This window comes from Elgaria multicarinata, chromosome 1 (genome assembly GCF_023053635.1).
Source record: "Elgaria multicarinata webbii isolate HBS135686 ecotype San Diego chromosome 1, rElgMul1.1.pri, whole genome shotgun sequence".
Lineage (NCBI taxonomy): Eukaryota > Metazoa > Chordata > Lepidosauria > Squamata > Anguidae > Elgaria > Elgaria multicarinata.
Window position 1 is genome coordinate 189262098 of NC_086171.1, and position 121896 is coordinate 189383993.

Genomic DNA, 121896 nt, shown 5'->3' on the forward strand with positions numbered 1-121896 from the left:
TGGGAGGAGGCACCACAAATGGAGGCAGCCCATTTATGTGCGTTGTTTCCTTTTATGTGGAATTGGCTTGACTACTTGAAGACCAACCTTAAGAATCTGGGTTGTGAAAGGCATGCAGCAGCTACCCGTCCATGCACTCACAATGGCCACCAAAGGCCAGTAAGTCTGGCCTCCCACCCAAGGCAAGCTGGGAGTTGTAGGCATAAGCCTAGATTTTTTTAAAATAAAATTGGTGCATTGTATAGACAGACCTATCAGTGTGCCAAATTTCAAGTTTCTAACTCATCTGGAAGTGAATAAACATTTCCAGACATACATCCCACACACATACTTTCAGCTTCATAGGTATAGATCTTGTGGATCTCCCTGTGAAGGGTATTCCACAAATGTGGAGCCACTACAGAGAAGGCTTTTTCCTGGTAGCCACCCATTGCAACACTCTTGGCTGCAGCATATGAATATATAAAAACATGAATATGTACTTAGTCAGATCATTGGTCTAGCTCAGTATTACCTCTGACTGGCAGTGCCTCATCAAAGTCTTAGACAGTGGTCTCACCTGGGCCAGTAGAACCACCCCAATATCCTTGTTTTATCAGGAAATACCAGGAATTAAACCTGAGGCCTTCTGCAGGCAATGTATATATGCTGAACCACTGAACAAAGGCCTCTCACATATAGGTGTGAGGCATATTACACAGTATTACCACATAATTTTAAAAAGGGGGATCAGTCTGGAGTGAGGAAGCATGTTACTATGGTAACACATGGTTATTTATCACGTTTGTAACCCAGTTTCCTCCAATTAGAGTTCCCAATTCAGATTCTGAGACAGGTGGGGCCTGGGAGAGAGAAAAAGTAGTGCCCTGCAGGACCAAGTGGGACAGGGCCATGATCTAGTAGGGCAGCCACTTACACATCACTGAAATAGAGGGAATGCATCTCTAAAGAAGAGGCTCATATCTAGATGCAGTCCTCCAGGTGAAGTCTAACCAAAGCAGAAGAGGATGGTGCCGTTACTTCTCGTAATCTGGATGCTATACTTCTGCTGATGCTGCCTGAATAGCATTAACTTTGCTGTTTTAAATTTGTATTTTAAATCCATATTAATGTCTACATTGCTGCTCAGTCTTATCCTGGTTGTGTTTTTATATTTCATTTTATACTATGTTTTTATACGATTTGTTTTATAGTTTTAATGGTTTTCATTAGGGATGTGCTCCGCTTCTAATCGGACCGACGAATTAGAAGCGGAGCGGGGTGCTTCGCCTCCCCTTAAGGCGGAGGCGAAGAGGATTGGGGGGCCGGCGGAGCGTGGTGAAGAGGATCGAGGTGAAGGCGGATCCTTCGCCTCGATCCGGAGCTCCGCCGGAAAGGTAAGTGAGGTTTACCGGGCCCTGCCGCTGTCGTTGTCGCCCATGCAGCGACAGCGGCAGGGCCCGGTAAACCCCCCCTCCTCTCCCTTACCTGCCTCCGTCCATGGTCCCTCGGCTTCTTCAATTGAGCCCACGGTTCAACCAGGAAGTCTAGTCCGCACTTGCGGCCCAGACTTCCTGGCTGAACCGCGGGCTCAATTGAAGAAGCCGACGGACCGCGGATGGAGGCAGGTAAGGCCCCCCTCCCCCTTGGTCCCTTACCGGGCTCTGCCGCCGTCACCGCACAGGCGGCGATGGCAGCAGGGCCCGGTAACCCCCCCCCCGCCGCCCTCCTCTCTCTTACCTGCCTCCGTCCGCGGTCCGTCGGTTTCTTCAATTGAGCCCGCGGTTCAACCAGGAAGTCTGGGCCGCACTTGTGGCCCAGACTTCCTGGCTGAACCGTGGGCTCAATTGAAGAAGCCGACGGACCGCGGACGGAGGCAGGTAAGGCCCCCCCTCCCCCTTGGTCTCTGCCGCCATTGCCGCATGGGCAGCGACGGCGGCAGGGCCCGGTACCCCCCCCCCCGCCCTCCTCTCCCGGCCTTACCTGGCACTACTCCCCTCCACTGCGGAGCTCCGATTCGGAGCTGGAGCTCCGCGGCGAAGAGGAGCGGAGTATGGGCAGAGCAGCGCGGGGCGGAGCGGGCTGATCCGAAATTTTCAGATTGGCCCGTGGGGCAGAGCGGGGGGTCCATGCACACCCCTACTATCCTGGCCCCCATGACTCTCTTTAAAGAAGAAGAAGACACCAACATATGTGCCTATTAGTTTTTCTTTTCTTTTTCCTGATGGAATAACTTGTCACATTGTATATTCAAAATCTGACAGCAGGTAAGGCCCCCCTCCCCCTTGGTCCCTTACCGGGCTCTGCCGCCGTCACCGCACGGGCGACAACGGCGGCATGGCCCGGTAACACCCCCCCCCCCCGCCCTCCTCTCCCAGCCTTACCTGGCACCACTCCCCTCCACTGCGGAGCTCCGCGGCGAAGAGGAGCGGAGTATGGGCGGAGTGGGCCGATCCGAAATTTTCGGATCGGCCCACGGGGCGGAGCGGGGGGTCCGTGCACACCCCTAGTTTTCATGGTTTTAATTTTTGTGAACCTCCCAGAGAGCTTCGGCTATTGGGCAGTATAAAAATGCAATAAATAAATAAATAAATAAATAAGCAAGCTTTCTTAGCTGCTGCATCACACAATGTGGAGTGCTTCTGTTTCCAGACACTTCATTCCTCCACCACAACCACACCAGTTTCCCTCCCCAAAGTCAGTTAACAGTCCATGACCTCTGAACACTATGGGCAGGATTGCACATCACAGTAAACCACCCTGCAAATAAGAGTTGGTTTTTCACTGAACAATCCATGGTACGCCCCTTCAGTCCTCCAGCCAGCTCCGGCATGAATCTCAGGAGCCTTTGTGGGAGAATCTGTCTTGCCTCCTCATCCCACCACTCTCCTCACACTAATTGCTACCCCATTTCGTTCATCAGCTTTTGTCATATTTTTCACTGCCACACTGAGAAGTGTCAGTTAAAAGCATTGCCAGTGGGAAGATACTGTGCATCCAGTCCGCTGTCCCCCGTCCTCCCAATTTTGGTGCACTTACTTTCCCCCCCATTTTCAGTGCTTCTGGATTGTGCGACTGAGTCCTTTCCTTTCTCTTACTATTATTTTCCCCATGACCTTTCACAGGAGAACTTGGTTTTCTACTGTCAGTTGGGCCTCCGTGGGGCCCGGGCCACTGAAAAAGCGATCTCCCTCGGCTATGCCAAGGCTTGCAATACTCTGGAGGCTACAAGGAGTGGTTGGGAAAAGGAGGGAAGTGAAGCATGGTGGGGGACCCAGATTATGAGCCCGGAGTGTCTGGGAAGGCTTGTCCCATCCTGAAGATAATGAGTCTGTCACTTTGCTTTTTTTCAGTTTTCTTCCCACTCCCAAAAGTGGGATGCTGATACTTCTGTTGGCCCTCGTGGCTGAGCTGCAAAGCCTCCTTAGAGCTGGGGGTCGTCTGCACTGGTTCTGCTCCCACTCGCTCCTTTCCCCAAAACCCAAAATGGATGTTTTCAGGACGAGGCATCCTTGCTGCCACGCACCCTCCGTGGACTGAAATCGCCGGGACACCGCATCGACTGCGCCTTTTAGTTTTCTTAGTTATTCACAGTTTGCGAACCACCCAGAGAGCTTTGGCTATTGGGTGGTATAGAAATGCAATAAATAAATAAGTGTACACAGATACAGCCTCATCTTGCCAATTTCCTTGCATGCTACTTACTCTGCTTCCCCTGCTCCCTTTGACAGCTGAAACATACAAGGAAATTTACCAGGTGAGCCTATACATATCAGACAGCCATAACTGCGCACTTGTGCAAGACGACAAATAATAATAATAATAATAATAATAATAATAATAATAATAATAATTTAAAAAATAAAATCCCATCTGCACAATTTTAAAGCAGTGGATTTTTTTTAAAGGTGGTGAATGGGTGATGGTCCTTCCAAAGTGCCATTTCAGCATTGGTGGAATGGTAGTCCCAGGTGAGGGAGGATCAAGGCAGCACTGACAAAATCATGAAGAGCAGTGCAGAATTTTGTTTTATTTTTCTGTTCTCACCGAGTGGCTCCTTAACTGATCCTAGCAACCCACAATGATATCGCACTCCTGGGTTTGGACAACATGACAACCTACCATGTGCATGAACCAGCCTACAACTAGCCATCAGTTCTCACCATGGCTTGTTGGCTAAAAATCTCCACCCTGCAGAGAATGCACCAGGTTTGGACAACATGTCAATGAACCATGGCTGGCTGCTCATGATGGGTTGTCATATTATGCAAATCCAGTCAACCAGATCACACTGAATTGTTTATGGGTTCTATCCTTCTCTTGAGTTGTTTCCACCATAAATCTTTTTTTCTATTTTTGCAAACCTCAGGGTTCCCCAAGCCTGCTGATATCTCTATCTTGTATGTGGATGGGGCCACTTTGACCACGTAAGGATCCACACCCACTTCTATACTTTGGAAATAGAGGGAATGGCGATCAACATACCTCCCATTTTCAACCAGAATAATTCTTACCAGAGAACAGATGAAACCTGAAACTAATTTGTTGCCAACGTATCAGCAAGGGCCCTTATTTGGACCCATTAAATGAAGCATATAACTCCAGTATTTTACGATCTCCATTGATTTCCAATTTGTTTCTGGGGCCAAAAGGGCCAGTTCTGTCTTTTAAAGCCTGAAATAGCCTAATACCACCTTCTCCAGTATGATCCTTCCCAAGCTCTTGGATCATTATCAGAGGCCCTTCGAGGAGGGGTGGGTGGCCACGGCTCAGGTTTGGGAATTCTCTCCCTTAGGAATCTGATTTGTATTCCTGTATGTTGATTTTCTGGCACAGACCAAAGATTATTTTATTCCAAAAGGCATTTGGAAAATGGTATGTTAGCTGCCTGTTATTTGCTGTGGGTAATGTGTGAGTGAGTGTGTGCAGTCAATCTGCTGCTAGTCATTGTTGTAAATCATTTTACTGTTGTTTTTTGTGTGCATTTCATGCATATGGCTTATTGCTAATGGTACAATAAATTCAATGATTTGATATGTTTTATTGCTATTGGTTTTTTTGTATTTTTAGCCGTGTTGGGTGTCTTATTGACAGAAAGTTGGGATAGAAATACTATAATAATAACGATGGTAATGATCACGGTGATGGTGATGATAATGATGGGAGCAATGATAGCAACAACAATACTGCATCCATTTTTTGCAGCACAAGAAAATCTCCAGCAAATTGTTATCCAGTAGTTTTCCTACTGGCCTAACTCAGAAGGCTAAGTGACATGCTACATTACATGTGTGGCAGGCAACTGATCATTTCCTTCCATGTAAGTAAATCTGCATTGGGACTACCACATGTGGGTCGTGGGGTGTGTGTTAAACCTCCCCACCCAGTCACTTCCCCCCTTCCCCCCTTTCCCTACTTGGGGGCTAAAAGAGAGAGAGAGAGAGAGAGAGAGAAACCTCCACTGGTGACATTGTAGGGTGGGAGTGGGCTCCTTAATCCTGCCTCGGTGGGCCCCCTACTCTTTACCTGGAACCGCCATGAGCATCCACAGCCATCATGTGGTGGGGCAGAGCATAAGCAGGAGCAGATGCTCAATGGGGCCAAGCCACACAAGCCACCTCACCTGGACCTGCCATAAGCACCCGTAGTCATACGGGCCTCTTCAAGGAAGTCACCATTTTTAAAATGGCGACTCCCATGAAGAGGCCCGTACAGCTGTGGGCACTCATGATGGGTCCAGGTAAGGGGCAGGATGCTCATGCAGCAGGGGGTCCAGATCCGTCCAAAGTGCTTCAGACCTGACCCAGCACACAAATTGGCCTGGAGCTGACCAGCATCTGTTCTAGACTGATACAGTTCAAATTGGCCTGCTTTGGCTCAGAATTTCGATCTGGAGCCAAAGTGGTGCATAGCTCTAGCTTAAACCTCCTGTTCCCACACACAGTGAGCCTGATCAAGTTTGGGAGTCCACATACTTACATGGAAATAAATCGAAGAGGAAGGATCATGTAGTTTAGCCCTCTGAGACATCCCAGATAATGTCAACCCAACTTCAGGGCCATCATAATCCCTTGCCTGCATCTTCCACATTTCCTGCTTTTGTTTGCCTCCCTTTCAACATGTCACACTCTGGCTCAGGAGCTCCCAGTGTTTTCATATTCAAAACTGAACCAATTTTTTAAGGGACTTTAACAAACTACCTGTAGCCTGCATGTAGATGCCTTTCTTATCAGTGGAGACTTACAATAGTCACAAACTCATTGAGGCCTCTTTCCAACTCCTGGCTACCTCTGCTTTACAAGTAAATCACCAGAAGAGAGAATGGAGAACTCAGTTCAGAAAACTATGTGTATAAGATTACTCAATAAAACAGAAAGAAAAGGAGAAAGTCCTCTTCCTGATATAAGTCATAGAATCATTGAAAGTAGACTTGGAAGGGGCCTATAAGGCCATCGAGTCCAACCCCTTGCTCAATGCTAATACGTATACAGTTTATATTAGTACTTGTAGTGTAAATATTAAAGTTCAAAGCAGCAGAGACAAATTCATCAATCCACTGTGGGCCTTAAAAAACAGAAGATTCCAATATAGCTGCACAAGTCTGCTGAAACTAGATTGAGATGTTAAGCTTCATCCCACATACCTGCTTCCCTCGGATTATCCCCATAGTGCTAAGCTTTTGCGGTTGTTGTTTTTGTTACTGGGCGACAGCAATCCTTTGCATACCAGGAAGTGAGTTTAAGGGGGGAGATATAAAAAATCATTAAAAAAACAACAGATGACCCAATTCAATTCAAATTTGGTATGCTTAAAGCTCTCCCTAATATCTATTACTGTGCCAATTTGGGTGTCTTTATCTTTAAAACTTACCCAGATATAAGCATTTCTTTAAAATCCTGCTCCTGGACCCCAGCGGCGTCTCAGAAGATACGCTCAAAATGTAGGGGCTAAATACGGCAAATCTTTTTGCTTTAATGCACAATTAAGGCAGGATGCATGGGAGTACTTCACAATCAAAGCAGATTATAAGGTGGAAAACTTCTGAGTCCTTTGCATGCAATTCGCAGTGATTGCACAGTATAACGCTGGTGTGATAAAGCTCTTATGTTATGTCTTCCCAAAACCCACAATGGAAATAGAACTACCCTGAGACCGTATGTTTTTCAGAATGAATTAATTACTAAATTTGCCGAGACTATTTTGAACTGTATATTTGCATGCATAGTTGATCCACAAATATAAGAATTCTATATTTATACTCCCAAGTGTGTTTGCTTTGAATGTTTGTGGTTACATGCCTTCAGTTACATTCTTTATTATATTTCTCTGTGTCTAAAATTATTGGTATAAACCCATTAAAGTACAATTTCTATATAATTACGACGAGATAACTCTGGCAGCCACAGCATGTTTTTGATTTACAAGTAGTCAGTGGCAATTTGGGGGCTTATATTCAAGTGCTATCCGATTACAAGCTCCATCACTTAAGTACTTGTTTCAAGGATATATGATAGGACTTCTTATGATGCTTAACATGCTCCTGTCACAAATGGGTAGACTTGATCTTTGCTGTCTGGTTTTATTAATTGGTTTTGTTCTTATTTTAATCTGTTGCTTTTTTGTTATGACAAACGGTTGAAAGAAATGCAATGGAACCAACGTGAAGGGTTATAATTGTGCTCCTTTGGTTCTGAACGTTTATATAGTCATTTGACTGCCTTTCTGCATGAGTTCATAGCCTGGTTAAAACCTCACATTCTCAAGAACTTGAATTTCAGCAAGCATCAGTGAACCTTCTATGCTTCATAGCAAGAGGTCTGCTGCATGCCATGATTTTGATCCATTGCCGTTTGAAGTCAGTGGGGGCCTTAACATTGTGTTCGCTGGATGTTGTTGCATGTCGCTGATAACTTGTTCAAAAGAGCCGTTTGCATCTATATTGGCATAGATCGCCTCATCAAAAATCAAGGCACATGGCCATGATGTCTGTGCTCCCTGACAAATGACTCAAAACTGCGCAGGTTGGCGATTTTCATGGCAGTAAAACACTACAGGTGAACAGTTTTGTCCTTAAATCTCAGGCACAGGGAATGGAGGACCCAGCTGAGGATTCAAGTGCCCCCCCCTTGCCACCTTTTGTTGGGGGCTGAGGAAAGGGATGCTTTTCAGTTTGGCCGGGGAATGCAAATCATTTTAGACTAAACAGAACAAATAAGAGTTTGAATCGGGATTGACTGGATAATTATATCAAGCCACAGGCTCTATTGAGAACTCTGTATCATCCAAACCTTCTCTGTGGTTTGAAACTCCTCCTAAATAAAGACCCTAAGGAAACCAACACGCTGTGAATCTGGTTTTCCTTTTATTGGTTCCTAAAACTGCTAATCAAAACTACCCAAGCTGCACTGATCAGAAGGAAATGGGACACATCCTAGCCCGATCAAAACATGAAACACATTTATCTTACTCTGCCCATGATTTCAATGCCTTACTCCCAAAATAAATGTTTGTTTTCATTTACATGGAGCTAACTCTTATTGAACACCCCATGTCTTACTTCTAAGTAAACATACCTAGGATTGTAATTCAAAACTGTTGGTATTGTGTGTCCAATGGTCTGCTTTTTGAGACTGGAAGATCTATTACACTACAACAATAAAACAATTCTAGTTCTCTTCTGTCATCTTCCGAGATCTTCCCGCAGGACAGCTTATCTGTCTCTTTGGGTGCAATCCTACTAATTCTGCCCTCGATGATGGTAAGCCTATGATCTTCACCTCCCTGTCCTCCTGTTCTGCATTTCTGAGCCAGGGTGGGGGAGGGAGGAGGCTGGGGAGGCCTCGGGATAGCTCCTATCCATGCCTCTCCAGTCTCCTCCTCTCCGTGCCCACCGGAATGCCCCCTTTATCACCTCTCTGACATTGTGTTCTCAACTTTAGAGATGCAGCCGGCGTGGTTCTTTCTGCACTGGCTGTGAGGGGGAGGGGGTTGGAGTAGATTCCCCCTCCAAGTTCAGAGCACTATCTCTGACCTTAGATCTGGGAATTCAAAATATCCTATGGCCACCAGACATTGTCTAGAGACCATAGGATTGCTCCCTTAGTCTCTAACAAATGGATTCAAGTAAATAATGTTTCTGGACAGGCTGTCAGAAGCCTAGTAGATGGGAGGGTCTGTCTTACCTGAAATGATCAAATTTCACTTGTGAGGTGCGCAAATCCATTTCCGCACCACTACATCTCCTGGATATTTCTATATCTTACTACTTCTGGGAAGCAGAGGCAGTGCCCAAAAGGAAAGTAAGAAAAGACCCCACGTTAATTTTCAAGTCATTATTTTGGGAAATATAACAAAGGGATTGGAAGCTGGACTGATTGGAATCAGAGGACTCTGCTTGGAACATGTGACATAACAGTAAAGAGGTGAAAATCCTTAAACATGTGAAAAGTGTTTTCTTTTCCTTGCCGCTAAATCACTCCAACCAGCCCATGCATATCTGCTATCAAAGTTTCTAGAATCGGTGGTTTCCAGGCAGGCGTGAGCCCCACCACCTCATTTTCAAAACTGAGCACTACCCACTTCCTGACATTGAAGCAAATAGGTTGTCCTACTCTGTGCTACTCTGTCACTTAAAGTGAGACTGACCAGAAAAGAGAAGTGAAAATGACAGCCGTTGTTTCACAGGTTCTCAAAAATTCAGGTGGTGTTCCAGGAGCATGGCACGGAAGCAATGATTCTCACAATAATTAAGGCTAGCCTTCCTAAAGAGATATAGACAGTTGCTATGGGAGGGCAGCCTCCTCCTTGGCTGTAAACGCATTCTCTTTTTGTTCATTGATAGTGGTATTGGAGGTACCTATTTTTTTATAGCATTTCTCTTCTTTAAAAAAGAATAATAATCAAACGACTCTCTATCAAGGACTTTCAAACCTATGGGCTCAAGTACTCCTCCTTTTCCCTCATAGAGCTTCTATGACTGGGTTCACACAACATGGTAACCCTCACTCAGTGGTTCAGTGTGGGTTGTTGTTGTTGGACAAACTGTGGGTGAACATGTTGTCCAAACCCAGGACAATATCTGTAATGTGGCTTATTACCCACCCTGAACAACCCAACAACAAACCATGGGTTCTCAAGGTGTCTTGTTAAAGAAAAAGAAGCATGGTTAACAAGTCACCCTGTGTTAAATACGTTGGTTCAGACAACATGCTAATCCATGGTTCAACAACAATCCACACTCAACCACTAAGTGTGAGTTAGCGTATTAAGTGAACTCAGCGTATATGTACATGTCACAATCTGTGGGTGACTGGCACTCTGAATTAGAGCGCTGATCCCCTTCAATCCTCATTGTAGACACCCCAATGTGCTTAACCTTGCTAGTCTAGATGGTAAGGTAGGCTCAGCACAAGGAAAAGAGCTGCCTTTGAGCCAAGGCAGCAACAATAGTTCTAACCCTAACCTTTCCCTAACCTGATGCCCTCTAGATGTGTTAGACAATAACTCCTAGCATCCCCCAGACACTTTGGGGAAGCCTGCTCTAAACCTTGCAACAGGAAGCACTTCTTTAATTAGGTACTTCCTATTTTGTGTCTTGTCTCGGTGCAACTGGAAGAGGCCTGCCCAACAACTGATACAAAGGGAAATGTAAAATGTATTGTTTTAATGAAGTTAGCCAAGTCCCAATGCATTTTGGTGTTTTACAGCCATTTCTCAGGGGAAGATCCCTCCTCCGAAGCGCCTCACTGGGGCCAATGGGAAATTTTCTCCCAAAGAAATGGAGGATTTTCTCCCCTTAGGAGTCCATCATGTGACGAAAAGGATTGAATTCCTTCTTCATGTCTGCGCTAATCCTGTTCATCATGTAGTCGTTAGGAGATTTGGAGCAAGGTGTCATTAGTATGCTGATGACATCCAGCTCTATTTCTCTGTGACATATGAATCGGGAGAGGCCGTTCACGTTCTGAACTTGTGCCTGAATGCAGTTATGGCTTAGATGAGGGCCAATAAAATGAAGCTGAATCCTGATAAGTCAGAGACCCTATGGGTGGGCAGTTCCCAGGTCAAGGAACTGGGCAGCTTGCCTGTTTCTGGAAGGGTTTGCACTATCACTGAAGAAGCAAGTTTGTAGTTTGGAGATGCTCCTGGATCCATGTTAGTCACTGGAAGCCCAGGTGGCCTTAGTGGCCTGGAGCAGCCATTACCAACTTAGTGCACCAACTATGTCTGTTTGTGGACAGGGACAGCCTACCCACAGTGATCCATGCATTGGTAAGTTCACAATTGGACTATTGTAATGTGCTTTGTGTGGGGCTGCCCTTGTGCCTGGACTGGAAATTGCAGCTAGTGCATAATTCAGAACTGTGATAATATCCAACATGATAATATAAGTCTTTTAGCTGTCATAAGGGCTCTGAAAATCCATTTGTGCTATGTTTTAACTTTCAAAAAGCCGATAGGTAATTTAGGAGGAGATGCGCATAATTCCTTGTTATGGATTGTTTCAGTACAAAGTTTATCCTTATTATAACCTCCTCCCAAAAGGGGGCAACTACTGGGCATTGCCAAAACATATGAATTAAAGAAGCATTAGGTGTATTTTAAATGTGATTTTATTGTTACTGCAGTTGAAATTGTTTTAATAGTGCTATTAAATGTGGTTTTAGTATTTATTTATTTTAGTTATTTATATTACATTTTTATGCCACCCAATAGCCAAAGCCCTCTGGGAGGTTTATGTGAAGTGCTTGGGGATTTTATTATATTAAGTGGTATATAAGTATTACTAATAAATAGGTAAGTATCATGTTCTGACTCTGAGAAAAGTCTTCCTAGGTGTCAACACTTAAAAGACACTTGTGAGCATTTTTTATTTATTTCATTTATATCCCACCTTTGCTCCAAGGAATTCAAGGCAGGCGCATGTTTTTCCCTGACCCTTTTTGTTCTAACAACGATCCTATGCATGTTTAGACAGAAACAAGTCCTAAAATAGTGCTCTAAGAAAGAAAGCTCTGAACTCCTTGGGATTGAGAGTGCAGCCCTGAATGTGATTAGGAAACTGCTTTTGATACACTCTGACGTACTTCCAAATAAACATGTGTACGATTGCACTGTGAATTAAGCTCCTTTTTTTGAATGAGCTCTCTAGCATAGGGAAAGGTCCTGATAAATTAAGAAATGCATTCATCATTCACAGTTTTTTTAATCAAAAGGCTTTGGCAAATAGGTTTACAAATGTTTTACTAGCTTGCTTGTTTATGTTAACCATTTGTGGCATATCAATGATCTTTGAAAGAGAGAGAGGGGTGGGGAGGAGGGAATCCCAGCCTGGTCACCAGAGGAAACATTTACTTGCTATAGGTGAATTGCCTTTGGCTATTAAATATCTGTTTCCTGTACAGTGATTGGCATATTAAGTTAGGAGAATGAACTATCCCCACTGTAGAATACTTGACTTAAGGCACAATCCTATGCATGTTTAGAAAGAAAAAAGTCCTAAAATTCCCAGCATTCCACAGCCTGCTATGGTGCATGCTGGGAACTGTAGGACATTTTTGTGTCTAAGGATTGTGCCCTAAGAAAGGCTAAGCTGACAGAGAATCACTAGCCTAAGATCACCCAGTGAATTTCACGGCTGAGCGGAGTTTGAATTTAGGTTTCCCCAGTCCTAGTCTGACACTCCACTTACACCACACTATTTACATCTACTGTTTACATCTACTACGTCCAAATCACATACATGGTAGCCAATTCATTATAATATCAGATAACTGGGTGAGATTTGCCCATATGGACAGTGTACTTCTATATGTCATAATAAAATATTACTTAAGTCAGTGAATACAAGTCAAAGTCACTTGTTTTCACCCCTCCCATGTTTTATGCCATTTCTTCTTTCTGACTCACCCCACAGAAGGGATTTTAGCTTGCTGTCACAACCTGTTTTACATAATCCAGCCAATATTATCTATTTATCTCAAATTTGTAATTACATAGGATTAATACTGCCACTCAGTAATTAAAGATGGTCTTTGACGCTTGCTATGTATGAAGTATGCGACCATCAAAGGGGTTGACCACACAGCAACCTTACTTACTACTAGTAGGAGTGTAGCATACTATAACATGTGCTTAGAATAGTTGGTGCCCAATTGGAATGAATGTAAAATGTAATCCTGAAATTATTCCAGCGTGACTGCCTGGTCTCTCCTCCCAATAAGTGCTTAATGTCTAAACACCCTATAAGACCAAATATCATTGTAACGAGACTCTTGTGATTTCAATATAGGAAACATGTCTAAGATGTTCCGTGGAAAGTGCACTGTAACACATGTTCCCTAAGGCAATCAAGTCCCCAGCTGAACTCTCACATCAGCTGGAAACTCGTTTGGTAGCTTTCGGATTCGCTTAGCCTCAGTTCTCTCTCCCTCTCCACTCATCTCCAATATGCAGATAAAATTGGCCTACTTTGCAGGGGTGTTAGAAAGATTGCTGAGAATGTTATTTTCCACCTTAAACTATTTTCATCCTGCTGTTTGATCCAGTGGGTTTACAAGGTGGCTTCGAGATCTAACTTCAAAAATACAAATTACACCAATTAGAAACAATATTACACATCTGATGAGCAATAAAAGAAATTCAAACAAGCATTTCCTCAGACAAACTTTCAGAGAATCCCTGGGAAAGAACTGCCAGAGCCAAACATCTAAGGAACATCTGGGGAAACATCTGGAGAAGATCTGGGGGGAAATTGAAACAACTCCACTGGCTTCCAGTGAAATTGTTTCAAACTTGCCATCATACATTCTCTGTGGCCACCTGTGGTTAACACCCTAACATTTTCTGAGAACTCTTCAAAGGCAACCCCACATACATCTTATTACAAATAATAACCCATTCTATAACAGAGCAGTAACCAATGTTCCCAGAACACATATCACCATGGCTAGTCTGTTCCTTTCCAGGAAAGAGCACAATAGGCCTACCAGCCAAAGCTGGTCAAAAGCACTCTTGGCCACCACCACCTTGGTATCTAGGAACAACACCAGATCCAACAGCATATCCAAAATGCAAATCTGAATCAACCCCCTTCCAAAATAGGCTGTATTACCAATTCCAGGATAAGCCAAACAATGGTGTTTCCATCTTGTCTCGATTTGTACATGAAGCACTTTGAATGTTTCAGATATACTATGGAATGCTAAGTATTATTTTGATAATTTCTAAAAAGATCAAAGATATCAGCCAAGAAGCCTTCAAAAATGCCATCTTTATCATTAACATTTATATATTTATTTATTTGAAATATGAGATGGGAATCCTAAATCTTAAGTGTAAACAAGATAACTTCTCCAGATCTAGCCTAATATTGCAATGGGTTTCTCATTTTATAAATTCACAATTTGAAATATATGAATATCAATGTTCCATGGAACTTTACAAAGAGCAGGTTGGACAAGTCCCTACGCCAAGGGGTTTAATCCAATGTTAGTCTAATATGTCTCATTCATTTCAATGGGTCTACTCTAAGTAGGCCATTGGGTACAACCCACAATCTAAAAATATATCCAAGAAAACAACAGAGAAAGAGGGGAATGGAGGCAGAGGAAACAGAGGAAGAATACGTCATCATTTCAATTACCTGCACTTTTGCTGAATTACAGTAGGGTATTGGTTGTTCCAAAGGCTTCTGGAAAATTTAAATTTTGAAGAGAAATTATAAGAAGAGCCATGCTAGATCTGACCAAGGATCCAACTAGTCCAGCATTCTGTTAACACAGCAGCCAAACAGGTGTTGACCAGGATTAGAACCCATAAGCAGAACACAAGTGCACCCTCCTGCCCATGTTCCCCAGCAACTGATGCATATAGGGTTACTGCCTCAGATACTGGAGGTAGCACATAGCCATCTGTAGCTGTCGATAGCCTTCTCCTCCAGGAATGCATCCAATCCCTTTTTAAAGCCATCCAAGTTGGTGGCCATCACTACATCTTGTGGTAGCGAATTCCATAGTTTAACTATGCACTGTGGAAAGAAGTACTTCCTTTAATCTATCCTGAATTGCCCACCAATAAGACACATATTTGTAACTTATTTCCTCACTTCTTTTCCCCAAATCCGTAACCTTGAATTGATTATACTCTGATGCCATGCTGTTTTCTTAATGAGTGAGTCAAAATAGAAAAAAAAACTACTGAAACAAGGCACATGAACTTCCTTCTTTTATCTTAACGAGGTATTGGTATTTGCAATCTCAGCACGTAAGTGGTCATAATCATGCTTTAGCATTGTCTTCTTCTCTTCTCTTCTGATCTTTGTAACTGAATAGTCAGTTTATCTGGAACATGAATATCTGAGGATGTTCATCGCAACCAAACCACACTTTTTCATACTGAAGGGAATTAAGTATAACTCTAGATTGTGATGCAACTTAACATGCTTTAATATTCTTCAGAATCATAGTTCAATGTCATCTTATTTTGCCAATGCCACACAAGCTGGGTTTATGGGATTTTATTTTTTATTCATTTCAAAACAAAACTTGTTCCAACGGAATCTGAAAATGCATTAAATACACTGATAAATATCTTTGTCCTTATACAGAATTCACAGCCAGTAGATGTGGAAATGGGCCACTAGAAGTTTTTGAAAGGAGAGGGGGCTAGAGCAGGGGCCTGATCAGATAACACACTAAGCCATGGTTAGGATGCTAACCCTTTTGCAGCAAGTGGTTTGTGAGCATGGCTAAATCATGGCTATGTAGCCACCATGGTTAGGAAAAATGCTGTTCACATATCACACAAAGCCATCATGGTTTAGCATGTTGTCTAAACAGGGCCAAAGTTACGAAGGCTAGGTCTATGAACAACAATCAGTCATCATGGCTAAACAGGACCTCCATGCTCAGAAATAGTATACCTTTGCATATATGCTGCTTGGGAACAAAAACAAGGGAGGGCTATTGGTGGCCTGCTTGTGCATTTCTCATAGGCATCTGGTTGGTCATTCATGGTAGGAAACAGGATACTGGACTAGATATGTTTGCATCAGGTCTTTTTGGGGAAGACTAGTGCCGGTTCAACACAGAACTGAAACTGGAAGGTCACAATGTCATTTAAGGAACCCGTAAACAATCGTGAGTAAGGAATGACGGGCACACGATAAATGCCTTGTGTAGAAAAGACCTCTGTGGATAAGGTCAGATGAATGTATGGAGGTTGAGGAAGCAGGGACATGATCACACTGCCTTTCTCCAGATATTCATGGCACACGTTATATGGAACTGGAATAATGGGAGAGATATATGCAATCATGGGCTGATATTTTCCTGACATCACTGCAGATAAGAAATTATTGCATACATAAGAAATCAGTGGAGTGTATGACCTTTGGCTGTCACTAAAGGTTTGTTAACATTAGAGATAGCTAGCATTAATGTGAGGCATTTCACTGCAACAAACAAACAAAAACTCACATGCTTTCTTCAGCGACAAGTTTATGGTAATTTTTCCTATAGTTCATGTTTGATCAGTGGCTCTCAGTAAGTGAGTAGCACCCACTGAACTTTGTACATGTTGATACTACCTACAGTCAGAGATGGAAAGTAGCAGAGTTTTACCATTACACATAAGCATAATTATTAAGCAAAAACATCTTCGGTTTCCTATGCATCTTGGCATGATGTAGTAACGTCATTGTGAAGGTTTGAGGCCTACTGAGGCAAGGTAATAAAGCTAGGCCTTCGATGCCTGGAGTTTTTCTGTTAGGAGAGGGTATCACTGAGAGGAGTAGTTTCTTTTCTCCAGTCAAGATTATTTATTTATTTATTATTTATTTATTTATTACATTTTTATACCGCCCAATAGCCGAAGCTCTCTGGGCGGTTCACAAAAATTAAAACCATAATAAAACAACCAGGATAAAACCACGCAGCAAAATTGATATAAGATTAAAATACAGAGTTAGAACTGTAAAATTTAAATGTAAGTTAAAATTAAGTGTTAAAATACTTTACTTTATTAAGTAAAATACTTAATAAAGATTAATTCCCTGGTTAAGTTTCATTTCTTCAGTTAAGATTTATTTCCAAGTTAAGTTTCATTTCTTCAAGATTGAAACAGTACTTTCAGTTTTGGCGGAAGAAGGTATAAAAAGGGACACCCAGCCAGAGAGAGAGAGAAAGACCAGACCATAAGGAAGGAGCAGAAAGATGCAGTTTGAAGAAGTCTAGGCGTAGCTTAGGATAAAAGTACTTGTATTTTTGCAACTTTTATTTTCTGTTAATGCCTTTGTATCACTCAGGTTTATTGACTAAATACTTTTAGTTGTAATTTCCTTGTTTTACTTTACTAATGAACTGTTGTGTTTAACCTAAAGTGTCTGGAGTATCACTCACCCCATGTCTAAAGCCTGATCCCTTTACTGGGAAGGGCAAGATAAAAAGAAGAAAGGTATTACCCTTGAGGAGGCAGAGATCCTTAAGGAGTTGCTCAGGGGGACCCAGTCATAGGAATGGCCCTGAGAACCATTATCAACAATCCAGAAGTGCAGAGTCAAAGGTGTGCTCCATGCACCAGCAAGAGATGAAAATTCTAAGGAGGTAGAATACAGGCATTCCCCTGACTAAGTGCACTATCTTTGGCTGCATACTAAACTATCCATTTAGCAAACCAGAGAAAAATCACTTTGGGTTGAAGATGTGAATTGTTGTAGAATTGAAACAGATGGTTTCAGTTTTTAGAACGAACAAACAAACACGTAGTACTTGCAACAAGCATCAGATTAAGCCAGTGCTCTTTGCTAGGGCAGAGTTCCACATAGTAGTTTTTAACAGATGCCTAAGGAAGCCGGTTGGGATCAAACAGAGCTCGCCCAAGACCTTTTGCCTTGGAAGATAGTCAGATGAATCTTATTTCAATACAATGGAGCTTGGTGGCTTTGATGTCAGTAATGCGGTGAATCCGCTCTAGGTTGCAGTCAGAACTGTGAAGGAGCTATCCAAAATGTGAAGCACTGAAATGTGGAACAGAATTACTGCCCTACTCACATCAGAGTCACTAGCCTCCACTGCTTCAATACTGCTGATGGGACAACATCCTCCAGAACCCATTGAGGGCAGCAGGCTAGCTTAGGGCACTCAGGGAAGGCTATGTGGCACACACATTGCTGACCTCCAACATCTCCCCACCTCTCCCTACCTCCTAACATCTAGGATGGCCAAAATGGAGGATATGCATCCTTAAAAAAGGTGGATGCCGATTTGCATACAAGTTGCATATGCACATTTATAAGTATAGATGCAAATTTAGAAAGAATTACAAGGAACTACAACTGAAAAGGACTAGTCACACCTGCCATTTGTGCTCAAGGATTTCCTCCCAAATGCAAAAATCACAGTTGTTGTTTATTCGTTCAGTCGCTTCCGACTCTTCCTGACTTCATGGACCAGCCCACGCCAGAGCTTTCTGTTGGCCATTGCCACCCCTAGCTCCACCAAGGTCAAGTCTGTCACCTCCAGAATATCATCCATCCATCTTGCCTTTGGTCGGCCCCTCTTCCTTTTCCCTTCCACTTTCCCTAGCATCAGCCTCTTCTCCAGGGTATCCTGTCTTCTCATTATGTGGCCAAAGTACTTCAGTTTTGCCTTTAGTATCATTCCCTTAAGTGAGCAGTCTGGCTTTATTTCTGGAGTATGGACTGGTTTGAGCTTCTTGCAGTCCACGGCACTCTCAGAATTTTCCTCCAACACCACAGTTCAAAAGCATCTATCTTCCTTCACTCAGCTTTCCTTATAGTCCAGCTCTCGCAGCCATAGGTTGCTACGGGGAATACCATTGCTTTAACTATGCGGACCTTTGTTGTCAGTGTGGTGTCTCTGCTCTTAACTATTTTATCAAGATTTGTCATTGCTCTCCTCCCAAGAAGTAAACGTCTTCTGATTTCCTGGCTGCAGTCAGCGTCTGCAGTAATCTTTGCGCCCAGAAATACAAAGTCTGTCACTGTTACTCCACGTTTTCTCCCTCTATTTGCCAGTTATCAATCAAGCTGGTTGCCATAATCTTGGTTTTTTTGAGGTTTAACTGCAACCCAGCTTTTGCACTTTCTTCTTTCACCTTTGTCATAAGGCTCCTCAGCTCCTCCTCGCTTTCAGCCATCAAAGTGGTATCATCTGCATATCTGAGATTGTTAATGTTTCATCCTGCGATTTTAACTCCAGCATTGGATTTGTCAAGCCCAGCACATAGCATGATGTGTTCTGCATACAAGCTGAATAGGTAAGGTGAGAGTATACAACCCTGCTGTACTCCTTTCCCAATCTTAAACCAGTCTGTTGCTCCATGGTCTGTTCTTACCGTTGCTACTCGTTCGTTATACAGATTCCTCAAGAGGCAGACAAGATGACTTGGTATCCCCATACCACCAAGAACTTGCCACAATTTGTTGTGATCCACACAGTCAAAAGCTTTAGAATAGTCAATAAAAAAGAAATAGATGTTTTTCTGGAACTCCCTGGCTTTCTCCATTATCCAGCGGATATTGGCAATTTGGTCTCTAGTTCCTCTGCCTTTTCTAAACCCAGCTTGTACATCTGGCAATTCTCACTCCATGAATTACTGGAGTCTACCTTGCAGGATCTTGAGCATTACCTTACTGGCATGTGAAGTAAGTGCCACTGTCCGATAGTTTGAACATTCTTTAGTGTTTCCCTTATATCCCCTGGGGATATAAGTTGATTTTTTTCCAGTCTGATGGCCATTCTTGTGTTTTCCAAATTTGCTGGCATATGGCATGCATCACCTTGACAGCATCATCTTGCAAAATTTTAAACAGTTCAGGTGGGATACCATCGTCTCCTGCTGCCTTGTTATTAGCAATGCTTCTTAAGGCCCCTTCAAACTCACTCTTCAGGATGTCTGGCTCTAACTCACTGACCACACCATCTGAACTATCCCCAATATTATTATCCTTCCTATACAGATCTTCGGTATATTCTTGCCACCTTTTCTTGATCTCTTCTGTTTCTGTTAGGTCCTTGCCATGTTTGTTTTTGATCATACCCATTTTTGCCTGGAATTTACCTCTGATGTTTCTAATTTTCTGGAAGAGGTCTCTTGTCCTTCCTATTCTATTGTCTTCTTCCACTTCCGCGCATTGCTTGTTTAAAAATAATTCCTTACCTCTTCTGGCTAACCTCTGGAATTTTGCATTTAATTGGGCATATCTCCCCCTATCACTGTTGCCTTTTGCTTTCCTTCTTTCTTGGGCTACTTCCAGTGTCTCAGCAGACAGCCATCTTGCCTTCTTGGTTTTCTTTTTCTTTGGGACGTTTTTTGTTGCTACCTCTTGGACAATGTTGCGAACTTCTGTCCATAGTTCTTCCAGGACCCTATCTACTAAATCTAGTCCCTCAAATCTATTCTTCACCTCCACTGCATATTCATTAGGAATATTAGTGAGCTCATATCTAACTAATCTGTGGGTCTTCCCTATTCTCTTTAGTTTGATTCTAAATTGTGCAATAAGAAGTTCATGATCTGAACTACAGTCAGCTCCAGGTCTTGTTTTTACCGTCTGTATAGATGTCCGCCACCTTTGGCTGCAAAGGATGTAGTCAATCTGATTTCGGTGTCGACCATCTGGTGAAGTCCATGTATAAAGCCGTCTTTTAGGTTGTTGGAAGAGCCCCCTTCTATTGTGACCCCACCTGTCATCAGCTTTGCCTATTGTAACCCTTAGCTCTGCCTGCAGTTAGCTGCCCTGCTCTCTGCCCCACCAGCCCCCTTGGGCATCAGCTGCCACTGCTAGCATTTGCACTGGGAGGAAATAATCTGCACCAGTGGCAGGTTGTGACTGGTGTGGAGAGAGGGCCCTTTTCTGTTGTGGCACGCTTTCTGCGGAACACCTTCCTTGTCCAGCACTAAGCCCGATATCTGTTTGTTTTGTTTTCCTGGCTAGACATTCTAGCTCAGCTTTTGTCAACTTAGTGCCCTCCTTCATTGAAAGCCAGCCATGCGCCAGGCAGGGGAAGGATGTTCTAGCATGTTACCTAGCTGGTTTAATCTCTCTTCTCTTTCAATCTGTTGTGGGGTTTTTTGTTTTGTTTTGCTTGCTGCTATCTTGTTTTATTTTATTATGGTTTGGTTGTGGTTATTTAGAGGCTCCCGCCCCCCATCTATACTGTTTTACAACCATTGCGAGCTACTTTGGGAGTTTTTAAACTGAAGGGCAGCACTGAAATGCTTTAAATAAATAAAGGAAAATAAAATAAATGTTCACAGTTATGAAGAATAGTTGAAACACTGACAGATGGCCCTACATGAGGAGCAAATGGTTCTGCATACCATATTGCAATGAGGAAATTACAGAGAGAAGGATGCCTCTATGTTTGACTGTGCCCATTGTGAATTTTACATCTACCTGAGCAGTGCCTTCACCTTATCATATAAACCAGGGGTGAGGAACCTGTGGTCCTCCAGATGCACTTGGACTGCAAATCCCATCAGCCCCAGCCAGCACCCTTGATATATACTAATAGTGAACACATTCTCTGAGTGCTGATTCTTATGTATCCAAATGCACAAGAGGAGATATCAGCAGGCATTGTGGGATCCCAAAGTGAAGAATTCTGTGATGCAATGTTTTGTTGCAGTTCTCATTTGTAGTTTTGTGAGCCCCAGCCATTGTAGCAATGCAGTCAGAATAGACACCCAAACCATTGCTTCTGCACTGTCTTCTCAGTCTCCCTCCCTGTTTCCTCCTGAAGGCCTACCAGCTCTCTTAAATCACAATTAGATCTACTGATCAGGCAGGCACCAAAACACTCTGTTTTTTTGCTAATAATCCTATACTAATAGTTCTCTGGGTTCCACTCCTTATGAAGCCAAAACAGCACCATCTAGGCACAAGAGGGAGTTATGGGCAGGCCCAGTTTGAAAAAGTGGAAAATAACGTAAGAAAACAACAGCAACCATCCTAAATGGCCCAATGAGGAGCCAGCATGCTCAGCAGGCATAGAATGCTGGCAGACTGTTTAGAGTGCAATCCTATCCAGACAGTCGGCAGCCTCCGAACTGGAAGTCTACCAAGTATCCAATGGAAGGTGGGAAGAGAGTGAAGGCAATCGTCACCTCCATGCTCCAGCTGCCCTGCATTTTTGCTAGACAGGCAATTTTTCCCATCTAGTGGCAGCTCCATGGAGGAGGAGTGAAGAAGGCAGGGGCAGCCATACGACACGTTGTACAGTCACCACCCCTGTCTCCTCCCCTCCCTGTCCCCCAGAATGCCCCCTTCTCCCCATTTCTGTGCTCCGGTTCCCAAGCACAGAGAAGTAGCTGATGTGGTTCTCTTTGCACTAGCTACAAGGAGTTGGGAAGGGAGTGGGGGAGTGAGGTTTCCTGGCTCCGAAGTCAGAGCTCTGTCTCCAACCTTGGAGCCAAGAAATCAAACTATTTGATGTCTTCTCAGACACTGTCTGGGGGGTCATAGGAACACTCTCCATAGGGCCAAGAAAAGAACTCTATTGGAGAGATGCAATCAAATGGAACATCCTAGAAATAGGTATGGTGATTGGCTAGAACATTTAATCGGAGCACTCCACACTGTTACACATATTTATTTATTATGTTATAAATAATTTAACCTGACAGGCTTTTGGGGGGATAGGAGGGAAGAGGAGCAAGTCATATGGATTGGAGCAATGCAGAACATCAGAATGTGGGTCACCATAGGGCTCCCATATTCATTCATTCCATGCTGGTCCTAGTGCATAAAGAATAGGCCCCAGAGGGTGATTTTGGCCATTTTGAAGCACGTTCAACCCTCCTATGAACAAATGCTTTCTTACAATGAACCTCCGATGTAAACAGTGTAGAATTTTCAAAACCATATTAACAGAAATCAGAGTAGCGCTCTCTCTCTCCTGTGTTACAATGCTTTTGCACTAAACACCGCTCAGTTGGTTTCAGTGGAGCTGTTCTGGCATAAAATCAGGGAAATGGAGAGGGGGGGGGAATCCCCAGCTTGGATTATGTGTCATAATTTGGAGAAAAGGTCTGAAAATAACACAATGGGAAGCAAGCAGTTTACAGTAGATCTGGCTATTATTTATACAATGCTATAACTGTGCCGTGAGCTTTATACAAATAGAAAGTCTATAACCCAAAGTGTTTCAAAGCTGAAACATTCAAAGAGCAAGTGAATGAATTCCGATACTGTTGCTAACTAGGTTTTTCATGAACCAGTGATCTTAGGCATGGAAGTAAGTTCATTTGAAATTAGCAAGACTTTCTTCTGTACATCACATTCTGCAATAAGGTGTAATCCTATACCTACTTAGCTGGGAGCAAGCACAACTGAACTCAGTAAGACTGACCTCTCAGTAAACACATATACGATTGCACTGCATGTTGTTGTTGTTGTTTAGAAAATCCTTATGGGATCTTTTCTCAGAATCTTAAGTATCTAATGGACAATTATCTTATTGGCGCTGATAGGCTTGCCAAGTTACATCTCAGAGAGGCATCCTTTAAAAAAAAAATCCCATCAGCACAAAGAAGGGACACAACCACAGCTTCCTCTAGCCTGCTACTTCCCCAGTCACCAGGCTTACCCTGCCTGTACTATGGCAAATTAGGGTCCTACACGCTTCATAACCTGGCAGTGGAGGGTGGGTGTGGGACCAGAGGCAGAGCAGGGCTTGCAAATCCACAGTTTCATCTCTCTTTGCGGTTCCAGGCCTGTTCAAGAGGAGGCTTCCCCAATTGCCATTTTGCATTGCTAGGCCACAGAGAAAGAAACCCATCTCTGCCTCAAGAACACAAATCCAACTCTGGATTGCCCACCCCCACCCCCACCCCCAGCAGGCAACCCAGATTGCTCCAGCTATCTTGCACTGCTAGATAAATATAGTTTTTAAATGAGTGTTCTCTCACTTCATGGGAACTTATGATTCTCTAGGCTTTCAGATGGGTGGGCAACTTGTGGCCTTCCAGATGTTTTGGCCTCCAACATCCTATCATCCATCACCATTGACTATGCTGGTTAAAGAACTTCAGTTTTCAGACAGTTTAAAAGTACACTAAGAGAGCAATCCTGTGACCCTCAGATAGAGTCGGGGGGGGGGGACATTGGAGAGTTTGGTTTCCTGGCTCAGAGGTTGGACAAAGGGCTCTGACCTCAAAGTCAGGAAACCATGCTCCTCTCCCCACCCATCCACATAGCTGGCATGGAGAGAACTGGGCCAGCTACCTCTCTGTGCGTTCCCAGGGGCAAGGAGGGGAGAAGAACAGGGTGGTGGCTATACAGCATATCTGATGGCTGCCCCAGCCTCCTTCTCTCCCCCTCCAAGGCGCTGTTGCTGTACAGGTGAAATTACCCATCTAACAGAAATGCAGGGCACTGTCCTCCCTCCCTATGTTAGATACTCGGCAGCCTCCCAGTTCAGAGGCTGCTAGCAATCCACACAGGATTATGCCCTAAATAAATAAATAAATAAAATAATAGGGCTGATGGGAGTTGTAGGCCAAAACAGAAGTTGTCTGTCCCTGTGTTAGGATGTTTAAAAAAATTGATCATGCCATTGGTATGACAGTTTATCTTTATCATATATCACATTGACTCAAATGTGATTTGAATTGATTTGAATCGTGGTTACCATCACAGCTGGCATAGAATAGTGGTTACAGGTGCAATCCGACACATGCATAGACAGAAGTCACATAACTCAAATGGTGGTTGTAGAGCTTATTTATTTATTACATTTATATCCCACATTTTCCCTCCAAGGAACCCAAGGCAGCATACATAATCCTCCTTCTCTCCATTTTTATCCTCGCAATAACAATCCTGTGAGGTAGGTTGGGCTGAGAGTCTGTGACTGGCCCAAAGTCTCCCAGTGAACTTCCATGGCTGAGTGGGGATTAGAACCCAGATCTCCTGACTCCCAGTCCAACACTCTAGCCACTACACTGCACTGGCTCTTTTTCATCTAATCAAGTGTAGGATTGCATCCTTAACCACTGTTTTTAAGTGCCTGAGCTGGGAATCACAGGCTCACTTCCTAGATCAGCCAAGAATGCACTGGGCGGCCTAAGAAAGCTCGTATAACTCAACCCTTATCAATGATATGAGAATAATACTGCGTGATATAAATACAATATACCATAATCACTGGCATTAAATGAATATTTACTAGTATTTTTTAGTAGAAGCATAGAATTTTAGAGTTCGAATAGATGATTACAGTATCCCTGAGAGATGGCCCTATAGCCTCTGCTTGATACCTTCAATAAAAGAGAAGTCACCACCACTCGTGGGGGTCTGTTCCACTGTCAAAAAGCTCTTACCATTAGGAAGCTGACATGCTTCACCTTAAACCTTCTTTTCTCCATGCTGAACATGTCCATCTCTTTCAACTGTTTCTCATAGGACTTGGTTTCCAGAGTCTGGTTTCCTGATTTCTTCGCACGTCTGCTCACCTTGGCTTGTGAGCTGAGCATCCCTTGCCTGAGCAAATATGTTCCATACTTGAAGGCTTTATTGAAGAGTTTTTTTTCCCCAGACAAGTTTTAATCTTTTACATTCTGTGACATTGGAAGGTCAATTCTTAGGAATCCCTTAAGATTATGCTCCTACAACTCTGGTGAGCATGAAATTATTTCTCATGTGTTGTTTTACTGCAGTTTCTATAAAAGAGCTAAGCAACAATTGCAGTATCCCCTTTTAACATTATTTCCTGGACACTCTGATGGATTTCTGCTTGCTTTCAATTTGGATGTCTCTAATGCCAAGATTGACATGTTTTGACCAAGTTTTAATGGTTGCCAAGTTTTTGACCACCGCTCTTAACATCAAATCTCTAATGGTAGCGAACTAAGCACTATTCACACTCTGAATATGTCTCTTTCTGTTCTTTCTTTCTTTTTTTTTGTACTACGATCAATTGACTAATAGATTTTGATTATGACTTGGTTTCCAGACCATCCTGGTCACCCTGTTCTGCATACATTCCAGTTTGTCAATGTCCTTCTTAAAGTGTGGTGCCCAAAACTGGCCATTAGGATACTAAATACTAAAAGTACTAAAATGAAAAGATAAAATATATCTAGAGAGTTGAACCCAGGATCTGCCTTGTGTGGATGGAAGGGCTCAGCTCACAGAAAATGCCTCTACCCAGTTCTGGGGATCTCTCTCCATCACAACACACCCCATTCAGCAGGGTCCCCCCAAATGCTCTGTGTAGCATTTTCAGGGGGCTGGAGGGGCTGCTGTGAGGAGGAAGGGACAGGGAAGACCGTTTCTGTCAGCCTAGTTGCAAGGGCCTAAATCTGGATCCAAGCCTGAGCCTGCAATCCTATCCACACTTACCTAGGGATGAACCGTATTGCGCATAACGGGACTTAAGTGTCAAATAAATGCACAGAGGATCCCACTGCATAGTAATGTTTTATTATGGTTTTAAATTTTGTGAACCGCCCGCCCAGAGACCTTTGGCTATTGGGCAGTATAAGAATGTTATAATAAATAAATAAATAAATAAAGTGTTCTTAACTAATCTGAGTACTCAGGCTTGGCATTTACAAGGTAATGCACATTTCTCAACGTTACTTTCCTGGATACGTTATGTGCCCAAATTGCTGAGAAATTCAAAACAAAAGCCTTGCACCACACAGCCATCATTTTTAATTGCCACTTTTGTTTGAACGAGAGTATAATAATAATGAAGTCTGAACTGTTAATAATAAATCAGTATAAATTTATGATACATTTTTTTCTTGAACTACTCATTAGGAATTGGCAGGGGGGACTGGGAAGCAGCACACTTCCAGCTCTGAACCCTCTTACTCAGAAATTAATCTTTGTATAGTGTGATCCAATGCCTGTTTCTGTGGAAGCGTGCATAAAAATTATAGCTTTGGTCTGCAAATTTCAGAAGTAGTTCCTACGCATATTTCCCTGTGAGTAAGGCCTATGGAATAGATTACTTCCAGGGAAATATGCATAGAATGTGACATTTTTGCTGCTTCATTCTAACATCTACACATTATATATAACAAGTACCAGCCACAGTTTTGTGGGTAAAGGCCCTGGTTAAATTGATGGGCCACAACTCAGAGGAAGAGACCATGCTTGGCATGCAGAAGGCCCAGATGTTGGACTTCCAGTTAAAAGGATCAGAGAGCAGTGAATAGGAAAGGCCTGTGTCCAAGATCCTACAGAGCTGCTGCTGGTCCAAGTTGATGACAGTGGATCATCTGAATCAGCCAGCTTCATATGTTGAAGCAGTCTTGCAACTTATGGAGCTTCATAACTGCTCCAAGCATATTACAAGGGCATGAGCAACTTTATACTTTCTGAGATTGTTACATTTTAGCTCACCTGCTAAGCTCCCATTTTATCCAAACACCAACCCTATGAGGTAGGTTAGTCTGGGAGCTAGTAACTAGTCAGAGGTTACTCATGGCTGAGCAGGAATCCAAATCCAGCTTTCTGTCTAATAGATCAGCCGTCCCCAGCCTGATACCTACCAGGAGTTTTGGACTACAACTCCCAGCATTCCTGACCATTTGTTATGCTGCCTGGGGCTGATGGAAGTTGGTAGAAAACATCTGGAAGGTATCAGGTTGGGGAAGGCTGCACTAGACATTAATTGAGGAGGATACTCATGTAATTACATCATTCTTTGCCACAGATAGCTAGAACCCACTCACAATTTTGAGCTCTTCCCACTTTGTTTTTTTCGCATTATTTAAGAAATAAAAAAGGAACTGACGGTGGCTAAAAGGAAACCAAATTCGTGTTCACAGCCGCAAAAGAGACAGTCCTGTATACGAAACACTGCAAATGCAGTCAGCATTGAAGCGTCTGAGAAGCGGACCGGCTCCAGCACCAACAGCCTACCTGTTGACAGGTATCCAGAATATTGCAGGTAGCGAGCGTGTGAATTTCTACACAGAGCTCCAAAGTGTGCGTTGTGGGGGTGGGGAGGGTAAGTGTGCGCACGCGTCTTGCGCCCATGCTGGGTCTTGCAGAACGTGCTGCGGAAAGTATCTTCTGGGGACAGTAGAGAGAACAAGTCCCTGTATGTAAATTTAGCTAGCCCGCCTCTCGCTGCTCATTGGCGGTGAAGTAAGAGGCGTGACCGGATATGTAAATAGAAGCCGGCGTTTTGAAGCCGGGGGTTGGGTGGGGGTGAGCAACCGGCATTTTTCGTAAATGGCGGAGAAGGAAGAGGCGTGGCTCAGCAGACACAAGTATAGCCGGGCAGGAGAGGCGGGTCCAACCAAGAGCTGGTGGGCGTGGCGCGAATGCAAATCTTAGCCTTTTCTGGCTATTGATTGAAGGAGAGACAGGGGGTGGGTTGGGCGATGCAAATACCGGCGTTCGCTCATCCGAATCTTTCGCCCCGACCCTGCCTCTTCGCTCAGCCCCGCCCCGCGGTTTAAAAGTCGCGGCGCCTGCGCAGTGAAGGGAAATGAGGACTTAGTCTGTTACACAACTGACTGTTGTGCTGTTTGAGGGGGCTGCGTTCTCCCTTCGGCCTCAAGACTTTCCTACTCCCCGGGCTTCTCGCTAGGCTTCCCCCTCCTTACACACTGCTTTATAGGCATGAGTGGGGATCAGCTGCACAACTCTTCCCAGGTAAGGGGGGCTCCCACACTCAAGGTAGTTATGGGGTGGGAAAAGAAGGTCTGGATATCAGGGCCTACAGTTCCCTCTGAGAAGCAAAATTGGGGTGTTGCGGGGAGGGACCCCTTGCCCCCGTCAGTTAGTGCCTCTCCCGGAATAGCGAAGAGCTTGTCCTTCCTCAGTTTCCTAAAAACAAGGTGCCGTCCAGTCGGATAATAAGGGGGTGGAGGGGGTGGTGGTTCTGTTCCCACTTCTTGTTCAGAGTTTTGGGGTGAGGGGCTCCTCGGGCTCTGAACGAGAGCGAGAGAGAGAAAGACCCGTCCTTGCCAGGATGATATTATCATGGGCCTTTGGTAATATTTAGGCCCCTCGAGCTATTCTTTACCTCCCCACCCTCTCGCCCGCCCGCCCCAGGACCACCTCTCATCCTGCAGACCCTCACACCTTCTATGTCTTCTAGGGCTCCCTTCAAGTTGCCTATAGACGCTGTCTATACTAACCTCCCCCCCCCCCCTTTCCCTCAGTCTTTCTAACATACTTAACATCTTCCCTTCTCCTTCCAGCATAAAGGGCCCTTGAGGTGGGGGGTGGGCAAGCTTCCCCCTCTCTTCTCGGTTTCCTCCCACCTCTTAGAGGGCATGTAGGGTACATAAAAGGGGGCTGGGAAGGGGGTGAGGGAATTTCCTGGGAACACTGCAACCACGCACGAGGAAGAAGGCAATTAAAACAGGAGGGCAAAAACTTAGGTGGGGGTGGGGAAAGAATATATATGTATTACCTCAATTTGCCCCCTCTCCTTTGATTTAGGATTATCCTTTAGTCGTTTTTAGGACCATCGGGTTTCTTTCTCCCCTCACCTTTGCTAGTGCTTTTATTTTTTTAAAAAAGAAACCCGACAACCCTATTTTCGTGAGAAAACATTCCTAGATCATGGCTTTATTTTTATTTTTTAAAATGTATTTACCCCCGTTTCCTTTCCCCCATAGATCGATCCAGATTTCCGAGCGAACGGTGAGTGTCTTATCCCCCTAACCCTCTAAAGTGGGGAGGATTTGTCCTGCATTTTCTCCTTTTCCCCCTTCTCTTGTATTGCTGAAGATGGTAAAGGACAGACATGGCGTCCCAGAGACTAAGTCCCGTCTCCTCGCTCACCGGCCCCATTGTTCCCATCGAGCTTCCTAATACTCCGAAATCTTGGGGGGCCTGGCCCATCCGACCCCATATCTCGGTAGTGAGGACAGTGGAGACCTCAGATCTGGCCTCCCTTGCTTTTTTGAGCCTTTCTTGGGCTCCGATTCCCCCCTGGAAAGTCGCCTTGTCGACGGTCGGGACTTAGTCTCTGCGCCATTTTCTTTTTCTCTCTTCCCTGTGTGTGTCTCTTTCTCCTTCTCCTCCTCCCTCGAGCTGCCCACAAGGAGCCTCCTGCAGTGAAAACATGCGAAATAACCACCATCCATGTTCCAAATATCGTTTCCGAAAAGGGAAAATCATCATTTGTTTGTGTTTTGCTTTTTTAAAAGCTTGACTTCGTCGCCTACCTGCCTTTTTAATCTTACCTCGTCCCCCTTTTCTCCTCCCCCAGTTCTGCTTCTTTCAGTCGAGCCCTTCCCCCTACAACGAAAGGTGGTTGCAACATGTTGCTCTTGAACAGATTCTCCATCCCTTTAATACACAGTGTACTTAAGATCTAGATGCAGAAACTTTAGATGGGGTGGGGTTTTATTCCTGTATTTATTTATTTATTAAAAGAAAAGCAAATAAAACGGTGTGGGCACTTCCAGAATAGAATCCAGTATCACTTTGCTAAAGTTTGATAGTTGATCTGTGTATATGTGGTTTATAAAGGCAATGGGGGATGAATTTTTTTTTGTGTTGTGGGGGGGTTATGATTCTGTTATGCATGCCTTTGTGTTGCATAGGAAGCTTTCGCTGTCCTTTTAATGCTTTCATAAACGTTTCAGTATTCTGTGTAACATGTTTGCATGTGACTTAACAGTGGATTCTATATTGCTTGAATTTCTGCTCTTGTATCAGAAACTTGAAGTTATCTAAGATAAAGAAGAATGTGTTGATTTGATACAGGTATCCTTTCTTCCTGTAGGCTGAAATATTTCTGCTTACAGATTTAGATTTATATCCTTTTGTAGTCATTATGTATTAGAACCTCTGCAACCCCAAAATGAATTCATAGAATTCTTTAAATGTAAACATGATGATTCCCCCCTACTCTCTTAAGGAAAAAGTCATCTGTTGACTAATATATGTATGAAATAGGAATATATAATCTATTTTGACCTCCAGGTTCAGTGCTAAGGCCATGCTTAAGATTGGTTTTGGACTTGGATCACAATATACTTTCAGCTATATGGACTCTTTCAGCTTCTTGTCACCTTTTTAAAATGTGTTCTGAGTCTTGTTACCCAGGCACTTAAAACTTAGTGCTGGAACTTCCACCTCAGCACAGGACTGGTACCTAAAAATCTGAATCTTTGGAATTGGAAATCTTTTCTAGCACTCTTATTGGGTATTCCATGCACAGTGAGTAAATAAACTTATGACAACGGGCATAGAGGGCTTTCCCCCCTCCAGTTATTGAGCCACAGGCTGTTTAATACTGTTCAAGGAATAGCAGTGCCAATAGTCACGTCCTTTTTGACCTTGCCACTAAGACTGAACTTGCTTTTATGTCTTTCTTCCACCATAATATATTATACAGCAGTGTTCCTGGCTTCTGAGTTGAAGTCATTGCATGCTGAAATTAGTGTCTTAAATATTTGCATTCTAGGTAAAGCAGCAGCCGACCTAGAATTATTTTTATATTTTTATTTGATTGTTTGATCTTATTTATTTATGTACTGCTGTTACTTTAATTTAATATTTTGTGTAATCTTGTAATGTTTTACTGACTGTTGTAAACTGCCTTCGGAGGATAACTTATTTTATAATCCATTATTATTATTATTTCTACAGTATACATTATCCTTAGTATAAAATATCTGAATATACAGTATTAATGGAGTTTGCCACTTCCTTCTCCCCATTTCCTCCCTCACATGTCTTGATGCCTTGTGGAAGGAAGACTTTAGGTTTAAAAAGGTGGAAAGTATTTAAACAGAAAAATAGCATGCTGGGTTTTTTTCTATTCAGTCACATTTATTCAAAGGTACTGATGAAAAACAGCAGCTACCTTTTAGTTATTGAGTATGTAATGCAGGTATAGGCAACCTGATACCCTTCAGATGTTTTGGACTATAATTCCCAGCATCCCTGAAAATTGGCCTTGCTGGGTGGGACTGATGGGAGTTACAGTCTAAAACATCTGGAGGTTGCCTACCTCTGAAGTATAACTAGGAATTCTCAAGTTGATTGAAGATGCCCAGTGAACACTTCTGATAGTTTTGTTGCCTGTGAATAGAATTAAATTTTTACATTTGTATGGGTTGAGCAACAAAGTGATGTTAGAGATGTTGTCAGGAGCAAGTTCAGCCTGCCATGGGCCATTAAGTATCAATATCTATCTTAACTGGATTGCCCAGACCAGCATCTGTATGGTAGTTTGGTAGAATGCTCTACTTCCATTCTGATACTTTATTTTTTTAAAAAAAACTTAAGATGCTTTTATTCTCCATGTTTTACAACACTGTCTAATATTTATGCTTAGAAGGGTCCTTCTCAGTGGTTTGTAAAATAATTCCTCTCCACTAGATAAATCATTTGAATAGGCTAATTCTAAGAGCCAATTCAAACATTTGGGTGAAGTACATAGGAAAGCCCTCCTATAACTGTACTGTTTCAAGACACAGATGAGGGCTTGCATATTTGTATGATCTCTCCACATCAAAGCAGCCTCCACTCATTCTGCACATAGAAAGCTAGCACTCTAAGGGTAAGGGTAGTCTACCTCAGCCTTATCCAACCTGGTGCCCTCCAGATGTTTTGGACTATAACCTCTGCCATCCCTAGCCACTACTGTTAATTGACATGGCTGGGGATGATAGAGCTTGTAGTCTAACACATGAAGAAAGCTGGTTTACATGCTTCTTCTCCTTAAAACTCTACTTTTCTACATGCAGGATGCATGTTTGACTATCCTGACATGATACAATTTAGAGAGGGCTGTTACCACATACATTTTTCTTCAAAATTTGAGTGCACTGTAAGATGTTGGAAAATAATTTTCCTGGGCACTTAAACTGTAAACATAACCAGCAGTCCTATACTGTTTTATCTCTGCTTTTATGAGGTTATGTTTAGTTTCAGCTCACATACTGTTGTTCAGATATTGAAAGGTTCATATGACATATATCTGAAAATAATTGAACCCTGTATTAATGAGAAGTATGTGTGATACGTTCTAACAGTTTGATGGATATGATTCAGTATGAATGTTTATGTCAATCAGATGAAAATGCTTAAAATCTATTTCGGTGGGGTAGTCCCCCCCCCAACTAACAACAGTGTAAGTGTTAGAATCTAAGTTGTCTTTCAATTCCTGCATTGTTTACAAAACATGGTTGTTTTCTCATTCTCCAAGTAAATATAGTTTTCAGCTATGATGTGGAGCTGCTAAGAGGCAGTAACCCTGATGCTTTACAATAACTTCTTTGTGTTGTGCAAGCCATATTTCAGTTTTTTCTTGGTATTAAGAACATAGGGGGGGAAACCATGGCAGGCTTGCTTAAAATTCCCAATGAATTGTTGCCTTGAGAGAGTTTTCCCTTTGGTTTGTTTGACTAACTATATTGATAATGAGGAAGATTAGAGGGCAGCATCTGAAACAAGAGTCAAATATATTCTGTTAGCTTGAACAGATTTGAACACCCTGGCTTTTTGGAAGCTCATATTTGAGAACTTCTCTCTGAAGCATGTCTACAGCATCATCCAAAGCATGTTTATTTACTTGTTCTATCAGTAGCTCTTAGATATGATGGCTAAATGTTGCCACAAATATTAGAGGCAGCGTGCCTCTGAGTACCAGCTGCTGGGGAACACAAGTGGGAGGATATTATTGTGCCCATGTCCTGCTGTGGGCTTCTCATAGGCATCTGGTTGGCCAGTGAGGCAAATCTGATGCTGGACTAGATAGGCCTTTGGTCTGGTCCATTATGGCTCTTATGTTCTTAGCACACAGTAGCATCTTTAAAAAAAGTTAAGTTATATAAAGACCTATCAAAAGCAGGCAGTTCTGTAGTAACCCTACAAGAACATTTATATGATGCTTGTAGTACAACTCTGTATTGCTCAGAATGTAAAAGGGGCTGACCAGAGAAGAAGAATTACTTTTTAAATATAGCTGGTATTAGACATGAATAAATGGTAAAGTCTACTTAGGTGCATGAAATGCACCTTTAGCTTTCAGTTGATTGAGCTAGGCATTATTAAACAATAACTAAATAGAAATGAGGGGACTTTAAATGTTGAAAGACCATGTGGGTAATTGCAGTTTATTAGCCTCCAAGGTCCATGGTTCTAGTAGCAAGTGTCTATCTCTTGATATTCCTGGAAATTAAGTAATTTTGGGAAATCTCATTTATTTATTGCATTTCTATACCGCCCGATAGCTGAAGCTCTCTGGGCGGTTCACAAAAGTTTGTTCTCTTTTTCTTCTATTAGCCGGTTATTTGGAAAACCACTTCTTTTTAACAAGACCTATGAATTCCACAGATGTCAAACCAAATACTGTCCGTAATAATAGGGGTTGCAGTTCTGGTCTACCCTCTTCAGGCGTGGCCTTCTTAGTTCTCTTTTATCTGGCTTTGCAGCTGAATTAGTGTGTGACCTTTGGCAAGCTGCTTAAGTTCTTTGCCTCAGTTCTTCACATTTAAATTGTGGATAAGCTTAATCTGCTGTCTAAGTGGGAGAAAATTTTGAAGATCCTTCGTTATTGTTGAGCTTCATGGGCTGAATGTTTGGCAATAATCTGAATTAGGCTGCTTGATTATTAACTCTGGCTAGTGGGGTGACTTCTGCTTAAAAAAGATCAGGATGATTTACAGAGGCGAGATGGAAGTTTACAATGTTTCCTGTTGTTTAGTAGCTTTGATATAGCTCTCTTGGTCTGATTTCAAATTGTATATACTTGTCTCCTTAGCCTTTCACAAATCAGTGATGCATTATCCACAGACTTTCTTTCATTTTCTGGAGCAAACGTCTCTGTATTATGTCCAAAAAAAACCCTAACCTTGCAGCTTCAGCAGCCTCTTGCATAGTTACATCAGTTTTAAAATGCACCATTTTGAGAATATTGGCACTTAACAAGACCACACACAACTCGCATGTCAGACAGGCGCTTCTGCAGCTGCATGTGTTGGTTTTGAAACTATATCAGATATGCCCCCCCTCCCATGTTTCTTAAACTAACCCTTTAAAAAAGACCACTGTTGATCATATGTGATTGCTTGTAGTAGCCTTACTGCAGTGGTTGTCATTACTACTGTGTGACAGTGATGTAGTTTTCTGGAAGATGTTCCTATGAAAATTGGAAAATTTCCAGTTTGGATCAGAAAACGTTCGGTTGCCCTAGAGCAGAGGTAGGCAACTTGTGGCCCACCAGATGTTTTGGCCTCCAACTCCCATTATCCTTCACCATTGACTATGCTTGCTAGAGGTGATGGGAGCCAAAGGCCAAAATGTCTCGAGTGCCGACATTAAGCAACCCTGCCCTAGAGAGATATAATATTTTACTTACATTTAATTAGCAAAGCTTTTTTTTTTAAAAAAGTGCCCCCTGTTAGTTTTGTGCTCCCCCCGGCAAAAGGAGAAATTAAAGGACACGCCAAGTGATTTAAATGTTATATTATTTAGATATTTTTACTTGAATACGTCTAAAACATTAATGTCATTGGGCAGTATCCTTCCTTGCTGCTCTGCTTATGCTATTGATGTAGCGCTAGCTTAAGCGACTTCTAGTGCAATGGCAATAGTGTATGCTACTTATGGATACTGCGAGCACTTAACTGGGTCCAGTGGTCCGGAAGACCCACCCCACATTCAGCCCCCTAGGCCCATTTAGGTGCTCCCAACATGAGTGCAGACTCCTGCCTACGTGGTGAAATGTGCACTTCCCCTTCCTGCATCAAAAGCAGCCAGGGGGAATTGCGCTATTTTGGGAGCCTTGGTAAATTCTGAACCCCCCTTCCATGCATTCAAGCCTTTACCCTTGCATCAATGGGGCCTTTAAGGCTGTTATTGCCGCAAAAGGAGGGGGAGTGTGCTATTTTGGCGGGTGGGCAGCTGCTGAGTGCTCGCTGGGCTAAGCTGGGCCTCAGAAGAGGCTCACGTGGCCCAACGAGGGGGGCCTGAGCACCTGCTGAGGTGAACACAGGTGAGTTCGCCCACCCCTAACTACTCTGTTAGTGTTGCACTAGCACTATATCAGTGGCATAAGCAGAGTGGTGCACAACAACATGTGCTTCCCTTACATTTAAGAAGAAAAAACAAAGTTACTGAAAACTGTTCACATACTTTAGTAACCCAAAGAACTGTGCATAGTACTCATCTGTTCATCTATTTCACCAGAGTTCAGCTCTCTTCCACTAAGGTTGTTGGGGCACCTTTGGTTTTGCTGTCACTATTTATTAGTTCTATTTCACTCTGAGTCATCTATGTATTTTAATGGCATACATGTATTCTCTCACGTAACTCCTAGGGATAATCACCTGAAAACCTTTAATTACCACTTTGAAACCGCCAGTGTTGCTTGATATTGTATTTGCATTTGGCATAAATTATTTTTTACTAATGAACTTATGAAATGGGAAATTTTCTGCAGAAAAATAAAGTACTAGGAAATACTCTGTTTTAGGGGGAAATCCTCCCCACATCACTGCTGTGCAATGGTGAACAACAGTTTTGCATCCTATGTTGGAAACAATGACATTTCTTTAGTGAACTGGTTACACTCAAATGTGGCTCAGAAATGTGTTCCTCATGCTCAATAAATCATTCTGCTGGGCAATAGGAGTACAGTTTGCTTCCAAGGGCTTCATATGAGCTGTGTAACTGTTGTTGATTTGTCATTATTAACTTTGGCCAAGCAAATATCGAATCGATTTTTAAGGTAAATTTTGATGCGTCTCCTGAAGAGAATATTTCTATTCCTGGTTAATACTATGTCTCAATTATCAAAGTCTCTCCTATCCCACATTTGCAGGAACAAAGAAACACTGTAGCCATACATGGCCAAACTTCATATAACCATTGTGCATGGGATAGCAGGTTCATACACACCCACCCTCAAGGCCATCTGTCTTTGATGTACTGTGTGTTAATGCAGGGGTACACAAATTTTCTTATCGGTGTCACCATGGTGAGTTTCCTTCCCCTTTCCTGAGTGTTACAGGAACAAATTCCTGCCATTCTCACCAGCTGGCAAGACCTCTTTCCTGCAGGACTTCTGGGCTTTGTTGGTACTCCAAACTCAGCATGGATTTCAGACTACTTCTCCACCTTTGAAGGAGAGGCAGGGGCTGAGGTGAACGCATTTGACTGGCTGCCAATATAAGCCCAAAATTTCTGGACACCCGATATACCAAAGAGGTATGCACATAATTTCACTGGAGTAGGTCCAATTACTTGCTCTCCTTACTTATATCAACAACTGCTTAAAATGGGTGAGCAGCATGTGGACAATGTGCAGCCCCCCACCCCATGGCCATTTTTGCACTCCCCCTGCCACTGCAAAATCTGTGGTGATGGCAAAAATAGTGGTGATTTAATTTTTGTGAACTGCCCAGAGATCTTTGGCTATTGGGCTGTATAGAAATTAAATAAATAAATAAAGGAAACAAGGTGAGCTGAGAGGGTGATTCTACTTGCAAACCTGGGTCTCTTTCATATGCCTTATTTCCTTGCAAATTCACTATGTTTTTTGCTGCACAGTGGCAAATTCAGTGAGGGTGAGGGTTGCTCAGTGGGTTCCAGCAGGGGCAATGCAGTTCCCCTAACCCAAAGATGTTGTGCCCATCTTTGGCTTAAGTCATACTCCAGTGTTTCATCTGTTGTTACCAATGCTTCTTTAAAAATGCTAATATGCCTGCCTAACATACCTTTCAAAATACCTCTGTAACACTTAGTAAGGAATAAGTGTTATTAAATGTTTGGGTGTGCAGGTTCGTATCTACATGTCCACAATTACATTTCCCATTTCTTCAAAAGGAAAAAGTGTTTTTTGAGTCACATGAACAGTTCTCTGCATCTCCACCCCCCCCCCCCCCAGTTTCTCTTTATAGAGAGGAAGTAGTATTTTCTTCTGTGGTGGACTGAGATTATCCAAGGAGGGGGAGGGAGCAAGTCCTTTTAGGACATTCTCATTCTGATGATTTTTTGTTTTGGTTTTGTTTTTTGCACCTTTTTGTAGAAGTGTGTGAAACTTCACTCAAGTGGTGTCGATGAAGGAAATGTATCCCAAGCAGGCTGCCGTTCTCATGCCCCAATGCAGTCATGCATAGTTGACTAGTTGGTCTACTACATAGATAGGGATGCTCATAGCTCCATCTACCAATGTGTAACTATATAAGGCCATGCTAGATCTTACTGTGCTGTGCTAGCAGGCAATGAAACTACCAGCACAGCATGGCAATAAAGAAAGTATCAGCCTGGTTACCTGGCAATCTGAATGTGTTCTCTCTTTCTCTCCCAAACCCTATTCAGAGTAAATGCAATGGGCTGCTTGGCTTTTCTCCCAGTGAAGTTGCCTTGAAGCCAAATGGTTCCAGCACCAAGTGGTCAATGTCATGTTCACTATATGATCCCTGCTTGACATGTATCACAGAGTGAAGAAGCCCTTTCATTTCCCTCCCTAAATGCTATAGGAGGAGATCAGGGAAATAGTGGGCAGTATCCAGTTCAATGCTATTTACCTTTAATGTAAATTGTATTATGCTAGCATAAGTGACCTCTAGTGCAATAGGGATAGCATTTGCTGGCTTGATGGGTTTTCCAGGGAAACACATTTTGCCAGCAAACACTACTGGTGTTGCACTAGATGTTACTTATGCTAGCGCAAGATAATTTGAATTAGTGGTAAGTGTCAGATTGGGTACTGTCCATAAGCTGAAAAAGTTATGTCCACCACAGCCCTTAAAGAAGTTTTGGCACTAGTGATAATGTCCACATTACAAGCTTTCTTTCCACTATTGACTAGTGCTTTTAGAAGATGTAAAGACTGTCTCACAGCGATTCAAGATTTGATGGAAACCTCAAATGACCAGCTAGTGGTGGGAATAATATGTCCCCTTGAATTCACATTCTGTGAGATAAGAGCAACTAAGGTTTTGTTGAACTTAATTGTTAACCCAATAAACTATTTGAAATATAATAATGTTGTGGGTTAGTAGGGAACTAACTGCACATAAATAGCTCAGTGGCTTCAATCCCACTTATTTCACAAGTGAGATTGCTCTTTGAGTATTCAATTAGAATTTACATTGTGACTCTCAATTTACAAGGGCTACTTTCAACTCAAACAAAGCCACATATAAGTGCAAGTATTTGTATAAGAGCAAAGAGTACACTTGTATCTTAAAGCATTTGTTAGATAACCCACTAGATTTTATTCATTTTCGAGTTGTACTGTCAGCAAAAAAACTGGAAATTACAATAAGTTCATGGTAATTTTTCTATTTAATTTTGGAATAATTGTGCAAGTATGACTTGGAGAATTACGGTGTTCCTGGCATCTTGACCGCTCTCCTGCTTGTTATTTTAATGAGAGCATAAGCTTAGCCTAAGAGAAGGCTTATTTGTATTTCTAAAAGGGAAGTCTTACCAAAATCAGCAGAGGCCTTTCACATTATTTTTACAACTTTGGCCTGAAACTGATTTCTAGAAAAGGCTTAACGGACTCTAAAACTGCTGTCTTAGTAGGGTATCGCACAGCCTATGTCATGAGAAATGAATCACTTAGGTTTATAGCTTTATATACCTTCTCTACTCCCCTATATGTTACACGCATATAAAAAGAGCTTTAGTTCCATATTCAATAGATGCTTTAAGTCTATTTGAATTGACAGGAAAAGCAGCATAACATTTTTGTGTATAATGATCAGGTATCTAAGTGTTGAAATGCCCCCATTAAGACACATACTGCCCAGTTCTTTTATTTGGAAGCAAGTCCCGCTGAACTCTTGAGTAAATGTGTATAGAGTTGTTGCCTTGGGGTGGGGGGCAGCTTTGTTTCTCAATGCATTTACAGAGGACATCAAGGGACTCAGACTGTCTTTGAAAATAGGTTCTATCAAAATCAGTGGTGATCAGGATTTCTGGATATCCTTAATGTTTTGTTTTAGGATTGTCTGGGTGGTTGGGTAGGTATAATTATATAAAAATTATAACCACAATTTTTTTAGATACATGGAAGGATCTGGTAGGTTCTGTCAGTGACCAAGCTGCTCGAAAGCATGTGTAACTGATGTTACACATGTGTTGCATTATAATGGTGCTGGTGCACTATTGTGACCCATGCCTGCAAAGCAAGCAGTACTCTAGAAATGACCTCTCTTACAGTTGTTATTATAATGTATGTGGTCTGATAGAGGGGATTAAAAACATCCTGATTTCTTTTTTTGCTTGTACCCCAACATTGAAATTGCCTCCTCCTGCTTATTAGCAGCTTCTAAGTATGGCAAGATCAAAAGACTGACAAGTTTGCACTTAGAACATAATAGCCTGGTTGGCTAGACCATTGTAGCCTGGTTTGCAAATAATGTTAAGCCATAGTGCAGTTTGTTGCAATCCGATTTGTTGTTGTGTCAGAACCCATCCTCGCAAATAAATCAGAGTTTGTTAACAGCTGCAAACCACAGATAGAAGCCAATAATGTATTGTTGGCTTACAAAGTCTGACTTGTTTAAACCATGGCTTATCATGTTGTCTGAACCCAGATATGTGGCTTATCCCTGTCTTGTTTGTATTGCTGTTTGCCCGGAAACAGAATTGCCCAACAAGAGCAGCCTGAGAATAAAACTGCTCTAAAGACTGGCAAAAAGTTTCTTCATTTGTTTGCAAGATGATTCATGGCTAAGGCAACAAACCATGGCTAATATAAACCATGGCTTAGTGTTAAAGGCAAACAGTCGTCGTGGTGGCAAATCATGAGTTCATTTAACCCATGACTTGCATTGCCATGTGATGCATGTAAGCTTCTAATTTCTGTAAACAACCTCCAGTTGGCCTGTTCGGAGGATGTGAGTGTGATGTGTGAACCTGGACTGCTGGGTTGTTCAGAGGCTAAGCAATCCAACGGTTAACTCATGGTTTGTTATTGGAAGCATCTTGCGATCAGCATGCTTATTTTCCCTTCCCGAGCATGCCACATAATTCTCATAATTAACCTCGCCAGGCACAGTTGTTGTGGTGTCCGAACCAGTGAGGGTGAGTGGCTAGAGTGGTTTACAAGCCACCCTGAAACCCTAGAACAAGTCATGAATTTCAGGGTGGTTTGTAAATCATCCCAGCCAGCCATTTTTGCCAGGTTCAGACATCGCAACTCATAATCGGGGACAGTACATATGCTAATTAGCTACTGCTGACCACCACGCGCAGGAAGGGGAAAATAAGCCACTGTGGCTTATTTACCCTCTATGATTATGTGAACCCAGTCTGTGTCTGATCCATTTGGAGTGCAATGTTGAGATTATGTGTTCATATTAAAATTACATCTTCTAGGTGATAATAGAACTTTGTTGTTGTAGCGGTATCCTTTGGGTAGGTCCATTTTGTACATTTATGATGGGGGTAATATTTCGTAGGGATTTAGTTATTAGTAATTCATTTGTTACATCAGTGTTAATTCAGTACTTACATCAGTGGAATTACTCAGATCTTGAAAGATCTTGCCAAGCTAAGATAGACTGTTGAAAGGCTGCTGATGGCTTTCTAAAGGTTGCTCTACATATCTTGTTTTTTATGCATATGTGTTACGGAACTTGTTTTTTCATCCACTGAAATAATGTTTCATGTGTGTACATATCAAAACAAGCTGGGGGCAATCTTGCAGCTCCCTGCAGCATGTTCTGTGTTTTCTTATTTGTCACCTTATGGTGACAATATTATGGTTTTAGTGGGCACACAAAGCGAGCCAGTATGCCACAACTGAGGAATATGCCAAATATATTTGACCAAGAAACATTAAAAAGAATATTCACTTCCAGATTTTTTAAATAAAGAAGTATCTTCCTTCCTTCTTAGTTCTATGGATCTATGAGAGTGGGAATCTTTTTCTGACTTAGATACAGCAGAGAGAAAAGCAAGCAAAAGTTTGTGTTTTTGGTAAATTTTCAGTATCAGGTTTCTGACAATGGGAATGAGAGAGCAAAGATAAGGTATGGGAAGTGCACAAGAGAGGGACAGCAAAGAGGCAATAAGCAGGCTATCTGAAACTTCTAAGAGCTTTATCACAAACACACAGTGAAAATACTTTCTGTCCTCATAATGTACCTCAGATAAAGACCACGCTATTCTCTGCTGAAGAATGTATACTCCAGCAGCCACCTACTTCTGTAAGTTCTTAGGCTGTAGTCTCAGTGTAGATTCACATCCCACTTCCTCACCCTTGGGCATTAAGCTTGGTGTATTTGAAACTGTATGTTTCAAAACATGTGCATGATACTGTAAATGTCTTTTTTTTGCCACAGATATTTGGATTGTGAGGCCTTCCTGTATATCTGCAGCTAGAAAGAAACTTGAACTACATGTACAAAATCTGTGTAGTAGCCAAAAGAATGTGGCAAGAACCCCTTATTTAGCACTACTTTATGTTCTTGCATGGCTTGATGAGAGGTGAATTATTTATTTATTTATTTATTTATTACATTTTTATACCGCCCAATAGCCGAAGCTCTCTGGGCGGTTCACAAAAATTAAAACCATAATAAAACAACCAACAGGTTAAAACACAAATACAAAATACAGTATAAAAAGCACAACCAGGATAAAACCACGCAGCAAAATTGATATAAGATTAAAATACAGAGTTAGAACAATTAAATTTAAATTTGTGTTAAAATTAAGTGTTAAAATACTGAGAGAATAAAAAGGTCTTCAGCTGGCAATGAAAAGAGTACAGTGTAGGCGCCAGGCGGACCTCTCTGGGGAGCTCATTCCACAGCGGAGAAAATTAACCTGTCAATTGCTGGCCAGCAACTTTCACCTTTTGAAAGATTTGACTAGTGCTGCTTGCTTATTTTTATTTGTGAATATGTGTGTGTGTGCATTATTTTGTGTGTTGGTTGATAGCAATGGTGTACAATCACTTAACTTGAGACATGTGAATTGCCTCTTTCAGCAATAAACCCAAAGAGCGATCTTTCTGTCCTTAAAACATTGGCTTGTATTGATACTCTAAGCAGTTATTTAAATGTTTAGAAATACTTTGCTGGGAAAAAAAGCCCTGTAATTGATTGTCAGCCTTTTTGCAGAGAAAACAAATCTGTCTAAAATTTCATGTTCTGCTGAGTTCTGGAGATTGGGAGAGAAAGCACCAGCACAGATACAGGCAACGAGCTCCCTATTACCTATCTGCATAACACTTGTTAAAGGAAAACCTGTTCACCTAGCTAAAATTATATAACCCCCCCCCTTTGAGTTTTGAAGAAGTCACTGTTGCAATCTTCTTTTTAAAAGTTGTGAACCTGTTGGTCTCTGCAGTATTAAGGAACAGCAAATTTTCAAGTCTTGATCAGTTGCTGTTGTTAGGGTCCTGTCTCACTTTCCTAGGTGTAAATCCACTGCTCTCATTTTTAGCATGTTGTTTCCAAGAGGGGATAAGTCAATTCATTTCTGTAATCTGTGCCCTTGAAAACATAATCAACCTTTCACCTCATTAGATAGCAATCTCCTAAAAAAAAAGTTGTTCATGGTGCCTTATTGAAGTGGGAGCATGTTTCTGTCATCATGACATTGAATGCTTGTTAAGGGTACAGAGCTGTTAAAAAATATTTCTCAGGTTTGCTCTGTTGCGCAGATTCAAGCTACTAGATGACTAAATATAGATCAGTTCCTGCCTCAAGGAAAAGAGACTGTACTTGCAGCCTCACTCAAAGCTTCTCACTTAGGTATATCACATGTCTTTCTAGATCACACCTGATCTCCCCTTCAGAGAAGTGCTTCTGTACTTTGATTGCTTTAGCTTAAAAAAATGTTTTTTCTTGTGTATTGTAGAGTTAGAGTGCTAGTCTTCAGCCTTCTCAGAAGTAGGATCCAACTTTAAGCATGCATTCTTAATATTTTACTATACATTTGTATGGTGGTAGTACTACTGTTATGACTTCTGATCAGGCTAATGCCTAGTAGTGGGTATCAATGAACCAGCTGAATACCAGCCTTTTAACTATTTGAGAATAAGCAAGCTCTTATATGAAGAGAATAGCTTTATACCAGATATGGTTATTCCCAGCTGAATATACATTACCTGTATTTCTCTCACTTCATTTATTTTAATGCTTAAATCCAAAAACATCCTCAATTGTGTTGACATTCAGTGCATTTAAAATCAAAGGGCTTTTGCTGTTGACCTTGGTGGGTGATAAGTTTGCATCCTTCCCCTCTTCCTCCTGTGTCATATTCCTCTTCTAAAGTTCTGAATCTTGATGTACAGTATCTTAACTGATTTCCACAGTTGCCTACCAGTGAATGTGGAAGCAGTGCATGCTGACATTGCCCCCAATTCGTCTGTACTCAACAGCTCTACCACTGACTTCTGTGTGTTTGACAAGGTGTATGTGCGTAGGATCCACCTTCAGAACTGCTGCTGGATATGTGGAACTCAGTGAGGCAAAGCTGGGATTTGTTGGTGGAGCCAACAGCATGCCCCTTCACCCCCTCTCCTTGATTGCTCACTGATTGCATGAGGGAAGAGGGCAATGAACAGCAAATCAATGAATGTCTGGGGAACATGGCAAGAGGGTGCTGTTGTACCTGTGTTCTACTTGTGGGTTTCTGGTTGACAGCTGGTTGGCCACTGTGTGAGCAGAGTCCTGGACTAGATGGACCCTTCGTCTGATCCAGCATGGCTCATATCTTCTGAAATTCAATTAGACAACTTATTTATATGTCATAGATGCAACCAGATGTATAAACCCTCTGATGTCAGGACTTGAGGGATAAAAATCACTTGTTGGAAGACACTTGCTTTAAAACATAATGTGAGAAGATTGAAAGAACTGGGCATGCTTAGCCTTGAGAAGAGAAGGCTGAGGGGAGACATGATAGCACTCTTCAAATACTTGAAAGGCTGTCACACAGAGGAGGGCCAGGATCTCTTCTCGATCATCCCAGAGCGCAGGACACAGAATAATGACCTCAAGTTACAGGAAGCCAGATTCTGGCTGGACATCATGAAAAACTTCCTGACTTTTAGAGCAGTATGACAATGGAACCAATTACCTAGGGAAATAGTGGGCTCTCCCACACCAGAGGCCTTGAAGAGGCATCTGGACAACCATTTGTCAGGTATGCTTTAAGGTGGATTCCTGCTTTGAGCAGGGGGCTGGACTCAATGGCCTTATAGGTCCCTTCCAAATCTACTATTCTATGATTCTATAGAGATGTCTTTTACTGCTACCTAACATCACTTTGCTACCTAACATTATTTCTTTTATGTAGATCAGTATGCCCCTTTAAGCTCACTTCTCTCTCTGACCCCTGCAAGTAATTGGCATGGCTTAAATTGGTCTCTTCATTAATGGATCTACATTCCTGGTCAGGGCTTATGTTTCAGTATTTGAACAAGGGCCAAAGCTTGTTGAAACAGCTGTTTGATTTCCTCTGAGGTTGCAGTTCCTTGTTCTAGAAAGATGCTATTCAGAAGTGTGCAAACCTGCATTGACGTTGGGGTTCATTTGTCTAGTAAATGTGGCTTGCATAATTTCAGTGATATTTTTTCCTTGTATAGTTCCAGAGATTTATTCATTTTTATGTGACAGCTAAAGAAATAAGTGAGTATTGCTTGTATCTTTGGAGTAAGTGTTTTATTCCTTGCATGTCTAGTAATAGTTTTACAAGTAGAATGTGACAGTGCAAAAGTACAGAATATCTTATTGCAACTCACTGTAAATATTGATGTGGAGCAAAACATTTTCACTGTTAAGATTCCCCTGCCTTAAAAAATACATTCTTTTGTACAATTAATCGATATTAAAAAGGGCAGTTTTGAAGTTATAATTAACTCCCCCCCAGGAGAGTAGCCATAGGAAGCTCATATATTAATCATTTATTATACATATGTGTTCTATTTAGTGCTAATGGGGATCAATTAAAATCAAAAGTACGTATAATGCAAACATGATAAATCAGATCTCAAATGTTTTAGACAATGGGAAAATTTTCTATGGCTTATAAGGTTGGGAATTTGCACTAGATCTACATAAAAATAGATGCAGCATTGATTGGTAGTAAAATAGTATACTTTCTTTCTCTGTCCCCTTTGTATGTGATATTAATACAAATAACAGGGCTTCTGAGAACTTGCAAAACCTGCCACCTTGACAGAGCTGCAGTCCTGCAGTTAGATGGTTTAAATCCCTAAAGGTCTATGTGTTTTAAGCAGACAGGCTAGGATCAGGACTGCAGCCTGGGACAGTAATTGAGAGCCAGTGTAGTGACAGGAGATCCAGGATCAAATCCCCATTCAGTCATGAAGCTCTCTGGTAGATCTCAAGCCCATCACTATTTTTTAGCTTCATATAGAAGATGATGGGTAGTTAGGAGAACTATTTTGCTCCCTGTATGAAAGGCAGGATGTAAATGTAATACATTAAAAACAATTGCAATAAATAAATATCATTATAATGTTTGTTGGTCAGATATGGCCTTGTAGCGCATTGCTAGGGCATGGTGGATCTGTAGCTCAGGAGTGCCAGTTAGGGAAGGCAGGAGAGTATATCAGCTTGCTTGCGATTCTTTTGGAACATACTAATCCAGGGATCGCTGACCTTTTGGTGCTGATGGACACCAAATTGTGAGTGTCATGGCTGAAGTCATAAAATAGCTGCCATGGGGCCCATGCCCATTCACAAAATCACTACTATGGGGCCCATGCCCATTCACAAAACAGCTGCTATAGGAAGCATGACCAGTTAACAAAATGCACATTTTACAGAAGGCCAGCTGGTGGTGCTTAAAGACAAGTAACTTGCCAGGAACGTGAGTACAAGCCAGAGGTGGATTCAGAGTACCAATACACAACTACTCCTTTGAACCCACAGTTTTTGGCTGAATGGATACCCAGGTCACAAAAAGCAAGCTTCCCTCAAACTTTGTTTATTTCTGCCAGCCAACTCCCACCCACCCCATGTCTCATGTCTCTCCCTTTTGGTTCCCTGTAATGTTCCACTGTTTTATGCCATTTATCTGTTTTAGACTTCATGTGATAAGGCTGGTAAGTAGTTGATTCTGTTGGGAGGGGGAGTGAGTGAATAGAATGTTGGAGTGCATGCTGATTGGCTGTTGGATTTGAGTGTGTGAAGGGGAATGACAGTTGAAGTTAGTAGTTGGGAAGAGTTGGGGTTAGTCTGCTGTAAAGGATAGATTAGTTTAGGGCCTGAGGTTTATTGTTTTGGGAATAAGAGGGAGCAGGAGGAGCTAGATTAGGAATTTAGAGGGTAGAATAGGTGAGGATACAAGACATCTTTATTGTTACAACTAAGTACTGAAACAAATGAAACTACAAGCTTGAAAAAATGTGTGAATTTCTTGGTAAATAAAAGTTGTTTTGTTTCACACTGGATTGGATTTTTTAAGTACCTGAGGTAAGGTACTGATTTATATGGTGGCAGCGGTAAAGTAGAAGGTGAATAAAAGCTGCACAAAGTGCCAAGCTAGTTGGTGTGGGACCAAAAAGGGGTCAGAGAATCACATAACCAGTGGGAGAGTAAAATGTGATGCTCAGAGGTGGTTACAGAAAGGCAAAATAATCCAGAGTGGTCAGCTGTATTCAGACTGTGTTCATGGTTGAGGTCCTTTAAAGAAAAAGGTAAAAAGGAGTCTCAAGGTGAGCGGGTCATAACATTCCCCACCCCTGTTCTCCAGCTGTGCCCTCAAACCATCCATGGAGCTCCTGTGCCGACCCTAAGTCTTCTGTTTGACCCCACTGCTTTAAAGGTCCCTCCACCTGCCCTGCAGCTTCTGTGTTCCCTCCCCACAACCATACCAAGTATCATTGTTGCCTCTCTCTTTAATTGTTTTTAACCCCAGATGGCTGCAGAGAAAAGCAAGGCATTCCAGCCACCTGCCATCTTTATTTCCTAAGAATGTTTGTTAGCCCAAATGATTATCAATCAGTTGGAGCAAAGGGTCTTGCGGGCACAAAGAGAGGTGTTCCCAGGCACAGTGGCCAACATAGGGGTTGCATTGGACTCCACCATATACCTGATTTCTGTGTGTATAGTAAAGTAATGTTCTTAATATACACTGCTTTGGGGAAATTTCAATTTTTAATACATTCAGGAATCAATCTGTGTATCTCTCCGACACCTTTTTTTTAAAAGCAATGATGCCCCTTTGAGTAATTGAGTGGAATAGCCAGAGTAAAACTTACTGGTGTTGGGCTTCAGCTCAAAGTCTTTAAGCACTTGTCCCTTATTTGAATGTTTCTGAACAATTTGGCAATGTGATTAATAATGACAGTACACTGCACATTTTGAACTATGCATGGCTCATTCAGTAATAAACCCATTAGACGGGTATAGTGGAAAAACTGGGATGGGCATGTACCAGTTTTTACATGCCTAGAAAAATCCCTTTACAAGACAGACAGGTACGTTCTCCATTTTATAAATAGTTGAAATTTTAAAGCATGAACAGCCTGGACATCTCCATGTGTTGCTGTGATTTGTTGAACATGATCAGTTGACACAAGATGGGAGACTGAATGTTTCTGCTGAAAGCGTTGAACCTTCACTGTAGATGACTCCATGATTAAATTGGATATTAATTCTTGTGATTTATATAATATTTCCTAAGTGTTCAAAATAATTTACATACATTTGGTTAGTTGCACTCAGGAACCATTGAAATAGCTTATGACTAACTTGATACACTGTTTTTGATTATTTTATTTACTTATTTATTTATTTATTTATTTATTACATTTTTATACCGCCCAATAGCTGAAGCTCTCTGGGCGGTTCACAATATTTACAATACTTATATATTTATATACCGCTCCCCATTCAGAATTTTGGAACGGTGGACAAAATAAAATAGAATAAAAACACATTAAAGGCACATTTTAAAAGAAACAAGGTGCTAAAGGAAGGCTTCCTGGAACCATAATGTTTTCAGGAGACGCCGGAAGGAATACAAAGTTGGCGTCTGTCTGACCCCAGAGGCAGGGAATTCCATTGGAGGAGGCCCACCACACTGAAGGCTCTTCCCCTGGTGGACTCCAATCGCACAATAGGTTTATGTGGAACCACCAGGAGCATGTCCTCAGATGACTTCATTGACCAGGCAGGTTGATAGGAGAGAAGACGCTCTCTCAGGTATCCTGGCCCCAAGTTGTTTAGGGCTTTGTACACTAGTACCAAGAACCTTAAACCTGGCCCGGTAGCAAATGGGGTCTGAGTGCAACTTACTTGGAGTGAGTCCAGTCCAATATCTATAACAACCCATTAAGATAGGTCTGTTCCTACCATCACAGAATGGTGGCAGCTGTGGTCTCTCCCCAAGTCTCCATCAATTCTGGGACCTGTATCAGGCAGGCTCTGGTTTGTGTTATCATGGGACATCCTGTAGGATGTCCTCCAGAAAGCCGTCTGGCACCTGCTGGACATCGGTGAATTAATCCTGGGAGGTCATGGAAAATATTTGTGTGTGGAGGACAAGGCAATGGCAAGTGGTCCTTGAGCACTTCTCTCTATTATGAGTCTTAGGAGTAGGGTGGTGGGCACCCTATCCTCATCTCATGTAATAGTCACTTCGAGTTTAAGTTTCAGGTTCTCCTTACACTGGTGTTCTAGAATTAAGACTTGGAGAATAACTATATTGAACTATTTGCAATAGTAATTAGATCTTGTAGTTAGTTCAAATAGTGAGCATCACATAAAAAATACCCTTACACCAACCATTTGGAATTACTTGCTTTGTTTTAGGTGAGACAAACCTGTTTGAAGATTTTCTTGTCTTTACTGTATGCTGATTATCAATGAACACTTTTAGTTGGTTCTTACAATGCTCTAATGTGTAGAGCAATATAAGACAGTTGCTCTATTTTTTACAGAGGTATTCTTGGATGAGTACTACTAGATTTATCAAGGAAGCATGTGGCGCTCCAGTTATCTTTAATACTGATGGTTCTCTCTGGACTTCAGAACCAAGACACGTCTTAATATCTGCATACATACAAATCTGGAGCTGATTGACTGCAGTTGCTCTGTGGAATTAACTTCCTCTGTCAATACATCTAAATGCTACAGAACTGCTTTTATCTTGCAAACCTTGCAAATCAATTTCAGAGACAGCATGAATATGCAACCTCATGCATGCTACCTTTTTTTTAATATACTGCAGACACTATCCTGTGCATGTTTAGATGGACAAGTATCCTACAACTCCCAGCATTGCCCAGCCAACCAGGATAGTGCCTTGAATGTGTTTATTCTTACCATAAAGGCAGATTCTCTGTTGCAACATCCTAATCTGCTTTGGGCTGTGTTTTGTGGAGTCTCAACCAAGGCTTCAATGCTTAATCAATTAAGCTAACAAATGAATTGATTAAAAAAAATCTTTTGTCAACAAAGCAGATGCTCTGGGTAATGAAGCAGCCGATTACTTTTTTTAATATAAATATTTTTAAATACACCCTGCAGATGGCAAATGCCATCTTAAGAGGTATTTCCACTTGTTTCTCACACAAGAGGAGTTGTCTTTTCCAAGTTGATGCCTATTATGACATAAGCATGCATCATCTAAAATAATAATATAATGAGGCCAGGAAATACACATCTTGCTTCAGAACTATTACTTTTACTAAAGTTCATATGATTAATCAACTACCAGTACAATCCTGTGCATGTTTATTCAGAAATCTAATCAGGTGATAGTCTAGAGTTAATCAGTATTGCATAAGGTTGCCAGTTCTGTGCCCTTAAGAGCCTAATTGCCCCTTTAAATGACTAGAGGGAGTGGAAGAGAATGCAGCCACTGCACCCCAATGCCCTCACAACCGACTGCCTTCTGCTGCTGTAAGGCCAAACCAGGGTCCAGCTTCTGACTGTACAGCAGGCAAGAGAAAGATGTAGGCAAAGGACCAGTGGATAACCTACACTAAGGGTGTACAGTGTACAGGCCACATGTGCACTCACCCCAAACCTTTTCATGGCTCTCACTGCTAAAGTGCCGCTGACTTTTGGCAGTGGCAAAACCCCGCATTTTCATTTTAAAACAAGGAGTATGGTGATTGCACCTTGTTTTAATGGAAATTCTTACTCCTTCTAAAGTTACTGGTATTGTGATTGCTTTAAAGCAGCAATCCAGAGTGGGGGTGGTTACAGCCTGCAGTGATTTCTGCGGCATGGGAAATTGCCCTGAGACTCTGAAGTTGTGCACCTTACATCCTTTTCCTTTGCCTTGGTACTTTTAGAACAGCCTTGTAAATAACCCCATAAAAGTTACTAGTTTGTATTGAATTCCTGGTCGCCTATGCCTACCAGGTAAACTGTTCAACTCATAGCTTGTTTTAAAGGAGGAGGGTGAATTTCCAGTCAAGGACCTGGCAGCCCTAGCGAAAAGCATTCTAAGAACTTGGCAAACTTTATATAGCATCTTTCTCAGTCTGTGCTGGAGGAGGTAATGTATCACTCAATTCATCCTTAGTACCGCTTATTCTCTTAAAATGGAAAAAAGGGATTTTGTAGTGATAATTCTTTGATCTATATATTTTTAAATAACTGATACATCTTTTTTCAAGACTTTATTCAATAATTCACATCTCTCTGTGTTATATGCATTCCCAAGAAAGATAAGAAACCAAATCATTTACTTAACTATAAAATACATTTAGGTATCTCTTTGTGCTCATATTCTTAAGCCTCAAGGGAATTTACCATAAGTTTGGAGCTCTCAAACATCAGATGACTACATTCTCAGTGCTGGGGAATTAGACTGTCTTCTTCTCTTGAGGGTGAAGAATAGCAGTTCTGTACCTGCAGGAACTGCTATTCTATTTATTGCAATGGTCCTTGCCAGTTTATGGGAGTTTTCGTGATAGACATATTTGTGACCTACAGGATATGTGTTAAGAGCCAGCCCTCTCAGCCTGCCTATTTTCTGAGCATCAGCTATCGGCTCCTTGCTGTAAACAGAAAAGTTCAAAAGTTATGATACATTTGTCCACCCAGTCACTTCTGATAATACTCTGCTTAAAAAATTGTATTGGTAAGAAAGAAAACAAAGTAGTGGAAGTATATCAGAAAGTCCTTAGTTCATATGCCATCTCAGCCATGAACTTAGTAGGGCCCATACTTCAGGGTAGAAACAAGTATGTGTGTAGCAGAGTCCCAACAGCCCTTTTGTTGAAGGAAAAGCTGCTTGAAGCGGGGGCAGTTTGGCGTTGATGAGAGATGGGGGTGCCTAACACACACCCTGCTTTCTATTTTCCTATTGTATTCCCTAAGCTATGCTTTCTTCCATGGGATTCTAGGCATGTTTACTGTAAAAGCATGGATTTCGCATGCTTTTTTGAGAAGGAATAGCTTGGAGGTTGGGGTCCTATAGGGAAGAAAGGATTAATTCTTGACTCTGCTTTTCCTTAAAAGACGACAATGTTGGCATTTCATAACATGGATTTGTGGGGTTAAACGCTATGTGGAATTTAGCAAGCAGGTAGCTCTGATAAGGATCTAAAGCAGATTTAAAAAGCAAAAATCCTAATATTCACACCGCACCCCACAACTGATCTTTAGATTCCTTCTCACATATAAAGACTCACGTTGGCAATGGTCCTATTATCTACTGATTTCACGCAAGGTTGCATTTTTAGTGGGTTGCATTATTGTCTGTGGTCTGCTAAATATGTGTGTTTTCCCCCTTCTCCCTGTGAACACAGTAATAGCAACATGATATTTGCAGGATAGAGTAGGGCCAACTGTGTCCCATGAGAGCTACATTCCATAATTAAAGGCTCCTGGGAGTGAGAAGTATTATCTGCAGTAGAAGCTGCCCGCTGCATCTCTGCATGAGAAATTGCTCTGGCCTTTCAATCTGCTTCTTCTGGATGGAGGATAATTTTGTTGCAAATCTGTGACAGGGGCGACTGGATTCTTGAATCACTCCTGAAGCACTGCTGAAATTGAATCCAACCCCCCCACCCCGGAAAAGGCTGGCTGTTGAGTGTCTGAGTCACTGCTTTAGCTTTGCTTCTCTCCACTCAGGTGTCATGTTTTGACAATTTGTACAGAAGATCCACCACATAGGGGGTGGGCTTTTTTAGAAGGTAGGTAGAAATGTAGGTAGTTTTAGCCAAAAGTTAATTTTATCAGTTGTGCTATGTAAAAATAGCAATTGAAGCCAAATTGTGTAGTATTGGCTCAGTAATTGCTTCTTTATCCCACAGTGCTAGGTGTTAACTGATACCAGCAACACCGATCAGTGACTCAATCAGTTTGCAGTCATGATTTATAAACTGACTCTATGTTGCAGACCTCATGGCCATAAGATCTGGTCTATTTTTTAAACTTCTCCTTTACTGTTTCTTCTGCCATCTCCTGCCTTTTCTACCACCTGGCCTGATTAAGAATTCTGGAATGGAAAAGCTTGCACAGAGTGTTGTAGCATTTTGGTTGGTACTAATGAAGGTATTACGTAAGTTTGGATTTGGGATTTTCCCCTCTGGATTCTGGACATTTTGGTGTGTAAGTGAAATGATTTATTTATTTATTTTATTACATTTATATACCGCCCCACAGCCAAAGCTCTCTATGCTTCAGTTTCAGTTGAATGCTTTCAGTTTCATTTCTTAAAACAATGTTCTTCATCTATCAGAGGAAAATGCTGGAGGTAGTGTAGGACAGTCGTGAGTCGAGCTTGAGTTGAACAAGTTTAAAAAATTACACCCATATGGAGGATCATAGTCAATATTGTTAAATCATAGGGTGTTGAAAGGATTACTGAAATAATGTGATGTGCTTTGAACAATCAAATGTGCTAAATAAATGCTTTGTCCTGTCAATCTTTCCTCTTCTTTTTCTGTCCACACGTTTCCATCTCTCTTAAAATTCAGTGGATTCCAAAAATCCCAAAGCTTTTTTCACAGAGTAAGGAAGATTCGTCTTCCTTCTGCTCTCCTGTGGAAAATAAAAATCTTAAAAAGCAAAGGAGAAAATGTTGCTTTGCATTCAGAAAAGATTTTTTGTTGAATTTAGTTGAGATTAACACATTATCCTTATTTAGAAAACTCATTTACTATGGCTTTGTTTCATGTCAGAGTATTTTTCTTTCTGCACTTGCCTCACTGCTTGATCTTGGCCCTAGAAATAACTACCAAGAAGCCCATTAAGGTTTCACTTTCTAATGCCTCTGAAATGATTAAGTAGCTTGTTGAAATTGCTCTTAGTAATGGTGCGATCTGCATCACAATCCACCTTGCTGCAAACTGTTGCTGATGAGCAAAATGCTTCCTTACAGTCTTCCTTTAAGACCTCTGGGACAAAACATCACGAGAGAACTTGTCTGTTGGCAAGGTTAAAATGACTGCATGCATTCTGGTGTGTACTGAAACCAAATCAGCCAGCGTGCATCTAAATCAGGAGGCAGCACTTGGCAGGATTTGGCTCTTCAGGATGATGTTTAGAATCTGTGTTGGGGGAGAAAGGAATGGCTTGTGCTTGTTGGACAAATGTGAACACTGCACCAGCTGCCAAAGCTGCATTTTTACAAGTGCTGGTTTGTGGCCTTGCCAAGCCAGCCAACTGAGGATGAGTTACATTCACAGATGAATGTTCATTACTCAGAGGCTACAACATCAAGTGATTATTTACCTGTGTGGAATGGCTGGCCCAGTTCAAATTAGGGATGCATGGATTTTGTCAAATCTGTTTCATGGATTGTCAGGTGCCTTTTTTCCATCATTGCTGGATTTGAATTTTTCCCAATTTCCCACATTTGCACAAATTTGCATTCATGCATATTTGCACTTGCAAAAATGCACAAATTCCCCTCCCAAAATGTGCAAATCCTCCCAAATTTTCATGCTTTAGCCTGAAAATTATCTAAATTTGATTAAAATTCTGGAAAGCTTTTTTTAAAAAATAAATAAATAATAGTCCACAAGTCCACAGAATTTTTGCGACTCGGGAAATGCCTGTCAGCTGCAAAATCCGCTGGTCCGAACTCATTTGATTCCATTGTGAATTTCTTTGACATCTCTAGTTCTAATACCACAGAGAAAACTGCTACCACCTGTAATGAAAAGAATTCACTTGTTTGGCTGAGAGTAGTCAAATAATAGGAGATTTTGAAGTGAGAGACTGAGTGACTGTCAGTGGCCATGCTTATTCCCAAGTAGGACTGCATGTATTAATTAGTTTTAATCAGAATGTCAATTAAAACTTTACCACACAGTCCTGTGCATGTTTTCTTCATAGCATGTTCCACTTTCAGTGGGGTTTACTCCCAGGCAAGTATGTATAGGATTGCACCCATTGATTAACTGGTGTGGATTAATTTAGATCAATTGTGCTGGCAGTTAAGGGCACACTTTTTAAAAAGTTATTTTCATCCTGCTGTATCCCTGCAATGGGGCATCTCTGTAATAGGTTATAATGTTCCTTTCTTCCAACAATAACTTTTGTTAGATTTCCTTCACTATTAAAAAAGGTGTCTATGTTGTTTTTCATAAAATGCATATATATTGCAATTGATTGGGGGTGTATTAGTTAAGAGCCCCTTTAGCAACAAATGGGGCATATTCAAGCTCTTTGTTTGGGACTTCAAGTGTGCAATAGCAGATGCAGGAACTGTTTGTAAAAGAAGCAGGTAGCTTCACCCTCCAAGCGCACCTGTATGTACACCACAAAACGAGTTATATATTTTTCGCAGCCTGCACTGGAACGGCAACTACTTCCTTAAGCTGAATAGATGGGTAGAAGACCAGTGGAAGGTATAGGCTGTGTTGAACAACTAGAGCCATTTTTTTGAAATTAACAGCAGTCGTAATGGCCCATGGTTCATTCAGACAATGAAGGTGAAAAATGATTATATTATGCTAGTCCTAACACTGGTCTCTGTTAAAACTCTTGCACAGCTGTATTTTGAATTAGCGGAAGTTTCTGAACTATCTTCAAAGACATGTTCAACACATTACAGTAATTAAAATGGGAGTTTACCAGAGCATGGATCAGTACACCAAACTGATCCAACTCCAGGTAGGATCTTAGTTGGAATTCCAGCCAAAGAGGGTAAAAGCTGCTCTGTACCTTTGAGCTTCTAATCACAGTGATCAGTCCAGGAGCATTCATAAGCTACATACCTAGTCTTTCAGGGTGTAAACCCCTCCAGAAAAGGTTCATCTTGTCTGATGAACTACTTACCAGTGCTTCCCTCCTCTTGTCAGCATGGGGATATGATGGAACTTTGTGGAACCCCAAAGAGAGGATTCTATGAACAGAAGTCTCCCAGAGCCACCTTCTGAAAACAGCTATCCAAAGTAGAATGGAACCACTGTAAAGCAGTCCCATGGCCAATGATACTGAAAGCCATTGAGAGGTCAAAGACAATTAAGAGAGTTGCACTTCCCTTATCTCTCTCCTTCAGAGGTCATCTCACAAAGTGATCAAGGTTGTTACAGTGCCTTGATCACTTTGTGGGATGACCATAACCAGTCCTAAGCTATATGATTGAAATGGACTCCTATGTCCTGTTTTGAAATCTCTCTGTGTGTGTGTATGTTAAAACTGTGAATCTTAGTTATCGGAAACAAGTTAGGGAAGTAAAATCTCTTGTTGATGGCCTTACTGGAAGCTTGAGCTATAAAGCCATTGAGGGAATAATATGAAGCTACATTATAATGAATAAGACAACTCATCCATAGCTTATTACTCTGACTGGCAATGGTTTTCCAGGACTTTCGAGAGGAATCTCTCCTATCCTTTCTTCCTTGAGATCCTTTCATCTGGAGATGCCAGGGAGTAGACCTGTGTCCTTCTGCATGCAAAACATGGTACTGGCAAGTGCAGCAAACTAGACACCAATATAGAATATAGTAGAGTTGGAAGGAGCCTATAAGGCCATCAAGGCCAACCCCCTGCTCAGTACAGGAATCCATCTTAAAGCAAACAGTAAGGAAGTTTTTCCTGATGTTCAGCCAGAATCTGGCTTCCTGTAACTTGAGTCCATTATTCCATGCCTTGCACTCTGGCCCTCCTCTGTGTGCCAACCTTTCAAGTACTTGAAGAGTGCTATCATGTCTCCCCTCAGTCTTTTCTTCTCAAGGCTAAACATGCCCAGTTGTCTTAGTCTCTCCTCATTGGGCTTTGTTTCCAGACCCTTGATCATCCTCATTGCCCTCCTCTGAACCCCCTCCAGCTTGTTTGCATCCTTTTTGAAGTGTGGTACCCAGAACTGGATGCAGTACTCAGGATGAGGCCTAACTCAAGATGACAGTACTGTTCAGGTTGGAGGGAGTTTGCTTCATTCAGCTGAAAATGTCTTCTCTTTTAATGCTTCAAACAAAGCAAAGACTTGGCAACATATTGCTGTGCTGAACAATGTCTGTTTATTGGGAAGGAAAGGGCCATTTCACACAATGCATTTTAAACACACAATAATGGCATTTGTGAATGGAACAAACATGATTTCAAAAATGGTTTATACGGATAAGCATATCCAGGAACTGTAGACCCCTGTTTGAGTGTAGAGCTGGTTTTGTCTCTACATAATTTGTGGAATGGCTATGTTAAGATAGGAAAATTGGCTATCTGTATGACACTTGCAGCATCTCAACCTCTGGATAGCATAAAATGCTTTCAATTGCCAATCACAATAATTCTGGAGAAGAGAAGCATTATGTATATAGAACCACTTGGCATTTTGTTTGTCACTTTGTTATGTGATAACTCTGAACATTGAAATACTAGAATAAAACTTGGTACATGCATTTAGAACTTCTACATTTCAAGTTCCGTTACTAACTCAGCCCCCACACCTTCTGTCTTGAAGGTGAAGATATTCGGATTAAAGTTGGTGTGCAAGTTCTGAACATTATTCTGTGTTTCAGGTTTGAATCCCCACCCTTGATTTAAAGGGAAAGATGCAAAAATTCTGCAATAACAGATACTGTAATGAAATTTGGTATCTAATTTGATGCTATAATTTTTTGTTCGATGTTTGTGCATCAGCTTCACCCTTACACCCATTGTTAAAGCAGAAGGAAAGATGTGAAATGGATGCTAACGTGATATCTGAAGTGAGTCCTCTGTCAAACACTGTAACAGTGAAACTGTTTACAAAACGAACGTGTTAAATCAGTATTTTGTTTCCTCTTTCTCCATCTTCCCACTATACAACTGTTTCAGGCAGTGATGCAACTCGCAAGATTATATTCCTTTTCTTAGCAGATCGCTAAATAATTGCGCCATAATGTTGGGTAGCTCTTGCTAAAGATGTTGTGCACTCCTTGCTAAAGATATTGAGCAGTAATCTCAGAAACTGAATCTCTTTTTTCGAACATACTTGGGTACTTGTTTCCCAGTCAAAAAGTGTTCTAATGACCCCTGTTAACTTGGAGTATTTCTCCTCCCACCTTTCTGTAAGCCGGAAAATAGGCCGTTTCTACCTCAACTGGCTCAAGTTAAACAGACAGGCTTAAGTCTCCTAGTGCAATCAGTAGTGTGGAGGCTTTCCCATGTAGAGATTTCCACAGACATCAACCAACCATTCCACTAGGGTGCAGCAGCTCATGTTATAAAACATTCAGTTATGTGCTTTTCTTCAGCGATACTTTTTCAGAAACAGAGTTCTCTTCAGCTTCGGCCAAGCCTATCCTGTTTCCAAAAGCATAGTTCCTTTGTTGATAACTATCAGCATTGAGGCTACAAACCATATCTAACAATGTGTCCTTGTAACTGTTCTGAGAATAGAATGTGAAACTTCTAATGTGGTTGTTCACTAGCTACTTAACCAAGCTGAGTTGGTGGTTGCTAACAGGCAAAGTAGCCTGAAGAACCTGCTATTAAAATTGACCTGCAACACACAGTTATGTGATACTGGGTGAATGGATGCATTGAATTTGAACTTACCTGTAACTAGTGAGATGCCAGAAAACTGATACAGATGTGCTGGGGCCCGGAGCAAGTTGGTTTATGCCTTCTCTCTGTCCCTTGGAATCTTTCTGTTGCCTTTTCTGCCATCTTAACTGAAGTGCTTCCCCTTCACTTTCAGTCCTCTTGAGCTGAAGTTGAACCCTTTGACCGTGTTGGAAAAAGAATACTTAGCTATTTTTGTTTATTTGGTTAATTTCTATCCTGCCTTTCCACCAAAAAACAAAAAGATGCTCAAAGCAATTTACAATAAGGTCCAGATGAACAACAAAATATTAATTAAAATATCACATAAAACAAATAAAGTAAAAGCACAATTGAAAATGCAGTAAAAAATAAACAGATCCAACCAATTAAAAAAAACCCTTCTACAACATGCCAAAGCTCTGCATGAATAAAATGTCTTTGCCTACCTGCAACCTAGCCTCCCTAAGTTAAGGGAGCATTATAAATCTGGGAACAGCCATCAAGAAGGCTGTCTTTGCCCCCACAGCATGTGTTATGTTGGTGAGATGAGTGAGCACTGAATCAGTGTTGGCTTAATGAGTTACTTGGATAATATTAAATAATCTAAATATAAGCATTAAAAAATCTCTAAGCTGAACATTTAAATATTTCTTGTGTTTCCTGATACCAATATGATCCAGTAGCAGTAACAAAGCTTAAAGCCATTTATGCTGCACTCCCAGGAAGTGAAAATACTTGTCTTGTTTGATGACTGGCATTAATTTTGTGTGACTGAAGTAGGATTGCAATAGGACAGGATGAGGCAATCTCTACAACTTCCATAAGCCCATCCAGCATGGTCAATGGTTGGGGTGATGGGAGTTGTAGTCCAAGTCTTCTGCAGTGCACCAGGCTGCCTACCCCTGCACTAGGAACTCCATGCTTGTCTTGTTTTTTATGGTTTGGTAATATGGAAAAGCCAGTCTGGATTAGGGCATTGGTGGGGAACCTTTTTCCTCTGAAAGGCCAATGAGCTGTGGGAAAACTGAATCGGGCTGCAGTTGTCAGTGTGTAGAGGAGGATATAATCCCCTGAATATTCTGTCTTCTCAGGAGTTCAGGATAAGCACGTGATAAATAAACATTAGATTTTTTTAAAAAAAATGCTGTTTGGAACCTGACTGTGTTTCAGAGGGGGATGTTGATACTCCAGTAACAATCCAGGCTGCCTTTGCAGTTTTTGAGATTAATCACAGTGATTCTCTGGCCAGTTCCTTGTAGTAACAGTGGAAAGTAAGTGACTGAGAAGAATAAGTAAAACCTTGCACGCCCCACAAGGTGGGAAAGTCATGGGGGAATATATATGAGAAATACCCTGGCAGAAATGGAGCATACACATTGTGTATATGAAGAACTGATACAAATTTGATGTTAATATATCTTATGCTCATGTTTATGCTTTTTGTGTTTTTCAACTTTGTATATTTGTTTTAATGATTACTGTTTTAACTTTTGTAAACTGCCCAGAGAGCTTCGGCTATGGGGTGGTATAAAAATGCAATAAATAACTGCAATAAATAAATATATGCTTCGTCCTTTTTCTTCTGCTGCCCCTTACGCCTGGAACGCTCTTCCAGAACACTTGAGAACTACAAACTCAATCACTGCTTTTAAAACTCAGCTAAAAACTTTCCTTTTCCCTATAGCCTTCAAATATTGAGTTTGTTCTGACTCTATACTGTTAGCTTCACTGTACCCGGTGCCTGTTTACACTTCCCTGTGCCTGTTTGCATTCTCCTTCCCTCTTTATTGTTTACTACAACTTATTAGATTGTAAGCCTGTGCGGCAGGGTCTTGCTATTTACTGTGTTATCTGTACAGCACCATGTACATTGATGGTGCTATATAAATAAATAAATAATAATAATAATAATAATAGTGTAGTAGTTGGAATGTTAGACACATCTAGGGAGACTTGGCTTCAAATCTCCATCTGTCAGGTATGCTTTAAGGTGGATTCCTTCATTGAGCAGCTCATTTCACTAACTACCTTTGCCAGGCATGGGTTGTTGTGACATCTGAACCTGGTGAGGGTGGGTGGCTGGGGTGGTTAACAAACCACCTAACAACCATATAACAGAGTGTGCAAACCCAGTGAGTTACTCCCATGTTATAGTTGAAGAGCTCTGGTTGAGTGAGTCTGCTATCATGAATAAACTATGGAATTGTACATTGCATCCACTCCTCATGCATACTCTAGCCACTCTATCTCCTGTTTAGTGCAGCCTTGAAGGGGGATTCCCTCTATATTCAGCATCAAAATGCATGCTACTAGCCTCTGAACACATTAGCCTCTTGTGGGTTTATTTACCAGTGCGTTATCATGATGTCTGAATCATGGAGGCTGACTAGTAATAGTTTTCCAATTTAGTCCTTACAGCAAACCAAACTGTCATCTGTTGCAGATTAGCACTTAACAGGAAATGGAGAGGTAGGCCATGTGGCAGAGAAAAGGAGGGAGTGTGTGAATAGTCTGTGGTTCATTCTCAGTTGTTTGGAGAATCATCTGAATTCAGAGTTTGCAGAATTCAGGGTTGCCATATTGAAGTCTATTATCCAAAATAAATGTTTATGTAAAACATTTATGTTCCATATGAACAGCTTGATGGAGCATATTCAACACATAACTTCTTCCCTGAATGTGCTGATTACCAGTATCTGCTCTTTTGTGATGGACGACGTGAGAGCATGCAGGCTGTTAATACAATTTGACACAGCTCCCTAAGCTATTCTTGTCTGGTTGAGATTACTCAGTGTCACAGCCATTGTCTCTGTTGTGTTCTTTGTAGGAACCTGGAGATAATATCTGGGAGAAGTAATATTATTACCCGTTTCTTTTACATTTATGTATTTGTTTTAAGTACCTCCCACATCAGCATTTCTGGGGCATTTCTCTCCTTTATGTCATCTGCATGGCAGAGCAGGAACACCAGTGACTTTGGGATCTATGGACTATTCATTGGGGAGAGCAAAGCTAAAAATTGTTAGTGTAGTCTTTTAGGACTGCCCAGCTGCTAATTTATGGTTCTATGTAATCATAGGCATTTGTTTTTATGTATGTGTGGTGGGGGGCAGGATCATAATGCTGGAAAAGGTGTCATTGGCCCAAGCCTGTCTAATGCCAGTATACTTTTATGAACTCTGAATGCTTCTGGCAGATACTGACACAGACCAGTGTCCAATGTGACATGAGCACTAATGTAAATTACATTGTGCTAGTGTAAGGACCTCTAGCACAATACCAGTAGCTTTAGATGACACAATGGGTTTTTCAGGGAATCATGTCACACCAGCTAACACTAGAGGGTCCCTTACACTAACTTAATGTAATTTATGTTAGCGCTCATTTCACATTGGGCACTACCGACAGAATCTCCCACAGAGAACAAGGTTCCATATTTTTTTTTCTGGACCCCCTGTTCTGTTGTTTAAACTATACTTCAGGTTAAAAAATATTTATGGAGTGCTACCTACATTTATAGAGAGATACTTACTTCCATTCTGCTCTCATTTTCCCCAGACTTATTCTTGAAGTGCATTTTTCTGCTGCTATTGCATACTTCCTTGTATTGTTTTAACTTAGTGCACTTCCTAGCACTTAAACTTTGTAGCTCTTAAGTGAGGACACAACCTTCGTATTATGTTGCAATCTCTGGGACCCCACAATTTCATGAATTTCTTCCCTTCCCTCATCTCTGTGCCCATGCAAATTCCTCCATCTCTCCCCGATTAGTACTGTGTTTTAGGGTTATACCTGAACACTGGCAGAACCATAGTTATCAGTTTATTTAGTGGTTTAGAGATTGAAACTGCAGCTAGGATCTTTAAATCAGAGATGATTTCAAACTATGGTTTAAAAGCTAACTATGGTTATGATAACGGGCCAGTTCAAACATAACACTTAATCGTGGCTAACATGACGGTGCACGGTGCATGGAGGGCGAAGAGTGTGTGAGCATGCAGATTTCTACAGATCACAAAACCTAGTTAAACTATGGAATTCACTGCCACAAGATGTAGTAATAGCTTCCAATTTGCATGGCTTTAGAAGGGGGTTAGACAAGTTTCATAAGTTCATTAGTAAAAATGAAGGTATGCCAGGTGCAAATACAATATTATGCAACCTTGGCAGTTTCGAAGTTGTAATTAATGTTTTACTAGGGATGCACGTGTATATCATTGAAATACATATATGCCTTAGAGTGAAATGGAACTAATAAATAGTGACACCAAAACTTAAAGTGCCCCAACAACCTTAGTGGAAGTGAGTCAAACTGTTGAAATAGATGTGTGGTTGTCAGTATATCATATACAGTTCTTTGAGTTGCAAAAATTAATTAGTGTGTCAACACCTTTGATTTTTCTTAAAATTAAACGATAAGGGAAGTACATGCTGTTGTTTTTAAATGTTTACAAGTATTCAAATAAAATGTCTATATAATATAACATTTAAATCTCATTCAGTGTGATTTAATTTTCCCTACTCATATAATGTGATGTATTTGGGATAAAGAAATAACATGGGATATTTTTATTTTAGCTTTGTTGTTTACTAAATACAAGTACAAACATGTAGAATTAGATCTCTCTAGGGCAGAGGTAGGAAATCTGTTGCCCTCCAGATGGTTTCACCTACTGCTGCCATCAATTGATGGTGCTATATAAATAAATAATAATCATCGACTGTAGCCATGGTAAGTGATGATGGAGGCCAAAACATCTGGAGATGTTGCCTACCTGTGCTCTAAGACATCAGAATATTTTCTTCTGCAAACTAAAAATGTTTCTATACAAATGCTCCTATGCAAATTAACTTAATTTGCATTAGAAAAATTTCAGGGAAAATTTCCAATTCAAAATTTTCCAGTAAAACCATATCACTGGAAGCGGTATGCTTCTGTATACCAGTTGCTGAAGACATCAAGTGATGCTGTTTGACATGTCTTGTGCTTTTCCCACTGGCTTGTGAACTGAATGCTTTACTAGATAGACTCTTGGTCTGATTCAGCATGGCTGCTGTTACGTTCTTATCACTAAGCTGTGGTTTTGCAGTTGGCTTAGCATAGCATCTTGAACCTATATGAAAATCTACACACCATTATTTCTGTTTTCATTTCAACATTTACGAATGCCAGGAAACTGCAGCTTTGTAGCTTTGGATGTTGGCTGCAGTCCTTAGATCAGTGGTTCTCAACCTTTTTTGCTCCATTCCCCCCTTTCACCATTGTTCAGAATATAATTCCCCCCTTCCCGAGATAGTCTAACTCAAAAGGTGCATTCCAAATAATATGCATATAATATTGATTTTTTTCCCCCTATATTAGTACATTCTCAGCTCCCATGCTTTGCGTTGCCCCTTTAAATGGGAAGCTTGAAACTTCTAGGATTGCGAGGGAGTGAGGGAAAAGAGAGCAAAGGCTTGGTTTTTGCAGACAACATGACACTTTTCTGGGACGTTTTTAATAACATGTGTAGGAAGACATAATCTACAGGACATCATACTTTGCTGAATAGTGGTCCCAATTCCCCCCCTGGAACCCTAAAATTCCCCCCTGGGGGGGAATTCCCCCCCTTGTTGAGAACCCATGCCTTAGCAACTTTCGGCCCTCCAGATGTTTTGGCCTACAACTGCTGTCATCCCTCACCATAGGCTATGGTGGCTAGGGCTGATGGGAGTTGTAAGCTAAAACATCTGGAGGGCTGCACGTTGTCCACCCCTGCCTTAGATGCTTCCATTGGTGGGATGTTCCAGCCACTAATTTTCTGTCCAGGAGAGCTGAGGTACATTCTTCCTATTTAAAAGAACCATGGTATTTTAACACAGATTGCCTTGAGAGTTGCTGGCTTTTCTACCCCTCAGTAGTTTTAAATGGGATTTAACATGGGGAATATCTATGACGCCTACCATGATAGCAGCAATTCCTTTCTTAGATTTCAGAGTAAAAGCCTTGCAAATGTGTACTTAAAGTTTGGAGGAAATGAAGTGTGTCCTCAGATATTGCTAGCGGCTAGCAGTTTGAGGCCTTGAAACAGTGAAGTGATATTACGAAAGGTCAAATATTTTCAGAATGCACTAGCAAAATTGAGTCTTCGTTCTGGAGAAGTAGCTATGATATTACAAAGTGCTGCAGCACAGCGTGATGTATAATTCTGGACGAATAGGTGCCCAGCTTATTTTCTGCAATAAAATAAAAAGCAACACTTTGATCTAGGGTAAAGCAGCTACCTAAAAGCCCAAGCATAGCTTGGCCCTCATAGTTCAATTCCATTCTCATAATTCCATTATTCATTAAGGTGTCTCCCCCCCCCTTTTTTTTTTTTAATCCTTTAGGATCCAACAAGATTTCAAAGTCTAGGCAATATTCCCTAATCTCAAGAGTTAAATCTTGTTTTTCTTCATAAATATGCATACATATCACTACATAGATGTTCTAATACTTTGAACTGATAAAATGAGAGGTGCCAGAAAACTGTCAAAACATTTAACAAGTGTTTCTAATAACTAATGGGGCAGTGGGCCAGTAAAACAATTGCAAGGGCTGGAAGAAGAAAAGGCTTGGCATCCCGATTATTTGCTTGGGATCACAAAAAAAGTTCTCTGAAAAGCATTCTCTGGTGGCATTTGATTTAGGTGTTGTTTTCCCTGATGCAATCTCTACAGTACTTTTCAGTATGTTAACCTTCCCTCTCATTCCATTTCCCCATATACAATCATCTGATTACTTGCAGCTTTGTGCATCAGTATCTGTCTATCTAAAACAATTAAATTAAGGTTTCTAAGGAGGCTTACCTGTTCCCACTGCTGTACTAGATATAGTGGAAGGGAAGGGCCCATTCTACTTTCCTCCAGGAATAGCAGGATTTGCTGAGATTGGGAATCAGAAATAGCAGGAGACTTTCCTGTCTCCATCTCCCCTCCCTGTTCCTTGTAGGTCCTATGTCAGTTTGATACTGTAAGAGAAGTGGTGGCCAACTGGTAACCAGTGAGCAGAATTAAGCCCTTCGCCTATATTCTTCGAGCTTCTGGAATTGATACAAAAATTTAATCCAGGTGTGGTAAAACGCCAGTGATTTTCCTTATAAGTCATAAATGTTGTCAAGTTATAAGAACTGAGATATTCCATGCTTAAGTGTGTTCTCCCTTTTCAATTTTGTATATAACATATAAATTGATATAGTTGAATGTCATTGTGGAGCACAAGCGCTCTTAGTATAACTGTGAAATTCTTAATACTAGATGAAGTCAACTCTATAATAGAGTCTGATCAGCTGTAAGAATCTCAGTTTATATAGCAAAATAAACTTCCAGCCCCATGCATCATGTGGATAAGAGCATCCTCCAGAGTACAAAAGTTGGCCATCTTTACAGTAAAGTATTGCATTTCAAATTGAAATCCAGACATTGCAAACTTTCACATGTCTTTCTTTCCCCCCATTCTATCATCTTCGTTCTTGCTTTTTCTTGACATTATTCTTTTTTGTGATGCTTATGTAGACAAATGTCTAAAGAGCTTACAATAAGAATAGGAAGAGGAATATAGGAAGCTGCCTTATATGGAGTCAGGCCATTGGTCCATTCAACCCAGTATTGTTGATGCTGACTGGCAGTGGCTCTCCAGGGTTACAGGCACGATTCTTTCCTCGTCATGCCTGGAGAAGCAGGGATCAAGTTTGGGACCTTCTGCATGTGCTCTATCACGATGAACTCTGACCTCTCACAAACAATTAACAAGACTTCAATTAAATACAGTCAGGCTCATAGTGGGTGACTTTAAAGACCTTGAGCAACTCTTATGATCTAAGTTTTCTTTCTGATGTAATTTGTGTTATGTATAACTTTCTGCTACAGTAAACCCAGTTAATATGATGCCTGTTAACACAAAGTTTGCTTGTATTTGCTTGTAGAAGTATTGCTTGTCTGAAGTGGTGCTTAGCTGCAACAGCATAAATATCCACAAGGCTCTTGTCAAAAGACAAACTTGTCCAGTAGGTTCTTTAATTCCCATAATTAACCACACCAATTGTCATGGTTGTTGGTCATAAGAAAGACCCTTTATGGGGATATTTTAAACACATTCCCTCTATAGGTCAAAAAAGAAAAGGAAAAAAACCATGCAAAATGTATACAGTATGATAAAGGGATGCAGTATGATAAAGGTCTGGTCGTAAAAGTGAAACAACAGTGTAAATAATCTATTTGGTTGTACATTAGCATGGTTTAATGGTTAGATTTGAACCATCGTTTAGGAAATATATGAGGAAGTATCAGTTGAAAACTTGATTATTTAAATCAGACATTTTTTGGCGATTTAAATCAGTGCAGCCTAGGTGGCTTGCCACAAGAATGGAAGCAAATTACAGAACAGTAACCAAATACTTCTACAAAGCCCACAGTCAAGGCAAAAGCCAATACCACCACCACCCTCCCAATGCTATAACATACCACTTCTGAACACACAGCTACAGGTGTGCTGTCATAAATAATAGCCATTGATCCTCCATGAATTGGTCAAATTCCCATCTTTAAAGCATTCAAGCTGCTGGCCATTACCACATCTTGTGAATTCCATAAATTAATTAAGCATTGTGGGAATCAGTACTTCCTCTTTCCTGAAAGAACTCTTAAACTTGCTTCCCCTTTCCATGCACCTGAAATCATTATGAATTTGTTTCTATGTGAACCGCCCAGAGAGCCTTGGCTATGGGGTGGTATACAGATGTAATTAATCATCATCATCATCATTGGTTAAAGATGATTCACTGGACATCTGCAGATATGATGGCCACCTTCAGATGATCAGTGGGGGAAACACCATGTTTTGGATTGTTTATGGCTTGTAGGATGGGTAAGAAGCCATGGGTTAGACGAAGGGGTAAGAAGCCATCCCCACCGTGCTGCATGCTGGATTCGGACGACACAGCAATCCACAACATGATGCGGGTAATTAGGGAAATGCCAATCATGTGACCCACACAAGTTGGGGTAGGGGGATGGCCCGTTTTGCATTGTTCCCTCTATTTGTTTGAACCCAGTCAATGTTTTTCTTCCCTCATCCTTTTATGAATGGTTAAGGGAACAGCTGAGGGATTGAGCGCTCCCTTTCCCCAGCTCATCCCCTCTCATAAGCAGATACTCACTTTCCCTGACAGCCATACGGATTTTATTAATGCAGATCTTGAACTCTGGTTAACTCCAACCAAGGTTCCATCAGGATTTGAAATCAGTGTTTGAAGCTATTTTCCAAGGTTTGACTAAGCTGGGACTCTGATACGGTAGGCAACCCTGGAATATAAATCATAGAATAGCAGAGTTGGAAGGGGGCCTACAAGGCCAGGAAAATAAAATGTTTCCTGCCATACACCATGGTACTGATACATTCTACTGAATCGCATTGCTCCTAGTCCAAATCTGTTCATTACTGTCCACAACCAGCTTGAAAATAAAAGGTATACAAAATGTATATCCATATAAACCACAAATAAATATCTACAAACACATATCTTCTATTTTGTCAATTGTTGGTCATAAACTGAATCCCAGTAACACTGTATTTCTTGATTGGAGGATTCTAGGATCATGTGTGGTTATTACTTCAGTGGGTTATTTCAAGTGGGTTATTACTTCAGATTTTGAAATATAAAAGATATTGCTGGTTTGTTAAACTTACAATGTTGCCAACTACTGCTTCTGTGGGAGAAGGGTGGAGCTGTGACCTTGATCCCCAGGTCTGCAGGTGGGTGGCATGTACACCCTCTACTTTTTTGAAACCATTTCCAACAGCAAACTGAGCAGTATTTCAGGCTTCTATTCACACTCATCAAAGTTTGAAAAGCAGCTTGTGATCTTCTATGGGTGAGCTGCTTATCAAAGGTTAGAAAGAAATCAGCTGCATGTGTGGAATGGCCTAACTTTAGTGAGGCCTGTGCTTGTCAACTAAAAATGCTGGTGTCAGGGAATATAAGTATATTTGACACATGCCAGTGTTCTAGCTGTCGGAGATCAAACTGCATTGTTAAATGGGTCTGGTGCAATATCATTCATCACAGTAAGCTGGTCATAAAGCACCTTTTCGATAGCACAGTGTTTTTCAACCAAGGTTCTATGGAACTCTTGAGATCCAAAAGCATTCCTCAGGGTTTCCATGAGATTTTACAATATCTTACTGTAGGTACTTCGCCAAGCTCAAGTTTCACATTAAAAAATTAATGACCTCTCAGAATTACATTTGTGAAGATTCCCTATTTTCTGTCTGACCAATTATCTTGAATAAAATTCCAAGTTATAATGATTAGTTAGTATATATTTTTGTTTTTCACATTTTGTAATTGTTAAATTAATTACTACCTGTTTTTAAATTCTATTTAAACTTGGTGGCAACAAGAAAGGATTGGGACTCCATAGGATACTCGAAGATATCATGCAGGTTCATGAACAAGAAAAGGGTTGAAAGTGAAAACCCCTGCCTTAACCTGCTCCTTGAGAACTTAAGTGTTCAATCTCTCATATTGTAAAAACAGTCATGTAAATGTAGGTCTGGGATAGTGAGTGAAAGTGCAAGATAGCTTATTTCTAGAACTAGGTGTTACAGAGCAAAATGCCTTGTGGCATTACTGCCAATGGTAACTATGAACAAAACCGTAGCTGTCTGATAGTGCTTTATTACTACTCATTTGAATTGATACGTGTCACTTCAGAATCTAGTAAACAGAGATGCAAAGCAAGCTATTGGTTGTATGAGGAATTTGCTCTGTTGTAACGTTGCAGAGTGCTCATTTCCTTTTCCTGTATCTGCCATGCTTGGCTAATATTGACACTGAGGCCTGTGTGGCCTGTTGCCGTGGTTTGATCCGGCTCCACGCACCTGGCACAGCGCTCCTCAGGAGCGCTGCACCCATCGGGGATGGGGGGAGCAGGGAAAATAAGTTAATTTTTTAAAAGAAAATCTACCTTTAGCGCATGAGTGTTTATTTCTTTAAAAATAAAAATGACAGGCGCGACGCCTCTCTTCCTGAGGTTATCGCACTTCATGTGTAAATGGAGGAGGAATCTCGTGTTAATCGCAACACGAGATCTTCCCTCTTCCGTTGCGGACTATCAGGTAGGTCTAGCTAAGGCCTGAGTGTGGTGGCTTAATTCTGAATTAAATCCGGATGTTTATTACCAAGTAAAGGTTTGGGGTGGTGGGGTGTTTGGTGAAGGAAATTGTGAAATTAGATTCAGCACAGATAATAAGTAAGCCCTCAGTAGTTTTAGGAGTAGGAGGCAGAGGCTCAGTTCACACAACACTTTTCTCAACAATGGAGTTCTTACACCACTGTTGAGAAAAGTGTTGTCTGGCGGGAAAACACACCATGGTCAAGGGTGGGGTTTTTTTTTGGGGGGGGGGTATTTTTTATTTTATTTTTATTTTTGGAAAACACTCCACCCTGAATCTCCACACTGTGCAGAGGAGAGATTCTGCAAAACTTTTGTGTTCCATATTGTCTGAAGGGCTCCGTGGAGTTTCCAATTGAGTTCAGTGGAGTTTCCCAGTGGCCATAGAGTTCTCTGGCAAGAGCGGCGAAAGGAGGGAGTGCCGCTCTACGAGAGTCACTGGGATTGTCTTTTTGCAGCAATAGCTGATGGGATACCATTGGGAGGACTGGGGGAGGAGAGCAGGCAGAGGAACTGTCAAACAAACGCTGCGTTGGCTTTTATTCCACTCTACAGGAGGCCACACCCACACAACGGTGGAGTTGGAACATGTGTGTTGAGTATTCCCTATAAACTCCACCGTTGAGTGGAGTTTTCCCACCGAGTAGAGAAAAGTGTTGTGTGAACTGAGCCAGATTCTGAATACTCAGAAGATCCAGTAAAGAGAGATGCTTTTTAAACCACTATGGAGGCAACATATATTTATTAAGAGAGGTGAAGATGTGCCTGCATATAGCAAGGTGCTTATTGAAGGGGGGCTCTGTTATAAGCAGACCTGCCCTTTCTTGAGATTTCTAGGGAATTTGTATCAGAGGTTCAGTTATTGGGTGACATAGAAATGTAATAAATAAATGTTGCTGCAGAAATATTTTCTGAACTATATGTCACTTGAGCATTCACTGTGTAAAAGGCAATGCTCTCTATTTTACCAAGTAATTGGTTAGGTCAGTAGAAAAAACTTGCAGAATAGAATGTTTGAATTCTATAGACATTTTTGCTTTTGCATTGGTATTCTTAGCAGCGCCTTTCACTCTTCTGTACTAAAACATGCTTCGTTCCAGTGTAGTCTTACTAAATATTTTTTGCACATAGCATGCTAATGTTTTTACCATTTACTTGTCAACCATGATACTGACCAGAGACGAGTGTCTTACCTAGGATGCTGTGCTGGTGTCTTTCTTATTTGATCATGGTTGCAGCTGCCTGTATCTGTCTCACCTAACAAAAAGGAAGATTTTCCTTGTGCAGAAAGCAGAGATGGAAGTATTCCATTGTTCAGTGCTTCTTGCAGGTTTTTTTGTGAGACAGACCGCCAATTATTCTCAACGTCATGTGGAGGAGGAGACATTAGAATTTCTTTAATATTTGCAAGGGTATACAGCTGGGGGCAGAGTCGTCTCGACTTGAAAGAGGAAATCCATAATTTGCCAATTCTTCTGTAGGTTGGGATATACGCCCGTGTGCTTTTTATTTTTATTCTTTTTCTTTACCTTTTTGTCACCCTTTGCTCAACAGAAATGTAACATGTCTATCCCCAGGGGGAGCGGATCATGTGTAAAACATAATAAAAATTGGTCTATTCCAGAAAGAAGCAGACAATAATACTGTTCACTATCTCTACAAGCACCTAGTCATCCAGCAGATGCTCGGTCAATAAAGTTAGATTTGACAAAGTTACTCATCAGATGGCCAGAGGGGAGTCGAGTATAGACTTCCTCTCCACCCTGATGGAGATTCTTGCTCCTAGTAGGGGGATGTAGATGGGTTTGCCTAATGAAAATGTCATGCATAAACACTGTTGTGGTGAATTGATTTGTAGCATTTCTATCGGGATATTTAGGGCATGTATCTGTAGCATCCAATACAAAGCTGCTTGTGGGAAATTGTCATAGTTTCTCAACTTTATTTTCTAATTTCTTTCTCTGCTCTTCTGTCTGCAGATTCTCACAAACATAAAGATAAACACAAAGACCGAGAACACCGACATAAAGAGCACAAGAAGGACAAAGAGAAAGACAGAGAAAAATCCAAGCACAGTAACAGGTGAGACCAGGCCGTTTTGTTGTTTGGCTTTGCAAAAACCAGAACAGGTTTATTGAGGCCATAAGATTCTGTCAGCTGAACTGGCAGTCAGATAGAAATCAGTTTAGAGAGCCTGGCCACCAATGGAAACATGCCAAGTTAAACTTCCATTACTTCTGGGAATCCTAAAGGGCTTGCCTCTGGACTACTCCAAGGCCTACCATGTTGTAGTCCAAGCTTCCCTAGAATGCCTGCTCTCTAGCAAGTTCTATTTAAATACTATACATTGCTATGAGGAAGGCAAAACTCTTTGAATGGGCTCGGAGTATCATGGGGTTAAAAGAAGCCATGGTGCCCCCCCCCCCATGCATGACATGTGCATGGTGGTTGTTTACATAATTACTCGCACTGCATGGTAGAGGTGGCTTCATGCCTGCCCTACAGCCTACAACATGCAGTGGAGGTTGTAGGGTGGGTCCGAAGCTGAACTGCATGCTGGGTTCATACAACACGGCAGCCCACTCTGCACAGCCAGAGATGATGTAAAGTGGATGCAGAGGGAGAAGCCACAGTGGCTTCTTTTCCCCCTGTGATCATTCAAACACCCCTTTGTGTGTTGGGCATCATAAGAGCCCTGCTGGATCGGTCCAACATCCTGCTTCCCACAGTGTCCAACAAGATGATTCCAGGAAGCCCACAAGCAAGGCACAAAGGGCAATACCAGTTTTTGAAACCAGGGCAGTTAGTTAGGAAAGTTTCTGAATCTGACCTTAACAGCAGCCAGCAGAACCTGCTGCAAGCCACATTTGAAGCAGCTTAGTTCCAAATTGAGAGTCGGAGAAGGGATGGCAAAGTACCTGAAATATGCCTGATTCAAAGCAATCAGAAATCTAATTGTGGGGATCTTATTCTGTGGTATATATGAGCATACACGTGCTCCCACCCTCTGCCCCTTCATTCATATAATTTTGTATTGTACCTACAGAGTTAAGGAAATCTAATGTTTGGACAGGTTTAACATCTTGATATCTTTTGTTCCATTGTCCAAACTTGAATACATTTTTAATGAGTATTTTTTATTTTATTTCTCCAATTTACGGCTGATGGGAAATATTTCTGAGCCTACATAGTTCCAGAGATTGCAACATCCATAGACCTCAGAGGCAGAGATTGTAAATGCCTTGGCTATGCTGTTGCATACTTCACTATTTGCTCAGATCTTGGCAATATGTTTCTCTTAAGTGTACAGCATGCTGGTTAGCCCACTTTGAGGGGTTATTATTATCACTTGCCTCACATTTCCAAATGTTCACAAATCCTTGTGAAATTCAGGCCGGATCTACACTATTGCTTTAAAGCGCTTTATAACAGTTTTATAGCGCTTTAAAGCAGTTAAAGCGCTTTATAACTGTTATAAAGCACTTTAAAGCAGTAGTGTAGATTCGGCCTCAGTGTTTTCAAACTGTAGTGCTTATATCCCCTTCAGAAAGGGTCTAAATAACATCACAATCTCAGCTTTCCAAACAATGCTTCATATACCTTTGGAGAGAGAAAAATATTATCTCCTAGAATGTGGTAGATAAGAAGTGAACACTGGCACAACTGAGGGGTATTATTTTTTCAGCACCTAGAAATGTTTAGTTGTGTCCAGTCAGACTTCAGTGTCCTGCTCTTAGTAACACTTATGACAATGTGCGGAACTGTTCAATAATATTTATATGCAATAAAATTTATTTTATCTACAATTTTCTGAGCATCATTGCTTAGTTATTGTCTTGATAAGACTGCTTTACATTTGATGGGATCCAATATGCCGGAAGCAATTTAAAGGAACACATTTATGTACCAATCACGTTTTGAAAATGAAGTTGCTTATTTAACTTGCATTCTTATGATTGCCTGAGCTGATAAACAGTCTAGTCCATTTACATTTGTCTGTTCCTAGTAAATGCAGATGCCCAAACTTTCTTTGTCTCACCCAAGCGTGCAATGTTTGAAGAGCACAATCTAATTCTAATACTGTAGCCAATGAAAAGGTAACAGTACAAAGCATTTAATGTCCCAGAACTTGTAGCATAAACCCACATCTCACCTCTATGCATGGTCTGGAATGAATCTAGTGTGCCTAGGCAGAGGATACTTACACAGATTGTGTGTAGTAGATTTTATTTGGTATATTGACCCTACAATCTGGGCCTGCATGAATTGCAATTGAAATTGTGCTATATGAACATTGTACCCATATGTGGAGGTCTGCTGGGTGTTGGAGGTGAGACAAGCAAGTTTGGTGGGTGGGGAGGGGAAGGCGCACAACAGTTGCTTGACAGTGAAGGAGGCAAAATGCTGAGTCACACTTAGAGTGGTTTAGAAAGTTAGTATGTCCCTACATTATCCCTGGAAGAAGCAGCCAGAGATAGAAACATAAGCCCTATATAATGTGGAAGAAATGAGGGGGAAGATCGCAGTCAAACAGCAGTATTTCTTGGGTAGTAATATTGAGGGTGTGGGTCTTGCAGCCACTGCTAGTTCTGTATAGCTCTTCTAACGGGAACACAATAAATGTTGCTGTTTGAATTTCTGAATTAATCTGGATGGTTTTTAATTCAGCACAATTGTGCACAGCTTTGGAAACAGGGTGATAAACAATTCTAATGTAGTGAAGAAAGTTACAGTGACGTTTTAGGGGAGGAGTATGAAGAAGCTGAACATAATGCTTTGTAATTCAGCTGACGCTTGGAGAAGGAAGAAATTGAGCCAGTATTTTAACTTGGTCCTATAACTATGTTAATAGCTTTGGGTATTTTGGAGAGTCATAATAGATCTGTATGATTCTGTGTTTCTTGTCCATTCCTTTCAGTGTTTTTCTTTTTGGGGTGTGTGGGCTTGCTTCCACACAATGAGACATGCAGATCAAGTGAATTTATTTGATTCAGTAAAGTACATAAATGTCAACAGCTTTTTTTTTTTAACAGGCTTTCAGACCCCAAAAGTTGACATTGACTCCTTTTGTTCTTAGGATAGAACACCAGTTAAGTGTGTTAGAAAACCTGGTGTGTGTGTGTGTTTTCAAAGCTTGCGATGATGTCAGAAGAGTAGTTGGACCAATAAAAACATACTATTATGTCATATATTAGCAACCCTTGCATGTGTAAGAATCGGACAGTGACACTGACCTATCTGTATACAGTTTGGTGGCTTTTCTTTTCTGTTACAGTCTTGTGCTAGGCAAGAGAGGGAACCTAAACATGGTTGGAAGTTGCCAGGTTGATACAGAAGATAGAACTTGAAAGCAAGAAATGCGGGCTTGCTCTGTCATATTAACTCACTTTCCTGTTTTAATTCATCTCTCAACAAGATGATATATCTTCACTCTAGTACATCTTAACTAGTAATTACTAGGAACTCTAGTAATACATCTTAACTTGGTTAATGCCACTAATGTAATGTAGTGTAGTAGTTTTCTTGCAGCAAACTTCCCAAAATTACAGTGAAGCCCATTTGAAGTGAATACTTTCTGAAGGAATAGCTATGCATCAATCTATTCATAAAGTAAAGGGCATTTTGCAGTGCTTTTCCAGGAATAAATCTCTGAGAATAGATCTTCAAAATACTTGGCCTCCTGTGAATCGAATCAAAAAGCTTTTGTGAAAAGAATGTACCTTTCTGGCCAGAAATGTTGAGAATGCAAGCGCTTAGTTGAAACACTTTATGTCAGTCTTCCTTCAACTGATGCCTCCAGGTGTGTTGGACTACAATTCTCACCATCCCCACCCAAGGTGGTGGCTATACTGACTACAGATGATGGGTGGTGTAGTCCAACACATCTAGATGAGGCCAGGTTGAAGGAAAACTGCTGTATCCTTTGCCAGGTGTTTCATGTTTGTGCAAGACCTGGCACCTGTGTCAGTAGAAAGACCTTTTCAGACTCATGAACTGAATCAAGCCAAAGAGTCCCCAGAATCAAGCTCTCTCTTAACAGATTAAAACACTAGGAAAGAAAGAGCACAAAAGAATAGCATAAAAGTCAGATGAAATAAAATAAATACAAAGCAGCAGCATAAAAGCAATTCGCAGAGATAAAACAAGTCAGTGTTTAAAAGCCGGGAAAATAAAAAGAGGATTGCTGGGTGCCAGAAAGATATCAAGGCAGGCGATGGGCAAGCCTCTCAGGGGAGAGCATCGCTAATGCTCACATTATTCTCACCATTTGTATTTGAGTTCTGTCTTTGGGGAGTCCTATGCAAAGACCCAGAAGCCCTTCTGCCACAGAGAGAGGAGCTTGCAAAGAATGGCTAACTATTTTCTTAATAAGAACATAAGAAGAGCCTTGCTGGATCAGACCAAGGGTCCATCTAGTCCAGCACTTTGTTCACACAGTGGCCAACCAGCCATCGGCCAGGGACCAACAAGGCAGGACACAGTGCGACAGCTCCCTCCCACCCATGTTCCCCAGCAACTGGTGCACACAGGCTTACTGCTTTGAATACTGGAGATAGCACACAACCATCAGGGTTGTGTGCCATTGATAGCCTTCACCTCCAGGAATTTATCCAACCCTCTTTTGAAGCCATCCAAATTGGTGGCCATCACTACATCTTGTGGGAGTGAGTTCCATAATTTAACTATGCGCTGTGTGAAGAAGTGCTTCCTCTTATTTGTTCTGGATCTCCCACCAATCAGCTTAATGGGATGACCCCGAGTTCTAGTATTTTGAGAGAGGGGGAAAATGACTCCCTATCCACATTCTCTACCCTATGCATGATTTTGTACAACCTCTATCATGCAAGCTAAATAGTCCCAGTTAATGTAACCTTCCCTCATAGGGCTCCAGCCCCTTAATCATTTTTGTTGTCCTTTTCTACACTTTTTCTAGCTCTATAATATCTTTTTTTAGGTGTGGTGTCCAGAAGTGTACACAGTGTGGTCGCACCATATATTTGTAGAAAGGCAGTATAATATTGGCAGTTTTATTCTCAATTCCTTTTCTTATAATGCCTAACATGGAGTTTGCCTTCTTTACAGCGGCTGCACACTGGGTGGCCATTTTCATTGAGCTGTCCACCACAATCGCAAGATATTTTTCTTGTTTGTTTACCGCCAGCTCAGATCCCATTAGGTTATACTTGAAATTGTTTTTGTTTTTTTTGCACCGACTTGCATCACCTTACACTTGCTTACTTTGAACTGCATCTGCCACTTGGATGCCCACTCTCCCATCTTAGAGAGATCCCTTTGGAGCTCTTCACAATCCCCTTGTGTTTTAACAACCTTAAATAATTTGGTGTCATCGGCAAACTTGGCCACTCCACTGCTCACTCCTAATTCCAGATCATTTATGAATAAATTGAAAAGAAATGGTCCCAATACTGATCCCTGTGGGACCCCATTATTTACTTCCCTCCATCAGGAGAATTGACCATTTATTCCTACTCTCTGTTTTCGGTTCTCTAATCAGTTACTGATCCATAAGAGGACCTTAATCATCTTGCCCAAAGCCGAGGAGCAAATGCAGCTCTGCACACAGTGCGTCATCCATGCCAACAGCAGAGAAATGGTAGTGATGATCTCTTAGTCTCCTTTCTGGGGATGGGGGATGGGGACTTTCAACTTACAACAAAATTAAAACATACAAAATTTAAAACAGCTGAAAATAATTATCCACTAAAATCACCCCATCAAACAACTAAAGCAAAAGTGACTACACTGAACAATTCAACTGATGCATTAATGAGCTCATCAGATGCCTGGGAATAGAGGAAAGTCTGGGAATAAAGCGTTAGTAGTATAGGATGGCTTATTCTGGGCATAGCAGGGTTTTTTTGTAGTTAAGAATGGCTGGTCTCTGAGTAAGCGAGCAGGCCTCTGTTGCTTTCCAAAAAAAAAAAAAAAAAAAGAAGTAGCCTCTGGCTGTTGGCCAGGAGGAAGATTAAGTGATGAATGCAGCAGTAGCAATTTCTTCTCGGCACATGGCGCAGCAATTAAATATGTTAGCCAGTCACTGCAAGCTTTCCTGCTTATTCTGATCCATGGCGGAAGAAGCTCGGCTCCCTTCCAGAGAATTCCAGAACATACACAGGAAGACTCTGAAGGATGTGATGAAATGGCATGTATATCACTCAGTGTGATGCGAACCCTTTTGTCAGAGCAAGCAGGGGACATTGAATGACCTCTTTAACAAGGGCCGAATAGCAGTTAAAAATCGAGTCAAATATCATGCCTGATCCTTAGTTGGCTTTGGTCGAAGTTGCTATTTCCCATCATCTATTACCTACCTGTAAAATGGTAAGACCTATGTTCTGTCTCATTAGGGTCATAATTTTTATAAAAATTGATGGATTAAATAATGCCATGCAATGGGTATTGCAAAGTGCTTTATGTATCCAAAGTGTAATACATGCTAGGTATATTTTCTTTAAGCTGAGAAAAGCCTTGCTTCTATAGTTTATTAATCTTGTTCTTAACCTTAATAATGTATTAGTTTTAAATGTTTTAATCAGTTATATGATGTTTGCATTTGTGTTGTACCCCGCCTCAATCCAGAGGGAGAGGCTGGTAACAAATAAAATTATTATTATTATTATTACGTGGGCATTATTTTAAAATGGGAGTTAGTTCTATATTGCAAGGGACACACCAAATTGTCATCTCACTTAAAAGGCCCATTTCTTCATCGTGTGCTTATTAGAGGTTCAGCTAGTAGTCCAAGGGTTGTCAGACCTTGGCTTGGGAGTGGCATACATCTCTTGAGCCAACAAAGATGTCCACATATCTTGTGGGTCCTGGCATCTTCCCAAAGATGCTGACAGACTGGGCAATCCCTGTCCAGTGCTGAAGGCACAGGAGAAGCAGCTGGTATGCATGAGAGAAAAGTAGTAATGGCAGAGGCATGGACAGCATGCAGGAGAGAGAGGGAGGAGACTGCTGAAGAAACATGGAGGAGAAGGAGGAGGAGACAGAAGCAGGTGGCTAAGAGTAATGGACAACATTTGAAGGAGGAGAAAATTGCTGGCTGCCAAGAACCGCGAGGAGGTGTGAACAGTGTGAAGAGGAGAGAGAGAGAGAGAGAGAGCAGGCTCAGCCAAATTGGAAGAAATACAAGCCCAGTGCAGACAGAGGAAACTACCAAAGCCTGGATAAGGGTGAGAGATCAGTCAGTGTTGTCCCATTTTGGAGCTAGTCCCAGGCTTTGGGGTTCCCCTCTGTCTCTTCCATCCATTCTCTGGAGGCTTTACCTAGGTAGAGTGAATAAATCTGCCTCCTCCAAGGCCTCTTCCCTTTGCATAAGGCATTGGACCAGGAGAAAGAATTAATCTCCACCTTCCCCATGGCTTTCTCCACCACCTAGGCTTTGCCTGACATGGTGGGTGGGTGAATTAATCTACCCCTTCCAAGTTAGAAGTTGTCAGGCAGCACTAATTTGTAGTATTCAAAAAGGATCTTGTGTGCTAATATTTGCAGGCCATCAGCTGGTTTGCATGATCAAATAAGCCACCATAGTTTATTTAAGCCACTGAGGGCTGTGATATGCACTAGCATGGATGTGTGGCCATTTTGACTATTCAAGCTGCAGCTTGTCATGTCATTGAATCTGGGTGGCAGGGATTCTGGGAGAGTTAAACAACCTTGCATAACCCATGCCCTGTTCTAAGGTTAGTACCCCTGCCGCCCAGGTTCAGTTGACACGACAAGCCGCAACTAGAATATTCAAAAACCGCCCAGGCTGCAGTGATCATGAGAGCTGGGTTGTAGAGTTGGATGTCTCACTACCCTACAGCGCACCCTTTCTAATTTGATCCTCGGCATTCATTATGTCATCTAATTCCACATCTAATTCATGGGAGAGTTCTGCAAAACCGTAACATCTTCCAAGTTGTAAGGAATGCAAGTATGAAGAGGAATGTCCAAGGTTTCGCCAGAATGGAAGGAAGATTTTGCATTCACTGTCAAATTTTATTTATTTATTTACTTATTTCTATATTGCCCAATAGCAAATGTCTCTTCCATTCTCTGCAATGCATTGGTCAGTCACTACAAAGCAAGCAACTTGGAACAGCACTATAAAACAAATCGCACACACAAAAATTCATCTGAATATCCTCCTAGATCAGAATTCAGGGGGGAAAATTGCTAACTAAGTTAATATTTGAGTCTAAAGGTTGTGGGCATCTTGTGGCTCTTGAATCTCTGAAGGTTGTAGCTGCGGTTCAGAGGATCTGAAATTTTCGCCACCCTTGGACTAGTCTATGACTGGGTTCCGGCAACACAATAACCAACGATGGTTTAAATAGTTGATGGTTGGTTATTTAACCCACTCTGGTTTATGTTGTGTGGCAAGAGTTTTTTAATCAACCGTTGGTTAATTGGCTGAAATAACCAACGCAAATAACCAGGGCTGCGCAGAGTTGGCTATTTGAACCACCATTGGTTATTATGTTGTATGGAGGGCACTGTTGGTTATTTCCTCAGCAAATATACAAACTATTTGTTTAAACAGAGATTTGTTTAAAAATAAATACTTTTAGCCAATTATAGATGAAGTTTACTAGGTCTCAAAATAAATGGGTTTTAAATTTTGTAATGGGTAGATCCTTGAGATAAATTATGAAGTGTATTGTTTAAAAGAGTTGAAATTTTACATCTCTACACAGAAGTAGAATTTTCTCCTAGGTAAGTGGGTTTAGGCTTGTTGCGTAAAAGTTGACTAATGCTGGCATTCTCTTTATAGGGCTAAATCATCCTTCCCCAACCTGGTGCCTCTAGATTTTTTGGATTACAACTCCTATCAGCCCAAGCCAGCATGGCCAATGGTGATGGGAGTTGTCAACCAAATCATCTGGAAATAATAAAATTGAAGGCTGGGCTAAATGAAAATCCTGGGAAGTCTAGAGAGTTTCATGAACAAACTTCTTCATTTGATGTCTGCTGCTATTCAGCCTCTAAACAAGTCTAGCTAAGGATTTTCAAAGGCATTATATATATATATATATATATATATATATATATATACACACACACACACACATACACACACACACACACACACAGGTATGTTTCCATAAAGGCTTCAGCTGATACAGGTTGCTAAGCAACAATAACGTGTAACGTCAGCTGGTACAGGTTGCTAAGCCCCTCGCCTGACTCCTCCGGGCTTTCCAAGGTAATCCAACCCCCCTTTCTGCCTTCGTGGGGGCGCTCCCCCACCACCACGAAGGGGGCAGCGCCACAGTCCAGAGCATGAGCAAGGCACGGCCAGGGCCCTTGGTGGCCGGGTGGGAGGTTGCTCACGTGCTGCGAGCCGAGGCCCTGGCCTAATCTCATGCGAGCTGGGCAGGCAGCCCAAGGCTGACAGGAACTCCGGGGAGAGGGTCCAGATCATGAGCAAGGCACGGCCGGCGCCATTGGTGGCTGGGTGGGAGGCTGCTCGCCTGCTGCGAGCCCAGGCCCTGGCCTAATCTCATGCGAGCTGGGCAGGCAGCCCAAGGCTGACAGGAACCCCAGGGACACTGCCAAACGGTGCTGTATTGGCGGCCCCCAAGCAGCCTGTGCCCCCGCGATGATATTTAATTAATAAACTACAATGGCATATGTTACGCCGGGTACAACTTGTGTGTTTGTGTGTGTGTGTGTGTGTGTGTGTCTATATATATATTCTTATCTGTAGGTTTGGGTTGCCTTCTAACATAAGAATTAATAGCGTAACTAGAAGTTTAAAAAGGAAGTATACCATGAAAAACCTGACTTACTAAACATCTTTTAACATGCCCACGTTTGCGCTAGATGGTCCTAGGAATCTATCATAACCTTCCTTTAATGCACTGGTGAAAATGGTGAACTAATTTTTAAAACAATGAGACAATTCCTGGCAACCCATCCTATTTTGTCTACTACCCAGTGCACACCTCATGCTGTGTGGTTTCTGTCTCTGAACACAAGTGCCATCCCAATTATTCACAAATCATTAACTAGATAGCAAGTAATGACAACATTTGATTAAAATTGATTTTAGTTTTGAAAAGTCTTAATTGTGTATTTCTACTTCAGAGTTTGACTTTCAGTTTCTGCACATCAGTCAATGTTTTGAACACCAAGACTGACAACATAGTTTTTAACATGATAGTTTTTCTACTATAGACTTGCAGTAAAACTCCATTAATGAAAGATAAAAATGATGGTCCACAATCCAGCCAAAATCCAGTTCTCTTGTGGTGAAGACGGATGTGATGACATAAATCCTGCTGTGAGGACCTTATGTAATTGAGTTTGTTTATCATTCAGATTAGCTATACTGTTAGGGACCTCCCTATATCAAAACTATAATGGGAACACTGACTCTTTCTCCATAGATTCTACAGAATTTGCAGCACATTAAAACCTTCTTTGATTTTTTCCTCACTACTGCTACCTAACTGTGTCTTATTCTAGCTTCAAAAGCACCTTCTTAAGTGTGCCATCCATCAGGTTGAAATATTATTGCAAGGGAAAAAATCTGTGACCTGTTTTCCTCCTGAGATATACAGCAAAGAGCAACACTGCGTAGCCATAGGTGTGCGTAGCGGATTTCATTAGGGTGTGTACCCAGTGATATTTTTTTTAAAAAAATGAAAATTTATTGAATACTCAGTTATAAAGGAAATTATTTTTATTTATTAAACACTGTAGATACTGATGCCTTACTCTGTGTTGGGCTTGCCTGACTGCAGGAGGGCCATTGCAGGTGAGGGGGAGTGGAATGAGGAGATGCATTGGTGGGGCTTTGTGGTGACCCTGGCCTTTTCATCCCTGCTGCCGGGAGCAATGATGCTCTTTCGGTGGCAGCGTTTTTTTGGAGCAGCCAGAGAGCCATTCCCACTGTGTCTGGATCTCCCTTGGATCCCTACTCACTGGCTTCCTCAATTTAGCACTTATTACTTGAGACATTAGAGGGTGCCTGGGCCCTTGTGCATGCCTATGTGCTGTAGCTTTTGGAGGCAATACAAGTTCTCTTTTTATTAGGGCAAGTGTTTCTTGACAAGGATAAGTAGTCCTTTATTTTAATACAATGTTTATGTACGTCATATGAAATTTCATCTTTTTTTTTGTATTTTGTAAGTATGCTTTATTTATACGGATATGGTTTGTGTTTATATGAGGTCCTTATTGTCCTGAATACTTGATGAAATGGGTCATAAGTCCAAATTTCATTGTTCTACATCTTTTATGATGGTACAGTCTATTTAATTTTATCAATAGTAGAAATACTATCACTGAAAGCTAATCTGTTAAAAGTATTGGACTAGATGTGTAAAAGCCCAGGTTCATAGAATCATAGGATAGCAGAGTTGGAAGGGGCCTACAAGGCCATCAAGTCCAACCCCCTGCTCAGTGCAGGAATCCCCCCTAAAGCATCCCTGACAGATGGTTGTCCAGCTGCCTCTTGAATGCCTCTAGTGTGGGAGAGCACACAACCTCCCTAGGTAACTAGGTTCAGATTCTTATGACCATGAAGTTCATTGGATCACCTTGGGCCAGTCACCATCCTTTAGTCTAGTGTGCCTCTCAAGGTTGTTATAAGATAAAAACAAACCAATGGGAGTTATATATTATGTCCTGAGCTCCTTATAGGAAGTGTATGATAAAAATGTCATTAAAATGTCACATTATTTAAGCCAAAGTGAGCCGTGATGCCACAGGACCTATCCTGAATAGTCAACTCCCGACCATGGCTTGTCCTGTCGTGTGAACTCAGCTGGCAGGGGTTACATGACGTTTAAACTGGCCATGGCTTATTGTTTGTTTAACCCTCATGTAACCCCTGCTGCCCAGGTTCACACAATACAACAACCCACGGTCAGGGTTGAATATTCAGGATGGCACCCATGGGCGCCACAGCTTGTTGTGGCTTAAATAAGCCACAGCAAGCCCAGTGAGTGTTGTGTGAACCTTGTATCAACAGCAGGGATTGAGAATCCTCCAGATGCACGAAACAGAGAATCATCTTAAAATGGATTTGTGGAAGTTAAGAATCAAACCATAATAAAAAGAATGGCACATGCTAGTAGCAAGAATGAAAAGGGAGTTCAGAGTCCTTGAACTTGCGGAGTCTGTGAGGAGAAAGGGGGTCAGGATAATAAAGTAAGGAAAGCTAATAACTAGCAGGCTGCAGTTGGATTTCTCAAAATCCAGTGTCTTAAGTTCTCTATGTGCTGCTTTATCATGTGCCTGGTTAGAGTGTAATCCTCTGCATATGAACCACACGTGAACCTTAAATCTTTCCTTAGCAGGCAGTTTTGGATATATCATGTTGTGAAGGGTTTCTCTGGCATTCATCCGTTTAATCCATAACCAGATTTCTTGCCGTGGTCTAAACAACCACTGAATAGTTAACTGGGAAATGGGCTTCTCTGTGAATCTATTTTTTTATTTTTTATTTAAAATATTTGTATGGGATTATTGAGATGTCATTTTCTTTCTGGTGTAACGGGAGCCTGTTCTATTTACCAACCCTAAGAAATGTTTCTTCCTTCTCTCACAAATGACACAGGCCACTGGTGGAAGGGGACAGGTCTTGGCAAAGGCCACCGATGCACTTCATTTATGTATTATAAGTATCTTTATACCTCTCTTCTCTTCAATTATATTCCCAGGGCAGTTTACAGAAAGAATAAAAACAATAAAATCTAAATAAAAATATATAGAATAAGCTGAAAGCCTCAAAACAATAAGAAGTCAGCAAGATTAAAATTGTATCTAAAAGAATCAAGAAAATAAAAAGGCATTTGCCTGATGCTGAAAGGGCAATAAAGTAGCCGGCAGGCAAACTCTTTGGAGAGAGAGTTCCACGACTGGTGTGCCATCACTGAGAAGGCAGTCTTTCTCTGATACCTGCCAGCCTTGCCTCATATGCCATGCTGATCATTGGTGCCAAAAATCGACTGAGGAGGGCGAGTATTTGTTAGGAAGATCATGAAACTAGCCATGCTTAAGGGATGTCTGAGCTCAATTTCTGACTTTTCTAGTGACTGATTTGGTTAAACAAAGGCTCATTGTTTAAATATTTGTGCATTTGTTTCTCTCTTTTTAAAAAACAACAAGAAGATTATTTAAAGCAGCTATGAGTCATAAAGATAGTAGTTGGTGTTATAACTACATTTTTTCTTTCTTTAAATTTACACCTGCCTCAGTGTATGGGTAGGGAACAACTGAGAATTCTAGTGAATGGCTGTTCAGCTAAAGGTGTGTTGAACAATGCACACACATCATTGACATTTCTTCAGGAGAAATCGAGGCAGTTTATGAATTTTGTTGGGAGTCCCCAAAGCAGCCTGTCTTCAACCACTATATTTTTCCCTCTCAAAAAAAAAGAAAAAAAAAAGTTCCTGGCAACTATTTGTAGGTTGTTGGGTTTTTTTGGGCTTGTTTTTAAAATGGTCACTGCATTGAATATTCTAGGGTGTTGACGCTTCAGTCTCCTTGGTCGTTGATACCGGTCATAGCCCAGCTGTCTCTTCTCTGAAACGACTCTTGTATCTTACAGTGAGCACAAAGATTCCTCGGAGAAGAAACACAAAGAGAAGGAGAAAACCAAACACAAAGATGGCAGTTCAGAAAAACACGACAAACACAAAGACAAACACAAAGATAGAGACAAGGAGAAACGAAAGGAAGAAAAGGTACATGATGGTGGCTGGGGATGTTACTGCTTGAACTGTACTTCTGTCGTGCATAAAGACACAAGAGCAGCTTCACTTTTTGAAGTTTTAATCTGTTAGCTCCTTGTCATATCGAATGCCCAGCCTTGACAAAAACTCAAGGCCATGAAAATAAGAGCCATGTCATTAGGGATTTCAGATGACATCACTGTGCATCTGTTTGAATAGCTGTCATAAACCTGTGACGATAAATGCCATGCCAAACTTCATAGCAGTGACAGACAAAAGATTGTTTCCACATGTGGAATTCTTTGGGCAACATGATGTTGTGTACGTTGCACTGATGCAGGTTCACACCTTAGCCAGCCTGACACAAGATGGAGAGACGGTAACTTCATATTTTGCTTATCCTCATCTGTTGCTATTTGGGCAAACTGCATAATTACATGGGGTTAATAGTACAAACAGAAGCCTTGAATATACAAGCTAAGGATTTGGTAATGTAGCTTGCAGTGGTGACTAGACAGAAGGGAAAAACATCATGAGCAGATCTAGCTAGGGAAGGAGCTAGAAGATGCACGTCTTCAGGCTTGGCCTGGTACATCGAGTAATGCTGAAAAGTGTTTCTACGGAATAGCTGGAAGAGCACTTGCTCCCGGTTCAAGGTCCTTCGTCAGTTGCATTTGAATGCACAGGGAAGATCTGACAATGCTTTTTTATAGCATACTGACCAGCTCTCATTTCTGTCTTTCAGAGTAAATTGTCTTCTGGTGAAGTGAAAATAAAGAAGGAAAAGGAAAATGGCTTCTCCAGGTATGCAAGTGGGAGCTTTGTGTGGGGGAAAGGTGCATCTGTTTGATCCTTAGTCTTTATTTTTGTTGATTTTGTCACTTTGCAGAAGAGGAATGGAATCTTATCTCAGTGGGAGGCACAAGAATTTAAGGGCCCTGTTCCTTGTTATGAGTAGGCTGGCATTCAGGTTTGCTGGAAGAGATGCTTACATAAAGGTGGAAAACTTGTGTTTAAGAAACATGTCCAGCTATACAAACAGGATGCTTGTTGTAAAAGATCCTCTAACATGTTTTCCCTTTTAACCAATTGTAGACATCAATACCCTTTTGGCTCTGAAGTTACAGGTGGACTAGAAAATAACATTGACGTCTAAACTAAAGCCAGTTCACCAGCAATATCAGGCTTTCAATATAAAACTGGAGAATTAGACTCATGCTAGAGTAGTTCTTTTAGTGAGGAGAAAGAATGTACTCTTTGCCATTCCATTTGAAAGGGTTATTTTCTGCTACGTGCAGTTTGCATGGAGGAGAGTGAAGGGGAAGTGATCTGAGAAGGAACCTGTATTTTTCATCTTGATTCATCATAATACGTTGGGTCCTGCTGCATTAATATATAGGCCATAAACTTTTCATTTCGCAAAGAACTTTACAGCTATTCAAACAGCAAAATGTCTCAATTCTTGGTAGAGAAAATTTAGGTCCTCTCTAGGTATCTCATGGAACTGCACTCTTAAGAATGATTGCTTATCAATAGCAGTAATGCTAATCATAAATACCTGGTTAAACTGGCACTAGCCATGCGTAGCCTTACTTTAGCCTGAGCTGTATCTAATGGCGGACTAGATGCTGCTGATGGAACAGATCTCCCTCCAACCTGTAGACCTCCCACTGCCCTCAGGTTTGGGGGACCCTCCAGAGTAGATGGGCAGGGGACGATGGGGCTGCAGGGGGAGGAGAGAAATGGAAAGCTCCATTGCGTAAGTGGAATTCTGCTCATGCCATGCTGGATGCTGACCCCTGGTCCAGCATTCTCTTGCATTCTGGGACATGATCCTGGATAGATTCAGAACATAGACTTCTTTAAAATCACATGTTTTGAAGGGGCTTAATAGCGAACTGTGATGTCTAGTGCTTTAAATACTAGCATCCTTGCATCCTTCAGTGCATTCTTGTTCAGTATTTCATTTTTGGATGACAAGGTGAGAGATGAAGGGAAATCGGACCTTATTAGATATTTGGAATAGGATGCAGAGCAAGCTACATCTTTTCAAAGAGGATTGTTAGAGCAGAAGCAAGTGACTTCAGCACTTCAGTGTTTTGGCTTTTGTGGGGTTTTGCCCATCATTGAAACATTCTAGCAGGCTGCAGGTCTGAGATGTTGCGAATTCCATAAAAAGCAATAAACAGCAAAGTAGTTGCAGAAGTTTAGCCTTTGGAGAGAATATGTTTATTGGAGGTAAGCTTGGGAAATTAGCTTTCAGTGGCTGAAAAGTAGTCTTGTGAGTGGCTTTATAAAGCGATTTCCATCAAAATGGCACCTTGTAGCTGCATGTATTTATTCCCAGTAACCCTCAAAGTGTGCATGCCATTGCTGCTGAGGGATTCCTGCTGTGAGAAAGCTAACTACATCCTGTTCTGCTTCATCAATACAGTCACCACTCAATTCCAGGTTCTAAAATGTCTCTTGCTAGGTCTGGTGTGCAAAGCAAAAAAAATGCAACTCCCTCTCCATCCAGCAGCCCGGCCTCCTCTACTTCAACAGCCCCCCGCCCCCCTTTCCTGTTGCTTATGCAGAAGGCCCTTTCCCCAGGAGCCCTGGTACCCACAACTGGCTGTTAACTAGGGATCTGAGCTTATTTGTAACTGACAAATGTGGAAGCCCAAAATTTCATCCAAAGCTGCTTAACTAAGATACATACTTCAGACAAAGTAGGCCCTAGTCCACAATAGGTTATGCCACAGTAAATCTGGCAGGCTTTAAAGTGCAACAAGATTCATAGAGTAGTGTTTTCTGCTATGCACTAACCTGGCTACCCCACAGTAGTCAAGCCACAATTGGCTATGTGTATTGGTGTTGGATATTTGCATTCTTTCTCAGCTTTAACAGGGGAATTGAGATTTTGGGGAATGTTAAAATAAATCCAGAGAAGATTATTTATTTAAATCCTATGGTTAAATTAGTTCTCATTTAGCATCCTGGATTGTTTTTACTAAAGGCAGCTAAATAACATAGTCTTTTCAGGTATTTTATTTCCTAGAATCCAAGCAATAAAAATAGGGGAATCAAACTCACTTATTCTCTCTTTCGAGTACATCTGCTAGCCAGCCAGGGACTCATAATGATGTTTCTACTTCTCTCACACTTGTGCAACTCCTTTTGTTTTGTTTTATTGTGTGATGAATTGTTTTATGTGCTATAAGCCACTTTGAACACTGCAGTTTTCAGTGGAAGGCAGGATACAAATTCTCCTACATAAATAAAAATGTTAGGGTTTTAACCATTTTGCTGTAGACAGGGTTATACAAATGCAATGCAAGCCTTTATGTAAAAAAAATAAATAGAGTTAGTAATTATATTATGCATTGTCCCAATATTTTAGGGGGAATGGATTTATTAGATCAATGTAAAATTTGAACTGCTATTGTAAATGAAAAGCAGTCAAGGATTTTGAATCGGATATATCTTTAATATCTAATACTTGCAAACACCTGCAGTTTATGTTTATGATCTGTAGTCCCCTACTCCATTGTTGTCAGATTTCATTCTCCTTTTCTGCTGTCTAGCTTTCATTTAAATCAGAGCTTTTCAATATGGGACAGCTGGGGGGAATGTGGAAATCTAATGAAATAAAGGGTATCTGTGGGGAAGAGTTCAGAGAAAATTGTTGCAGGAAGAGGAAGGCATTATATTTCAAGTTTAGGTTAATCTACCTGAATGTTGTACATCCCATTCCAATCTAGATATGGTTGGCAGGAATAATAAAAGAGTCTTAGTTGCATGTGTTGAATTGGTGGGTGGGGTCTTTAGACTGAATCAGGCTTTAGACTGAATCAAAAGTATTCATGCTTTAAATAAATACCTCTTACTTCCCTTTCCCTTTTTAGTCCACCACGTATTAAGGAAGAAATGGATGATGATGGCTACTACAAAGAAGACTACAAGCCCCTAAAGAGACCCCGAGAGGATGATGAGTGAGTAGCTTGTGTAGCTTACCCACAGTGAAAAATGGCAATAATTCAGGATTTGGATCTCTGTCCATAGAAAGCAGCTGTGGTACATGAAAGTGATTGTATTATTAATATACATTTTTTTGTTCAGTGCTTGAACTTTTTTCTGCTGACATAGAATTCCTGATTCATCCTAGCTGTCTTCTATGGACAGTTGCTCTGATCCAGCAAAGAAGATGCTGATGTGCATATAGATATGCACGCTATCTGCATCACAGTGCTAATCTGAGTCCCATTGAACTGGCTGGCTCAATCTCTTATGATGTAGATTGCAATGTAACATCTCCAGCTGGGGCCACTGGTTGTCCATCACTCAAACTAGACCAGTGCCAGTATCAACTGTCGCAGCAGCGTCAATACTTTTTTTTATGTTGCAGAGGGATTTGATACTCCCCTCCCCACCCTTCACTCCACAGAAATGCAATGCAAGTCAGAGGCCATAGGTTGTATCAGATATTTAAAACAACAGCTTAAGAGGCTTCCTAATGCTACTTAATGTACTTGGTCATCTATATTTTATAGTACCCTATTGCATGTAAAATATTATCTGTGATCGTTTGCATTTAGCAACACATATTGGGAAGTAGTGGTACTTTCTAAATGCTTGGAAGAGCCTCCAAGAAACACAACGAATTCTTCATATCACATCTTAGGTTTTATGAGAAGTTTACGTGTGGGGCAGTATTTTTGGAATGGAGGCATTCTACATTTTCAAGCATGTGTATGTGTGATTGATAAAAACTGTTTTTTAAAAGAACTGGAAAGATTGCACACACACAGATAAACGCAGTTCATGCAGACCACACCAATGTCACACCAATTCCTGGATTGTCTAACTGAGGAATTGTCAGAGCTGAGCAGTAGTAAGCAAGTGTGATGCCCCATGTATACTCGTTGCTTCTGCTTTCAATCAACAACCAAGGAACACACAATTCCTGGGTAGTTATTGTGATATCCCAACCTGGACATCTGGGATTTTTAGGTGTTAAACAACCTAGAGTTAATCCAACAACAAACCATGGGCGATTGTTGGGTTAATTTTAACCCCTAAATGTGTTCCAGGTTCAGTTGTCATGATAACCCAGGAACGGGGCATTCTTGTGTTGTTAATTGAAAGCAGAAGCTATGAGTATGCGGGAGTCAGTCCCCTCGTTCCTTTACCTACAGCCCTGACGACCTACAGTTTAAACAGCATGTGGTTTGTCGTTATGTCTGTACCAGACCACAATATGATGGCTATGCTAACATTTTCAAGCGGATAAATAGATAAAGTGTGTAAAGAATTGTAGTTAAAATATGTTTTTAAAGAACTGGAAAGAGATGATTTATTTGCAATTGTTTGGTCTGTTTCAGTGTTGACTACAAACCTAAGAAGATCAAAACTGAAGATATCAAAAAATCAAAGAAGCGGAAACAGGAAGAGGAAGAGGTGTTGTTGAATTCAGATTTTATGGAGCTATAGGGTGGAAATGGGTAATGGCACCAGATATGACTAAGACATCCTTTATTTTTCTTAGAGAACCCAATCTGGTGATCGTCTGAAAACTTGAACATAAAAATCAGACAATCGCCCTAGTCTAGAATAGCACTCAGGAAGACTAATATGGAGAGTCTGATTTTAGTTGAAAAATGTTGAATGGAAACCATACTAGTCTTTGGGGTGCTTCTCCCTTGCGAGCCTCCAAGGCAACTGAAACAATATTTTCTTCACCACAAGGTTGAAATTCGTCCTCTATCCTTGGGGCTATGTGGTTGGGAGTCGCTCCTCTGCATTTCTGTCCTCTCCATATTTCTTATATATGTGCCTTTACACATTTGAGACTATACCTTCCATTTTGATTTGTGTATGGCATGTTCCTTTCTGCTGCCCTTCTCAACGGGTAAAAGTACATCCAGGTCAACTTCTGGATGTTTTGCATTTTAGAAGAGTTAATTTAATTACAACATTTATGTACCACTCCACATCTAAGTAGATTCAGGAGCAGTGAACAACAAAAGATAAAAAGAAGAAAACACTATATTAAAAGTTTTTAGAAACAAAATACCAATAAAATCATGGCTGGTTAACCAAGAAGGTCTTCTTGAAATAAAAGATGTCTTCAGCAGGTACCTAAAAGAGTTCCACAGAAAGGGATTTACCACATTGAAGGCTCTACTCCAGGTGGGCTCCCAAGTGGGTCATAGGTCCATGCAGAACCACCAGGAGCATCCCATCTGATGATCTCAGTGACCAGGCAGGTTGGCAAGGGAGAAGGCGGTTTTTTGATGAACCATGTTGACTCAACAGTCTATTTCCGAGCCAAGTTCAAAGTATTGCTGTTGACCTTTATAACCCTAACTGGCTTGGGGCCAGAGTATCTAGAGGAATGTCTCCAGCTATATGTACCTGTTCAGAACCTTAGGCCATCCTCAGAGGTCCTTGTCCTGGTGCCCCCACTGAAAAGTTGGGTGGGTGGCTGCAAGAGATAGGCCTTCTCAGTTAAGGCACCCTGCCCTCCCCCAAAAAGTTTGCTTGGCACCACATAATAAATAAATAAATAAATAGTAGTGTTGGGCTACAACTGACACTCAGTCTGGGAAGATATTCAGATCTATTTTGTCTTGTTTGAAAAGGAGTTTATTTTACACCATGATAGAGTATATTATATTATTATTATTATTATTATTATTATTATTATTATTATTATTTATATAGCACCATCAGTGTACATGGTGCTGTACAGAGTAAAACAGTAAATAGCAAGACCCTGCCGCATAGGCTTACAATCTAATAAAATCATAGTAAAACAATAAGGAGGGGAAGAGAATGCAAACAGGTACAGGGTAGGGTAAGCAGGCACAGGGTAGGGTAAAACTAACAGTAGAAAGTAACAGTAGAAGTCTTCTAATTGCTTATGGAAACAGTCACACCATATCAGTAAGGTACAAAACTGATGAAATACATTGATTCGGACTGAGGACCCTTTTTGTGTGAGGCACATTTCAAATGTCTCTCCCGTAATTTATTTTTAAACGAAAGGGGATCATGCATAACAGCAATTTGTCTCCTTATTAACCCCTTTGCAGGACATCAAGCCCAAAAAAATAAAGAGCAAAGATAAGAAACCTTCTGTTGGAGACATGAAGAAGAAGAAAACAAAAAAAGAGGAGGAGCAGAAATGGAAATGGTAACATCCACACTTCTGATATTTCAACCAGTGTCTGGCTGCTTCTGCTTACATTTGAGAAACTGATGATTTTGGGTTGGGACAAGAGTACCCATTCTGTGAATAGAAGGGCTCTTTCCATTAATTGAAAGGACCAAGATCCGATGTAGGCATTAGCTGGTAGAAGTTGCAGGGAGTAATTTTTACCATTTCCCCCTGCACCTTCCACACTGCTATGAAGTTTGTACCAACCCTCCAGAGCAGCTTTTCAGGAGGCTGCAGGGGGAAGGAGGGATCAGTGAAAATTGCTTTCTCCCTGCCCCATGCACAGTGGGTGTGTCCAGTGAGCAGAGTTCTACTCATAGGAACTTTGGATGCAAACCCATAGAATTCTTTTGACTTGTGGTTTCAAACTACAATTGGGTTCTTGTTCTTTTAAACCTAAAGGTTGGAATAGCATTTAGTTTGATAGAGCAAAGCCTTCAAGCATGTTATGCAGCTGCCGGAGTAAAACACATTGTGCTCACCCCATCTGAGTGATGCCACGGCTACTGGCACTGCTAGGCACACCTCCTGCCATGGTGCATCTCTGAGGGACAGCTCTGCTCCTCCCATTCCCTGAGGGGAGGCACCCCACAGCAGTGGGGCGGGGCGACTGTATAATTCTGTCCCTGGGATATTCCCCCGTGGCTTCAGACTGTATCATTTGCAAAGCTATGCACTGGTTAGGGAAGTCACCTGCCTAGTGACTGCGGGCTTCAATCATAGACATGCTTAAATTAATTCCAATAATGCATTTTTTAAAAATTAAGTAACACGAAGATGCACACCCATACAGTCCCTTGTGTATGTGTGCCAACTTTCAGGTGTCTAGGTTTTATGACCTTGAAGCTATGGCCCTGACAGTCAGGCACACATTCTCTTTGATTATTATAGATTGCAGCAACACACCAGAACCAAAATAACCTTACAAAAATGAGTGTGCCTTTAACTCGCAGCCTCACTGTGCTGAATTTTATGAGGTTTCATGCTGTACTGAATTTGCAGCCATTGTTCTCCCAATTAACTGCTGTTTAGAGTGGGAGAAGAGGGAACGCTGTCCTGTTTCTGACACAACCAGACCAATGCTCCCTTGCATTGAGATGAGCATCCCAATGTGAGGAAGTGTGTTGTTACTTTCATTTAAATCCCTTTTATTGTTGATGTTGCTCAGGTCCCTCCCCTCCTCTTCCATTTCAGCTCAGTACTTACCTAAACTTGGTCTCAAGAGCTTCTCACTTAGTCCCCCTTCAAGAAGTCAACCCTCTCAGACAGTTGAGCAGCCCTTTTAGGCACATACAGAGACGTGAAGCTAGTCTTTTCAGTTACCGTTTCTGAGCCATTAGTCTGCCGCAAGCCACATTCCAAGTTGCGTGTTAAACTCAGGGGAGTTTAAAAATAAGCTTGTGATGGGATAGTTGCTCTCTAGGACTGGTTCCTCACTGCTTGCACAGCGCATCCCTCTCTGCTTCTCTGGATCAAGGCCAGTGTGATCTTGGATGTTTCTTTAAATGGCACAACAGAAACAACAATGTTGTAATGGTGTGTTGCATTGTAATCTTAATTATAGGGCTCATTTTATAGAGCACTGTGTTTGGATAACTTTGTTTTTTGTTCTTTAGTTCTGCAGCTAACCATTTCTCAGTGTATGGGGATACGCTCCTTGGAGAGAGGATGTATCAACAAACACTGATCAAGTGATAACATTCCAGCGGATATTTAAACATCCTTTAGAACATAGGAATCTTGGGAAGGTTTTCATTGCGAATGTCTCCGCTGTTTTAATAAAATGTGTTGCTGAGGAAGAAATGTGTTAGTATACCTCTTTCTTTCCTCATTTTCTTCTCTTTATACCTTGTTCTTTCTTTCATCCTGACACATACTGTCCATTAGAGTGTACAAACACTGAACCTTAAATTAATGCCCTGATCATGACTTCTGAGGGCCATTTCACACCAAGGATATGTGAAATTAAAATGTAAAATGTGGTTGTCATTGTACAAGTGCATATGTCAGGGAACCGTGATTAGCCAAAGCTTCATCTTCAGTTTATTGTTGCACCATAACTTGTGAAGTGGCCCTTTTACGATAGGTTGCTTTTTTGTATTTTGAGATGCAGTCTTTCCTCTTGCTTCTGTCTTAAACTGGGCTTTATAAAGAATAGCATTGAATGTGTTTGTATTTAATTGATATTTGGAATGTAAAAGTTGATAGATAGGAAGACATCTGAGCCATATGTTTTTTTGGCCACCTTCTCTGGACCTATGTCATTTTCTAGAATGCCACTACCATGATACCTTTCTCATAACCATTATCCTCCATTAGCCAACCTTCACGAGAATGCTCTAGCAGTGTCTCTCTTGTTCCCTTTCTTCCCTTTCCTGGGTTTGGCGGTGAAGCTCCAGTTAGCTGTGCCAGATCCCTGAAAGCCATGCTGACTAGCTGATACATTCAGAAGCATGTTATGTTCAGAACAGCAGTTGTTCAGGTTGCCAGCCTACTAATGTTTCCTGGGCTGATTTGCAGCTGAAGTTAATGCAAATTGCTTTCAGGGCTGGGCTTTACAGAATTCCAACCTGTATCTTTAAGATGCAGCACACATTGCAGGTTTTACATATAAAGTCCAATTAAGGTATTTTGTGTCCTATAGATTTCAGATAGAGAGAGTTAAGCAGGTGCTTAACTTTCCCATTGAAAGCAATGGGAGACATATGGCTGGAGCATGCTCTATGTGTACATGCAATAAATGCACCTTATCGGGTGTACCCCACAGGTCACATGCCAGGGACTCAGGATCAAATGTGTACTGTCCTTGCAGTGTGCCACTATGTAACGTGTGAAGTGGCCTTCAGAATCTATTTCTGCATAGAATTAATAGGCCAGGAGAGATTTGAAGGCCATTTAACCCAACTCTCTGTCCTAAGACAGGCTCTTCATATTCACTTCTAGTGGTTCCAGCTGTTGCTGGAAGATTGTGATCTGAAGTGTAGGGCTAGTGTGACCTGAAGATAGATGGGGATTTACAGGAGATCTCTGGGAAAAAAGCATGTTTTTTAAAATGGGCATGTACCTGCTTTTGCCTAGTGTGTACCTACACCTGATCTAACATAATGAAGTGACCCTCAGTTTCACTCTTGCAATATAGACTCAGAAAAACAAGCAAGCCAATTGTTGCATGAAAATGATATGAAATAGACTTCTTAGATGTGCATTGAGAATATCTGTACTAAGGGTATAGGATTTTTTAATGAAAATACCTGAGAATTTGTGCTTTTATGTGGTACTATTATAGCCATTTAGGATTTCAGGCCTCTTTTTAATTTGGCTCATTCACTGTAAGTGAGAATGAGTTTGATTTGTCATTTCTGTACATCAGCTAGTACTATCTTCTTCCTGTTGTCCATCTTCCTCTAGGAGAAGTAACCAACTTACTGCAAGTTACTTTTGGGATTTCTTTATTTTGTAAATTATTAAAACACATATTAAGTGTTTTAAACCGTGCTCCAAGTGCATGTACAAAAATAAGAAAGAACAACGTTGATGACATAAACACAAACTAGTTTTGCATAGAAGCAACAACGATGAAACTGGTAAACTGTCTGACTTTTATTGGTGAGGCTGTCAAAAGTACTATAAAGTGCACTATACACAAGTTGGCTGTCTAGATTAGAAATAGGAATGGATGTTGATTAACATTAATTGTATAGGTGTTTGAGTGTGTGTCTGAACGTTTATTTCTTGATTATTTTTGTGTGATTTGGAGTTTGCTGAGTTGACTAATTTTGCCATTCAAAAGAGAGTAACATAATGCTCCTTTGCAGGTCTTACATCCATGTCACAATGTCTGAATGGACACTTGTTTTCACTTCTCTCTCTCTTTTTAAAAGGTGGGAAGAAGAACGCCTTCCTGAAGGTATTAAGTGGAAGTTCTTGGAACACAAAGGTCCTGTGTTTGCACCTCCATATGAGCCTTTGCCTGAAAACGTCAAATTCTACTATGATGGTAAGCTATTAAATATGATGCTTGGTGGAAGAGTATGGCCCAGTTTGCACAATTGTCAGGCAGTTACCGAGCCAACATGGCTTGTTAACTAGATTGCACATGCCCGTCGCATGCTAGGGAGATTTGCATAACTACCCCTGGCAATGTGGCTTGTCTTTCATGCAAATCTGGCCATGAGGAACAAGCCACCCAGAACCCTACAGTTGCTCATGTGTTCTGGATAGTTTGCTACCCACAGCAACAAGCCACCCTGGTGGGTTCACATGACACAACATGTCGTGTTGCTGAGGGCAGTTATGCAACCCACCTGCTCCCGGACTGGCTAACTGCCTTCCAATCATGTAGACTCAGACTGGGTGTCTTTATAATGAGAAGAAACAGCCAAAATACTTCTAGCAGCTTGAAGTTGAACAAATTTAGAGTTGCGTGAGCTTTTATAGGCAAGAGCTCTTTGTCATTTTGCCTGAAAAAGACTAAAACGGCTACTCTACTCTGTGAGGCAGGACTCTATAAAGCCGTTACGCAAATCAGTATATTCCACAGACCTTTATATATTTTATATTGGGTCACCAAAGTTAGGGATGCCAGAGAGAAGGGCAGGCTGGTTCGCCTATTCATATTTCCCATATTTCCTAGTCCTTTTTACTGAAGTTTCTAAAATTACCAAGCTAGTCCACCTGCACGTTGGGCAGCATTTCAGCGAATATTCCTAATTGCTCTTAGTTATTGCTCACTATTAAGGCATCAGCCTTTTGTGCAATATGGTCTTTCCGCACTATAAGGCTTCCAATGCAGATTGCTCCCTCCTACAGCCCAGCTATGCTAGGTGCATTCATGCAAAGCATTAGCACAACAGTGGAAATCCACCCCCACCCCTGCAGCAAGTTGGGCATTCAGTGGGCATAGACTGACCCTTGTGTCCTTGGTTATTCCTATTGAGGTTGGACGAAGAGGTTGGGTGGGGAAGTATTTATAGGTAGTGGAAATCCAAACTTTTAGGGAAGGGGTGGGTGGCTTGTAGTTTACCTGGAATTGGCTGCATTGCCAGGACCAGTGTGGGATATATCACCCGGAGAGTAGGCCCTCTAGGTCAAGCCAACCATCCACTGGGCTGCTGTGTGGCTTTTCTGCAAGCTTGTGATATGAGAATCCCTGTTACGGGCTGAAAATCCTCTTCTCCCTCCAGGGTGGGCTTTGTGTCCCATGGGCTGGACTGGTGCAGAGACATATTGCCGTTTTTCACCTGTGTTCCCTGGTGTTGCAGGGCGGGTAATTATGTAAATGATGGGTGATGAGTGGGAGGGATAAGCCATGATGGCTTCTTTTACCCCTGTGCTCATCCGAACCTGGACTCAGCCTAACTTGCCTCCCAGGGTTGTTATGAATATAAAAATGGAGAGGAGGAGGGCAATGGATGCTGCCTTGGGTTCCTTGGAGGAAAGGTGGAATATAAATGTAATAAAAGAATGAATTAATCTTGGATTGCTTGTATTTAAACCTAGTATGAACGTAAATATACACAGCAGAGAGCCAGTTCTCATTCTACATTCTATGCATTGGTTCAGATACCTGAGTACAAATTGCATGTACCTCTAGTAAAGTCTGAAAGACACACACAAGTTTAAAAAATCAGCTCTTGTTTATTAAAACATTTAGATGCAGGTGCCCAGTCCTTTACTTTATTTTGAAGGACACGCCTCACTAAAGGTTTTGCCCATGTGCCATTCAGAGTTTGGTATTGGTAGCAGGGTACAATAAAGTAAGAATCATTCCCGTGTTGCTAATCTTTTAAAGTTGATTTGAAAGATCCTTTGGGAGCATCGCCAGAATATAAAGCATGAGATCCTCTGGTCTAACATGGAAGAATTCTTCTCAGTTGTGTTCTTCAGTGTGACTAATTTTCTTAGAGAAGGAAATTCCTCCACCACACGCAGCCTGCATATCAAGAGGACCCAATACTTTGCTTTCTCTCTCTGCCTTAACTATACCAATACAAGTAGTGGCTGGATTTCACAAGAATCCATTCTTCTAAAGTGCCAACACTTCAGGCTGCTGGCAAGTGCGAGATTTCTTCCTGCTTGCTGCTGCTGTGAAATGCTGGCCAACCCCTTCCCTGGGTGCACTGGTGTGACGTTAGCACGGTCTGGGCCTGCAGTAGGCACTTTGGGTAGCAAAGGGAAGCGTCGGGTCTGCAGCACATTGAGGCAGCAATTGCTCCCCCCTCCCCTTGAGCTGTGGGAAAAGCTGCCTTTCCAAACAGCTAGTTATTTCATGCTGAGCCTCTATTACAATTCTTCAGTCAAGGGGAAACAGGACAGTCACGAATCATTGAAATATCAAGCAGGCAGCCTTTTAACAACAACTCTTTGAATCAGTGGAGTTCGAAATACCAATGTACATTCACGTGGACAAAACCAGATCAACGTGAAGGGCTCTGGTAGCACTTGTATGATGCTCAAGAACTATGCGGTGGGAGAAAGAAGAGGTTGGTGTGCCAGTGGGCTTGGTCACACCTTTGCTTTCTGGAATGAGAGAAACCACCGACCCACCCACTACCTAATCAGTACTTACTGCTTTGGGGATCAGCACCACAAGACCTTACATCAAGCTATTCCTGTGATGTGTGAGTGTACTCCAAAAGTGCCCTGATGTTCTTCATCCCTGAGAGCTCTTTGCATTGCCTCCCTTCTTCAGAAGGGCAGAAGCAAATTATCTGCATTCAGTGCATGGGCTGTGTGACATTGTGTGGAGTTGCCTTAGAAGGGCATCTGCGGAGGAAAAGTAGTATAAAATGTATATGAAGCTTTTGTCAGAAGCTTTTGTAGTACCCGGCTTAGTAACAGTATTCGGGCTATATAGATGAACCCTTTTCACAGTAAATTAGCAATTGTTCTTGCCCATAAAATACTGGCATCCCACAAGGTGGCAAAAAGGCATCTCTTCTCCAAGTGGTCTCCTTCCTTTTTAAACTGTTCCCCCCCTGCATGTCAAGTAGTAGTTACAGTAAAAATGTTCCCCTATAACATTAACATATTAATGAAGTTCAGATTTTAGAAGTTGTAATGAACTTCTGATCATGTAATGAATATTATGACAGTCTGTTTTATCAATAATCTGCCTACCCCCCTATACACACACTGTGGGTGGCAAGCTGACTTGCCATATCAGGGAGATTCCATCATTCCCTCAAGGGTGAATGTGTATCTTTATATAGTCAAAACAGCACCATCCACTCACACAAGAAAGAGAGAGATCAGCAGCCTTGGGGGAACCTCAGGATTTGCAGAAGTACTTAAAAAAAATCCAGAACAGCAAAATGAGGACTGAGCATGTTCAGTGGGCCTTGGATGCTCTCTGGCCAGCTGATAGGAAAGGAAGGGAAAACAGGTGAGGAATGGAGTGGATGGAAATCTAGACAGAAGTACGCCACAATCTGACATTTTGTTGGAGGTCCCCTTGTGTTTGAAACAAAACAAAACAACAGTTAAATGAGAGGGATGGAAGGAGAACCATCAGAGACCCATTTCCAATCTAAGACATGCAGATTCCTGGGGGTGAAGTTCGTCTGTGCAGACCCAGACACTATCTCTCCCCAAAGGAGTGAAGATCTATATTCTATCAAACTAAAATCCCAAAATTGGAATACCCACATTCAGCTGCCCCTGAAAAAAATGTTTTGAGCAGATGCAACACTATTTTTATGCTGTCTGTTTTGTTACTCACTGTAAAGATGTTATGTTAGATTAGGCAGTTTAAGGCTAAAGTACACTGTCCATATCAAAACTTGGAACAAAGTTAATGACTTTCATTATAGCACTCCTCTGGGCCCTAGCTTACCTGCAATAAACTGTAGGGTCATTATTCTGGCTGTGCGTTGTATATCCACAGAGGGCCAACGCTGGGTAGGGATGTTCCTGGATCCTTTCTAACTGGGGTAAGAGGAGTAGTCTGGTTGAGGGGTTGACCGTCCGTAGGATGCCACCTCGTTATTTTCCATTTCCTCATAGATAGTTTTTTCTTTTGCAGGTAAAGTCATGAAGCTCAGTCCCAAAGCTGAAGAAGTTGCTACATTCTTTGCAAAAATGCTTGATCATGAATACACTACTAAGGACATCTTCAGGAAAAACTTCTTTAAAGACTGGAGAAAGGTATGGATGGCCTCATGGAAGGGTAGGGTGCTCAGAGAGCTAAAGCAGGCTTCGCAGTTTGCCACTTGCCTGGTCACCTACGTAACAGTTGCTTCTAGAGGAGTAGCAGATGGCTCAATCCTTTTTTGCCTCCTTGTTGAATGCTTGAGGGTTCTGCACTAAGAATTCTGCTTGTCTCTGCACATATCAGAGCAAGCGCTTGCTTCTGGGTGCCTCTGTCTTTCCAATAGCTATTTAGTCTGTCCCATTCCCACCTTCACCCCCAACCAAATGCTGGGCAGGCTTGAATGGGTAAGGAAGAAGAAGTGATCTGGGAAGGAGGGGTGAAAAATATGTTGCAAGGTACAGGAGAGGAGAGAATAGGAAGTTGGACAAGAGAAGTAAAACCTGCTGTTTGGGGGTGGATAGTTTGTTATATGTTGCTCCCTCTTCCATTTTGTGAATAAAGAACCCCTTTTCAGTGCTTGAGCTGAAGGGTTGTCAAGCTGTTAGAGCCTTAAAGAGTGCGTCGGGGGACATCTTGTCTGGCATCCATTGTTCTTCCTCATATCTTGAAGTTGAGTGGTATGATAAGTGCTGCTGCCCATGTGAATGAGAGTCTGGTAGTGGGGTTTTTTGCCAAATTAATTGGTGATATCAGTGCTCCCTAATGCTTTGGTTAAGACAGCATGGTCTACCTCTTTCAACCCTAGCATGGTTGTGGTGCTTGTCTGTGACGTTCTCTCCTGGAATGATGACTAACAGTCAAGGCTGTCTCTGTCAGAGGCATGCTGTACTCAAACTCTGTGGACCCAGAAGCCCTTATTCATTATCCTGAATGAAATCAAAATATGGAGTGACAAAGTACATTGACTTGGCTGGCACAGGCTACCCAAATAACCAGGGATTGGCAAGCTGGCTGTGCACTCACTTCTGTTCCTGCAATGCAGAAAAATATAGTGTGTAAGAGCCTGTGTAGTATAGTGGTTAGACTATGGTCTAGAAGACTTTCCACTAGCCATGAAGCGCATAGGCTGATTTTGGCCCAGTCATTAGTTCTTTTAGGTCGTTGTGAAGATAAATGGGTGAGTGTGAGCCATATGCTGCCTTGAACTTCTTGGAGAACATCATTGCTCAGGCTAAATCAAGGTTGGGCAGAAAGTCTCCAGATATTTTGGATTTCAACTTCCGGCACTGCTGACCATTGGCTGTGCTGGCAAGGGCTTCTGGGAGTTGAAGACAAAACCATCTGGAGATCTACCTTCTGTCCACCTCTCGCCTAGCATACCTCACAGGTGTGTTAGAATAAAATGAGAAGCCTGTGCATGTCACCCTGAATTCCTAGGAGATGGGATGGAAGTGTAATAAAGTCTGCGGCGTCAATATACAGCTGCATGACTAGCATGCTGAGAACCTTGGTTTATAAATAAATATAGTCCACTGTGGGCAGTATCTATTGAAAAGCTTAATAATTAGTGAAGAGCCATGGAAGTCTTCCAGAGTTGAGGCAGGTGACATTTTACCAGCAATCTGGATTTTTCCTTCCAAACTCCCGTTCCATCCTTTTCTGCCACCCCACGTCTTGCTAGTAAGGAATCCAGAATCAGGGTTGCAAAGCATTTTGGAAATACCCTTAAACAATATGAGTGTATTTGATATGCAGAACTCTTACTTCAGAATTTGCAGCTCTTTGGTGTGGAATGTTGCTGAGATGTCGTCTCAGAACACTACGTAATGCAATGAAGCACACACCCTTATGCTGATCAAGATCCATCTATGAAACTTTATTCTCCATGTGGCCTCTTCCAGGTTTAGCCTGTACTGCAACCTGACTGTTGTTATTTATGATAACAGCATTCAAAGAGGTTTTTTAAACTGAGAATGAGTATAAAATGTTGTTTCATCTTCTAACTAATAGTGCTGCAAAGATCTAATTTTCGTCTTGCAGGAAATGACCTCTGAAGAAAAGAGTACCATCACCAGCCTCAGCAAATGTGACTTCAACCATATGAGTCAGTATTTCAAAGCTCAGTCAGAAGCCAGAAAACAAATGACCAAGGAGGAGAAACAGGTATCTTGACTTAAAATTTGTTTTTAAAGGAATTTCCAGTTGAAAACCAAAGTTATGATTGGAACGCCCTCTGGCTATACTACCCATTCCCAATCTACTGGATCGTGCAATCATCTTTACCACCATTTCACTGAGTAGAGTAACTGAAATCTCCTGATTTGGCAAAAGCATGCTTCTGTCTTAAGTCTTTGGGGGTGAAGGTGTTTGAGCCCTACTCATGCCTTTCAGAGTATTTTTTGCTTTGCTTTGGATTTTACACTTTGGGTTTTACACTTTGTTATAGAGGCATAGGTAATACTCGGCAGAAATTTCAATAAGTAACTGGCAGCTTTTCAGAATCTCTTGGATTATATAATCTTTTGATCCATTTCCCAGCTCCCCTGGGTTTCTTGGTAGAAATCACTTCATTTTGTGGGAGAGGTGCTTCATGTCTGTTGTTATGGATTTCCTTAAAAGCTATAGATGATTGGTCTCCGTTTGGTTCCTTTTAGCAATGCATTTTGAGTTTTCTACCTTGGCGGGGGAGCAGGGTGCCTATAACTAGGAGTGAATTCATTTCTAGTTAGTTTTTAAAAGCCCTATGATGCCAGACTTCAAAAGGGTACCCAGTGGTAGGCTTGCTGATTTTATATATTCATTTGGCAAGAAACAATGCTCTCTCCCCTCTCCGAGTTAATAATGGAATAGATGTGGTGTACTGCTTCTCAGTTGTAGCATCAGTGATGCTAGTAAGATATGTTTTGCATCTTGGTTGTGTATTAGTTCCTTACATACTAACCAGCCAGCAATAATTCCAGTTTTGCCACCAAGGCTCAATTCAAACACAACACTAAACTATGGCTTATTGCTGCAGGAACGAGCTCTGTGCTTTTGTGTCAGCTCTTCTCTCCCCCACCCACCCCACCCCGGCCTCTTCCACTGCTTTAATTAGTGACCTGGTTTGATCAAACCATTGCATCTGAATCCAAAGTCAGGACTCCAAAACAGCTGAAAACCAGTTTGCAGTCTTGTTTTTCAAAGGCAGGCATAAACCAGTTTCTGGTTCAGATGTAACGGTTTGATTAAACCCGGAAGTAACAAATAAAAGTACAGTCTGTGAAGGAAGGAGGGAGCTTTGAGCACAAAATCTGTTTCTGTAGTGCCAGACTAGGTGAAGGGATTACATCTGAACCAAGTCTACGTGTACAGTCAGCAGGAGTCCACAGAATGAGTCTACCCAATCTCAACTCTAAAAGTACATGTTTCATACTGGCATATTCACTTGACACCTGTTTGTCAAGTTATGGTTTACAGTTTTGTGTCCACATTTAAAAAGATCTCATGTGGACACCTAAAATGATAATGTGTGAAAAGGCACTGGTTTTTGCTAGTTTGGACTCAGTTTTGCTTCTGTGTGAATTCGTTATTTGTAGTTATTGTCCCCTTTATGTAAGGTTATAGAGTTGGCACAGTAGCACTTAGGTTATTTTCAAGGGATGAAAACACTGACCAGGTTTGCATAATCAAAACAAGCCACTGTGGCTTGTTGTGAACTATGGTGCATGCTGGCACATGCCAGGAGCAATTTGTATAATCATTGCCCAGCCGCTACATGCCATCTACAATCAGACAACACAATAAGCCATGGCCAGGCAGTGATTATGCAGGTTGTGCATGACATGCACCATGGCACGCAACAAGCCTATCTCACAATAGGAAGTGAGTGGGGGACAGTCAGCACAGCAAATTCAATAGCGGATGTAACAATAAGCCACGGTTTATCATTATGGGAATGAGCCCCATGTGCTTCCACCCTTCCCCTGGTGCAGCTAGGAAGGAGGTGTTTAGAACTCTTCTTTCCATCTGTTATGTTTGAACCCAGATGAACTGTGGTTAGTCTTAATTGCAATTTAGTTGAAACAAGCCAACTTCAAATCGTAGATCATGAAGCTGGTTTGTTTCAACTAACTAGAGTTGATATTAACCACAGTTTAGGGTCCAGGTGCAATGCTAAACTGTGCTCAAATGAAATTGGTAGCAAAAACTTTTGATCTCCTTGTGGTCTCGCTAGAGGAGGAGAAAGGAGTGGGGGGGTGACAAGACTGAGGTTCATGTACATAACTGTAAACCATTGTTTGTCGTTACATCTGAACAGGACCTGCATCTCTTCATTCCATGTGTTCCTATTGATCCTTTGTTCCTTTCTCTTTTTGGTTGATTGATAAAGCTGTACTGTAAATTAGAGATAAGCCCTGCCCACAGAGTTAACAATATGTTTAAAAAATAAAGGACTTGTTAGGGAAGCAAGGAAAAGGAGGGGGGAAGTTGAGGAGAGTCCATCGGGGTAATGAGTTTATTTATTTATTTTATTTTATTGCATTTCTATACCGCCCAATAGCCGGAGCTCTCTGGGCGGTTCACAAAAATTGAAAATTAGGTCTTCAGGAGTACTGTGCATGCATGCATACATGCACACATACCAAAATCTTGTTCATGAACAAGGAGACCTCAGACTTAACAGTGGAGCAGAACTTACAAGTCCCACTATGTCCAATTTGAACGTAGTCCTAGGAAAGTGTGTAAGGCTGCAGTCTTACACCTACTTACCTGGGAGTAAACCCAAATGAACTCAGTGGGACTTGGTTCTGCGTAAACATGTATAAGACTGCACTGTTAGTTTCCAAACGTGGATGAACATGTTATGGCCATAGAAGTCACAAATAATCATGCTGAGGGTGTTTCAAAGCCAATGTGTAGGACCATGCCTAAGTCTCTTGGGACCACGACTGCTTTCTTGCAATGTACTTGCAGTACTTGTAAAATCCCGCTCGCTGTAGAGGTCTCTGAGCACAACTTGAATGAAGCTAATTAATTTTATTGTAATTTTGATTCTGAATAATTTATGCAGCGGCTTTGGGCACGTTGTAATTTTTCCTCTCTGTGTATGTATCCTTCTAGAAAATAAAAGAAGAGAATGAGCGGTTATTAAAAGAATATGGTTTTTGCATCATGGATAATCACAAGGAAAGAATTGCCAACTTTAAGATTGAGCCTCCGGGTCTCTTCAGAGGGCGTGGCAACCATCCCAAAATGGGCATGCTGAAGAGACGGATAATGCCAGAAGACATCATCATCAATTGTAGCAAGTGAGCATGGAAGATTTCACACATACACACCAGCTAGGAGAGGGTTCTGCTTATAATGCATAGCAACTGTGTTCAAGCCCTGTGTTCAACCTCTCAGTCAAGTAGAGTCTGTCATTTCTGTCCAGGGTCTCAGCTAGTGGACATTCCTTTAACATGAGTGCAGTGCAGGAGTTTGAAAGCCAACGCATATTATCATATCTGCCAAAGGTGAACTTCAACCAGAAATTCACAAAATCCTATCATATCATCATCATTATTTATTTCATTTCTATACCGCTGAATGGCTGAAGTTCTCTTGGCAGTTAATAACAATGTATAAGGTAAAAAATACATCATTAATTTGTCACTTTTAAAACAATGCACTATGAGCTAGCAAAACCCAAATGTCTGGATCAACTTTTAATCTGTAAATAGTTGTAGGTGGTTGTTACAGTTTATGCCCTTCTCTTCCTTCAGAAAGCTCAGAGCAGCACGCGCACACACACACACACTCAAGAAGGTTCAGGGAAGATTGGGTTGGATGGTGGTTGACATAGAGCAAGAGAAGATATAAGCTATGCAGGCAGATGAGAGTTCTAAAAAAAGTGATTTCTGAAAAAGTGGCATTGGAGCTAGGGTAAAGCTTCAGAACCTGACTTTTTGACACACTCTGACCCTGCTGTTTTCAAAAATCAGCTCGTTTGGCTTCCATGATGACCACAGAGTAAGGGGTTTCGTTTGATCCACAGCCAGCATGGAAGCTGAGCAAGCTGGTAGAGGAGGCAAGGAGTGATCTACAGCTCATCCAGCCCTACTTCATTACTAGCCTCAACTTTTTACAAGCTTGCCTTTTACTCTTAAGAGGGGTTCCTTTTATGAGTAAAAAAAGGCCTGGATTGCTTTTAAACTTGAAATTTACGCATACCTAACCAGGAACCTTGAAAAAACAAAGCAAAGATTTGTACTTTCAGATTGACTACTTGCCAGCCTTGAGGCCTAGAAATATCTGGCAAATCTAAGCAGTTCATTTTGGATTTTGTTGCCAGCTTGCATTGCCTGAACCGGACTGAAGAAAAGATTTGCTATTTGTGCTTTGCTGGTTTTCTACCGTTCCTTCTGTAGTTTTTCCATTTTGAAGCATTTTCTGTGTCCTTGATTTTCCCCTGCACTAGGGATTCTAAAGTCCCTCCACCTCCCGCTGGACATAAATGGAAAGAAGTCCGGTATGATAACAAGGTGACCTGGTTGGTGTCGTGGACGGAGAACATCCAAGGGTCTATTAAGTACATCATGTTGAACCCCAGCTCTAGAATCAAGGTGATGATTTGTGTGCAAACATGGAAGCTATTTCTGTCGTGCCCAGTTTGTAGCAGAGAAGAATGTATTGCCTAAGAGTCCTCTGTTCTTTTTGACTCTGCTACCAGCTTGGTAGATCTTAAATGCTATTCTTTAACCATGCGTTACTGAAATAGGGTGTGGCAATTGAGAGCCAAATAATATCTTTACAGTGGCAAAGAGGGAGCCTTGAAAAATGCTCTATAAACAGTGCCCCCGTCTCCAAACTGGTGCCCTCATACTTTGGAGTAAGCCCTCATGTTGCTCCTTGTCATTACCTCTGCAGGGTGAAAAGGACTGGCAGAAATATGAGACGGCTCGGAGATTGAAGAAATGTGTAGATAGGATTCGAAATCAATATCGAGAAGACTGGAAATCCAAAGAGATGAAAGTGCGGCAGAGGGCTGTTGCATTGTACTTCATTGACAAAGTAAGGATCTGCTGTTTTTCCCCTTTCTTCCTTATTGAATATATAGCTGGAGCTGCTGAACTTACTTAGTGTTAGTAAGATGTGGCACTGGGAGTTGGCAGAATACTTCACAGCATTCTTCGCCAACTTGGTGCCCTCTAGAGGTATTGGACTACAACACCCATCATCACCCAGCCAGTATTGGACATGCTGACAAGATAGGTGTTGTTGTAATCTAACAAATCTGGAGGGAAGGTTGGGGAAGGCGACTTTTCTGGAGTCAAAGATTATTATTATTATTATTTATTTATATAGCACCATCAATGTACATGGTGCTGTACAGAGTAAAACAGTAAATAGCAAGACCCTGCCGCATAGGGTTACAATCTAATAAAATCATAGTAAAACAATAAGGAGGGGAAGAGAATGCAAACAGGTACAGGGTAGGGTAAGCAGGCACAGGGTAGGGTAAAACTAACAGTAGAAAGTAACAGTAGAAATAATTACTTTAACAGCAGTAGGGTCAGCAATCCTAGGCTGCACATGCCTTACCTGTGAGCCATGTTAGTTCATCAAGGCAACTGGAGGAAACATACAAATGGGCCCAAGTCAGCTAAACAAACTTAGAATGTGGCTTTCAGTAAGCTTAATGTAATCCTTTACTTGACAAATTGTAAATTAAATGGTTTATTAGTTCCGGCATCCCTGGAGGAACTTCTTGCTAACGAACAAGTGTGTTTAGAAATTCTTCTGTCTGTTTAGATCGCTGTTTGTGATGTCTCTCTGCTCTCCTTCACTGTTTTGTATCTGTAGCTCGCTCTGAGAGCTGGTAATGAGAAAGAAGAAGGGGAGACGGCTGACACAGTAGGCTGCTGCTCTCTCCGTGTGGAGCATATTAATTTGCATCCAGAATTGGATGGCCAGGAATACGTGGTAGAGTTTGACTTCCTTGGAAAAGACTCCATACGATACTATAACAAAGTCCCTGTCGAGAAAAGGGTAAGGATATTTTGTGCTGCATGACTTAAAGGAGATGGGGGTGGGGAGTTTGAGAGGTCTCTAGATTTGGGTTGCTTTATTCTGAGAACTTCTTCCACCTTCTGGGGCTCCTTCGATGTGACCTGCAGATATGTGAAGAGCTCATTTAAACATAAGAATTGCCCTCTTTGATCAGACCAGTGGTCCTTCTACTCCCAGCATACAGGGTCCAACAATGACCAGTGATTTACCTCTGGGAAGCCCTCAAACAGTTGTGAAGTCAACAGCCCTACCCCTCTTCTTTGTCCTTGTCACCTAGCATTCAAAGGCCTACTGCCACTGAGCATGGAGGTTCCATTTAGCTTTAATACATACTAGGTCTGTCAACAACTATCAGTTCTCTCTTCACTCTATATGCAGAAGTCATGGTTTTATAATTCCTTATCATGCTTCTTCTCCCCACCACGACTACCCTCTCCCCACCCCCACCCCCGCATTTTAAGCTAAAAAGCTCCAATTACTTTAACTTATTCTCATAAGGTAGGTGCTCTAACCTTTTGAATTGCCTGTTGAATTCCATTGTGAATCTGGGAAATGTGTTTCCTTTTTCACCAACAATGAATAATGGCCAGTATACTTCTGTGCACCAACACACATCTGGAAGGCCAGTAGAGCATAGTGACTGTTAAGCAATGGGTTTATATGGAATCATTTGCTCCTCTGTCAAGCCAGTATATATCATCCAGTTTCCATACTTTATTCTTGTTTCTTTCCCCTGCACTTGCTTTGCAGGTTTTTAAGAATCTGCAGCTATTCATGGAGAATAAGCAGCCTGAAGATGACCTCTTCGACCGGCTCAATGTAAGTGCATTCCATACCTCACGTCAGCATCGTATACTGCCATCATCTTGAGGCTAGTCCTAGAAATTCTTGGCTGTGAAAGCACTGCATACCATTTGCTCTGACTTGTGCAGGAGCCATCCACTTTCATCTCTGACCCCATCCAGCAGCAGCATGCAGCCCCTAACAGATCAGTCTTGAAAAAATGTGGCTTTTGACAGAAAAAAGCTTCCCCACCTCTGCCCTAAAGGAATGCTTGAAAAGGACTTAAGTCCAGTTTGAATGGGATGGGTTTGTCCCTCTTGGCATTGGATGGGAATATCTGTTTCACATGAAGAATAAATGTAGGCCTTTGTTGTACGCAACACCTCAAACTCGCTAGCAGCTGGCCCTTTCTACCTCTACCTTGGAGTGCAGCAATGTCTTCTGCTTCCGTTCTATTCCTCTGCACCAGTGTTCCCAGGTTAAATCTGTAAATGTGTGCCCACAGCATTTGCTGAAATGGGATATCTACTTACAAAGCTCTGGGGCTGAGTTGCATACCTTTTTAGATCTGTATCCTCATTCCAAAACATCAGGTAGAGGAACTTCTACCTGATGTAGAACTTCCACCTCTACAAATTGTGAGAATACAAACAGGAACTTCCACCTCGCCAAATTGTGAGAATAGGAAGAGTCAAATGCTTAGTTTGAGAAAGTCCCATAATTTAGTGCTGGAATAAATATAAGTAATCTCATTTCTTTCTCTCCTCCCCCTGCCCCCTCCAGACTAGCATCTTAAATAAACATCTTCAAGATCTTATGGAAGGGCTAACGGCCAAGGTATTCCGAACCTACAATGCCTCCATTACGCTACAGCAGCAGCTGAAGGAGCTCACAACCCGTAAGTGCCTTTGGACTAGCGCATCTCATCCTTTGTTCTTCCGGTATTGGTTGTGACCTTGATACAGATGCAGGCCTCAGAGCCTAGGCTGAAAAGTAACTTAGGGTGCAATCCTATATACGTTTAGACATAAATAAGTCCTACAACTCCCATCATGCCCCAGCCAGCAATTTGTGTTATACCCAAGGCCATGTTTGTGTCATCTGTAGCAAGCAAATGCAAAAGTGGAACCCATCAGAAGCTATGTGATAGATTCTATTATCAGAATCTATTATCCCCTCATGATAATGGGGGACACCATTATTTATTAGCAACCATGCTTCATATGGAGTCGCCATTTTGAAGCACTGTTCATATACTCAAAGGCCTTTACAACTCTTTTCAAATGCTAGCTCTTTTTTTTTAACAGAGGGAGATGGTGGAATATAGTGTCAAATAGTTATGATAGCAAAATACAAGGATGAATTTATAGAATTTTACCATGGAATAAAGAATCCCATAAAGCATCTATGGCAACTTCCCCAAACAGGTCCCCCTCCAGATGTGTTTGATTAGAACTCCCATAATCCCAAGCTAGTATGGCCATGTTGGCTGGGAATGTTGGGAGTTATAGTCAAAGACATCTGGAGGGCACCAGGTTGGAGAAGACTGTTCTTTACAAACAGAATTAGCCATAGAAATCCCTACAGAGCAAAACAGCCACAACCACACAAAAATCTTCCTCTTTCAGAATTAGAATTTCAAATAATTGTGTCTCCAATTTACCATGTTGGAGGCACATTCATAAGAACGGGTACCATGGAAGAGTTACAGAAAACTTGTGGTGGCACTTCCCTGTAGTATGGGTCAAGTAAAGTCATCCTTGGAACCAACAGGTCTGCATCACTCTCCATGAATCATGTATCATGGTTCCCCTCGATCGATGAAAGTATATTTGGCTGAAATGATTATTATTTTACTTATAAAATACTCTTCTATTTACATGTTCACTAACATTAAACTTTAGCTCCTTTTCTGTTTTATTGTAATACTTCCTTTAAAAAAAAACCTGTAAAGTAGGATGTTGTTTCTGCTCCCATATTGCATCTGTGGGGGTGAAACTAAGAGAATGGGTTGCCATGGTTCAAACCAGTGATTTGGGTTTTCTGGGAAAAATGTGGAAAAAATTCCAATGCAATCCAGGTTAATTCGCACAGGAAAATATCAACATTTGAAAATGTTGTGATGCTCTGATTTAATTTAGCAGGTTTATTATACTTGTACTTGGTAAACAACAAAACTTTTTTTTAAAAAAAACACATATCCCGTGTCATTTTTTTCTCCCAGTTCAAGTATTGGATCTGAAACATTTCATGGGGGAAATTAAAGCACACTTGATGTGATATCAACCAGTATTGGAGTATGTAGACATTTTTAATGGAATACTTGTAAAAATTGAAAGACAATAGTATGTACTTGCCTTATATTGTTTTAATTCAAGGAGAAGAAAATGCGAATATACTGAAAACTGTTGAAACTAATTAATTTTAGCAACCCAAAGAACTGTGCATGATATGCTGAAAACCACTCATCTAATTCAACAGGGTTCAACTCTCCTCCACTAAGGTTGTTGGGACAACATCAGTTTTGCTGTCTCTGTTTATTAATTCCAATTCATTCATTCATATTATATTATATTATATTATATTTGAATTACATGTATTTATTAACTCTCACACATGCTAGGGAAAATCACTTGGGAAATATTAATTTCAACTTCGTCAGTTTCAAACTTATGAAACAGAACATTTTCCACTGAAAAATCAAGCGCTGGGAACTGCGCCCCACATTGTCAGTTCAAACTGGGAACTTCCTGATTTGCAAGTCAGGTGTCCTAACCACTATACCACCCTACCACTTTTCAGCTATAGCTAACTGAGAGCCAAGATTCTAATCTTTCCTTTCCCTATGAAAAAGCGACATCATCCATGAGAGCTAGACCTTGCCTGACCAGAGTGCAAAATTCACTTGTTCATTTTGAATTCTTCCAGCGGATGATAACGTCCCAGCAAAGATCCTGTCTTATAACCGTGCCAATAGAGCTGTTGCTATTCTCTGCAATCACCAGAGGGCGCCTCCAAAGACCTTTGAGAAATCCATGATGAATTTACAGAGCAAGGTAACTGATGGCTTCACTCTCAGTTAAAAGTTAAACTGATACCACTTGCCTTTGGTTGCCCCTCTTCCCTATCTGACCTGTGTATCTAGCTACCACTAAAAATACTTCTCTACGGAAATGTATTTCTCTGATTTTTGAAATGAGTATCCTCTCTGGTGTTATTGTAGAAAATCCTTCATCGTATCCTTTCTCTTCACACTAAGCTACATTAAAACCTGTCTTTCCCACTTCTAGGTGAATTGCGCATCTGACAAATTAGCTTTAAGTCTGAAGAAATATCTATAAAGTATCTCTAGTGGCAGCAGAAAAACATGCTGTCTGGTGTTCTGCTGCAGTTTTCTATCCCAGTGTACTCTTAGGATGCTGGGCAAGATCCAGAGAACTTCATGCACAAGTAGAAGGCACTTTGGCTCGTTGCAAGGGTGTTCGCTAATTTCTCCGTCGAGACACACACACCCTGCAACACATCCCATGCCGTTCCAGAGGGACCTCCAAACATTGGGAACAGCTTGGAGGAGGGATGTAAGGGGTTGCAGCAGGAAGGGGGAAGTTGAAAATCCCCATTGTGTGATCAGAACTCGGCTCTTAATTCCCTTGAACTTGCCTAGACACTTTGTAGGAGAACAGGAACTTGAATTAAAGTACCACCAGAGGGTTGATTTAAAGGAGAAAGGCTGGTGATAATAAATGCTTGGAAGCTTTTCTGAGGCTTGCTTGGGATGTCATAAAGATCAGTTTCCCAAAAGAAGCTTAACAGATGTGTGAACACATCTTGACTAATGCACCGTAGCCACGACTTGCTGCTTGTTTAGGCAAACAGCAAATCATGTGGCAAAACTGTACTTGGACTATATCACTTAGTTCATATGAATGAATGCTGCCAAATGACAAAGGCTCCCTGCAGGTAAAACAAATGAAATGGCAAGCAGAAAAGTTCTAGCCTAGCCATTTCCAGGGTGCAAAGTTTGTTTTTGCTTCTTCTTTTTTTTAACAGAAAAACAAAGAAATATACAGCCCACATTTCTGCAGTCTGAAGTGATAAAATCCCAAAACAGATTTAGCATGCAGTGAACTGTTCATTTAGACCAGGTCTTCCTCTTTTGAGGTGTTCAATGCAGTTTTCCTTAAAGGCTGTGGTTTCTCATCTACCCCACGCCGATCACTCGAAGATTTTGTTGAAGCATAACAGAATCTGCTACAGAGACACATGGGACAACTGAATTGGTCACCTCCCCAACCCAGCCCAACAAAATTGCAAGCCTCTTATAAATTCAGCACATGTTTGTGTTTCGCTACTCTAATCCGTCCTTTTCCTTTTCAGGTTATTTCTGGCCAAACCTCTGAGGTCAATTTGGTTAGGTCGGTTTACAGCCTGAATCTGAAATAACACTCTCTCAATAAGGCATTCTGTTTTATTAATCACTGGGGTGTTCTTTTTGGCTTTCATAATACCTAACCTGGCTGCTTCAGTTGTTAGGGCTGACAGCTTTGACGAAATGATAACTACTTGGCTGCCTTCTCTTTCCCTCCCCCAAATTATTTGTACTATTATTTTCAGAGGAACTGAAGAGTCTTGCCAGTCACGACTTAGGTGAATGGAGCGGTGAACCTCCTGCTTTCACTCTTCATTCTTTTACAGCAGCCTTTCCCAACTTAGTGCCCCCCATGGGTTTTGGATTACTGATCCCATCAGCCCAAGCTAGTATGGCCACAAACATCTGGAGGTCGAGCAAGACTGCCTTAGAATGAAAAAAAACATTGCTGGACAGGCACAGGACATCTCCTAGCTTGACCTAGCACAGTAAATGTCATCCTTTAAGGCACCTTTCAGATGTTTTGGACTACAGTTGCTATCAGTCACATCCATTGGCCTACTGGGTGGGTTTATGGAAGTTGTAGTCGAAAAGTCTGGAGGGCATAAGATTTTCCACCCTTGGTTTTAAAGGGTACCAGCTATCTTGACTACAAGAAATCCTTACTCAGTTTGCCCTCATTGCCAGCTCGTACTGTACAATTTTTAACTGAGTTCTATTAGTCATATGAAGGGCAACTGGCCCCAGGTTGTGTAGTTGTATATTTGCATCATTGCATAAGTCTTCCAGTGTCCTCGATCTAGTTAAACTGCAGCCGGCAGCTTTCCTAGATGTTCTACCTATTGGTTTGAAGTTGTTCTCTCCAGCCTGCTGATGCCAGTGTTTTCTCTTGGAAAGGCAATCTCTGTGCATTTTCCCACAATAGCTGTTGGAGCATCTGGATTTGAAATCCCACTAACTGACAAAGTAGAAGAGTAGTTTGGTGGAAATGTTGCTAAGTTAGTCCTTAAAAAAACCCTGCAGATTATACTTTCATTGAAACAGTTGTGTAGGCTTGGTACGATGTGGTTGAGTTGTGCAGGACTAAATCCTCTTGAAAGGGAGTTCTGAGCATCTGGTTCTTGTTGTCTTCCCAGCACATCTGGTATTATTTTAAAAGGTAATAATATCAGGATTTCTCAGTCTGGCGGTTCACAATTGGTTTTGTGACATATCAGGTGGGTGCTGGTTAAGTTCTTGGCTCTGAGATCATGGAAAGCGAGAGTTCTTTGTCTCTACAGTCCCACTTATTTATTTATTTAAACATTTGTATCCCACCCTATATCATTAAGATCTCAGAGCGGCGTACAGATAAAAGCATACAGTATAAAACAATAAATATGCACAGTTAAAAACAAATTAAACCATGAACCAAATTAAAACAATATATAATTTAAAACAGTTAAAACAATGTGCCATCTTAGTGAATTTTACCATTAAAGGCTTTGTTAAAAAGCCATGATTTTACTTGGCGTCGAAATGAAATCAGTGCTGGCACCGGTCGGGCCTCCAAGGGGAGGGCATTCCACAGTCTGGGTGCCACAACAGAGAAAAGCCCTCTCCCTTGTCCCATCATAGCATATATGTTGCATTGGTGGGATGCAGAGAAGGGCTCCTCCAACAGATCTCAAGTCTCGGGCAGGCATATATAAGGAGAGGTGCTCCCATAGACTTATGAGGTCTGTGCCTATGTAGAGCAGCATTTCGGAAACTTCTAGAGCTCTGCAAAACCTGTGGCTCTTGCCTCAGAGCAGAGAAAACACTGTGCCCCATGGGTGTGGGTCCATGTCTGAGGTATTATTTGACCCCTGCCTGAGTGGCACAATAGGGAACTCTATTTAAAACTCCATTCAGAAATATTTCTCTTCATAACTTCTGCTTGAAAGTTATTTTATCTCAAATTTTATATCGTTTCATCTTTGCCACTTTTTAAACTTCATTGGTCAAAAACGGGAGAGGAAGAGAAAAGAAATAACAGGTGGACTGAGTTGGGGAAGGTGTTGATTAAGTCCTTATTGAGAAACTGGAGTGTGTCCAGAGGAGGGTGATGAGCATGAACCATATGCTGAGTATGTGTGGAAACCATGCCACATGTAGAACAGTGGAGCTGGGTTCGTCGAGTCTGGAGAAAAGAACATTAAGGGAAGACATGATAGCTGTCTGCAACAATCTGAAAGGCTGTTGTAGAAAAGCGAGCACTTTTTCCTTTGTTGTTCCAGAGGGCAGGACTAAAACGAAGGGGTTGAAAAGCAAGGAAGCAGATTTCTGCTGAACGTTAGGAGAAACTTCCAAATGGCCAGAGCTGTTTGACAGTGGAACAGTCATCCTCAGGGGTGGGTGGACTCGCCTTTGCTAGAATTATTTAAGCAGAGGCTTCAACGGACAACTGTCAGGAAAGCCGTCATTGAAACCCTCATTGTAGATCTTTAATTGAGCATGTGCTTAAATTATTTTAGACTGTGGTTTAAGTTTTATACCTCAAATTGTACTTCGTGGTTTTAGTTTTTGTGAACTGCCCAGAGAGCTTTGGCTATTGGGCGGTATAGAAATGCAATAAACAACTATAAAGATATAAAGAAATAAAACTAGATGACCTCAAGTCCCTTTCAGTTCTTAAAATCCTGTTATCCTATGGTATCTTAAGCTTGGAATCTATTATTTTAATTATTTGTTACATTTATGTCCTGTCTTTCCTCCAAGGAGCCCCAAAAAGTGGCAAACATGATCCTTCTCATTTTTATTGTCACAACAACCCTGTGAGGGTATGTTAGGCTAAGAGTCAGTGACTAACCTAAAGTCACCCATGGCTGAGTAGGGACTAGAATCTGGGTCTCCCTAGTGGTCCTATCCAGCACTCTAACCACTATACCACACTGGGTTTATAGAATCCTGGTAGCCATTTCTGCAAGCTTGAGTCTTGGATGCTTGTCTAAAAATGTCAATCACAGCTAGCCCTATGAAACTTCAGTGATAAGGTAGAAAAAGGTTTCTTGGATATGATCTACGCTGTTTTCTTTTGGGCAAAGGCTCCACCATTGTATGCGGAAGGCCTTTTTTAAAAAAAAACAAAAAAAATCACCCCTCTTCGTCAGCTTCACTCCTTCCCACTGTTTTTGCCTTGTCCAGATTGATGCCAAGAAGGATCAGTTGGCTGATGCCAAGAGGGAACTGAAAAGCGCCAAAGCTGATGCCAAGGTCCGGCGGGACGAAAAGTCTAAAAAGTAAGTCTGGCTGTTGTGACAGATGAGCACAACCAAGCACTTGAATGTGGCACCTGGTACAGCCTTTGGTTCCAAAGGAGATATCGGTTAAAATGGCTCTTCCTTTAAGGATTGCTCTTCTTTGAATGCACTCCCCTAGGTCTGCGGCTCAGGCTGCAATCCTATACCCACTTACCTGGGAATAAGTCTCATTGACCTCAGTGGGGCAGATTTATGAGTAGACGTGAATAGGATTGCAAAGTGAATTGCTTCCCCATGTTCTTTCTGTTTGGGTCCTACATTTGCGCTGTCAGTAAGTTTCTTGATTAGCCAGTTGAGGGAATTTTGTCATGAACTAGAGGACTGTAGCATATCCGCATGTTTTACTTGTATGCATTAATCTGTAGCACCCTCCTGGCTACAGCAGTTCTCAATGTTAGAGGGGGGCAGGCCAACAGGCACAGCTCTATTCTTCCTTTACACTATTCCAATGTGTGTGGGTGGTTAAGTGCCCACCTAGGGATGGCTAAATGAATGCTTGTATGTACAAGAGCCCATAAAATGTACATAGAACGTATATATGACTCTGGAACTGTGTTGTGCGCTGCTTCTGACCCAGCAATACTTTAGCCTTCTTTGGTATACCTCTGCTATAATGCAGAGACTTCGGGGCATCTCTCTATTGCGAAACCCTAAGGTGCTGCTGGCTCAGTCAGCAGCTCATGCCTTTCTCTTGACCTTGGCAGTGCTCCCTTGGATTCAGTCCTGTCCAGCAGTGCTGCCCAGGCTAACAGCAAATAAATACCATTTCAAAACTGGCAGGTCCCAGAAGCCAGGAGGTATCAGCCAGTGTGCCAAATTTTGCCTATGATCCATTTGTTGGCTATCCCTGCTCTACAGTCATCTTATATTTAGGTCTGTCCTGAGTGTACATAACTATCCAACAGAGAATTGTACAATAGACACTTAAAGATCAAGCTAAAGGTCAAGAACTCTGTTTTCTCTAGTCTGGACCACGCAGTATATGCATCCTGTGAAACCGTTAAGAACTTTGGCGGGATGATTGATTTGTTGGAATTGAGACAAGAAGGCCTTGGTTCAGTTTCCTACTCAGGCAAAGTCTTTGTGTACTCCTTGGACAAGTTGCTGTATCTCCTTGCTTGTCGGCATAAGGGGCACAGTAATGAAAATAGTGGTTATGAAGCCAAAGAAAATGAACCCTATAAAGCATTTCGTGCTTTTAATATGAGGACAGTATGATCATCTCTTTTCAATTCAGCACTGGAGATTTTTTTTTATAGAAGTTCCTCTAAGCTTAGCAATGTTCTTAAGGGGCTTTTTCTTCTGTACTGACTCCTAATTTCCCTAGGCAAAACAATATTCTGGAAATCCATTTACAGTTCTCATCTGTCCTTTTTCTTTCTCCTCGCCCATCACAGGACCGTGGAAAGTAAGAAGAAAGCCGTACAAAGGGTTGAGGAGCAGCTAATGAAGTTGGAAGTCCAGGCTACAGACCGAGAGGAAAACAAGCAAATTGCCTTGGGAACCTCCAAACTAAATTATCTGGATCCTAGAATTTCAGTTGCCTGGTAAGCTCTTGACTGGGGAAGGTGGGGAGGAAATTGCAGCTCTCCTCCCTTTGTTGCCTGTCACTGGTGTTACTGGGATGTCTTTTGCGAGGTTGCTGGGCTGGCTAGCAGTAAGTTGGGTCTTGCATGCATTGAGTCGAATTCTGTACTCCCAAGCTAATTTTAAAAAAAACCAGGTACACTTTTGCATCTCTTGATTTCACATAGACCAGTCTCCAAAGCCTGGTGCAGACATGGCTCACTCTGTGTCCACCCTGCATGTAGTGAGGGGAATAGGATTGTGCCCACCTGCTTGAGGAGGTAGAGAATGGTTCCAGCTAGACAACCCATCTCTGGATGTCAGATGGGTGTGATCCCTTTCTCCCACTACGCATCAGCTTTGTGCAGATTGAGCCACACTTTTTGAGCAAGGCTCAAGAGTTCAGCTATCCAAGATTGTGAAGGGAGAGGAGGTACAAGTAAGGGGGGGGGAAGGCTTTGGAATAGGGCACACAATGGTATCTGTGGGCGTGTAGCACTGCATCTTACTAACCATTTCGTCATGCATCTGCACCTGGTGTGTTGTAAAAATCCTCTTCAGCAAGCTGTTCTGAAGTGAAAGAGCTCCTTGTTTGGTTGTCTGTAAGGGTTCAAACTCTAAGCTGAGGGCTAGAAACTTGCATGAAGAGCATAAGAGCCATGTTGGATCACATCAAGGGTTCATTTAGTCCAGCATTGTTTTCACGTAGTGGCTAACCAGCTGCCCACAGGAAACCCCACATGCAGGACCTGAGTGAAACAGTAGCCTCCTGCCCATGTAGCCAGCAACTGGTGTACATAAGCATACTGCCTCTGACACCTACTGGTAGTAGCATTCAAAGACATTACATTTATCTGCCAAATTCTTTCACATGTGCTGCAACATGGAGGGTGTCTGTGTAATTCATACAAGATAGAGGGAACAGATACTGGAGTTACTGCTGTTCCATCACATGGAAAACTGCTCTCCAACTGAAGGGAGTTTGGACTTACTTGGTTCTTCTCTCATTTGTCCACTGTGTGTACACCATGTGGAGTGGGAAGCTGGCCCACTCCTATTGGCCCAGTCTTGGCATTCTGAGTTCATGAATATTGGGGTGCTGGGCTTGGAAGGCACACAAACAGGGGAGGGGTAGGGTCCAACTCCCTCCTCCATGTCTAGAGGCATGGATGGTGGATGAGAGAACAGTCCTGCTGTGTTGAGTAAGCCCCGCTCTTAGGGTCTTCAGAGTAACCATGCATTGCTGTTAACTGATTTTGATCTCTCTCTCTCTCTCCCTCCCTCATTCTCCCCTTCAGGTGCAAGAAATTTGGAATACCTATAGAGAAGATATATAACAAAACCCAACGGGAGAAATTTGCCTGGGCAATTGACATGGCAGACGATGACTATGAATTTTAACCTGATTTTAATGGGCTGGATTTTATGGAAGAGAAGGGGAGTAGCCTGGTTTTAGGGAGATTGATAAACTGTGAGCCTTACTTGTCCTTTATATTGGGGGGGGGAGGGGGCGTCGGGAGGGGAAAGCGAGTATCTGATAAAATACCCAACATCTTTGAGAAAAGATAATGCCTGGAAATATTACAGAGGAGCTGAGCCAGTTGTCCTATGGACAACTTATTTAAATCTGTTTCAGAGACCCAAATTCTAGCTGTATGGTTTGTGTTTTATCTCTGGAGGGAGGACAAGTGGATGGGGGAATTTGTTAACCTTCTGCCAGGTAAATTCACCATTACACTGAAGAGCTTGGAAATCATTAGCTACTGTATACAGAATCCAATGAGATATTGGTGTGTTTTTACAGTTAGGGTTTTTGCAATAACTTCTATATTTTAATAGAAAATGAACTCCTTAATTTCCTGCCCCCTCCCCCTCTCATTAATTTAACACAACTGAAGCCCTCAGCGCACTGGCTCTGGCCACCATGGTCATCATGAAAACACCCAGTTGTTTTCATTTTTACTTGCCGCCATCATGGTATTGAAAACCTAAATAAAAACTCAACATCTCTTCAAAGCAAAGCATGATGGGAAGATCCTTCCTGACTTGAGTGTTTTTTTTTTTTTGTTAATGTGAATTTTTACTATTTTTAATTATTTTAAAATATTTAAACTTTCTTTCTTCTTGATCTTAAAGATCATGTAGATTTGCAGAGGGTAGGAAGGAAAGGACTTGGGGAGGGTTAATGGATTATGAGTACAAATAAATTGGTGGCAAAAAGTTTTCCCATCATACTTTGTTCTGAATACATTATATAAAATATCCACATTTGTGGGTTTTGTTTTGCTTTCTTTTGGCAGGTTTTTTTTTCTCCACCCTTTTTAAAAAACCCTCCTCCCCGCTTTTACTTGAAAAATTTTATTGTGTAAGAAGAACTTTCACAGGTCAATAAAATTTTGAGGGAAGTGAGCTTTGGTCCAAAAAAAAAGAAAAAAAAAAAAGGAAAAATAATCAAGATTTTAGGGCTTTTATTTTTTTTCTTTTGTAATTGTGTACAAAAAAATTAAAAAAATTAAAGCAGAATTTTAATGTGAACCCTTTTTTGCTATAATCCATTAGTTATTGGCATTGTTAGCTTAGTGTGGTGCAAAGACAAGTTTCCCGCAGTCTTTCCTCAACAAGTATCTTCTATTTTTATCATGAATTCCCTTTTAATCAACTGTAGGTTATTTAAAATAAATTCCTACAACTTAACGCAATGCCAGCATCCGTGTGTTCTTGTACCCAGAGGGGCTGAATGGCTGGCTGTAGGCCGATAGCTGTTAAATGAGGTGTCAAGAATGCTTGCCCGGAGTGGGGGTGGGGGTCTAGGATGAACTGCCTGAGGAACTGTGAGTGGAGGCACAGTTGAATTCCCATGGGACCTTCTAAGCCATAGGCAACGACAGCTGAATTGAAGATTGCCAGTACTGTGG

The 121896-nt window shown here is 41.6% G+C and overlaps 1 protein-coding gene across 1 annotated transcript; it reads left to right on the plus strand.

Annotated features, from left to right (window-relative positions):
• The first annotated feature begins 28462 nt into the window (after positions 1 to 28462).
• On the plus strand, positions 28463 to 121680 carry TOP1 (DNA topoisomerase I). Its single transcript, XM_063145540.1, has 21 exons — positions 28463 to 28621; positions 29596 to 29620; positions 72000 to 72102; positions 85595 to 85730; positions 86464 to 86522; positions 89606 to 89692; positions 91082 to 91157; positions 92795 to 92895; positions 96801 to 96916; positions 100943 to 101064; positions 102992 to 103114; positions 106052 to 106239; positions 107391 to 107535; positions 107840 to 107983; positions 108776 to 108961; positions 109733 to 109801; positions 110549 to 110663; positions 112694 to 112821; positions 117300 to 117394; positions 118813 to 118962; positions 120280 to 121680. Exons 1-21 carry the CDS (start codon positions 28589 to 28591, stop codon positions 120380 to 120382), a joined length of 2304 nt encoding a protein of 767 aa, XP_063001610.1. The 5' UTR covers positions 28463 to 28588; the 3' UTR covers positions 120383 to 121680.
• The last annotated feature ends 216 nt before the right edge of the window (positions 121681 to 121896 follow it).

Coding starts and splice junctions, on each gene's coding strand:
- TOP1 (XM_063145540.1), top strand. CDS start 28,589: ATGAGTGGGGATCAGCTGCACAACTCTTCCCAG. Junction 92,896..96,800: donor GAGGAGCAGAAATGGAAATG/GTAACATCCACA, acceptor TCTTTTTAAAAG/GTGGGAAGAAGAACGCCTTC. Junction 103,115..106,051: donor TGACCAAGGAGGAGAAACAG/GTATCTTGACTT, acceptor GTATCCTTCTAG/AAAATAAAAGAAGAGAATGA.